General features: G+C 34.2%; 1 pseudogene; it reads left to right on the forward strand.

Moving 5' to 3' along the window:
* Nucleotides 1-42,997: 42,997 nt before the first annotated feature.
* On the forward strand, nt 42,998-109,834 carry LOC124991281 (elongation factor 1-alpha 1-like; annotated as a pseudogene).
* The last annotated feature ends 34,345 nt before the right edge of the window (nt 109,835-144,179 follow it).

Genomic DNA, 144,179 nt, shown 5'->3' on the forward strand with positions numbered 1-144,179 from the left:
AATCTGTAGTTGAACAGTTTCTTTAAAATTGTCCTACAGCTTTGTCTGGGTAGTTTCATGGGATAGATAGCAATATATAAAATTAATAACTTCTACTGAACCACAAGAGAATCTGAGTCAGAAAATATGGCTCACAATCATGGGGGTTGGATTACCCAGTACCATTCTACATGGATAAAAAATAAAAAGATACTGGGGAGCTGGGATATTTTTCCCCTTTTTCTTTTGCCTGCTACCCAATAGCTCAACAATATTTTATGACAAGTAGCTCTATTTCCTAAACTTTTTCCAGAGATAATCATTAGGGAAGTACAAATCAGAACTACACTGTGCAGTGGTGGCACACAACTGTAATCCCAGTGACTTGTGAGGTTGAGGAAGGAAGATCATGAATTCAAAGCCAGCCTCAGCAACTTAGTGAGAACCTAAGCAACTTAGCAAGACTCAGAACAAAAAGTGAAAAGGGCTGGAAACTTAGCTCAGTGGTAAAGCACGATTGGGTTCAATTCCTAGTACCAAAAAACAAGCCAAAACAACAACAACAAAAAAGAACTACTCTGTGATACCTACCATCCACACCGAGGATGCTTATTATGATAAAAACAGAAAATGACAAGTGTTGGCTAGAATGCCAAGAAATTGACACACTGGTGTGCTGTGGCACTGTAAAATGGTATGGTGACTATAGAAAATAGTACTGCAGCTCTTAAAAAAAATTAACAGAATTGCCATATGATTCAGAAATTTCATTCACTTCTGGGTATATACCCATACCACTGTGGTAGGATTTCTAAGAGATATTTGTACATTTCTGCTAGTTATCATTTTGTAATTTTGAGAAAAATACTACTTAGAGGAGGAAAATTTATTTTGGTTCATGGTTTCAGAAGTCTCAGCTCATGGTCGACTAATTTCATTGTTCTGGGTCCAAAGCAAGGCAGAGCACCATGGTGGAAGGTGTGGTCGAGGAATGTTGCTCAGTTCATGGCAGTCATGAAACAGAGAAAGCAGTAGGAGCTGGAACAAGCAGGAGCTGGGTGCCCAAGGGCACCCCCCAGAAATGTACTTCCTCTACCCATAACCTATGTGTGCACAGTTACCACCCAGTACACCAGTACTTGCAATTATTACACCGTCAGTTGGATTAGTCCACTGGTTATATCACTGCTGTCATAATCTAATCATTCTACCTCTGGACATTCCTGTGCTGTCTAACATGAACATTTTGGGGAGACATCTCACATGCAAACCATAACAACAATCATGTTCATAACAGCACTACTCACAGTAGCTAAAATGTGGAAGGCACTCATGAATACACTGATAATGAATGGATAAGCAAAATGTGGTACAGACATACAATGGAATGTTATTCAGCCTTCAAAAGGAAGCCAGTTCTGATATATGTGATAACATGGATAAATATTGAATACATTATGCAGAGTAAGTGAAGTCAGTCACAAATACTGTGTGATTTCATTTATATGAGGTACTTAGACTAGACAAAATAGATAAAGAGACAGAATGATGGTTCAAAGAGACTGAGGGTAGGGAACAAGGAAGAATTATTTTTTAATGAGTATAGAATTTCAATTTTATAAAATAAAAATGTTATGCAGATGGATGATGATGATGATTGTGCAACATTATGAATATTTTAAAATATACTGAATTGTATGCTTAAGAATAATAAAGATGGCCGGACATGGTGGCACCTGCAATACTGGGGGCTGAGACAGAAGGATTCTAATTTCAAGGCCAGCCTCAGCAACTTTGTGAGATCTTCAACAACTTAATGAAACCCTATATCAAAATATTTTTTAAAAATTCTAAAAGGATTGAAAATATAGCACAGTGATTAAGTGCCTGGGTTCAATTTCCAATACCAAAACAGAAAAATAAACAAAGAACAATAAAAATGGTAAATTTATAAGTACTTTTTTACAATAAAAATGGAAAAAATAGTAAAAAGAATGGTTTAGTAAGAGAAAGATTTTAGAATTTTATTATTATTTTCTGTACTAAAGGAAGACATATCTACTTCTGCTGTTAACTGGTTGTAATATATTATTTCAGGTAGAATATGTAAAGATTTTCTGACTGAAGATAGATATACTGTTCTGGAAAAGGAAGGATAATTCTGTTGGCCTTTTGAGTTAATTGTGTGTAGTTTTCATTGATAGTACATAAAAAATTGATAAGACATTTTATGAAGATGAATTATAGCTGGAAAACTTAAACTATATTAGTGAACTTTTTACATAAAAATTTATTGGCCTGTCTTGAAATTTGTATGAATATTTTACCTATGGCTGCTTTTGTACCAATGTGATTTGTTTTTCAAAAAATATTAATTAGATTATGTAGATTTTATACATTTTCACACATTCATTACATAATATTAAAATGAGTAGTCACTCATATCAAAAAACAATCTTACCAGGACAGTCTTTAAATATTTGAAAAGTGTCAAACATGCTAGTGGATACAAGTTTTACAAAATTGGAGTTTTCTTGTAGATGCTCTAATTTTATCATTGGCAATATCACTGGTAGTTTCCCTTGAAGTGTTAGCCTTCTCTGTTTCTTTCTTTCTGGTAATAATAATGTTCCTTTAAAAGGAAAAACAGGAAAGAAATAAAGCAGCTAGTTCAACTTTCAAGCAATTAGTTACATAACTGTTTTTTCCTTGAGATAGCCTTCATACTTCTGAAATACTACATGAATTTTTCCATTCATCACACAAGGTATTAAAGTGTACTTTAAATGTCAATCTTTAATGAAGCAGAATAATACTTCACAGCTGAATTAAAGACATTCCTAAATGCTTTTCTGTTTGTTTTTAACTGGGAGCTCATGCTGATGAAGAGTATAATGACCACCCACATAGATTGGTAACACTGCCTTGATTCTTGCCAATGCACAAACAGCTTTACCCACTACTACTTTTGCAAAATGATTGTAAAAGCCAAGACATTATCAGAGTTAAAGATGACATCTCAGTTTATTGTTTTTTCACATCTGATTTGATCTAACCAAAAGTCAAATTATATTTGTTTCTTATTTTCTTATTTTCATATGGTTCAGAATGTATTTGAATTCCATTGTTACTTCTTCTTTGAATCATGGTTTATCAAAATGTGTACCAATTAATTACTAATTTCTGAATGTTTTGTCTGCTCTTCTGGCTATTGAGTTTTAATTCTAATTATCCATTCATTTTTTTGTAACTATTTCTTAAACATTTTTATTCATAAATACTTTTGAGACTTACTATGTGACTCAATGTGTGGTCACCTTTTTCAAAGATTACAGACATTCTGGAAAAACATACAATGTCTACTGTTGTTCTATCTATGCTTTTTGATTTTATGTGTCAACTTGTTGGATCATAAGATTCCCATGCAATAATTTGGTTAAATATTATTTACAGGTGCATCTGTGAATATATTTCTACTTGAGGTTAGTATTTGAAAATGTAAACTTAGTAAAGCAGATTCTCTTCCCCAATGTGGGTGGCCATCCAATCCACTGAGACCTGAGTAGAACAAAAGGTGGGAAAAGGGTGAATTTGCTCTCACTATGTTAGTTGGATCTTTGGTCTTCTCCTGCTCTCTGACTGGCATTCACTCCATCTCTTCTCTGTGCCTGATTCTCAGGGTTTCAGAACTGGACTAGAACTGTACCATCAGTCTCCCTGGGTATCTGGCTTGCAGGTGGCAGGTTGTGGGATATGCTTCCATAGCCAATGTCTCATTAAAAAAAAAAGATCTCTCTGTCTCTGTCTCTGTTTCTGTGTCTCTATCTGTCTCTGTGTCTCTCTCTCTGTTTATATATATGTATATATATAAAATACATGATTATGAAATATGTATGTTTATACATATATCATATTAGTTATAGCATTAGTACATATATATATCAATGATAGTGACCATTTAGGCAAAATTGGATCAGAGTAATTGTATTGTTCATCACATTTTTAGTTGATTAACAGTATTCTGTCTGCTTGTTCAGTATGTCTTGTGAAAGACTACAGGTGTTAAAGTCTGCTGTTATGATCACTTTTACCTTTTGTTTTGTTAATTATTTTTCCTTTTGTGAGAGAAGGGAATTATCTCTGTTTGCTTTTATTTTGGCAGGGGATATACCTGGAATTGAACTCAGGGGCACTGAGCCATATCCCCAGCCCTATTTTGTATTTTATTTAGAGACAGTATCTCACTGAGATGCTTGGTGCCTTGATTTTGCTGAGCAATTATCTCTTGATTAGAGAGATAGCTAAAAAGAAATGGACTCAAATCATAGATATATAGCACAGTGAATTTTCCTAAACTGAAAACACCTGTGTATCAAGCACCTACTCAGTAAATACCATTTATTGTACTGCATAAACTCTTCTCACATATGATTTCTACCTCTTAAGATACCTACTTCTCCACTTCTGTCATTAAAGACAGGCTTTGTATATGTTTACACTATCCCCAAGTGAAATTATGAAGTTTGCATTTATTTATGTCTGGATTTTTGTTCATTATTCTATATGTGAGATTTTGCTATGTGTTCTATGAAGCTGTAGTTTGCTCATATTCTTAGGCGAATAGTATCCCATTGCTTGACTCCATAGTGTTTTATGTATACTTATCTATTATGAATGAATGCTCGTGTAGTTCTAATGAATATATGCACATGTTTATGTCACCTAAATTCCTACAATTGGAATGACTGTCAAAAGGCAATCATATGTTCAAGTTCAATCAATATCAAAAGTCCCAGATCATATTCAGAACAGATCTGAGCAACCTTTGTTAAGAGTTATTTTCCCTGCAGTGCACACAAGTCACTCCAACTGAGGAAGAATAGAATGCATCGTCATAGAAACGTTGACCTTTACGCCAGAGAATACACACAGACCTTATTTCAGTGTTTTTATCTCACACATACCAATTCAATAGTAGAAGAGAACAAGTTGGAGGAGCAAAGTTGGAAGAGTAAAGAAGTACTTTTACAAGGCCAAATCTAAGTGTGATCATAGTCAAATTACCCATGAGTAACACAACAGAAGTAAAAACTTCAAGTATGTTCAATAAGAAAATAGATATGCATTTCTCTAATTACTAGAGATGTTGAAAATGAACACTTTTTCATATATTTTATTAATCACCTGTGTATCTTCTTCTGTAAAGTGTCTGTCCAGTTCCTTGGCTCATTTATTGATTGGGTTCTTTGTATTTTTGGTGTAAAGTTTTGTAAGTTCTTCATAAATTTTGGAACTTAGTGCTCTATCTGAAGTGCTTGTGGAAAAGATTTTCTCTTTTCACATTATTGATTGTATCCTTTGCTGAGAAAAAACTTTTCAGTTTGAATCCATCCAATTTATTGATTCTTGCTTTGATTTCTTGTGCTTTGGGAGTCTTGTTAAGGAAGTCTGATCATAAGCCAACATGATGAAGATTCAGGCCTACTTTGTCTACTATTTGGTGCAAGGTCTTTGGTCTAATTCCTAAGTCCTTGATCCATTTTGAGTTGAGTTTTGTGCAGGGTGAGAGATAGAGGTTTAATTTCATTTTACTGCATATGGATTTCCAGTTTTCCCAGCAACATTTGTTGAACAGGTTATCTTTTCTCCAGTGTTTGTTTATGGCTGCTTTGTCTAGTATGAGGTGACTGTATTTATGTGGTTTTGTCTCTGTGTCTTCTATTCTGTATCATTGGTCTGCCTGTCTATTTTAGTGCCAATACCATGCTGTTTTTGTTACTATTGCTCTGTAGTATGGTTGAAGGTCTGGTATTATATATAATACCTCCTGCTTCACTTTTTCTGCTCAGGATTTTTTTGACTACTTGAGCTCTCTTATTCTTCCAGGTGAAGTTCATGATTGCTTTCTCTATTTCTGTGAGGAATGTCATTGGGATTTTAATTGGAATTGCATTGAATTTGTACAGCACCTTTGGTAGAATGACCCTTTTGACAACATTAATTCTCCCTATCCAAGAACATGGTATTTCATCTTGCTCCAATTAGAATGACTATTATCAAGAACATAATAATAGATGTTGGCATGAATTTGGGGAAAATGGCACAGTTTTATGTTGCTGGTGGAGTTGAAATTGGTGCAGCCACTCTGGAAAGCAGTGTGGAGATTCCTCATAAAACATGGAATGGACCCACCTTTTGACCTAGTATCTGACTCCTCAGTTTATACCCAAAAGATTTAAAATTAGCACACTACAGTAATGCAGCCACATCAATGTTTACAGCAGCTCAATTCACAATAGCTAGATTGTGAAACCAACCTAGATGTCCTTGGACAGATGAATGGATAAAGAAACTGTGGTATATATACACAATGGAATATTATTCAGGCATAAAGAAGAATAATATTAAGGTATTTGCAGCTAAATGAATGGAATTGGAGAATATTATGCTATGTGAAACAAGCCAATCCCAAAAAACCAAAAGCTGAATATTTTCCCTGATAAGTGAATGATAATACATAATGGGGGTGGGGGGATGAGGCGTGAGAGAAGAACAGAGGAACTTTAGATTGTGTAGGGAAATGAGGGGGAGGTATGAAAGATGGTGGAATGAGACAGACACCATTACCCTATGTACATGTATGATTACACCAATGGTACAAATCTACATTGTGCACAACCATTTAACAAAAAATGTACCCCATTTGTGTACAGTGAATCAAAATGCAGTCTGTAAAAATAAGAAAAAATTTAAAAAAAGAAAATAGGTATGAATAAGAAAATACCTAATAAAATATCATAGAAACCCATGACTGAGACAGGAGTCTTCCCTCCACCATCTTGGATCCCCAATTTCATAGGTACTTTCTGTTTTTCCATGGAGAATAATTTGATGTATTTTTGTAAACACAAATCAATATAAGAATTAACCAAAACACTTTCTTATAAAAGTGCTGACCAGATCAAAGAAGAACTCAGAGAATCAGCTACAATGTATCTGTATTTTAAAAAAGAATCTGGAGTTGAATTCATGTAATGTGGGAGATAGCAATTTGAGGTATTTATATAATGCAAAGCAAAAGTTAATAACACACAATGATGTGGTCATTTAAAACCATAGAACATGATTCTAATTACTATTTCAGGAATACCAAAATCGAATGAAATCAGTTAAAAATATTTTAGAATCTGAAATGGTGTTCTGAGCAAAAATGTCATGTTACAGTAACAGCAGCACCCTGAGATATGCTTGAGGACTAATCTTCTTCATCTATGATCAGGTTTCTGAATCTTTATATGTATACCATAAATATATACACTTTCACAATCAAGGCAAGGCAAGAGACAAAGTTAATTTGAAAATCTATTCAACATTTTGACATGCTTCATAGGACTGGAATTAACATTTATAGCATTATCAGGCAACTGTAATTTTTTTTGAAAATAATGCTTAATCCATAATGTCACTTTTGACTAATCTTATATTACATTTAAGAAAGAAAAAGCAAAACATTAATTGTGTAAAGGAACCAAAATATTAAAATTCTGTATGAGATACTTCAACCATGATGATGCTACAAAATAATTCTAACTTTTTCTTCTTAACAAAATAAAAGTCACCACTGAGAACTCACAACATCAGCATAGAGATACTGGAAAGCCAGTGTACTCTTCAACTGAAGGACTTGGAACATCTGGAGAGCTTTCATTTATTTCCTTTTCCTAGGAGAATTATAGATAGCATAAGGAGGGCTACTTCAGAGGATGTATTTGAGGGATGTGGGGATAAGCAGGATTTTTTTGTGACGAACAGACACTATAGAGGTTAACTTTTCTTTTGTAGGATATTACAGTCCCAAGTAAGCAAGTCCAAGGAGAAAGTCAACATTCTTATATCTGGCATTCATTTTCAGTAACTTTCTGACTTTTGTAATCACTGAGAGTTTAATGAGTTTCCTATTCCAAAAAGTGTTTAAGGGGAATCACAGTGGCGATGCAGACAGTTTCATAGGATGGAGATAAGAATCAGGCTTGCTTATGAGTTGGGCACAATGGTATAACTGGGTGAGTGTGCAGGGATAGCCTTTAAAAGTTGAACGTTACGTGAATATGGTGCAGATTGGTTGCCCAAGCTTCTTAAACAGTAGAGTTTTAATGATTGTGCTAGAGACACTCTTCCCAAAGATGCACTGGGCGTATGCCATAGAAGAAGAGTACCAGTAAAATACAAGGAGATCTGGTCATCTCCAGGCATTTGAGCTCAAATATAGATGTATGTATATACATATGTATGTGTGTGTGTGTGTGTGTGTGTGTGTCTTTAGTCCACATAGGGGAAATGTAAACTATGTGCAATTTTGAAACATTATATTTGCCGCTGTAACACCCAATTGATAATTTAGTTTAAATCTACCTCATTGCAAATGAACCACATTATTCTTAAACCAAATCTTTTATATGCCTTACATCAAATATATTAGCAAGCTCTGTCCATTTTACCGTCATCCTCAGAGCCACATCACTAGTCAAAACCACCATCATTTTTTCCTTAGATCCCTGAAATACTTTCCTAACTGACCTCAGTATATTAGTGTTCCTCCATTGATAGCGATTATCTAAAGACATATATTTTGCAAAAAGACTACCGTGAACATACTTAAAATCCTTTACCAGCTTGCCATTGCCAGGATATAAACTAGAATCATTTATGCAAACTCATAAAATCATCCTGAGTAGCCCTGCTGTCCTCTCTTCACTCTTTTCCTTACTCTCCATTTCCCCACGTCGCTGAAGCCACAGAGGACTTGACTGCATCTTCCCAATTTCAAAGCCACTCCCACAGCAGGGCAGCATCTGCTGTAGTTTATATTCCACACCAAATACATTGCTCCTTTATCAATAAATTGATGAATCAATAGAGAACACAGCAACACTTGTATGAATAGCATACTTAGTACTAATATATGGAAAATGTATCAAATAATTATTTTGGACAGTGTTAGAAAACATTGTTGTCACAGACTTTGGTGAATGATATTGATAGTCTGATTTAATTTTCATCATAATAATGGTTTTCTGAGAAAAATGCCTGTTTTTAACGAGAGTTTTAATTTCATGGTGCAGTATGATTTTTGATAAAAGCAAAGCTTTTATATTTCATTCTAGAGATAATACTTGAAATCCTGGAGATAATCTTTTCATATCATTGCCAAAAATACATCGAACTCAAATTATATATGCGACACTTAGCTACAGCATTTTAAAAGACAGAAGAAAATGAATCCTAAATATTTTGGACTTTTCATCTAATAGATGTAAAAACAATTATGATGAAACAATGTGATGATTGATTAAAAAATAGAAGTATGAACAGAAATCTAAAGGTCTCCAGACAGACACCTGAGTATTAAGCATACTATTATGAAGCACCCTGGAGGGTAACAATGGAGCTGGATATTGAAAACTTAGCAGAAGCTTTGGGGGCAGAAAAAGACTGAAAATAATAATTAAGCCTAAGAGTTGGCAGGTGGATATAAAAGTCTGTCAACATTTTGTAATAATCATTTATAAGAGATAGAATCTCAAATTTACTGAGAATACTAATATGAATTTGAAGGAATGAGATGGATAGAACCAAATTGCAAAGTGACTTCTGTATGTCACAATTAAATGCTAGGGCTATATCTTGTAAGTAATGGGAGACAATTTTTAATGGAGGAATGGAACTGTCAGATAAATATTTTCAAAATGAATAGATACCTAAGACATACAATGAGAGACAAGAGTGAGATTCTGAGTCCGAATCACCTACCTGCCTATCTCCCTTCTTTTTTCTCTCTCTCTCTCTCTCTGTATTTATTCAAGAAATACATATTTTACCTTTTATATATTGCTGTTCAGTATTATAAACATTGAGTATCTGGTGAAGGGGAACAAAAAAGATAAACAAAGACACCATTGATCTACCTTGTTGTTCAAGACCTAAAACAAGTATAATCCCTGTGTGATATTTAATAGTTAAATTGTATAGTCTCATTTCTACCACTGTTAGTTGACCAGATACAAATTATTAAACCTGTCTGAAATTCAGTGTCCCAGCTACATGCATTTTCAACATTTATTTGACCATTAAGTGATTTTTAGCATTTGTTGTTCACATTATAAGCACTCATGCTCATTAATTTGGGGTATTTATTATGCATTTATTGAATGAATAATTCAAACAGAATAGTAAGAAAACCAGAAAAGAATGCTTTAATGAAAATTAAGAAAATAAGAAACTTGAAGAAAAAGAGATTTCCATGGAGAAAGAATACTTTCTTTTCTTGATTTTTACATTTCCATGTCTTGGCTCTTATAACTCTAAACTTCTGATATCAATCTTCTTACTTTTCTTCAATTTAGTAAATTTAATAATAACTCTATGCATTACAATTCCTCCCCAAACTCTGTGACTTACCAATTTATGCTTTTACTTCCTAATAAATACTGAGTCATCTCATTTTTCTAAGACAAATGATGTGATTCATTTTAAGTGTAAAAACCAAAGCCCAAAAAATTAATTAGAAGCAAATTTCCTTCAATAAACTTTTGGTTACTTTGATGTGACTTTTTAAAGATTAGTTCTGTTGTGTACCATAAACTACTGAGAGGCATACCCAGAATAATATTATTTCAGCAATGAAATACTGAACAATGAAATTCTATGAAACAAAAAAATTCTAGTTCGAAAACTCATCTTCAATAAGTACTGCTTCAAATAGTAAGTTACCAAAATAGTAAGTTACCAAAATGATTTGATATGACCCAGATCAATATAATCATTGACTACCTCTCTAGAGGACAGAGAATGAATCAGATCATTACACAGGAGAACATTTAGCCCTTTGTTTACCTAGAAGATTAAATATAGACAAATACACACAAACACACACATATACATATATATAAATAGACATATATATCCATATTTCACTATTTATTTTATATTTACTGACTATATAGGCCATTTAGCATCATTAAGCTTTTACATTTTTGCTTTCTTTTTTAAAATTTTATATTAAATACCTAGAAAAATGCTTTCTCTGAAGTAAATAATCAGTATTTTTAAATTAGTTTCATTAATTTATGTATTTAACATATACATAAATCCATTTATCTATACTGTAATTATGTGCATTAAGACATTGATCTATTATTAATGGATAGGTTACCAACTCATCCGTATTACAGCTTACTAGGGAGAAATAAGCAATTATAAAAATATATTTTTAATACACACCTATAATAAAATAAACACAGGCTCCTTTACAAAATCTGAGGGGGTAAGGAACACATTAGTTAGGAAGAGGCAAGGTTTTCATAATATGTGAGAAGATAAAGCAATAGATAATATTTGAAACACACTTAATACCCATAGATTCTAATTTATTGATATTAAGTTATAATACATGTTTTCCAATGTGCTGTTCCTCATTAGTTGTGCACAATTCAATGTGATTTCCAAAACTGAAATTAATGTGATACATTAACTCATTTTTATCAATCCTAGAAATTGAATCTGAGAAATGCTAACTTGGACAATATGTCTTTGATTTTCACTGGAAAAGTGTTTATTCTTAGCATACCATAAAAGGCATAATGTAGGTGTATGATCTATAAAGAAATATAATATTATTGCTTGTTTTTTTAGATTGCATGACCACTATGCATAGGCAAAGTCAGATTCTATTAGTCTATGATTATATGCAATTGCCTTGAGATGGGTATTGCCTTAGCACATATAATATTTACTTATTTTCATTGTTCTTTCAGCATATTAACAAACACATATTAGCATGATCAAAAGTAAATTTTTTATTCCTGTGTTTAGCCTTTAGAATTAGTTACAGCAAATTTGGTACAGTAAATTTTTATAATCACAGGTAAGTTCTTAATTTTACTGAACTTCAGTTTTGAATTATATGTATATATGTATATATATACATATATATGTATATATGTATATATGTATATGTATATTCTGCACTATTCCATATATAATGCATATTGTTATTGATACAATGAATGAGATACTTTGTATAGGTGTATGCCTCATACATTAATTATTCATTTTATATTAATCCATCCTCTATTTCAAAGATGAAATGCTTAGTCACATTGTTTTTTTTTTTTTTTCTTTACCAAAGATTATTTTGTTCTTTTTAAAATAACATCCTTTCTGGAGACCTTTCCCAGATAAGCATAGTGTACCTAGATTTTTTTAAAAAATTATTACAATTTTCTAACTGATTAACATGCACATTTTATTTTTTTCTCATGCTTCTTATAAATTCTAAATATATTAAATGATGAAACATGTTAAATTAGAAATTAAATTAATTAAAATATTCTGAAATCTTCAAAACAGTTTCTTCACTTCATTTTTTTCAATTTTCATTGTTTTATTATTTAAAATTTGTTCTAATTAGTTATTCATGCTAGTAGAATGCATTTTGACACATTTACACAAGTGGAACACAACTTCTCATTCCTCTGGTTGTACAAGGTGCTGAGTCACACTGGTAATGTAATAATATATATATGTAGGATAATAATGTTCATCTCATTGCACCATCCTTCTCCCTACCACACTCTATCCCCTCCCCTCACTCCTCTCTGCCCAATCCAAAGTTTCTCCGTGCACCACCCGCCCCATTGTGGATCAGCATCCACTTATTAGAGAAAACATTTGACCTTTGGATTTTTGGGTTTTGGCTTATTTTGCTTAGCATGATATTCTCCAGCTCTATCCATTTACCTGCAATGCCATAATTTCATTCTTCTTTAAGGCTGAGTAACATTCTGTCAAATATATATATATATATTTTTTTTTTCTTTATCCATTCATCTGTTGAAGGGTATCTAGATTGTTTCCATAGTTTAGCTATTATGACTTGAACTGCTATAAACATTGAATTAAAATTCCAAAGACATTCTTCATAGAAATAGAAAAGGCAATCGTGACCCAGAATAACCACAGCAATCCTTAGCAAGAAGAGTGAAGCTGGAGACATCACAATACCAGACCTTAAACGATACCACAGAGCAATAGTAACAAAAACAACATGGTATTGACACCAAAATAGACATGTAGGCCAATGGTACAGAATAGAAGACACAGAGACAAACCCACATAAATAAGATTATCTCATACTAGATAAAAATTCCAAAAATATACAATGGAGAAAAGATAACATCTTCAACAAATGGTGCTGGGAAAACTGGAAATCTGTATGTGGCGAAATGAAATTAAACCTTTATCTCTCACCCTGCACAAAATTCAAAGTACATCAAAGACTTAGGCACTAGAACAGAAACCCTACACCTAATTGAAGAAAAAGTAGGACCAAACCTTTGCTTCCTTCTTTCAATAAAAAGCAGTGTCTTTTATACTCAAAGCATTGTACTTGGTATCGGAAGAGACACACTGATTAGGTTAGGTTCCCCTCATATTTAGATGCTAGATCCCATATTTCTCTGTAGTCCCAAATTCTGTTTATTTTTCAAACTACTGCTGCTAAATTGATGTCTCCTCCTCTAAAACATATACTCCATTTGCACAAAGTCTATTTTCTTTTATCCTCTAAATTTTTTAATAACACTTTACTCACACTGAGAAAGTACTAAATAATCATCTTTAACATTTTAATAGGTTTAAAGTAAAGGAATTGTCCCTTCCCCTAAAAAGTGAATGCACATATCTGCCTATGATTATGTGAAAAGGTTAGAAAAAGAAATTGAATTTTATCAGGAAAATTTTGAATATGCATCTCACATTTGAATGTGGTTTATCCTTCCTGGACTCTGGGTCACAATGACAGCATTAACCAATACAAACTTAACCCAAGCCATAAATATCAGCCATGTATGTAATTTTAAACTTTCTGTTACCACATTGTAGAAGTAAAAAGAATCAGTGACCTTAATTTATTTTATTTTCACATACTTCTTTTTATTTGTCAAAAAAAAAAAAATAAACAACTATTATTCAGAAGGATATAGTTGCCTCAGGCAGTACCATTAACAAGCTCAATGAAGATGAACATATATAGACTATGGCATATAACATTTGTAGAATAAGAATTCTTTTCAAACACATATGGAATATGTATCTATTTAAACTAATATATTAAAATATACTCCCACTATGCAATAAATATAAGATGTTGGATATTTTTCCTTTTGAGTGGAGTACATATTTTTCACTTACAGTGCCTATGAATTCAAATGAGCTATAAAGTTCTCCAAATCCACCTATGACTTGTGGTAGCCATGTTGGATAGCAGAGTTGTAAAATGCAGGAGAAACCAGTGAAGTAATCTTTATTTTACCAAAAAGATCACTAAAATATTTATTAAAGTAGAAAAAAAATCTGTCAATTGTTTTCAAAAATTGCTAATAAACTATCAAAAATCTATTCTGCTCATTTTGTTGAGATCAGTTGTTTAAGGGGGTGTTATAACCCTCTACTTGTGGTTTTAATTTTATTTTCAACTTCCACAGAGGAAAACTGCTACCCTGATGCCCTCCTTTCCTCTTTTCTTCTTTTCACATTTTCAAATTATCTTTCATCTTTCCTTCCTTTGAAATAACTAAATGGATTGATGAGGATGTGACTCAGGAATGAAGCACTTACCTAGAATGCATGTGTGTTGGACTCTATACCCAGCACCACAGAAACCAGAAACAAACAAACAAACACTACATGGAAAGGAAGTGAAGGAAACTTGAATTGGGGATGTTATTTCTTCATTTCTGACTTTATGGGAGAAAATATTCTTCATGAAGTAAATACTTCTGCAAAACTTCTAGGCAAAGTTTGTCGATGTTATAAATATGGTTTGACAGGTTGTTTTCGGAAACACACTTTTAGAACTCTCTCATTCAAGAATTTTCAGAGAAGTCCCCTAAATCCATACCTTCCAACAAGAGGACTGAGTTTGTGCTGCTGCCTTCCCTGATGCTTTCTGATCAACTTTAATTTTTATGATTCAACATTTTGGATTGTTCTCAGTAATCATGATTCTTCCTAGGAAATATCAGTGTGTAACAACTTCTGCTCTTATTTATCTGTGTCCTATAACAATATTTCAGTTATTTTTATGTGTTTTCTGTATGGTCATAAATCAACAACTTCTTACCTCAGGGTGCTTGAGCATAGATTTCCCACACTCAATTTATTCCAGGGGCATCACACAGAGTTTTACAGAATTTTGGCTTTTGTGGTCTTTCACTATCTCTAACTCTTTCCCTTGGCTTTCATTAAATTAGGTTTAACAAGCTGTGCCAAGTATAGTAATAGATTATGCATCTCTTTTTGAAGCAGATCAGTTTTCAAAAGTATTATGGAAAGATAAAACCCCAGACATTTTTAAGTATATTCTAGTTCAGAAGGCTGGTAGCCACTATTTTGGTTGGCCTACATAATGCAGACAATAGAAATTATCTGTTGTTGTCTTATGAATGGTAAATAGAATATTATAATGGCACATATTTTGAAATATCAAAGCTTTGGAAATAAAATACAAATGGACATCAGATTTAAATGTGATTTAGAGGTGATGTTACCTGATTTTATTTAATATTTTGTAAAATGTTAATTTTATAACTGACTTTTGGAAAAAAAATTAGTTTTGGTGTAGATAATACATACTTTATTTGTGCAACAGATGGGCAAGTTTTAAAAAGTAAACTTCTAAATTACTAGTAAAAATGTTGACTTTGGTCCATGCATGATGAATTTTAAATTACCTGTAAAAAAAAGCATTCAACTAACAATATTATATGACTAAGAAATATACAAAATAGCCCACTAGAGAAATTCTAAAACAGACTCTAGTTTATATTTCATTCATTTATTAATAACATCTTTGTCTTTTTTTCCTTTTATGCCTCACCTCTAATCTATCAGTGTATTTTTCCTTGTGCACAAAATTAAAATTCTAATGCATTTTATCTGAATGAAATAAGCATTATAATACTTATAACTAAATCATCCTAATTACTGGAAAAGGTACAAGGTAGAATTTTTAACTTGGTATTTAAAAAAATGGCAGCTGACAAATATAAATTCTGAGCAGAAGGCAAGCCCATATTTAATGCTGTTATGAAATTATCTATTCCAGTCTCTTCTAGCAATGTTTTTCTAATTCTTACAATTTACCCAATTATTTTATAGCAACAATTTATAACACTAAGTTATTTTAGATGTCTAAAGGAAAATATTCTTTTGCATAAAAATAGGAGACAATATTCCCAAGAGAGAATTACAGCCACAGAAGGAAGCTACACTTGACCAGCTGTTCTATGTCATAGTGCAAGAAAGGATCCAAAAAAAGCAAATGTGTGTTTTGGGGCAAGATTCTTGTGCTGCATCACTGACTTGGTAGTGGAGCAGAGACATATGGAACTGAGAGTAAAAGGGAATGGAATTTTACTTTAATGAATACAATGAATATGTTTATATAAGCCAAAGTATTTTCAATGTCACTGTATGACTAATGCTGAAGGAAGAGTTGCTTATGTCTACAAATGACATTGGTGGAATTCTTCAAGGCCATCTGGTTATGTAAAATATTATTCCTCAGGAAAAATCAGACTTTTCCTAGTAGGAAAATAGAGTGCACTAAGAATTATTGTCTCAGGAATGAAATAAATACATATTTTTGTCTATAAATGTATGATGTAAGCTTATCATTTATTAGAAAATTGGAAGCATTTTTGTTTCTGGGATGCAGTCTGCACAAAATGTAAGCAATTTCAACTTTTCTGTTTCCAAAAGTTTGTCATTCCTTCTGACAATTAAAATATACTTGTTTTAATAACAACCTCATATTTATTACCCTCTCCCCCATACACATAAATAAGACAAATACAAAGGTGGTTATTTAAATAATGTATGTAAAATCAGTTAAGTGTCCCAAACTGAAAATCATCTTAACTTGGTATTCAGAAGACAACGAAGGTGGCTTTTGTTTAAAAACAAATAATTTTTATGGTTTTATATGAATTAAAAAAACATTGAATTCATTATTATTGAAAGTTAGAGCACACATATTATTCAAAGTCCCCCTAATCTTAGAACTAGTTATTTTTACTTGTAATTTTATTGAAAATAATAGGAAATAGACGGAAATATACTATGCACCTCAAATAAGGCTTTATTGATACTAAAGATATTTTTGTAAAGTAAACCTCTGAAAAACAGAAATGCTTTGTTAGATATGTCTTGGTCACAAACTAGTGTAGTCTTTTACACCCAAACTTTAATTTCCAATTGATTGCTCAGGATAATTTATATAGTAGTTACAAAGAGTATGACATATTTTGCCTTGCAGTAAAGTTTATTTGGTTTGAATTCCAAAGAACAGAGATAAAAATATACCTGATATTGCAACAAAATTTACGTGATATTGCATCAAAATTTGTTTTTGGATAAACAGAAACCCCTTGAACATTTCTAAAGAGACTGAAAACCTTGAGTGATCCCAGTGAATAAGAACTTTGGTCAAACTTGGACAAATTAATAAGCAGACTATTGTAACTGCCGGTGTCATCACTGTGAAAAGTTGATGTGGATTCGTTTATAGCATTGCTAGTGAGGACTGTGGACCAGTAGCATAGGTTCCAATCAAGGTCTTGTTGGAATCTTGGGTTCACTTAGATCCACTGAATTTTTATAAATAGTTGAGGAAACATTGGAGAAATGAAAAAAGTTGGCATAGTAACAACAAAAGTATCAGTTTTCCCTAGATTGCATTGTGCTTTCAGAGAGAACCTCAAGAATCACAGGTCAAGACAGAAAAAAATAAAATTGCAAAGATGATGAGAACACAGAGGCAAATTCCAAAACAAGAGATATAAGCAAGAAACCAAACCAGAGAATAAGTCAGAATGCACATTTGGAGAGGTGATGATGGGTAGTAGAATGTTTTATACCTTTTTCAGCTTTTCTGAGTTCTAGGACTAAACCCAGCAGAGACAAGATATTCACTGTTGAAGTAGAAAAAGACCTGTTTAATTTCATGTGTGACAAAGAACCCAAGCTAAGCTTCAGATTAAAATGGTGCTTGGACTGTCATAAATAAGTCTGAAAAATAAATTAGTAAAGCATGTTCAAGTATGTAAATTAATACTTCTCATAAAAATTGAGATTCTACAAAATTACTTGAAGAGCGAGAAAGAAAACCATGGGCTTTAACATAGAATATGGGAAATACTATTTCAATGAGTAGTTTAAGTGTGCCAAGGTCATTGTCTGTTTTGTAAGAATGATAGACACACTTAAAACTTCAGGCACTTTAAGACCGATGTATAGTTTATAATTTAAAGATGATAATTACAAAAATAAAAGAAAAACTACCTATCAAAAGAAAAAAAATATTGTCATGTGAATGGAAGGTCAGAAATGAGAAATATAATTTATGACCAATAAAAAACATGAAAATCATGGTGCAACTCAGTTTAAATATAAACTAAATTAATCTAAAAATGTACAAAAACATATAAGATAAAAAGTTTGAGTGATAGAATAAAATTGAATGCTGCAGAAAGCCAAGAATAAACAACTAAATATGGAATGAACACTAACTGAGGAAAATTTGTAAAAGAAATATTGCCATCAGAAAAACTATAAATTCAAGTAAAATACTAAAGGAGAAAATACTATTATATACTATAGAACAGTTTTTTAAAAAGTTTCAAAATTGAAGGTAAAAGTTAAGACATTTTATTAACCTAACAACAAAAATTTGAAAAGTATAAGAAAAAATTCAAGAACAAAATTATAATAAAAAACTCAACCTGAATCTAAACATATTGCTGTGCAACACTCTGATAGGCAGATATTTTAAAAAGTTATTAAAGCAAGTATATTTTAATTGCCAGAGGAATGACAAATTTGAAAATTTTCAAAAAATATAGGTAATTTCAACAAACCAGTTAACTCACTTTATCTAATTCATACTTAGAAAGATGCATACATGTGACTGCTAGTAACCAATAAACCTTCTCAATAACAAATAAATCTTCTTAAAAATGTTCGTAACGTCTTTACAAATTCCACATGGTAAAATGATACTGATGCAGTTTTCTGTTAATAACCACATTAAATCAGATATAATAAATAGTTGTTTTAATATACTTAATCACAGAGGGAAGGTTACATTTCTAGGAAAATGGAGATGAAATTCTTCCTTATTTTATATTTAATATACTGTTCACAACTAAAAACTCTGCGATGATGAACAAAGAAAAAACAAAATATGAAAGGTAGAGGCAGCACAGAGCAACTAAGAACATTGGAACACAGGAAATGACAGTGGGGAATTCACTGGGTTTTCTCTTGGCCTCATACATCTCAGAATTAGAGCAAACACACAGCATAGGAATATGAATTCAGTGCAAGACAAGAGGGACAAAATCCCTGCTCTCAGTAGACAAAGGACCAGGAAAGAAGCCGACCAAGGCAGAAAACCTTGTGATGATAGCTGCTGTACTCCAACCGAAAAGCACAGAATAGACCGTGTGGGGATCTTAGACTTTCAACCTCCACAGGCTATAAGAATGTGCCTGACACTGCTGCTGTGAGGTCCAGGGAGACTGAGTAGGGAGCAAGGCCTTTCATCTGCGTGATGAAATATGTCAGCAACTGGCTCCTCACTCCAAGATGTGAGGAGAGAACACATAGGAAACCTAGACTTCCATCTCCACTGGACGATACCAAGTCTCCGTTGTGGACTGGGTTGTCTTCCCCAAATTCCTAAGTTGAAACCCCAACCCAAAAGGTAGCTATATTTGGAGATAAAGTCTGTAAAGAGTTAAGTAAGGTTAAATGAGGTCACCAAGATAGAGCCCTAATATGACTGATTTCTTTATAAGAAGAAGAAAAGACACCAAGGACACACTTATAAAGAAAAGGCCATGTAAGGACACAGCAGGAATGTAGTCATCTGCAAGTCAAGGAGAAAGGCCTCAGGAGAAACCAGCGCTGCTGGCACTGATCTCAGACTTTCAATCACCAGAAGGTTAAGAAAATAAATTTCTTCTGATTAAACAATCAAGTCTGTCGGTCCTAGCAAAATAATACAGTTCCTCTTCTACTACTGGGGTGTGAAATCAGAAGATGTCTAGAAAGGAATCAGGACCTGTACCACCCTCACCAGTAATGAGGTCACCACCACCAAGGTGTCAGTGGTAGTCATTTTGGGGACATTCCTCCTCTGTGATGTTAGAATTTGGGGACGTTTTAAAGTAACCATCCTAAAAGTGCTCTAATGAGCAATTACAAATAAGCTTGAAATAAATAAAAAGAAAGTCCTGGGAAAGAAGCAGAAGTATGAAAGCGCAGACTGCATAAGGAATCTAAAGAACATTTTATAAATGAATACTATAATAACTGGAATGAAAAAGTCAATGCATGGGTCCAACAGAATATGAGGAGAGAGGGGAAAAAACATATGAAATTCAAGATAGACTAAGAGAAAGTATGTGATATCAACAACGAGGAGAAGGTAGACTGAACAAATCTGAGCAGATACTCAGAGACGCATGGAATAATAAAGATCTAACATTCTTGTCATTAGAACACTGGGGGAGAAAAAGAGAGCACTGGTTAAGAAATGATAATGAAGGAACAGCTTGAAAACCTTCTGACGTTAGTACCTACTAATTCAAACTGAGTGAAGTGTTTATAGTATAAATCTAACAGTAGAACAACTCGGTAAACTACAGACAATAGCCACTTGGGACCCGTGAGAGGATAAAGCAGATTTCACAGCAAAGAACATTAGCAGAGTTTGAGAGGGAATTTACATAAAGGTGAAACACACAGCAGTTTCACATGGGTATGCACAAAGCTGACAAACATGTAAGCACGAACTCATAGATCTGACTGGAAAAATCTGAAAAATACACAATCTATTCAATAACATCATATCCCTCACCCAATGATTGATAGAACTTAAAAAAGTTCTTCACAAAGAATAACTCATCAAAGTCATCAAGTAACAGAATCTCATCCACATTTAGAGACCACTTCTCCCACCAAGAGCAGAATACATCATTTCGAGTGACCAAGATAGATCACATTTCTTAACTAACAATATAAACCTTAAAAAATTTAAGATAATTGAAATCATACAGTTTTACCTTAGTAAAATCAGACTAGAAATCAATAACAGAAACATAGTAGGACAATCTCCAAACACCTGGAAACTGAACAACAAGAATGGGTTAAAAAGGAAGTTTAAGGAAGTAAAAATGTACATTGAACTGATTGAAAATGAAAATTCAACACATCAAAATTGGATGGACAAATGTTACTCTACTAATGGCTTACATAATAAAAGAGAAAGTTCTCAAATGCATAATCTAAGCTCCCATCTCAAGAACCTGTTTTTTATAAAGGAACCAAATAAAAACCAACAGAAGCATAAGGAAGGTGATAATAAAGAGCAGAAATCGATAAACTTAAAAACAGAAAGACAACAGAGAAAAATCAATGGATAAAAACAGTGATCCCCTTAAAAAATCAATAAAATTGAAAAACTTCTAGCAAGATTGACAAGAGAAAAAGATACACCATATCAGAAATGCACCTACCTAGAGGTACCATGACAGATGTTGCTGACATCAAAACGATAATAAGGGAGTATTTTGATCAAATCCACACCCACAAGTTAAACTCTTAAGATGAAAGAAAACCAGTTATTTGTAAAGTATGACCATCCATTATTAGATAGATAACATGAATAGCTATATAACTAATAAGAAAATTAAACTTATAATTTAAAAACTCCCTGAAATCTCTAAGCCCAGATACTTTGATGTGAAAGTTCTGCCAAAAGATTTAAAGAATAATACTAAGTATTCAGAATCGAAGAGGGGGGAAATCCCTCCCCCTGTATTCCATGAAGTCAGTGTTAAACTGATATCAAAGCCAAAGAAGATAAAGAAGAAAGATGACTATAGATCAATATTCCTGATGAATATAGACACAAACTATTAGATACAACTATTAACACAATATTACCAAATAAAATTGGAAAATACATAAAAGCACTATACATTATAACCCAAATAGGGTTAATTCTACTTATTACAGATGATTCTATATTTGAAAATCAATCAATGCAATATGCAACATTAATTAGTTAAGAAAGAAAAAGCACATGATAATATCATTAGATACAGAAAAAATTTGACCAAGTTCAGTACCCATTCATGATCTAAAAAACAGATAATGAATACATAGAGGGACATTGTCAGTCTGAAAAAGCAATGTACATACAAAACCTTTGGATATCATTATTGATAGTAAAACAAAAAACAAACAAAAAATGCCCCCAAACTAGAGAACAGTGCTTCTTCCTAGAAAGCAAACAAAGGTTTACTATCACCACTCACTCACTTCAACCTGGTGCTCTCAGTCATATCTAGTTCAATGAGGAAGAAAAGTAAATAGAAGACATACAGATTAATAAAATGGATGAATAAAACTTTTCCTATTTGAAGAGAACATAATTGTCAACAGAGCAAATTTTAAAATTCTTAGGAAAAGACACTCCTAAGTGTAATATATGAGTTCATCAAGGTCATAGGACCACAAAGAACAAGTTACAAATTAACTTGCTGTGTGTACTAACAATGATTATGTGAATAACAAAATTAAAATTGCAATACTTATTATTTATAATCTCTAAAAAAGTGGAATATTTATATGTCCATCTAACAAAGTATAGACCCTCTTCTATGCCAAAACTAAAAACATTGAGTAAAAAAAAATAAAACAAAGATCTAAGTAAATACAGAGGCATACAATGTTTATAGATTCAAATAACTCAACATAGCAAAGATATATGTTCTCTTAAAATTGATTCACATATTGAAAATGATTTTCACCAAAATTCTGGAAAGAATTTTTCACACATATAGGTAAGTTTATTCATAAAATTTATATGAAAAAACACATGAAGTTGATCATATAAGATACATTTGGAAAGAGTAATTTTGTGGATATCATCATTTGATTTTAAGATGTATGATATAATTATAGTAATCAGTAACGTGTGCTATTGTTAGAGACTGAACACAGATCCATGAATTAAGATTCTCCAAACAGATTCATAAAAATATCCAAACTGATTTTTGACAAAGTCATAAAATCCATTCAATGGTTTTAAAAAGCAAACCAAGTCAAACAAACTACCTACCTTTCAACATAAACCTTTCATTTGGAGTTAAATGTAAAATATGTAGTTATAAGATGTTTAGGTAAAAGAGCCTAGAAGACACTATTTTGAACTAAGTTCTAGGTAAAGAGTTTACTTAGAGTTAACATAAATAGGTGGTATCTAAAAAAAATGTTTCAAACTGAATTTCATTAAAATTGATTTTTTTTCTGTTTAATACCATGATAAAAGCAGAAAAAAATAAGGAATCAGATGGGAGAAGATATTTACAAAAAATATATCTTACAAATGTCTGACATATATAAAATGTAAAGGATTCTGAAAATTCAATATTTAAAAAATCAAATTAGAAAATTTACAAAAACATGAGTAGACATTTCACCAAAGATTTTATTCAATGGTGAACAAGTACATCATTACTCAATAGCAAAATGCAAATTAAAATCATACCAGTATATTATGACACATTTATCAGAATGGATTATAAAAAGCAGTGTCAACATCAATGAGGACTATGATGTGGAGAAAATGAATAATTCATACTTTGTTAGTGGAAATATAAAATAGCACAGTGTCTATAGGAGCCAAGCAGTTTCTTAAGCAATTTAGCATGCAATTACTAAACAACACTGTAATTTTCATCCCAGATTTTTATACCAGAGAAAGGAATATTTGTATTCACAAAAGCTTACAATTTTATTTGTAATAGCTTTAAAGCAAAAATCACCCAGATGCCTTATAAAATGGGCAAATAGTTTAAAAACATAGAAATATATGAAAATGTATTATATATTAAATATATATTATATATAAATAAATATACATATATATTACTTTCCTAACAGAGCAGATCTGGTCTTCCTTCAAGTACTGGGAAGTTGCTGAGACATTCCATTTTTTCATGAACTTTCAACCAGAAGGCATCTAAGTCTCCTCTTGACCTTGAGATTCACTATTTATGCCTGGTAAGATTATTGTACGTGTTTCTGCTCAGAGTTTTTGCTGTACATTTTGTGTCAATAGTTGTACTCTTGATGTTCCAGGAACAATACCACTAACATGACATACTAGCTTCTGGACTATGTCCCTGAATTTGTTGCTATTTAGATGACTCATTTTTATAATCATTGTAAACTTGGAATGGATTTCAATAGATAAAAATATAAGCAAATATTATTATTGAGTGACTATATATTCTTAGTCAATCCTCTATATGAGTCTTCAAGAAAAGACTTGATAAAGATTCCTTAATTTTAGTTTACTAATGGCACCAAATTTTAATCACAGAGTTTGAAGTTGTGCTATGGTATTCCCATCAAGGTATCCCATCTTAAGAATCAACTCCCAGGGCTGAAGGACCACCAAAATGTCTTCTCCCATATTGAAAATGTTTAATTAAAAACTTTAATTGTTTCTCTAGAGGAAAAAAATCTAGTACTTCCATATCATGGAGTATTGCCCAGCAATGACAGGGAATATAATATTAAAATAGACAGTCCCTTAGATAAATCACCCAAGAATTTTACTACATAAACAAAGCAAATTTCAGTGCACACTGTTCATTTCACTAATGTATTATTTTTCTTAATACCATCTTTATTGATACTTATTTCACACACTGATAGCATTCATTTGAGTATAGGATGCCTGGTTGTTGCTGTATTTGTAACTTTGTGCAACCATAACTACTAGGTAATCCTAGAACGTTTCATTACCTTCCAGAAAAACCCCACACCTATTATTTTTCTCCCAGTTTATTTTTCTCAATCAAGATTACTTTGGCAATTCTGTGCTCCTTGCATAAAATATCAACATATTGCTAGGAATTGCACAAAAATATTTGAGACTTTAATAGATAAGATGTTGAATCTGACAAACTGTAGAGAATTGCCATCTGCAAAATATTAAGTCTTCAATTCCATGAAAGTAGAATACCTTTTCATTAAGTTTCTTTTTTTTTTTCCATTTTAAACATTTTTTTCACTTTGGGAATGTGTCTCATATTACTTTTTGTCTACTAATCTCTTAGGATTATCTATATAAAATATGCCATCTATAAAAAAGAATGGTTTTGCTTATTCCTTTCCAATCTATCTGTCTTGCCTAATTGCCTAAGCCATTTTTATTGCTTAATTGCCTTGGCTAGATTCTCCAGCACAATGCTGAATAGGAGTAACAAGAGTGCACACCTCTTCTCTCTTAGAGTGATCCCAGTCCTTTGGGTTTGTATGGAAGCTGCACTGAGTAAACATGACTGATTAAATCATTGGTTTTGGTGATTTATTTGATCTCGAGGTGGGGTGTGTGGTGGGGCTGAAAGTTCCAGTCCTTTACAAATCCTTTTAAAATAGAAAACCCAAAAAGAATAGTTTTGATGAAAACCATGAGTACATACAGCACCATAAAAACCAAAGGAAAAGAAAAAAATCATAAAAATAATAAATTACATAAACACAAGAATAATGATCATTTACTTTTTATTGGATATCACATAGGTAACACAATAGCTTTATGTTCTTAAAAAAAGAAAAAAAATGTCAATTTATAATTCACTGAAAATATAATTCAAGATTGAAGTTGAAGTAAACTTACTTTCAGATAATGGAATAATAACAGTAACCTGAAAAGATTAAAGGGAAAAAATTCCCCGTTCACCAATTACCAAGAATATTGTTTTTTCCCAACAGTTAAAGTGGAAAACCTCAGATCTCAGGAGACATTAAGTGTAGCACTCTGATGACCCTTGTCTCAGATATGAGGGCAAATGAGTCACAGACAAAATAATGTGCTGGTCCAACCTAACAGCTTAAAAGCAAGACATGAAAACATTAATCTATTTCCAAGTAAATTAACAATGTCCCCAAACTCAAGAATATTTAGAGCATGTTGGTATATCCAATTCCCATAAGGAAAATCCATACTATTTGATGTCTAGTTTAAAACTTTAAGGTATGTAAAGAAACAAGTGATATGTGCCATGATTTTGATAAAATAAATATCAAAACTGATAGACACAAAACATTGTATAATTAGTAGAAAAGGACATTTAAAAACTACTAAATCTATATTCTAATTTAAAAAAAGAGCAGCAAATGCTTTCTAAACTAGTATAGAACAGTTGAAAAATAAACATTTTAAAATTTATAATACTACATGGGAAAATATTTGGAATTCTAAGATATTAAGCATACACTTGTCATAAATTCTACTCATTTCTTTTTTACATATTTACTGGACCTAAATGGAAATATTTGTTGATATAGATATTGGTATATGTACATAAGTGTGGTCCTGTTCCAGTTTTATCACCACAAGTTGGTCATGCCAGGAAACCCCTCTGTCCTGGGGAAACTGGAATCATTAGTCACCTATAATACAAAGTTGAGCAAATAAATTAATTAGTTGAAAATTAAGTAATGATAGCTATGTGTTTTCAAAGTGTCTCTAAAACACAGTTATAGAGGAGGAATAATATCTTCACAGTTTAGAATCCTACTAGTCACTGCCTTATTCAAATGATTCAGGAAACATTGTCAATAACAGAAAAGATGGAAATGGTGTGGTGCTTGAGAGTATGCATGGAGCAGCATGCCTTATCAAGAGGCATACTCTGAATCTAATCGCAAGGAGACATCAGAAAAATTCATATTTAGAAACATTCTTCAGATAACTAGGTTATAATTTTCGAAATTATTAAGCTCCAGAAAGACAAGGAAAGACTACACAAAATGTTCCCAAATGGAGATTAAGGAGATACGAAACTGTGAAATGAATGCATTCCCTAGAAAAGACATTAGTGGGACAATTTGCAAGATAGCAGGGGTCTAAAGTTAGAATATAGTTTTGTGTATCAGTGAGAATGTCCTTATTAAACTGTTTTTCTGTGATTATATAAGAGAACATCCTCTTTTTATAGGAAATATACAGAGTCGTGGACATCAAAGTACCAATTACTGTCAAAGAGTTCAGGAATATTATAAACTTTATCTTCATGATTTTCTGGGTTTGTACTTATTTAAAAGATAGGACTCATTTTATATGAAAAAAAAACACATTTAAAATGTTTTAAAAATTATAACTTGTGAGTGGATATTGAATATTCTCAGCACAAAGAAATGACATGTATTTGAGGTGATGAATATATGTATTAGCCTGATTGGATTGTTCCATAAGGCACACATACATCAAAGCATCATATCACACTCCATAAATACATGTATTTTATTAATTATGATTTTAAAATAAATCACAAATACTAAAATAATAATTCAATGAAAAAAACTAGAGAAGATGAATGAGTAGCAACCATCCTTAACCTGCTGTGGGATTCCTCTCACACACAAGATTTGCTAAAGAAAAGGTTAGGGCCGCTAGCATAAAAGTAAAATATACAAAAAACAAAAAATAACATCTCTAGTTCAGGACAATATGAAATGTTAAGTCCATTAAAGGAGTTGAAATTACATTGAACTTTCAGATTTCTGTGAAGTTCTTTCATTTTCATATTCAAGCGAGTAGTTAACAAATGCTCTCAACATATGGAAATTAATTCAAACATTTCTATGTTAGTATATATTTTGCCATGTTTATGCAAGTTAATGTATCAGCAAATAACATATTTATTATAATTTCTATTATAAGTCTATTTTGCCTAACCCTAGATAATATTTTATAAAAATATTTTCAAAAACTCAGATTATTTACTCTTTCTGAAGTAAACACAGTAAGTTAAAAATTATAATTATGTCCCAATAACATTCCAAGAATGATTAAACAGCACAGATTACGTTCTCTAAGTCTTACACTGATATATTGCACAAAAGCTGGAAACTTTAAATGAATTCCATGATAAGTATTATTTTTTCACTTTTTATTAATGCATTTTAGAAAAAGAGTGATTTGGTTGGGGAGCACACTTTGGTTCATAGAACCAAATTAGAGGATCGATGATGTTGGAGTATCACAGTGATGAGAGTCCTTGATATTGAAGGTGATTGCATGGTATAACTCTAAGAAACTTGGGGGTGGGGATAAAAAGCAAAAGGAAAGTAAGTGAAAGCAAAGAGAACAGCTGTTAATCTAGACTTCTAGAAGATAAATTATATGACAGGCCCAAGGGCAATTTAAAATCTGCCAGAATAGCTTCCTGGGGAGTCTGCCAATAGGCAAATGCTATGGCTAGAAAAACTGCTTTAACACCTTGACCTCAGAACTCCAGGATGATTGTCAGGGTTTTCATGGTGACCTGAGGTTATGACCTTCTCAACAAAGTAAGAAGGAAAATTCAGAGAGAAAAATAAGTTGAAATATGGACTGATAAGTTTATGATCTGCACTTGGCCATATAAAGTCATTTTACACGGATATATCAAATGGCATTTACTCTTGACATAGACAAAGAAGTTTGGAAGAAAGACGATTTCTTTTTCCAGCACTGGGAATTGAACCAAGGGGCGTTCCACCACTAAGCCACATCCTCAGCTCTTCTAATTTTTATTATGAGACGGGGTCTTGCTAAGGTGCCCATGCTGGCCTGGAATTGCTGTCCTCTCAGCCTCCCTTAGTATCTGATACTACAGTCCTATGCCACACTACCTGGAGAGGAAAAAACATATTTTAACAGATTTAAGTGTTTAGAATTTATACTTTAAAATGCACCTCTAATATTACTGTCATATTTTATAAAGATTTAATACTTTCATATTATTTTATTTCTTCAACACAAACTTTTAGTTCATTCGTTGAACTAGTACTCTCCAAAGTCTATGTCAATTATCATTTGTTAATATTACTGCCTCTAAATAATTACATTTCATAGGTTAAAATATTTTCCTATTTCATTTTTAGAAGGTGTTAAAGTTTCCTTTATAAGTTCCTGCAATATCCAATATAAATTAATAGACAAGCAAAAGGAAGTCTAGTTGAGCAGAGGAAGAAATATTGGAGAGGGGAGGGAGGACGGGAAGGAAAAGGGGGAGGGAAAGAGTGGGGAATCGTGAACTGAAATCAGTTTCCATGCACATATGACTTCGTCAGGATGAACCCAGCTACTATGTATAATTATAAAACTCTAATTAAAAACAAACCAAAATATGGTTTCTGGCACAAAAGAGTTTCTTGATTCTGCATATTGATGATGTTACAAATATATAAAGAGCTTATGTATACTGGAAATGTAAAAAATGATTTAAAATTTTCTTTGTGATTATAGTAAATCTACTAGAGATTGATGTAATACTCATGTGTCATAAAACAGGGATTTAGCAGTATTTCTTATTTAAAACACATGGACTACTATGTTCCATTTCTTTTTGTCTTTTGTCAACACTATGATGTAGATTTCTGCTGGTATGAAATCCCTGAAAAGAAGTGGAGGAAGGATAAGAATTCTTTTTTTTTTTTTTTCAACTGTAAACAAATGGGGTACAACTTGTTTCTCTGGTTATTCATGAAGTCCAGGTGTAACGTTTCTGTAATCACACATTTACATAGGGTAATGATGTTTGATTCATTCTGTTATTTTTCCTTTCCTCCACCCCTCCCACCCCTCTTTTCCCTCTATACAGTCCCTCCTTCCTCCATTCTTGCCTCTCTCCCACTCCTCCATTATATATCATCATCTGCTTATCAGTGAGATCATCCGTCCTTTAGTTTTTTGGGATGGGCTTATCACACTTAGTATGATATTCTCCAACTTCATCCATTTGCCTGCAAATGCCATAATTTTATTCTTCTTTATGGCTGAGTAATATTCCATTGTATATATATACACCTCAGTTTCTTTATCCATTCATACATTGAGGGGCATCTAGGTTGGTTCCACAATCTGGCTATTGTGAATTGAGCAGCTATGAACATTGATGTGGCTGCATTACTGTAGTTTGCTGATTTTAAGTCCTTTGAGTATAGGCCAAGGAGAGGAATAGCTGGGTCAAATGGTGGTTCCATTCCAAGTTTTCTAAGGAATCTCCACACTGCTTTCCAGAGTGACTACACTAATTTCCAACCCCACCAGCAAGGTATGAGTGTACTTTTTTCCCCCACATCCTCGCCAACACCTATTGTTGCTTGTATTCTTGATAATAACCATTCTAATTGGGGTGAGATGGAATTTGAGGGTAGTTTTGATTTGTATTTCTCTTATTACAAGAGATATTGAACATTTTTTCACATCTGTTGATTGCTTGTAGATTTTCTGTGAAGTGTCTGTTCATTTCCTTAACCCATTTGTTTTCTGGGTTATTTGTATTCTTAGTGTAAAGTTTTCTCAGTTCTATATATTCTGGAGATTAGTGCTCTATCTAAAGTATGAGTGGCAAAGATTTTCTTCCACTCTGTAGGTTCTCTCTTCACATTGTTGATAGTTTCCTTTGCTGAGAGAAAACTTTTTAGTTTGAATCTATCCCAGGTATTGATTCTTGCTTTTATTTCTTGTGCTTTAGGAGTCATATTAAGGAAGTCTGATCCTAAGCTGACATGATGAAGATTTAGAATTTTAAAGCCTCCAAGAGAAAAAAATATCAAATCATATTCAGGGGGAAACCAATATGGATATCAGCAGATTTTTCAACACAGACCCTAAAAGGTAGAAGGGCCTGGAACAACAGTTTTCAAACTCTGAAAGAAAATGGATGCCAACCAAGAATCTTATACCCAGCAAAACTTACCTTCAGATTTGTTGACGAAATAAAATCCTTCCATGATAAGCAAAAACTAAAAGAATTTACAAATAGAAAGCTGGCACTACAGAACATTCTCAACAAAATATTCCATGAGGAAGAGGTGAAAAACAACAATGTAAAATCAGCAAAGGGAGGAACTACCCTAAAGGAATAGCCAAATAAAGGAGAAACCAAGTCATGTTAAAAAACGAAAATGAGTCAAATGACCGGGAATACAAATCATATCTCAATAATAACCCTGAATGTTAATGGGCTGAACTCATCAATCAAAAGACAGACTGGAAGATTGCATTAAAAAGAAAGATCCAACAATATGCTGCCTGCAAGAGACTCATCTCATAGAAAGAGATACCCACAGACTAAAGGTGAAAGGATGGGAAAAAACATACCATGCACATGGACTCAGCAAAAAAGCCGGAGTATCCATTCTCATATCAGACAATGTGGACTTCAAGAATTCTTTATCCTACAATCTTTCTGAAGCAGAAGTGCTTGCAATTGATTTGTGTTGGAAAGATATTCAGAGCACAAAGGGAACAAATTGAAACAAAGGGAAAGAGCATGATGAGGTAAGAGGATCATATGGAGGATGGAGAGTGATTTGTAATATGTATAATGAACGAATAGAGAAAGCCTGGACTCCTCTGTGTTAATACTAATGCTGGTGAAATAGCAATCATAAGGTCAAAACTGGGTGGGAATTTTCAACACAGTAAACACAGTACTAAGTTGTCATCACCAAATTTTCTGGAAACTTTATGTCAAGTTATCACTTAATTCCTGTCAAATCAATGTTGGTGTTCAAAAGCTTTCAATGGGTGGAGAAGTTTACTTGGAAGGTTATTGATATTTCAAATTTATATGATATGCGTTTGCTTTTGCCCTGAAAAATTAGATTCCTTTACCTCTGAGGAAAATTGGGTGCCATTAAATATCTTGATTCTTTGCTTTTAGTGGTGGGACTTCACCTTCTCAGAAACAACAGACAACTGCAACAGGAGAATGCTCATGCACCTAGTACTCTGCTGCATAGATTTGATATTCAGAAATAGGGTTAATGATAAATAACTGTTTCCAATACCTATACTATATTCTACATCCCCAAATTATTAAGCACTGAGACAGTGCTTTTTACTTATTTAACCAATAAATGCATTTATATTACCATTCTGATCATATTATCTAACACTATTATTGGTACTGGGGAGGGAACCCAGGGTTTGGCACATGCTGAGCATATTCTTTACCACTGAGCTTCACCTCTAATCCTGCTAATAATTATTGTGCGTTTTGACTGCACGTAAGTAAATTTCAATGATTTTTGGTTATTTCTCACCTGACCTTGAACAAAAAGGTAATAGAGACAGTATTTAGTATGTGTGTCCTAAGTGCAATTTTTATTGCTATTGGTAATATGACAGTATGGTTATGTACAGAACTACATATAGCTAACAGTTAAGTTAAAGAAGCTATAGATGGCTGTGTTTAATACATTATGTAAGAGATATATTTTCTTTTTTTTTTGGCTATTCTTTTTTTTTATTGTAAACAAATGGGATACATGTTGTTTCTCTGTTTGTACATGGCGTAAAGGCATACCATTTGTGTAATCATAAATTTACATAGGGTAATGTTGTTTGATTCATTCTGTCATTTTTTCCCTCCCTCCACCCATCCAACCCCTCTTTTCCCTCTATACAGTCCTTCCTTCCTCCATTCTTGCCCCCCTCGCTAACCCTAACTCTAACCCTAACACTCACCCCTCACACCCCCATTATGTGTCATCATCCACTTATTAGCGATATCATTCTTCCTTTGGTTTTTTGAGATTGGCTTATCTCACTTAGCATGATATTCTCCAATTTCATCCATTTGCCTGCAAATGCCATAATTTTATCATTCTTTATGGCTGAGTAATATTCCATTGTATATATATATATATACCACAGTTTCTTTATCCATTCATCAATTGAAGGACATCTAGGTTGGTTCCACAATCTGGCTATTGTGAACTGAGCAGCTATGAACATTGATGTGGCTGTATTTCTGTGGTATGCTGATTTTAAGTCCTTTGGGTATAGGCCAAGGAGTGGGATAGCTGGGTCAAATGGTGGTTCCATTCCAAGTTTTCTAAGGAGTCTCCACACTGCTTTCCAGAGTGGCTGCACTAATTTGCAGCCCCACCAGCAATGTATGAGTGTACCTTTTTCCCCACATCCTCGCCAACACCTGTTGTTGCTTGTATTCTTGATAATCGCCATTCTAATTGGGTGAGATGGAATCTTAGGGTGGTTTTGATTTGCACTTCTCTTATTACTAGAGATGTTGAACATTTTTCCATATGTTTGTTGATTGCTTGTAGATCTTCTTCTGTGAAGTGTCTATTCATTTCCTTAGCCCATTTGTCGATTGGATTATTTGGATTCTTGGTGTAGAGTTTTTTGAGTTCTTTATAGATTCTGGAGATTAGTGCTCTATCTGAAGTATGATTAGCAAAGATTTTCTCCCACTCTGTAGGCTCTTTCTTCATATTGATGATAGTTTCCTTTGCTGAGAGAAAGCTTTTTAGTTTGACACTATCCCAGTTATTGATTCTTGTTTTTATTTCTTATGCTATGGGAGTCCTGTTGAGGAAGTCTGGTCCTAAGCTGACATGTTGAAGCTCTGGACCTACTTTTTCTTCTATAAGATGCAAGGTCTCTGGTCTGATTCTGAGGTCCTTAATCCATTTTGAGTTTAGTTTCGTGCATGGTGAGAGATATGGGTTTAGTTTCATTCTGTTGCATGTGGATTTCCAATTCTCCCAGTACCATTTGTTGAAGAGGCTATCTTTTCTCCATTGCATATTTTTGGCACCTTTGTCTAGTATGAGAAAATTGTATTTATTTGGGTTTGTGTCCGTGTCCTCTATTCTGTACCATTGATCCACCTTTCTATTTTGGTACCAATACCATGCCGTTTTTGTTACTATTGCTTTGTAGTAGAGTTGAAGATCTGGTATTGCGATATCCCCTGCTTCACTCTTTCTGCCAAGGATTGCTTTAGCTATTCTGGGTTTTTTATTCTTCCAGATGAATTTCACAATTGCTTGCTCTATTTCTGTAAGGTACATCATTGGGATTTTAATTGGAATTGCATTGAATCTGTATAGCACTTTTGGTAGTATAGCCATTTTGACAATATTAATTCTTCCTATCCAAGAACATGGGAAATCTTTCCATCTTCTAAGGTTTTCTTTAATTTCTTTCTTTAGTGTTCTGTAGTTCTCATTAGAGATATATTTTCTATTGAAAAATCACTATGGCCAGCACTTGTGAATATTAAATGGCAAATCAAGTACTATTGCAGGCCTCAAAAATAAGCAACTGTTCCAGTACTGATTTTTGGTAATTTGTTATGATATACTCTTGGGTGAGGATAAACAATCTACCAATCGATAAAAAATATACATTTTATTAAATGTCACTGGGCATGAATTAAACTTGCATAATAAACCCATAATGAGCCAATTCAATTAGAGGGAGTTTCACAAGTTTGCAATTTGCTTAAGGTACAACTAGATGGAGCTTTAAAGAACAAAGTAGTCACAATTTGATCATCTTCTGGTGAATATAATTTAAAATACTTCACCCACTTCAATCAAATTATATTGTTCATCGATAAAATACAGTTGTGTTTATTAACTGTTCAGATATTATAAATTTAAGATCAATGTAAACATGCATAATATAGAATTCTGTATGTTCAAATCTGCATTACTGATTTTTTCATTTTCTTTCTAAAGGTATTAGAAGTTTTTAAATTCTTAAAAGTACTCACTTTTTCCTTAAAAACTTCTTAACTATGCATTTTAAGATAATCATAGTTTGATATACAGTTGTAAAATAAATACTACAGGTAAAAATAAATTTTGCATATCCACAGTTGGCTATCAAAACCAGGAAATTGATATTGATTCATTCCACTAAGAATGTTTCTATTTTTCTAGTATATGAGAAACTTTCAGAAACTTAACAATAAAAAAAATTCCATTTGAAAAATGGTAAAAGTTGTACAAATATCTACCTGAAAATATACACATATTGTACATAAACAGCTTGCCCCAAACCTTAAGTAGAGGCATTTAGGCTAATAACAATCAGAAATGAAGTTGCTGCAAGTTTTTTAGAAATTCTTCATCAAATTGAGAAAGGTCTCCTTTATTCCTATTTTCCTAGAGCTTTCAATCATGACTATTAATTTGAGACTGTTTCCCTTTTATATTGCAAGCAAATAGTTCTATAATTATTATTCCCACTATTATTTAGTTATATCTCAAATATCTTAACATATTTTCAATTTATTTCAGCATTATAATTCTCACTATTTTCAAAGCACACATGTACATCAACAAAAAAATCAGGTGAAACAGGTATTGTTAAAAAAATTCTCCCCTCTTCTTAAAAATATTCAGCATTAGCACAGTCTTGAAGTCTTTTCTCCAAACATTTAAATACCAGGAATTGCTATGTGAACCTTAGTAAAATACTACTGTTGTGGAAGGGGCAGTAAAAACATTTCACTTTAAATTGTACGAACAGTCTTTATTCCAGGTCATGAGACTGATGTGGTTTTCTTCCTCCCTCCCTCCCTTCCTTTCTTTCTTCCTCCTCTTTCTCTCTTTCTTTTTTTTTTTCTTTCTTTTTCTTTCTTTCTCTCTCTCTTTCTTTCTTTTTGTTCTTTTTAGTTATCCATGACAGTAGAATATATTTTGACTATTTACACAGCATGGAGTACCTCTTATTCTAATTATCGTTCCAATCTTTTGGTTGTAAATGATGTGGATATTCACTGTGGTGTAATTATATATTTACATAGGAAAGTTGTCAGATTCATTCCACTGTCTTATCTGTCCCTACTCCAATCCCTTCATTCCCCTTTGTCTAATCTACTGAATTGCCATTCTTCCCCTACAACCTCCCTCTTTGTTGTGTGTTAGCATCCACATATTAGAGGGAACAACTGACCTTTGTGTTTTAGGGATTAGCTTAGAACGATACACTCTAGATCCATCAATTTACTGGCAAATGTCATAATGCCATTTTTATGGCTAAGTAATATTCCATTGTGTATATATAGAATATTTTCTGTATCCATTCATCTGTGGAAGGGCACCTAGGTTGGTCCCATAGCTTAGCTACTGTGAATCGAGCTCCTATAAACATTGATGTGACTGCATTGCTGTAGTATGCTGATTTTAAGTTTCTTGGATATATACTGAGGAGTGGGATAATTGGGACAAATGGTGATTCCATTCCAAGTTTTCTAAGGAAACTCCATACTGCTTTCCAGAGTGGTTGCACCAGTCTGCAGTCTCACCAGCAATGTATGAGTATACTCTTTTCCCCACATTCTCTCCAAAAAAGCATGTTATTAGGAAACAAAACAAAACAAAACATGTTATTGGTATCAAAACAGACATGAAGACCAATGAAACAGAATAGAAGGCACAGAGACAAACCCACATAAATACACTTATCTCAAACTAGACAAGGCACCATGAATATAATTTGGAGAAAAAGCCTCTTCAACAAATGGTGCTGTGAAAACTGGAAATCCATATGTAGCAGAATGAAAATTTACCCCTAATTTTCACCTGCACAAAACTCAACTCAAAGTTGATTAAAGAACTAGGCATTAGACCAGAAACCCTACACCTACCAGAAGAAAATGTAGGTCCAACACTCTATCATGTAGGCTTAGCAAGCAACTTCCTCAACGAGACTTCCAAAGCTCAGAAAGTAAAATCAAGGATCAATAAATGAGATGGCATCAAACTAAAAGCTCCTCCATGGCAAAGAAAACAATAGAGAACATGAAGAGAGAGCCTACAGAACGGGAGAAAATTTTTGTCACCTGCGTGTCAGGCATTAATTTCCATGATACATTAAGAACTCAAAAACCTAACACCAAATAAACAAATAACCCAATCAACAAATTAGCAAAGCAAAGGAACAGACACTTCACAGAAGAAATAATCAACAAGCATATGAAAAAATGTTCAGCATCTCTAGCCATTAGAGAAATGCAAATTAAAACCACACTGAAGTGGTTTTCTGTCAGGTTGCTTGGTTTCCTCTTTCCAACTCTGTGATCAGAACCAAGGGAAGTAAACATGGAGCGGATCACAGATCCATGAGGTCAGGTTGTGAGTAAATCTTGTCAAATTTCTATGTATCAACAGAACTTTATGAACTCCTGTTCTGAATGGGGAACTTCTGTTGTGTGCTGGGTTAGTGAAGGTTCACAGGGAGAGCTCAGACATCCATCAAGTCTAGGTATCCTCATCTTAGCACAAGGGGACCCCCGTAAATAGAGGTAGGATTCATTTGAAAGGGTAAGGAGAGGATTACCCCTCTGAAGAGAGAAGATGGTCTCGTTCAATCTTGCTAATTTATTCCATCATGCAGATTTGTTTTAAAAGTAGGCTTGTGAAGAGCACATGTCTAAGAAATCGCGGAAAGTCTGGAGAGATTTCTGCATACAATCTTCCTCCCTGAAAAAACGTAGAATGTTTCCACTTTGAAATCTGTGTTAATATTTGGAGGCATAATATATGCTGGGAGGCTTTGCACCTCTTTGTTTTTAAATCACAAAGTATTCACAAAATAAAAATGTTATATATCCCTGCATTATTTACCAACCTTGTGTAGTCTGCTTTCAGATTTTATGTTGAGTGAAATAAATATTCTTATCCTTAAAACAATTTTAATTGCACATTACATTGTTTGATACAGCATATAAACTGACATACATCAACAGTCATTTTATTCCTTTTCAATTTTAATTCTGTTAAAAGAGAAAAAGATGCAACAAAACCTATTTCTTAATTTAAACCACAGAAAAAAATTTCTGCTACGGTTTAAGATACTCAGTTGTACAAGTATTAAGTGTTAGATGCAGTCCAGACAATAGATGAAATATATCTATTTTATAACACATGGAATTTTCTGAGCAACCAAAAATAGGTTCAAGTACAGGAGGAAAAGAGTTTTAAAAATCACAGAAAACAAGAATACATGCCTTTCTTATCACTGAATGCATTTCGGTGAAAACACATTCATTCAATTAAGTTGAGAAAACTGCAATACACCAATCAGTAAGAAGAAACTGAAGAGCTAGGGAAATTGTTAACCAGAGTTATCCTGATAAAAATGGGATTTGTATTCACTTCTCCACTCAAAGCATCCCATCATGTCCATATCCCTTCGTACATACTAAAGATCAGATCCATACCATTGTCTTTAGGATCCAATATTATCCTATTGTTGCTATTCCTTCTGTTGCAGCCACACTGACCATCTTGCCATCACTGAAACACACCAAGAACAGTCCTACCTCAAGGAATTTGCACTTGTTATTTGTTTTTATTGAAATGCTCTTCTCCATTATAACCCTTTACCCATTTTCAAATTTTTACAAGTGTTTATTAAAAGTTCACTTTCTTGGTGAAACCTTCCATTGTTATCCATCTTTAAATGTATCTTAAACCTCAATTATTTCCTTTCCCCTTTACTGTTTCTTTGCTTTAGGTTTCCCAATATGTAATATGTAGAATTTCTATTTATCCTGTTTACTGACTGAATTTCCCCACTAATTGTGATTAGCATGAAGACAAAAATTTTGCCTGTTGTATTCAGTGTGGTATACTTTAGGGTCTAAAACAGTGCTGGATACATAGAAGTTTTGATATCTATTTGTTAAATTAACTAGCTATAACTACATGTTCTAATAGTTAAGAATGAGAAATTTAATGTCAGATGCTTATTTTCGAATCCTTGTTCTATCTAGTCACGTGATACAGGGGAACTTGTTTACCTTTCTTTTTAATTCATTCATCTGTCCAATTGAAATAATAATAGCATTTATGACACAGGAGTGGTTAGTATAATCACAAGAAATATTTTATGTAAAATATTGTGTAAAATACCTGGTATCCAGAAAATGCTAAAATGTTAGTTATTTTAATCATTTGTTGTTATAGTTTAGAACTATATTTAGAAATAGTAATTCATGAAATTAGCAACATTAATTAACTCTGGGTAACAGGTTGCTGAAGCACACCTTTTATACAACGTGCTTCTATATTTTTCAGGAAAGAAAAGCTAGGGAAACCGTCTCTGTATGCCCTAATTCGTGTCCCTACCAGTCTCTTCTTTGTCTCTTTTCTATTAGAAACAATTTCCTTTTAATTCTACTCATTACTTTCTACCAGCAAGTGGTTATAGATATATTCTTTTTTACATCCTGTATGTATTTTTTACCTCTGTTTAGGTGGATTTATGAATACTGTACCGCCCAGAGCTCCAGCTGCATCATCTAAGGTGTTGTTCCTCAGGCTTTCCTTATGTGCTTCCCAGGTGGTCTGCTCCTCATTTACTCCACAGCTGTGTGACTGCACTTGCATGAAGAATATAGAAGACCTACAGTTATCAAAACCAGCAATACACGCAAGGAAATTTTAAAGGTCTGATAGATGGCCTTAGTGTTTTCCCCTCAAGAAATTTTATGGTATTTCACTTTTACCATCAGGGAAATTCTTTGACTAAATCCCCATCATGATTGAAACTCACCTGTATAATTCAGTCATTTCAAAAGGAATGAGAGAATAATAATGTAAAAGTTCATGAGAGGTTTTGTTTCTTATAATATATATATATATATATATTTGTTTTGTTTTGTTTCTTATAATATATATATTATATATTATATATTATATATATATATATATATATATATATCCTTATTGAAAATTCTGAGGCAGGATGCAGTGATAGAAATTAAAGAAAATCAGAATACCATTTTGAAAAAAATGTTATGAATCACACTGCTATAAGTATTCATTTATCTTAAGGTTTTTGTATAAATATGTGGATTGTCCTGTACTATACACACCCACACAGTGACATATCTATGCCTCACCCATCTTATCAACATTTCTGTTTTTAAATTTGAATATGTGTATTTACACATATGAACAACATATATATGTGAGGCTACACACAAACCTGCCAATATTATCAATTTATAAATTTATACTCTTTAATAATGTAACCATTTATGTGCTTAACGACTACTCAAAAGGCCTTATTCATTTCATTGTCATTAATTGAGTTCTGCATTCTTTCTCATTGTTTTTCTCCTCCTCCTGTTCTTCCTCTCATTCCTCCTCTTCATCTGGATCACTCATTGTGTCTTTTTCAGTTTAACATTTTTGTTTTATAAATTATTGGAGTATACATATATATATGATTGCATTAGTCAGCTACTTTGCTGCTGTGACTAAATGATTTGACCAGCACAATTATAGAGGAGGAAAGTTTTATTCCAGGGCTCGTGGTTTCAGATGTCTTAGTCCAGAGAAGGCTGGCTCCATTCCTCTGGGCTCAAGGTGAGGTAGAACATCATGGCAGAAGAGTATGGCAGAGGGAAGCAGCTCACATCATCAGGAAGCAGAGAGAAAGAGACTCTACTCTCTAGACAGATAATATATACACAAAGTCAAGTCCCAATTCCAATATCCTCCAGCCCCCTACCACTTCAATTAATCCCATCAGGGATTATCTCACTGATTAGGTTAAAGACTCCCACAACCCAATCATTTCTCCTCTGAACCTTCCTGCATTGTCTCACATGTGGGCTTTTGGGGGACACCTCACATCCAAACCATAACAATAATATTTAATAATCAAATCAAGATAAGTAGCATTTTCATATTTCTATTTCATTATAACTTCTTTGTTTTCAGAGTCTAGAGCTTCACAAAATAGTAACTTGTAAACTACAGTCACCCTACTGTGCTGCAGAGGACTGTGACTTATTTGAAACTTCTTGGGTCCCCATTATCCAACCTCTTGCTATGTCCCCTCCCCTTCCCTCATATGCTCTAGTAATCACTGTTCTGTTCTTTGAGATCAACATTTTTAGATTGCACATGTGTGAGAACACACAGAATATGTCTTTGTGTGTCTGCTTTGGTTCACTTTGTAAATTCTACTTCAATAAGTTTTCAAATATTGCTTTTGATTCATTATTTCTAAAGTTTTCAGAATATCTATTACATTTAAGTTAAAATTTTTTCAACTGTCAACTCTTGTTCTCTTGTCTACATTTTTCATTTGTTTAGGTCTCTAGGTCTTGCAGTAGGTATTTTCTACTGACTCATCTTCAAATTCACTATGGTCTTCAACTCTGGTCTCTCTAGTATTAAGCCCATCTACTGGGCTCTTGATTTCAAATATTATATTGGTCAGCTTTAGAATTGCTATTGTATTTTTTATAGATTCCATTTCTCTAGAAATCTAGTTCTCTGAAATCACCTCAATAATTATGGTTATAATAATTACAGTTTTTAAAATAAGTTTTCATTTAAATAAGTCTTTATTTTTTATTATTTCTGCTTCTTTTATACATAATGATTTTTCATTTTTGGCAAATGTTTCATGTGAAAATTTTTAAGGTTTTGAGATAATTTTAATCCAGATCTGTAAATAATTAATTTCAGATTATGACTGTCAATAAATTTTGGTTCAGATTAACTGACATTCATACAGAACTTACACTAATTCAAAGCTGTGTTTTTAGAATTTTTTTAATTTGCTTTCAATCATGGTCTCTGTCTTTTGGCCAAAAAAAGGACCGGAATCTTGACAAGAGGTCTATATCCTTAGATGGTCCAGAATATATATTTTTTAATCTTTAGGAAATGATACTCCCCAAAGTCTTCCCATCTGAAGCTTTCTGTATATATTTTTGTCTTTGTATCTAGCAGTTTTTATACTGTGTAAATGACTCAACAAGAGAAGCAGTGTGGTATATGCATATTATATTCCTGTGTATTATTTATTTTAGGATCCTGACTCCTCCACTCATGTTATTTCGTCATCTCAGAATTCTAAATTGCTTCAACCCCGGTCCCATGAGACTACCAAAAGTGTTCCTAACTTCTGTTCTTTGAAATTTTCTCCTTAGATTTTTAGCCCTGTGCCATGTATTCCTTGTGAATTGGCAAATAAAATAATAGCTGTAAATATTGAGTTCATAGCAGAGATTACCCTCTCTTAATAGGATCATGATCTATAATGCCCTGTTTGCCTCTGGATCTGGTATGACTTAAAATGTGTTTTAAATTTGAAATATAAGTACTACTAACCAAAGATAACATAAAATAATGTTTCTGGATTATATCAATTAAACAATCTTAACAGTATTATGTTAAAAGAGGGAATAGTCCAAACATTTAAGTCAATTTTAGATTATCTTTATAATCTATGAATTTTCAAAGGCTTATCAACTTTTAGACCTTATTTAGAATTTTAAAATATGATTTATATTTTTCTTGGAACTTATAATAACCATTTTAAAGTGTTTTATAATCTTACCACAAAAATTTTCTAAGTCCTTAACCAACTATTTGTTGACTGGAATTCTCTTTTGTATGTACATCTGTATGCTTTGAAGCTCACTGATGGCTATTCTAATTTTGAGAGAAGGTGGTCAAATACTCATCTTTGCTAAATGTTTCTTACTATTATATTCTTTGTTTAGTTCTCTTTATTGGAATCCATGTCTTTCTCTTTCTTGTTTGTTATTTGTTTCTTTTGCAGAAGTAATTTCTTAAGTAGAGAGTAGTTATATGAGAATGCTGATTATGAGATAAAATTCCCCATTCCTAAAATTATTTTTAGCTGTCCTAATCCATGACTGACAATTTTACTAGGACATAGAATGCAAGTTTCAATAAAATTTTTATTCCCAAACTTAAAATGTTATAGTGTTTTAGTATCTGTTCTCATGAAAGTGAATTACTTATTCTTTTCTCCTCTAGATTGTATAATCATTTTTTGCTTTGGCTCATTAGTTTTATCATAATGTGTGTGATTATAGAGCTGCAGTTTAAAATCTGAAGATTTTGTTTTTCATCTGCTTTTGTTCCATGTTCCTTTTTCATTAAATATAGTTATCTCATTAAAAATATGGCCTCCTGATGAACAGTGAATGTATTCTTTCTTATGATTCATGAATGTGTCTTTTTTTGATGATTATTTGTCTAGAATTGTAATGAAGATATGAGGTAAGTTCCTCCCCAAAAAGATATCTTAAAATGTGCACAAATGAAATAAAAATATACAAAGCCTAAGTAACTTAGAGAAATTAACACATCAGATATTTCTACTAGATACGTTATTTCAATTCCTAAGATACCCTCTCTCAGTTACCTTTGTTTACTGGGTAAATTTCCACATTAAAAAATATTTGAAATTGTTTCCTTCACATAACCACTGTGTGCTTACTTATGCAAGTTCAAGATTATATTTAATAGTTTTATCAAACTTTCAGAATATGGAATGTTTTCTGCTACTCTGTGCTGATGTCTATAACCAGTTTAACATTTATAGGAATTAAAATGTTAAAACATTTTCCTTTTATGCAAATATATTTCTGATTTTAATTTCAATTCTCACTAAAAATTCCATTGATTTGATTTATAACTATTTATACTTACATCAGGTGTGTTCACCCTAACAAAATAGCAAGAACTAAATGGTTTAAGACCACAGAAATATATTGACTTAGAGTACTGGAAACTTCCAGCCTTTCAGAATTAAGGTGATTACAGGGCCAAGTTCTCTCTGGAATCTATGGAAATGAGTCTTCCCTTTCCTCTCCTAGCTCTGGTTTTGTCTGGTAGTCCTTGACATCCCTTGATTTTTAGATGCATCATCCTAATATCTGCCCCCATTGCCACACAGGCACAGTTTTTCTATTTGTCCTTGTGTCTGTGTCTCCACTTTTAATAACCTAGGATTAGGAACTCACCCACCATGACAGGGAATTATGTCTACACCAACCCTATTTCCAAGTTAGGATCACATTCTTTTCTAAATGTGAAATTCCTACATGTCTGTACTCCAGTATAGATTTTTAGGGGCACACAATTCAAACCATAAAGCAAGGAAAAGAGAAATTCGTTACAGTAGATAACGTCAAATGGCATAGAACAACTCTATTCTGTAAACCCACATTACTGAATCGTGCTATTGTCACAGTCTTTCAGAGCCAAACTAAATTCCAACTCGTTTGGTTGGTAACTAAACTATTTTTATTCTGTTGCAGAGGAGGAGATCCCGTGGGGCCCAAGCAACCAGAGAACCGGCAGTCACTGGTTCTTGTGATCTTGCAGGAAGAATTTCTAATGAGTCAGTCAGAGTATCAGTCAGGAAGTTATTAGAACGGGTGAGAGTATAGACGTGAGCAGAGGCAATGAAGGGGTTCTTTCTGAGGAGAACCATGTGAACCTTACAGAGCTGGGGGTTTGTAAGGAGTTTGAGCTCCTTCTTCTTGTTCTATTTTCTTGTATCTCCTTAAGTGGTTAATTTGCCCTTAGCAAATTTCCTGTGTGAGGGTCCCGATGACCTGGTCATAAGGGGTGCTTGTGACATGGTTTCAGAGATAAGGGAGGGTCCTGGCAACCTGGTCACAAAAGACAATGATGGCAAGGTCCGGAAATAGTAGTTCCCTCAGGGTACTAGAATTAACTATGGCTGGGGAGGTTTTGACATACCAGGCCCCATTTTCCTGATGCTTGTCTCCTTTGACAAAGTTCTCTATAATCCTCAGAACAACTTGTGGACTGTCCTTGATGTGTACGTCTGATGTTCTCCCTATGAACTATTGCCCTTTTCTGTCCTTTTCCTGCTCACATGCATCTGGCTGATGTTATGGTGTGGATGTGAGGTGTTCCCCAAAAGCTCACATGTGATACAATGCAAGAAGATTCAGAGGAGAAATGATTGGGTTGTAAGAATCTTAACCCAATCAGTGAATTAATCCCTTAATAGGGATTAATTGAGTGGTAACTGAAGTAGTAGTGTGTCACTGGAGGAGGTGGGAATTTGGGCATGGCTTTGGGTATATATTTGTATCTGGCTAGTAGTCTTTCTGCTTCTTAATCATCATATGAGCCACTTCCCTCTGCCATACTCTTCTGCCATGATTTTCTGCCTCACCTTGAGCCCCAAGGAATGGAGCCAGCCTTCTATGGACTAAGACCTATGAAACTGTGAGCCCTCTAATAAACGCTTCCTCCCCTAAAATTGTTCTGGTTGGGTCCTTTAGTTATAGTATCAAAAAAGGTGACTAAAAGAGCTGACTAGCTACCTAACAACTCCATAGAGTCGAGTATAAAAAAATTACTGCTGTTTTAATAATGAGATAAGACAAAAATCTCAATTTGAAAGCTTGCTGAACCAAAGGAGCCATCTCAGATATCCTTATTGCTTTTCTGTTCCATTTTAGTATGAATATTATTACAGTTCAACTTTCCATGGAGTTCATAAATCAAAGAAAAAATAGAGAAAAGAAGTAAGAATCTGGTTAAAGATAATTTAGCAAAACAGTATTTGTCTTTTTTATTCACCTCAACTTGATTTTTTCCATGCTACATTATTTCTTTACCCTGTTGCTCAATGATTTTCACATTTATTCATTTTTTTCAGATCAGCCACATGTCAAGATCATATGACTTCTGTGCTCACCACATAGATATTCCAGTCCAAAGGGTCTGCGGCATTACACAGGTACCTATATTTTTAACACAGACTTTCATGCTGCTACTTGCTGCTGATCATCCGGGGGTAAACCACATGTTACCTTTTTTTTTTTTTTTTTCATTTTTTAAATTTGTTCTAATTAGTTATACATGACATTAGAGTGCATTTTGACACATCATACATAAATGAAGTATAACTTCTCATTCTTCTGGTTGTACACAATGTAGGATCATACCAGTCATGTAATCATATACACACATAGGGTCATAATGTCTGATTCATTCTATTATCCTTCTACCCCTCTACCCCTCTCCTCTCTTCACTTCCCTCTCTCTAATCCTGAGTACCTCTATTCATTCCTAGTCACATTCACACTTTAAGAAACAATTTTACCTGCACTTTTATGAATGAACAGCAAGGTTTTTAAATCCTTTTTCTCTGCTTTCTGCTCTGGATTCTCACAGTACACTTGGCTTAATGCTGCCAGCTATATCCAGGCCATTTTATGAATGCTGTGCTGCCTTGAAATTTCCTTGGTAATATTAATTAGTTCATCACCTTTAAATTTAAAGTCCACAGAAAGTCTCAGGACATGGGCAAAAGGTAGACAACATTTTTGCCAGAATGTGCCATGAGTGGTCTGTAGTTCCAGTAGATCCCTTGTTCTCTGAAATCTCTGTAGTGTCTGCATTCCTATTGGTGTTCTGGTCTTCTGAACATCCACCAGAATCACCCATTAAGCTCCACTTACAACATTCTAAGCCTTCTCCAGCTTGCATCCACAAACTTTTCCAAATTCTTTCCACAATGCAGTTCTGAAGGTACGTGTCAGATTGGTCAGAACAACAACCCTGTCCTCTGTACCAATTTCTGTGTTAGCATTTTGTTGCTAAGTCCAAAGTACCTGAAAAATCAAATTAGAGAGAGAGAAAAAAAGTTTATTTTAGAGGTTTAGGCTATGATTGGCTGATTTCATGAGGCTGAGGTGAGGCATAACAAATGGTAAAAGGGCTGCAGCAGAGGATAGTTGCTTTATCTATGGTGACTGGAAACCAGAGAGTGCAGCTAAGGGGCTGCAGGCAAGATGGACCCTCTCAGGGTATTTCACTAGTAACCCACCTGTGCCAGCCATGCCTCCACCTGCCTACAGTTACCACCCTGTTAGTCCATTCAAACTAAGATGGACTTCTTAGATTACAGCTCTCATGGTCTCATCATTTCACTTCCTGTACTAACCCAGGAAATTTTGGGGGACACATTATATTTAAACCATAAGAGGGCTCTAGGGTCACTGTCTTTATTCTTGTCTTTGGCTCAGTATTGGGTACTTCTCCTGCGTTTATGGATTTTTCCTGCTATCACAAACAGCTTTAGTCACTCTCTTATTTTCTTGTGTATGTGTATGTGTGAGTGTGTGTGTGCGTATGTGTCTTTTTCCACACAAGATTCATAAAATGGGGTCTCAGTTCTTCAAAATCCAAGAAAATTAGCACAGTTTCTCTTGATAACTTTTTTACCCTTTTAATTCTTGGAGCACTACATCCTTTTAGGGGTTGAGATAATATTTTGCACTTTTGGTAGATACTCTCATAATTCAAAGGGGGCGTTATTCTCCCTTGAAGCAGGTAAACTGCCTTTCATACAAAGCTATAGGAGATACCAGTATCAGTCTGATAATTCTACTCAAAATAATTCTCACTCTCTCTGATTAACCTCCTGTATTTTCATAAGCATAGACTTAATATTGCTAATTGGGGAAGTGTCATCGGATTGTTTTTGAGACCTCTTCAAATGCAAATAATGTAGAATCTCCATTTGGAACTTCTGGAAATTTTGTGTCTACTGTTCTCTCTTCAGACAGGAGTCTGAGTCACACTGAAATGTTCCATTTAACATCCAGACATGGAGAATTCATCTAAACTTGATTGTTCGGCAAAGAAAATCTCAATATTGCATACTATATAGACTTCCCAGAATTCCTGGGATCTGATAGTTTGAGCTTTTTTCCCTTTCTTGCTAGAAGCAGGTTATATCTTATGGTGCACTATTTTGTTTTGCTTTTATTTTCAGAATCTTTTTTAAAGTACATAAAATCTAGTTGTAAGTGAATCTAGAGAAATGGTCCAACTGATATGAAAGAGAAGAGGAACCAAATTATGAAGCTGAAAGGGTGGCTGAAAACCAGGAACATACAAACCAAGGAGAAACAGAGTAGACAAAATTCAGAAGAATACATGGAAAGATCCCACAAAGCATGGTTGCTTTTATTTAATTCCAGCATGTGTCTGATCTGCTTAAAATGTAAAAATAAAAAATGAATATAAAACATACTTATGATTAAATATAAATACACACAAACATATATATATACATATATCTATATATGTATATATATATATACACACACACACACACTCACACATACATGGAAATAACTTTTCTGAATCAAAGGAAGTCACAATCATAATTTTACCCAAAAGGCATCTCTTCATGCTGACAAATTTGAAGAAAATATGGATATATTGTTAATGTTGCCACCTTAAATTTTAAGTTAAAAATATGTAGTTTTCTAGATAAAAAGGGCAATTTATAGAAAAATATTAAATGATATTTGCATTAGATTTTTCATTACCACACTTATTCTGTGGACTGTCAAAATGCTATTCAGATGTGCACAAACAGTATTTCAATATGCATAGATTCAAATAATATTGCATCCATCTAGAACAACTTATAGATGTCCAGTGGAATATAAAAACACATAGTCATGTATTAACAAATACATGAATTTAGAAAAAGCTTTGCATATGCTCAGAAAAATGTAGACATTCAGTGCGTGAGTCTGTAGGACTGTAAATGAGAAAGACCCTGATCTAAAATTAAAGAGGGAAGTGTGAGACATGGCCCTGCAGTTAAGAGACACAGGTGATACACAGTCTGTTAGACCATGCTATAAATCAAAGATTTTGTAATCATTAAGCATTGTTACTACTTTTTTGGTTCAGTTGCCAATAAAATGAAGTTTGACTTTCATCTCTCCTAGGTTCCATGATACACCCATTGGTCAGATATTTTGCAAGTAAGTTGTTAGTACTAAGATTGAACATGATAAATAATATCAAAATTTCAACTAAAGTTAGGTGATGGAGTCTATCAAACAGTAACTACTCTAGACTTAATTGGGAAGATTTCAGGATTGGATGTGAATTTGGCCTCCTTTTATTACCAATATGGTGGAAAACTATCCTCAAAAGGGAATGGCATTTAGATACAAAGAAAAAAACATGGCAAATATTTATTTTGGCACATATTTAAGAAGAAATGAAAAGAAACATGGTATAAATGAAAATTTCATATATAGTCATGTGCTACAAACCATATTTCAGCCAATATTGAACCACATATATGAAGCTTATACTATATAGAGTCAGTGTATAACTGGCTATGACACCTGGGTTTCGATAAGTAGATGCTATGATTTTTGTGCATTGCCTGGTGATTCATTTCTCAGGTTTCACTGTCATTAAGTAATGCATGTCTGTATACCACAGTGTTAGTCAAAAGGGTTACTACCCAGGACAAACAGAAGCAAAAACATGTATGAAAAACATTTGGGATTAGAAAAATACATATGATGGGTAACAAAGACAAATTGGCAGAATATGTCCTGAACTAAAAAGATGGGACATGTGGAGTTGTTATTTTCAATATCTATATGAATCACGGTAAATCACTCTTAGAGCTATCGTGTGAACATTTGAATAATAGATGTACTGTTTTAAAAGTTTTCTCTGATTCCACATTTCCAAGTTCAAGAATAAGGAGATTGGTGGCAATACACAACAAAAGATGTTAAGAAGAAAATGGGAATCAGTTACATGATGAAATTGGTTTTTAACGCATGCTGTTTGAACTGATAGCAAGGTATATCAAAAAGAGTGCCTGGGGACACCTGGGTTGAAGGTTCCGCTCAGTTGAAGTACAGCATAGGATCTGCTTTCATTTCTAATCAAGAAAACTTGAAAACTCCTTGGTTAGGTCACTAAGGGCTAATTTTAATTGTATTTTATACATTATTAGTATTACACAAAGAGTAATAAATGGGTCTTCAACTTGGGACTGTATTAGCTAGATCTGTTAATATTAATAAAAATGTTAGTCACTGATATCTATAACACATGCTTTTATTATGTACTTATTAATAAAGGAAAACACTGTGAGTAAAAAGATTTTGATTGATTTTAGAATCTGGGTTTCAATACAGAATTTAGCATGTTCTGTAGCAGTGCCATTCAGATTAATGCACAAGACATGTAAAGAAAAACCATCAGGAGGAGCAGAGATTGCCAACGAATTTTAGAACATTAATTTAGACTTTTATGTTTGATGTGGATACATATGTAGTTATGTGAATGCAAAATTAACCAAGGAAACTGAGGGGTAAATCCAGAATTTAAATATTTGTGCTACAGTCACCAGACACATTTAAAAACTTGCTTAGCATGTGTGAGGCACTGGATTCAGTCCTTAGCACCACATAAAAATGAAACAAAATAAAGGCTTGCTGTCCATGTACAACTAAGAAAAAATTTTTAAAAAGAAAAGAAAAATAAAGGAAAGAATGGAAGATCTGGATTCACTATCAGTTATTCACACCAGAGAAATATTATCTTACAAATTATCACAGAGATCATCTAGTATTTCTTGGAAAATATAAAGGAGACTAAGGGAATAAGGGAAAAGAAATTTTGAGTAGTTCGAGAAGGCATGACTCATCATGTACATTATCATTAAGGACACAATATCAAAAACATGAAATGGAGTCTCTTAGGTGGATAGTGTTAGCCATGAGCAGTGGGTAGGGGGAATGAATGATGACAACTTGGAGGAAATCAGATGCATGCATCAAGAGAGTCCTAGGGCACAGGACTGGCAGATAATGCAAACCTTTATTGAAGCAGACAAGCATCTCCAAAATGGAGCTAGTATGTGAAACTTTTCGAGCCATAGTTAATTATAATCCCTTAAGGGAACTATTGTTTCAAGACCATGTGACACCCATCCCTTCTGACCATGTCGTCACCACCCTCCCCTTGGCCTATGTCATCAGGTACCCTCACAAAGAAAAGTTCCTGAGGCCCAAATACAGTGATAATAAACCGCCTTGTTGAATGAGAAACCAAGGCAAGGGAAAAGGAACCCGAAATCCTTAGAAAAATCTCTATAAGGGCCACCTCACTTTCCTCATAGGCAACCGGTTCAGTGCCTGGTCTGAAATTTTGTACTCTCTTTTTAATAAACTTCTGCTTGTACTCTGATCCACTAGATTGAAATTCTTCCCAGGAGATTCCAAGAACCAGTTGTTATGGACTCAGCTGCCACTTTCGTTCTGCAGATGAGTCTCTTTGCCACAGATACCAATTGACTATGGTGCTGAAAATTTTTACTACATATGGATGTATCGGGACTTAATGTAAAAAATCAAATATAAGAAAATTATGTTTTGAGATACAGAAAAAAATTTACATTCATCTTGGCAAAATGTTTTACTATTAGTTCACCTTTTTAAAATTTGTTTTTGTTGGCCTTTATTTATTTAAATGCATGTGTCATAAAAATCAATGGTTTTACTTACCTTTTTCCTAAGTATATCATCAGAACAAAGAATATTACTTGACAGATAGTAGATGCTCCATAAATAATTGTTGAATGACTGACTGGCTGACTGATAGATAAACGAGTTTCTTTTGCTTTACTAGCTTTAAGGGAATAAAATAGTATCTACTTGATGTTTGTTAAGAACATTTGAGATGCCATTTTTTAGAACGTGTTTAGTTTAGCACTTTAGGGCCTGGCATACAGTGTAAGTGAGGATTCTCTCTTCTTCCTTTTTCTGTTTTTTAAAATAGAAGATACAGAGACAAACCCACAAAAATATAGTTACCAAATACTAGACAAAGGTGCCAATAACATACATTGGGGAAAAAAATAGCCTCTTCAACATGGCTATTTGACTGGGAAAACTGGAAGTCCATATGTAATAGAATAAAATTTACCCACTACCTGTCATCATGCACAACACTCAGCTCAAAGTGGATCAAGGACCTAGGAATTGGACCAGAGACCCTGTGTCTACTTTAAGACAAGGTGGGCCCAACACTCCACCATTATTGGCACAGGAACTAACTTCCTTAATAAGATCCCTGAAGCACAAGAATTATGTAAAATCAATAATCAATAAATGGGATGGCATAAAACTAAAAGACTTTTTTTCTTTTTCTGAACACATGAATATGAAGAAAATCTAGCTCAGGTACATATTTGAATTTATCATCATACTAGTGTCCATGATCAATTATGTAAGAAATATTTTAACTTGATTACTTAAAATTAGACTTAAAAATTTCATTCTTTATGAAAGATACACTTAGGAAAACAATTTTCATTATTTTAGTCAAACAGATTTTAAATACAAACATATTTTGTTTTCCATGTGATAAAATAAATGATAACATGGGATTCACTGTTTAGGCATGTTAAAACAAGTTGAAGATAAAAACATTACATCAAATACAGGTTTTAAATGAAAGCTTTTAGGTATACTCAATATTTTACCTATATACCTCAATATAAAATATTTTTTTCTGATCTACTAAATCATTGTGATAGTTGCAGAATTCTTGGTTGATCTTTCAAGCAATTATGCATTTAAGACATATACCATCACCTGGTTTCTGTAGAGAATTGCTTATTTCCACAAGTGAGAAACAACAGATAAGTCTGTTCTGTATGTTATCTAAAACAAAATCTTATGTTATTATTTTTGCTATCAAAATCTGTATGTAATATTATACTACATTTGCATGCTGTTGTGGTATAACATGTTACATTGTATACTTCTACAAAATCCCCACTTTCCTTGTTTGTTACCTAAGTAGGTAAATATTATGTTTCTTAATCAAAATAGCTAATGTATTATCTACTATGATTGATCACAGTTAAAGTGAATTAATAGAAGTTATATTAGTCCATATTTGGATTATATTTCTTTATACTCAGAGCTGTTGTTTTCTGTACCTTGACAGTGATGCGGTTCCATTTTAGTATTGGTCTATTTCATAGCACTGAGTAAAATGGGATTTGTTTTTATATTTCAAAATCTCACTTAATGTATTCCTACAACACAACTGGGAACAGTAGTGGTCATAAACTCAAATGATTATATAGTTTCTAAAATGAAGGAAATCTAATAGAAGTGACAGAGTACAGTTTTTAAATCAAAAGTTAAAATGTGAGGAAAGCTTTGGTTCACTTGTAGCTTTAGGCCAGTCTAATCATCCCCATCTGCCTCAATAAAATTAGTTCAGAGGAGTGTAATTCAATTACTATGCTTAAAGACAGGTAGCCTCTCAGGAGGGCATGAAAACCATTTGTTGCAAATGTATTTTATGGTGTGTGAAATAGTCTGTGTTCTTTACAACATATGTAGGAAGTAAATAATTTTCCATTTGGTAGATGAACCAAAAAGCTCAGTCTAAAGAGGGTGGAAGACAAAGAATAGGAAGTGAAGTAAGATTTAGATTTTAATGTTATAAAAATAGTTCTGTTTGTGATGTTTGTGTGAATGTATAATTTATTATATTCTCAGGATTAAAAGGCTATCATGTTAGACTCTTTAATCAAATATAAACATGAACTTAAGTATAGAAAACAACATTAAAAACAACTCTAAATCTTGGAGGTGACGGATGAACTTATGGCATAGGTTGTGGTCATGATTTCATGAGTGTATTTCTATCTCCAAATCCATCAAGTGGTATATATTAAATAAGTGCAGCTTTTCATATATCAATCATAACTCAAAAAAGTGGTTTAAAAAAGAAAAGTAATAAATCTTCAAAATAACATATTAATATTATTGCATATCAAATTAAGAACCCAACAACTGTAATAGTTTGTGATATAATATATAGGAAGTGAATGTACCAGAAAACAACAATAGCAAGCCTGTAATCACAACCATTTTGCCAATGTTAACATCTACTCATGAACCAAGGTCTTCCAGGTAAGCATATCAGGGAATGACTCAAATATTTGGCAGTTGTACCCCCAGACTCCCCTCAATTTGCATATGCATTCAGGTTAGAAACATATGCTTAAGTATTTGGAGTATGTTTTCATTATCTACCTGGTATGGCTTCAGTAGCAAATTTAATTTTTAAAAGTCTTATCATTTCATTGTAGTCTTTAGAATCAGAAGTGAATTTCTGCACTAGCATTTGAATATAGAATAAATTCATATTAGGATGGAGAAGACATTCCATATGCACTTATTAAGTTATCAGTCTTATTCAAACATGATGACATGAATTAAACTATAAAACCATAAAACTGTTATTGCATGATGATAGGAATTTCCTTCCGAGTAAAGAGCCCATAGTTTGCAGCTCAAACACAAAAAGGTAAAAACAAAATTGTGGTCACCTAAGGTTAGAACAAATTTCAGCATGTGCTGTTTTTTAATATTAAGGTATGTAAAAAATCCAATGTTTTTTGAAACTACAAATAACACAAGCAGGGAGAATGACAGTATCTAGTGCACATGAAAATATTTCTTTAAGCAGGAGGCATCATTTAATTGTGCTCTGTTCTTACTAGAACAAACCCCTCAAGAAAGAAAATTTCACTTGAATTTTTTTCATTCATCATGAAATGACATTTTGCTTTCAGTTTCTACAACCCAACCTAGTTCTTTAATATCTACACATTTTATTATCTAACTGGTGCGAGGACCTCAAAAAATAAATCTAAAAAGCCAATACATTTCTGCCAGCTGTGATCTGTACTAATGTGAAAAGAATATATTGAAGTATCAGTTGACATCTCCCCCTAAGCTGTACATATGCAAGACTGCTCTCACAAATATGTATGATCACAAATTATGTTATTAAAGATGTGGCTCCTGGGCATTAGCAAGGAAGCCTGACTTTGTTCTGTGATGCATTCTTTTATGAATGTTTAAAGTAAAAGTCTTTTATAAACAAGGGGAACAGCACTAAACCATAATCAGTGAACATATTTATGAAAATTATTAACATCAGACAAGTCAAATATTTTAGATCACTATGGTTTAAAAACATGACATATTATTTTGTCAGCTCAGATCACTTTGTCCTAACCTTTCTTTTCATGTAGAGAATAAAAAGGGCAGGACTGGAGAAAAAGATGTAACAGGTAGAATATTGGAAGATAGTGAACTCATGTCCCTGAAATAGGCTTTGCAACATATCTGCAAAGTTAAAAGAATGACTGAAGTACACAGGGTATATGCTGTAATACAAAGCCTATCTCCCGCCCCTTCCCTCGCACCACAACCTAACTTGCCAGTCTGAAGGTTGCTCTGCCCACACCTTACGTTGCAGGAATTTCTGGCCTGCGCTAAAGCCATTTCCTGCTTCCTAGTTACCTCCTAGCTTGTCAGTCTGAACATGCTAGCTAGCTATTGGTTCATCAGTTAGCTTGCAAGTATTCTCCTCCGCTATTGGTTCCTTCCAGCCAGGGAGATTCCAATATTTGGGAGAAGCATCCAGCCATCTTTCTCTTTCCCTTCTTTTCCAACCCCGGAGCCCATGCACTAGTCGTCTGCATTATATAAAGTCTCTTGCATGAGGTCCTGTGTCCCTCAGTGGATTTCTGGGAGCTATTGTTGAGCCCAAGACCGGGCATACGGAGCGCCAATTCAGTCGGAGGGGCTGGAGCTACCACAGGTTCTGAGCTGCATTTTTCCTTATATATGCCATGATGTCCACCAAGACCTCCAAGGCGAGTGCAAGTGACAGGATTCGCCCATCAGCATTAAACAAAAGAGCTGGGGAGTAGGATCTGAGAAGGTCACATAATGTACATGGAAGCCTCAGGAAGACAAACAAGGTTCTTTCTCCATCTCCGCTGCTGGGCACTGACTTCCCAACTGGTTTTATCTCAGGCACTTATTAGTTTGCCATTTCTGAACAGATCCCATGTACCTCCCTGATACAGATGGTGAATTAATATAAATTAAAGTATAATTAAAGAAAAACTAAAGTGAATCAACTGATGATCAGCAATTTGAGGGAGGACGATTCGACTAAAAATATCTCAATTGAATTAGAGCCCAATTGAATTACAATCTGTGGAACACAGCCAGAAAAAGTTTTGGGGAAAAAATATAAATTATAGAACTCACAGTGACTGACATAAAACTACAATGCAAAAATCTTCCCTGAGTTTAAAAACAAAAGCAATATGTTTAAATAAATAGATTAAATAAGCAAGCTAAAAGTATAATGGCACTGATAAAATATGAATTCATGTTCTCAAATACCAAATGGAAGTATTATCTGGCAATAGCAAGAATATAAGTTCTAAGTTGCAGGTACACTTTTGCATACCTTTCTCTACTTTTTGCACCTGTAAGAGTACACAGACTTTAGGTGTTTTTCCCCTTAGAAAGCTATAAAGTCCCAACAATCATTTTTTATCTCTTCCCTAGATTTTCCCTCTGTAAAATGGGAATGAAAGCAGAAATTCCAGCTTCATAGGATTATAAGGACTTCATGAGTTAACATATAAAAATATTTAGAAGAATAGAGAGAACATACATGCTAACAGATGTGACCTGGTAGAGTCCAGATAAAACTTGAATAAAACAAGTAAACTTCAGGCCATTTTATCTATATCTAAAGTCCCAAAAGACCCCAGCAAATTTCAAAGTCATAGAGATAGGTTAACTCAGTTTACAAAATAGCTCTTAAAATATCCTCAGTCACTCTAGAGAAGGAAGGAATTCCTCCTGATGGTCCAGTCTGCTGGCATCTTTTGACACTGGCTCATTGTTCAGAGGTCCTCAAGCAGCCCACAGGTTTCCCTGGATTCATTTCCCACCAGGACCTCTGCAAGGGTGAAGATGGGGAAGGAGCCCCTACTCCAATATGTTTTGGTAGAGAAGATTTCCAAATACCTCTCCCCAGTCTCTCTAAATCTGAAAAATTTTGCTGTAGATAATTCCAAAGTAAAGTACAAATATTTTTGGATTAGGTTGAAATTTGGATTTTACTGGCTTTAGAGCTTCTCTTAAGAGCAGATTTGCAAACTTAAAAAATATAAGTGAGAATAAAGATTTGCAATCAGAAAGGTGTGGTTAGCTACTTTCTATCTTGGCATAGATCAGTACAGCTCTCATATATAAAAAAGTCATGCAGTGAATGTGCATCATTATCTTTCCTCATCCATTGATCAGATCACTTAATGATTATATTACAGGCATTATCACACTTTAGAATGTTCTTTTTAGAGGTTAGGCAACTTGATATGGTTTTGATTAAAGGAAGTCTAAAAACAATGATTTTCTGAACCTTTGTGTCTGCTGTTAAAATCATAACTGCTAATATAAATCTTGTATTACCCCAAATTTTAATATTGTTATTTACTCAAATTTATTTATCACCTATCATAGGCCCTTTTTTTCTCTTTTTGTTTAACATGAAATGTGTTTTACTTACAGACAAATTAGTATTTGTGCTTGTGTGCGTGTCTGTGCATGTGTTTGTAAACAGTGTGATTTAGGGTTAGGAGAATGCCCTTCTATATTTTCCTATAAATCTATCTACCTATCTACCAATATATCTCATTTAGTTACTGTCTGCTATCTTCTTACAGATGTGCATTATGATTTATTTAAGTAACTACCTATTAGAGGTCACTCACAAAATAAAAATCATGTAATCTACATCTTGTTGCATACATTTTTTGAATTTATATAATGTTTTCCTAAGACTAAATTTTAAAAATGTAATTCTGGAATAAGGAATTTAAAAACAATTTTGACACCTAATACCAAAATTTTGAGCATATTGCTGACAACCACAAAAATATTTGCTGCTAATCATTTCAAATTTTATCAAGTGGGAAGATTGGAAACTTACATTGATTTTCTTTCTTTTTAAATTACTAATATGTCAATATATTTTCCATAGGATGCTTGACAAGATCTTTTTCATTATGTGTATGAATTTACATTGAGACTTAATTTTATATAATATTTGTGTTCTCTGATTTGCAGTTTTTATACATCACAGGTATTAATCCTTTATCACTTTGTGTCTCCTACAAATTTGTGATTTGCCTTGATTTTAATGGACTTCCTTTTAATGGACTTCCTTTTAATAGTCCCCCATTTTTTTTTTGTATGTAATATGCATTTTAGTGCCTCAGGAAGAAACTCTCCACTCAAATAATGCATAAGTATTAGATATTCTAACTTCAAAGACTCTCTTCATGACAAGCATAAAAAATTATTTCATCTGATAATCCACAATAACTGTACTTAGACTCAAAATTTGAAAAATTAAATTGGTGACAAAGTAGAAAAAAAATTGTCTTGATGATTCTGACAACTTTTCAAAGTTGTACACAGAACCAACTTCTGCTGTGCCTTTTACTTGTATTTCTCTAGACAGTGTTAAACCTTCATGATCATTATCTAATTAGTCATTACAAACTTTTCTTTCTTCCAGAGGTTGAATGACACCTGTCGTTGCATGGACCAGTAGAAGAGGAAGAATCTTCCTCTGCTCTCCAGATCTTTCTCACTTGAGTGCTTATATTTTTTTTGCCTTTGCAATCGGCAGCTGGGTTTTAAGTTATCACTCGACTACTTAAATTCCAAGGGATAATATCATGATATACACTAGATTTGCAGTATTCAGGGCCCTGATCATACTGGGAGAACACAACAAAAATGACCCCAGGAAACAGGAGGCAAAGTAAAATAATTACAAAATGCTGGAATGTAAGCCATCCCTCAGTATGAACATAAATAAAATTCTTAGCATTGTCAAGAACCCAAGTGTGAAGATTGTAAGATAGCTATCAGGATAAACTCCAAGTGCAGTTCCAGAGTGAGAGAACATTGGGATGCATCAAATACAACCTTTCCTTGAAGCTATTGCCATTAATGAAATTTTACCGGCGGGGTACTTAATTGTACAGAAGACCATGCTAGAAGGAATTTTGGTTGCAGCATCATAAATTTAACAAAAATCCAACTTATGAAACAATAAATATGAACAAGATAAAGAAAGAATGCTTCCTTAAGTCCTTTTTGAATCTCAGTAAGCACACTGCCAGCTGGCTCCTTAGCCAGTATGAAGTACCAGCTGTAGAGTCTTTACAAGTAAATCCTCTAAAATTTTGTTTTCCCAGAAGTATCAGACAATGAGTTAATGTAAAGCATGGGGTGTTTAGCTAGATAATCTTCCTTGCCTTTTAGTTATATAATTTAAATGATTATAACTCAACATTACCTATTATGATAATAGTCATTTACTTTAAAATTATTGGATTTGTTTAGAAATTTCTCTTCATTTTCTAGATGTATAGGTTGGAAATGCTTCACAGGTTCAGCCTAGGCTATCCCTGGAGATGCCTGCTCACTTACAGATTCTCAGGGGATAATATTTGTTGTAATTTTTAAATATTCTTAAAATTTATGTACAGCAACATTAAAAATTAAATGGAATTCTCATTAACCTCATGGACTAAATTATAATGAAGAGATCAGATGTGCTAGGTTTACCAGAGAATTAGTGACTTTTAAAAGGAAGTAAGTCTAATAATGCTACTAGGAGCATTCAGATTGGTAACTCAGGTTGATGGATTTTGGGATAACTCTTTATGTACCTTTGGATTTTTTTTGATAATAAAATGACTATTGTGTGCTAAATGGAAGAAGGTTGTTTTTTTGCCTGAATCACTGATCTTCCCCCAACTATCATCATTATTTTGATATTTCAATATTCATATTAATTATTTGCTCTCCCACAATTTATTGCTGCATGACTACCACTAGTCAATACTCCACCTCTCTTTCAGTGAGGTAACCTTCCCTGCTTACAATGCACCTAGGAGTGGCAAGTAGACATTTTTATAATCTGGAATTGACAACTTATTAATTGAACAATCTTAAGAAAATCGATTAACTATTTTTTCTTTTCTTTAGTTTTTTTCAGTTGTAAAACTACATAGCATCATTTAACTCATGATAGTATTACCCTTAGCAGAGAAATAAACAATTATCATATGCCCTAGTATTGCATAATTATTTAGTGGTGGAAATCTGACTCAAATATAAGCAGCGTATCTACATAACCCAAAGTTTTAACTACTGTCTCGTGTTGGTATCAGGATAGTTCTTAATAACTTCTAGTTTCCTTCCAAATTTTGTTCATCCTAAATGTGAATGAAAAAGAAAAACTTAAGGAGGACGTGTGAGTGATCAAGCGATGTTTCATCCAAGCAGATCGTTTATTCTATTGATTTTTATCTGCAGGTGATCTTTCTGGTGTCTTTGATGACTGTTCTTAATCAGGAATGAAAGGCAGCAGAACATGGTCACAGGTACTAGCCACTCCAACCTCCCCTTGGCACTTGATCATCCTTCTGTTCTGGGCTCTATTCCCTACTGTCTAGCCCCAGTGAGGAACTATTTTTTGGGCAAACCCTGGTATGAAGAGAGCACTTAAAATAACGCCCCACTCACTTCTCTAGTTACGTGACACTTTCTGTTAGAATGGTTCCATCACCACCTGTTTGGAAACCTTGTAACCAGGGTGCTTAATCACCATCCTGCTGATCCCTCAAACTTCACCAAGAACTAGTGAAAATGAAAGAGGATGTGGAGGCTTCTATTATATCACAAATCAAAAGAGGAAGTTTATTACAAATAGAGGAATTCATTCATAGATCTTTGAAAATAAGAAGTTTGTTTAATATTAAAGTAATATCATTTTATGAGTCAGGTTTTTATGTTACCCTTGTGTTGTTACTGGGCTATGGCAGGAGGAAAAGAGCAATGATGGACTTACATAAGACCTCTTGAAGCTTTTCTTCAAAGTCTGATGTGTTGTGTCAGCTCCGATCTCTTGGTCAGGGAAAAATCTCACAGCCCAGAATTATATCTGTGGGGTAAGAAGTCTAACCTTGCCCACATAGAAGGATATGGAATACAAATACTTGGGGGAATAACAGGCAGCCCTGGGGAGATGAAGGGGATAATGTTAGGGAGCATACCCGTCAGTGTAAAGAACACCAATCACAGAAGAATAAGAGAACTCAAATAGCCAAAACAATCCTGAGCAGAAAAAGTGAACAGGAGATATCACAATATCAGACCTTAAATTATACCACAGAGCAATAGTAATAAAAACCACATGGTATTGGCACCAAAATAGACAGGCAGGCATACAGTACAGAACAGAAGACACAGGGACAAACCCACAAATTACATTTACCTTGTTTTAGCCAAAGAAGCCAAAAACATACAATGGAGAAAAGATAGTATGTTCAACAAATGGTGCTGGAAAACTGGAAATCCATACACAATAAAATGAAATTAAACCTCTATCTCTCATCCTGCACAAAACTCAACTCAAAATGGATCAAGGACTTAGGAATTAGACCAGAGACACTGCACCAAATAGAAGACAAAGTAGGCCTGAATCTTCATCATGTTGGCTTAGGATCAGACTTCCTTAACAAGACTCCCAAAGCACAAGAAATCAAAGCAAGAATCAATAAATGGGATGGATTCAAACTGAAAAGCTTTGCTTCAGCAAAAGGTACAATCAATAATGTGAAAAAAGAACCTACAGTGTGGGAGAAAATCTTTTCCACAAGCACTTCAGATAGAGCACTAATTTCCAAAATTTATGAAGAACTTACAAAACCTTACACCAAAAATACAAAGAACCCAATCAATAAATGGGCCAAGGAACTAGACAGACATTTTACAGAAGAAGATATACAGGTGATTAATAAACATATGAAAAAGTGTTCAACATCTATAGTAATTAGAGAAATGCAAATTAAAACAACTCTAAGATTTCATCTTACTCCAATTAGAATGGTTATTATCAAGAACACAAATAATAATAGATGTTGGCGTGGATGTGGTGAAAAAGACACACTTTTACATTGCTGGTGGAGTTGCAAATTGGTACAGCCCCTCTGGAAAACAGTTTGGAGATTCCTTAGAAAATTTGGACTGGACCTGCCTTTTGATCCAGTTATCCCACTCCTCAGTTTATACCCAAAAGACTTAAATTAGCATAATACAATAATGCAACCACAACAATGTTTATAGCAGCTCAATTCACAATAGCTAGGTTGTGGAACCAACCTAGATGCCCTTCAACAGATGAATAAGTAAAGAAACTGTGGTATATATACACAATGGGATATTATTCAGACATAAAGAAGAATAATATTATGGTATTTGCAGATAAATGAATGGAATTGGAGAATATCATGCTAAGTGAAATAAGCCAATCCCTAAAAACTTAAAGGCCAAAATGTTTTCCCTGATAAGTGAATGATGATTTATAATGGGGGTGGGAGGATAGACGATGAGAGAAAAATGGAGGAACTTTAGATTACATAGAGGGAAATGAGAGGGAGAAGGGGGCGGGGGTATGAAAGATGGTAGAATGAGACAGACATCATTACCGTATGTACATGTATGATTACATGAATTGTATGAATCTACATTATACACAACCATAGAAATGAACATATGTACCCCATTTGTGTACAATGAATCAAAATGCAGTCTGTAAAAATAATAAGAAGAAAAAGAACGCCAATCACACTCATGTGGTTGTTAAGTATCTTTATTTCCAATGGAAATATATAATTTCAGAAAGTAATTAGCCTGTGCATCATTGATCCTCTTTAGGGCTCATCTATTGAATTTGAAGTATATTCTATAATATCAAAAATACATAATCATCTTCCTTAATTGCGATATGAAACTTTTATTATTTTTGTCCATGTAGTTTATTCTCTTTAACTTCAGAAATGTGGCCAAAATCACGGCTTTACTCTTTGTCCTCAAGGAGAATTTTCTTATGGAGCCCAAGATCAAAGGAACTATGATTCAAGTTTCTGAATGTTTCCTATCTCAAGCTTCAACCATTAATGTTATTTTGGTAAATGTAGTAAAAGAGAAGAGTGTCTTTGAGGAGGGAGAGATACAGAGGGGTAAGAGCAAGAAGTGGTGGGGAGAGACCAAGGGATGGAGGGAGGGCAGGGAGACAGAGAGGAAATTACTTCTGGTGAGACTGAAAGGGAAAAATGATGACCAAGGTGAGAACATGGTGGCTGACACTGTGGGAGTGGGGTGGAGACCTCTTAAGGACGGCTGTGCTTGGTAGGGGTGGACCTTAGTGTCGTTCTCAGCTTTAGGACAAGTTTCAGGCTGTATTACATTGTGATTTGGAAGCAAGATTTCAGGGAACTATTGGAATCCTGACAGACAGTGGAGGGTAACTATGCATCCTCTAAAAGTTAAACATTGTTACCCGTGTCTTGCACACGAAGCAAGTCTTTTCCATTAACCAATCAGGAGGGTAGTTTTGTAATCCAAATTAAGCCAATCTAATGAAAATTAAGGAACATCATACTTCTTAGACACTTGAATTTATGATCTGAAATATTTATCTTCTGTACTTATAGGGAATTTGATATTGGTCAGTGCCAAAATATTCTATTAATACAGATGTGGAATTAAGGTTTTCTCTTCTCAAGTTCTCAAACCTACTTTAGTTTACTCTTTCATATAGATAGAAAAGGAATGCAAAATTATCCACAAATTATTATGTAGAAACTTGTGAAAGATTCACTTTGCATGTGATAAACAGTTGCTTGAAAAGAAACTGGACATCAAGTTACTTCAGATTTGATAATGTTTGTTTTTATAACCTCCTGATTTATTTTTCTGATTCAAGTCTCCTCCCAGACTCATTTCATCAATCTCATTAAAACATTCTTTTGTACATATCTTGATCCAAGAACATATAGTGGCTATTTCTCACCAGTGGAATTCAAGTGCTCATACTCATACTCAAGGTCCTCTATCATCAGACCATATCCAACACATCAATCTAAAAGCCCTAGTTCCACTAACTATTCCTTCTTCTGTGTCTTCTCTTAGGCTTCATCTTTTACAGAAAATATCTTCCCATTTCCTTCCTGCCTTTGTATAGTAAAATTTGAAGATCAATTTGTTGAACTATAGCATAATTATTTTCAAATAAAGAAAAACTGGACTAAGTGTTTGGGGATCTTATAAGAATTTCATGATAATTTTACTGAACTGCATAGTATAAGATCTATCATGTTCTTGTTTTTAATAAATATACATGCTATTCCCTTTTTTTCTGTTCATTAATTTTTTTACAAAAAATTATTATATCTACCTTTAGGTGAAACAAGAAGAAAAAAATAAGTACATAGCCCAGGTCCTACATATTTCAAAATTTAAAGGTAGAAAAGAAGTAGTGAGTGCAAGATTATTTTACTCCAATCCTGTAATGGTTATTTTGAATTGTCAATTTGACTGGATTAAGAGACACTGATGATTAATAGGCCTCTTGGTGTGCCCATGAGGGTGTCTAGGAATGACTGGCATGTGGGATAGTGAACTGAAGTGGAGCCCTCCTTAAGTGTGGGCAGCACCACCCCACAGGATGGTGGCTTGGATGAAATAAAAGTTGGAAGAAAGGAAGCAGATGCTGATGCAGATGCAAGCTCGACTCTTCTTGAACAGGTTCTTGACTGCTTTGATCTGAGGATATCAGACTCTCCCTTATTCAATCTTCCAAAGCAAACTCTGCCAGTGATTTTCCAGGTAGTTTCCAGAAGCCTTGGTCTTGGACTAGGTAACACTATTGATCTTTCTTGTTCTGGGGTTTCTGTGCCTTGAACTGCCCAGCTGCTGCTTCTCCCATCTCTCCAGCTGCAGTCGGTCATTGTGGACTATCTGGCTTCTGGTCGTGTAAGTCAATCTAATAATCCCCTTTTATAATCATACTTCCTATTGATTCTTTTCCTCTAGAGAACCCTGACTAATATAAATCCTTACTTCAATTGTTGTTCTCTTCCTATGCGGAAACATGTTGTTCACCAGAAACCTGTTAGGTATTCAAATAAAACTTAACCCTTCTATCTTAATTTCTGGTTACCTCCACCTCCAATGTCTTAATTTAGATATTTTAACTATGTTCTCATGGCTATTGTTTTTGTATTGGTTTCTGTGTCTCTCACTAACACCTCTAAAATGTCATACACATTCTAATTTTAATCAAAGGATTTACAAAATCATATACTTTATACAAAAAATGTTTTGTTATTTATGTTGGATTTAAGTATTCCTACTAGAGTGAGTACAAATGCCTGAAGGAAGGAAAATCAATTTCTTTCTTTTTTTATATTGCCAATATTTATCCATTACAGTGCTTGGCACACTAGCTGAATGTAAGAATGCTGCTTTGAAATACTTCTGAAACTGTTTCATGGAGAAATTATAAGATATAATAAAATATGAGTGTGTAGCTATGTCAGAAGATCTGCCTTCCAATCCATGTTCATATCCTTGGCACATGACCTTGGTAAATGGATAGGACTGTTAGACCCTCATTTATCATCTTTTAAATGCAATTAAAAGTATCTGTTAAATGTCTGCTTGACAAATTTAATTTTAGAATGAAACAAATCAATGAATGTGACAGAGTTATTATTCTAGTTTGTGTTGCGGAGTAACGGAGTAACCAGCTATACAAAACTTACTAGCATAAACAACTATTTTATTAGGCTATAGATTCAGTGGGTTAGGAATTAATTATGGAAGGATGCAGCTGGAACTTCTCTCTTGGTGGTCTCAAATGCTGAAGTCAGCTAGCAGCTGGGACTTTAATTGTTTGAATGGTTTACCTTGACTGCTGGAACGCTCCTTTGGAGTAAAGCATCAGGTAAAAAGTTTAACTATGGAGAGGGCACATGCTACAAGGAAACTTATGCCGCAAGGAGAGGCCATGTGCAGGATAACCAAGCTTCAGGTCGAGGCTGATTCCCAGGCAGATACTTTGGTTCATTCACAGGACTGGCAGTTGATTCTGGATCTCAGCTGGAATTTCAGTTGGGATTGCTCATAGGAGCACCCACATGTGACTATTTGAGGTGGCCAGGGCTTCCTCATAATATAGGAGATGGTGCCTCAGAGTGCCAAATGCAAACGATCTAAGCAGAAAGCTGAGCTGTGTTGCATTTTGTATTCTACCTTTTGAATTCATGAAACAGAAATTCTCCTGAATTGTTTTGGTTAAAAATGAACCACTAAAGTTGTTCCAGATACAAAGGGAGGAGATGTAGGTACACCATTTAATAAGAGATATACTAAAAATATGGTTTTTTTAAACACTACTTAATTATAGATTGTACGGGGTTAAACAAACATAAGAATTTGTTCCTTATTATCATGCAAGAAAAGTCATTTCATCTATTTTTATTATTTTACCCTTACTGCCAAAAACACAACTAATCATATCTGTCTTGTCTTTCATGACAATATAAACTCCAATACAGTCTAGTACTCAGTAAATGCTTCTTTCCTATCTTTAAATTTTGAACTATTTAGCTTGGCTATTGGACTTTTTTTCTTCTAACAGTGATCCTATTCATCTTTACAGTCTGAAATTTATATAAATGCTAATTAATCACAAATATATAACTCTACACAGAAGCGTCCCCTTAAATCTATATACTCATATCTGACTTTTTGAAATCTCAATTTGTATAATAAGCATTTCAAACCAAACAAACCCTGCCAGGAAAATGTTATTCCACTTCCCAAGTAAGTACCTTATCAGTATAATTCACCCCTACCCACCCTGTTAAACTATGACTTTTTCCTCTTTTGTTGCTACACACATATGTAACCATTATAGTTGTGCTTGGATATTGGTGATAATTATTTTTAAAGATTTTTTTCCTTAGAGATGAATGAATAGATATTGTAGGTCCAAAGTTTGTATGATATATTGGCTGTTTACATAGCTCTGTCTATATAGCATGCATCCCATGTAGCATTATAAAAGTACAGAAATACTAGAAAATTATCATGGTCAGTAACTTTCATTCTATTAACGTCATAAATAATATGCTTCTCTCTTTCCTGCACATCTACCTCCAAAAATACCCTCATGTGTACACATATACAGTTAGGCTTCACTCAATCTTTTTTCAACTGAAAAATGAAGATATTCATAATTGATTTATGGAAATGAATAAATCAAAAGAAGAATACAGAAGTATGATGTTTGCCTAAAGAAAAATCAGTGTTACCTATTTTAATATAAATTTTAAAGCACTGACATTTTGAAGAATTAAAATTAATTAAAAAAACTGACACCATGAGATTTGGGTCTTAGTTCAGTTACTATCCTTTCTTGGGAGCATTATGATTTTCCCCTTTTATTATTATTTCCAAACACTTGGTCATCTGTTCATTAACCAAGTACTTGGATATAGACTAGTTCATCATCCTGGAAACCCTGTTGTCCATATCTGTTATTAATCTCTCTCTCTCTCTCTCTCTCTCTCTCTTTCTCTCTCTCTCTCTTTATATTACTGTCTGTTAAGGTGTGGATGTGAGGTGTCCCCCAAAAGTTCAGATGTGAGATAATGCAAGAAAGTTCAGAGAAAGAAATGATTGGGTTGCGAGAACCATAATCCCATCAGTGAATTTATCCCCTGATAAGGATTAACTGAGTGGTAACTGAAGTGGTAGGGTGTGACTGGAGGAGATAGGAATTGGGGCGTGGCTTTAGGGTATGTATTTGTATCTGGCCAGGGGAGAATTCTCTCTCAGCTTCCTGATCACCCTATGAGCTGCTTTCTTCTGCCACACTCTTTCACTATGTTGTTCCTGCCTCGCCTGGAACCCTGAGGAATGGAGCCGGCCTTCTATGGACCAAGATCTCTGAAACCGTGAGCCCTCAAATAAACCTTTCCTGCTCTATAACTGTTCTGGTTGGGTCCTTTAGTCACAGTGGCGAAAAAGCTGACTAAAGCAGACAAAAAAGTGATGTCATAGTTTAGATAGGGGATGTCCCTTAAAAGGTCATGCGTGAGACAATACAGGAATATTCAGAGATGAAATTATTAGGTTATGAGAGTCATAAGGTACTTGGTGGATTAATCCATTTGATGCATTAATAATTTGAATGGATTTATGGGTGGTAACTATAGGCAGGTGGTACATAAATGGAGAAAGTAGATGATTGCAGGGGTGCCCTTGGGGACCGTATTATCCCTGACTCCTTGAACTCAAGTTCTCTCTCTCTCTTTGCTTCTTGGCTGTCATGAACTGAGCAGTTTTCGTCTGCCATGCCCTTCTGCCGAGAGTTTTTTTCACCCAGACTCAGAGTTATGGAGTTGGCCAATCACATACTGAACCTCTGAATCCATGAGCCTAGGTAAACTTTTTCTCCTCTAAATTGTTCTTGTCAGGTCTTTTGGTCACAGCAAGGAAAAGCTAACTAAAAGACATATGAAGAGGACTTCTCTTTAACTCTAAAGGGGACCATGTGAGGAGGTGAAGCCTGGAATGGTGGTTCTGTATACTGTGTCAGATGAAATCATCACAAAGAAAAAAATCCAACACTCAGAAACATGGAAGAACTTGGGTTCAATAATATCACTGAGTCATCAAATAAACTAGCCATGGAATCATTCTTCTAGTTAGGAGAACAATAGGAGAAAAGATAAACTACTAATTGATTTAAATTACTTTATACTATGTTAGTTGTATTTGAAAGCATCCTAACTGATTCAGGGACTCTACACGTTAATTACCCCGACTACTTAAAGAAAACCAAAAATCTTTAAAAATATTGAATAGTATTAAGTCACTTGTTTCAAACAATGCAAACTTCTTCCCCTTTCTCTGCCCTCTTTCATTTTTCTCTGCCTCTCCCCACTCTTCTTCTGCCTCCTTTATGTCACTGTGTCTCTGACACATGTCAAACATTAACCATGTGCTCGCGTGCACACACACACACACACACACACACACACACACACACACACAGTCTCACTCAATGCTACCACCACATTGACTGCAGGACAACAGTGACTGAGTACTCCTGATTCTCAATTATGCACAGCTGACTCAGATATTTGACCATTAAGCTATTCGGCATATTAGATAAATAATGATTTTTTTTCTATATTGCAAGTTCCAGAAATTTTAGTTAATAAGCCTAGAAAAAATTTGGATTTTTATACAAAAAAATGAATATATTAACTTCAGTTTGGGATTAATATATGCAATAAAATTGAATCTATATGTAGAATTCACTCTGAAAAATAGGAACCATTGAATAGGTACTCTTTTAATAGCTATTTATTACTACTAATAATTGCATTCTGTGTGCTTAATAAACACAGAAATATTGTTGAATCATAAAGTGGCTAATTAGTTTTGTGAATTTAAAGTGCTGTGTTTGCATGTGAAAACAAATTACTGATTATACAGTCCCTTGAATAGATATTTTGTTTTTACATGTTATTCTAATGGTGATAAACCTAAATTTGCCAGAAGTTGGAGACATTTCCCTGGCATCCAGATTTGAAGCTTTCAGTTAGTAACTGATCTCCATTATTTACCATATAAATATTATTTTCCCCTCAAGTATAATCACAAACAAATATAATCTGAAATCCTTAAGAAACACCTTATGTTTACCCCTTGCCAGAACTTTATACCATGTGGTCTAATCTAATTTTGATGTATGATACATTAGCTGTAGTGTTTTAATTAACACTAGGCAGATTCTGGCAATTACATTTTAAAACATTCAGCTAGCTGAGTTAGATTTTACACACATTTCCTGAATGTATTAAAATTCAAGCGCAGTTGAGTCAAAAATAAAAAAGAAATTATGTGTTATTTCTAATGATAACGGACTGAGAAATGAAGGAAATAAATAAACATGGTCAATTGAGCAAAAATCAATCGACATAAAACACAATTTTCAAGATGGGCACTTATTTTATGCAATAAGTACCCACCTTTGGAAGCTGGAGTATTCTTCCTTGTGTTCTAATTCCTACCAAGGCCCCAACTGATAAAAATATGTCACTATGACTTCAGTGGTTTGTGCATTATTTTTCAGTCGTAAAAAGGAAAAAAATGAATGTAAATGAGTTTTACTGGCCCTCTCAACCTTTCTTTAATTTTCCTTTCAATATCGTAAGATGGATATGCTAGGATTTTACCCAATTTTCAGTTGAATAATATATTTCTGGTCAATACAGAGGAAGAGAGAGGGGCGAGAATGTTTTTCAATATAAATATTACTACCATGGAATGTATTTTGAACTTATAAAAACATGTTAAGACAAGTATCATATGATTTTACTCGCATGTGGAATATTAAAAAGTTGATCAAGTGGTATTGTCATAGATAAGAACAAGAAGTTCTGGTGTGCTCTAGCACAGTAGAGTAACCAGAGATAATGACAATGTGAATTTAAAAATCTAGAAGAACTTTGAATGTTTTCACCATAAAGAAATGATAAACAAGGAGATAGATATGTTTAACTTGATTTAAACAGTATACATATATATATATATATATATATATATATATATATAAGAACATCACCATACCCTATAAATAAGTGTATATAAACACACACATATATAATTTTTATGTTTTTGTGTCAGTTAAAAATTATGTTAAATAAAAATTGCTATGTACATCCTCTAATTTAATTTTTTTAAGTGATGTTGTGGATCAAACCCAGAACATTTTGCATGCTGGTCAAGCACTCTACTACTAAGCTAAATTACAGTCCGTTTATTTTTTTTTTTCGCCTTGTGTAGAAATCTGCCCCTCATGTGCACGCTTTTCCTCTAACATACCTGTCCCACTTATTTATTCACTATTCCCAAATGTAATTACTTTATGAAGATTTGTATGTTCACAGAATTTATTATACATTTTCATGGAAAGGGGGCTGGATTGTGAAATTTTAAGGGATAGTCACCTAAAGATATGGTGATATATTTTTGATTATTACAGGTGGAACAAATATAAGGGAGGTTTCCCCTGTGTGTTTATTCCAATCTTGTCTTCAGCTTTGTTCTGATAATGTTCCCCAATGTCCCCTTCTATTTTTAACTTATCCTGAATTTCAGTTAAACATAGAGAGTTGTTTCATTTTTGCCATAGTTGATTCTTTTTTTTTCCCACTCATACTAATCCCTTGTAATAAGTGATGTACCAAGGTGATATCTACAAATGGCATTTGATAATACCCAGTCCTTAGAACATGAAATTCTGTGCTTGAATAGGTGTTCACCAACTACATTTTTATTCTTACTCCTCTTTCCTGTTTCAATGCCCTACACGGATCTTTTAATATTTTAAACCACTTCTGCTACCAGTTGTTATTATTTTATCTCCTCAAAACAGAAACATTTGTTTCTGCAAGGAGATCATATTGTCCTGGGCACCTTGCTATGCCTCAGAGAAGTTCTGAGTGATAATGGCTGATCATGTCTTCCCTGCTACTAGGAACCTGTAGCCCCACAGTAGCATTGATGGAGGTGTTGCTGACAAGAAAAAATAATAGAGGCTATGACAAGTAAATGTTCTAATGCTTGAAAAAGGTGCAAATCTTTGTTATTATTTTTAGAAAATGCATTCTAATTTTGAAAACTGCCTCTGTCTTCAAATGAACATTACATAAAAATTCTATACCATCTTGCCCCCAACACACATCACTTCTAAAAAATTACACAATTAAAAGACTAAAAAGTAACCCAGCACCTGGGCAGAAATGTAAAACTTTGAAAATGGATTATAGATTATTACAAACACAGTTAAGATATTTGAGGAAAGGCTTATAGATGATTACCAACATAGTTAAGATAACAACAAACACTAAAAGGAACATAACTGAATGGTAAATGAAGCCAAAATCTTAGGAAAAATAAATGAAATTGTAACTTTATTCTGTTTGTCTCTCCACTGTAACCCAACTTTCACTTTGGAATAATACATTAAAAAATACCCATAGGATAATTAAAGAGTTGGTAGGAAGATCTTGAATTGAATATAAGGATAAATGGAAAGCCTGAATGGAAAGCTTGACAGGATAATCTCCAAGGTAAGATATTCTTTCCTAATATTCATTTTCATATAAATTATAATCATAATGTATTAGAGAAGAAAGTTGCATTAGTAATATGGTAGAATAGAAGGTCCCAGGTTTCACTATTCCCACAGAAAGTTCAACTCTTCACCATTAAAGACGCCTGGTGAGGTCCTCTGCCAAGTTGGAAATAAACCTGAGTCAATTTATGATCCACAGAATGGAATAAAAGTCACATGGAAAGGGTAAGAGAACATGACCATGTCACCCTGCCTTCTCATTCAAGTTGGCACAGTTTTGGACAGCAAAGATTACCCAGGGACCAGGACTTCTACAGAAAGAAGAGCAACTGGAGGTGGACATCCAGCATCTCTGACATTCAAGATCCTTCCAAAATATCCCACTCCTGCATTAACTCAAAGGAAATACAAGAGGACATGGCACGGCTAGAACACCAGGGTGGAGTAGAAACAATGCCAAAGAGGCTAGCACCAATACCAGAGTCGTGATTCTGAGTTTACAATTGAAGCTTTAGAAAAAGATAACCATGCAAATTGAACCCAAAAGAGAGAAGAGGTGTATATATACACACTATGTGTTTGTATATATATAGATAGAGAGAGAGAGAGAAAGTGAGAGATTTCCTTAATTTAATATAATAAAGATATACAGAAAACTGGCTAAATAAAAAACTTAACTTCATTATATAAATTATATATATATATATGTGTGTGTGTGTGTGTGTGTGTGTGTGTGTGTCAGATAAAAAGCTTTAAGTAAAAAGCTATAGTTAGGAGTATGTCTTAACTTATATTTTTTGGTCTAAATTCCCAAATGTTTATATGTTTTTCCATCACATTTACTCCTTACTATGAACCTGTCATCTTACTATTAGACACATGAAATAATTATTCCTAGGAGCAAGAATTTTACATTTTAAAGAATAAAAGGACTCCTAACTATTTGTAAGCAATACAAAAAACTCTATTCGATTATTTTAAACTCATTTATTTTGTTTTCCCGTTTTAGTGAAAAGGTGCAATATATTTATTACATCAATGTAATACACTAAAAATATATCTAATATATGATTTGTGTGTGTGTTAGAGGTGTATAGTGGAATTACATACTAGGTCTTAATTCATCAGTAATGGGGGGTGGCATTATCCATTGCTTACTAATCCTGTGGCTATGATTTCATTTTGGAGTGTTCTCCAAAATCTCATTTGTGGAAGGCTTGGTCCCTAAGGCCACAATGTTCAGAAGTAGGGATCTTGGGAAGTGATTGGGTCATGATCATGTCAATGGATCAATGGATTAATAATTTGAATGAACTATTGGAATTTGGTGTAATCTATCGAAGTGGGGCCTAGTTGGAGATAATGGGCCAATGAGGGTAAGCCCATGAGGACTCTACCTTGTCCCTGGCTCCTTCCCCCTGCCCTCTCTGTGTCCTGGCGGCCATAGCTGAGCAGTTTTCTTTTGCCATACTCTACTTCTTCCATCCCAAATCAAAAGAGCCAGCCAAACATGGATGGAAATCTTTGAAACCATGAGCCAAAATAAATCTTTCTTCCTACAAGTTATTTTTCTCAGGCATTTGTCACAGTGATGAAAAGCTGACTAACATACGTATTTTCCAGTATTATTGATGACGGGAAAATATAAGACTATGAAACAGATATTTTTTTTAGGATTATAAAGCATCTTGTTTTTGAGTTAAGTAATTAAAACATGCTCTTTCTAAATTATCAGTAATGTGAAGAGAGCCTACAGAGTGGGAGGATATCTTTGCCACTCATACTTCAGATAGAGCGCTAATTTCCAGAATCTATAAAGAACTCAAAAAACTCTACACCAAGAATACAAATAGTCCAATCAACAAATGGGCTAAGGAAATGAACAGACACTTCACAGAAGAAGATGTACAAGCAATCAACAGATATAGGAAAAAATGTTCAACATCTCTAGTAATAAGAGAAAAGCAAATCAAAACTACCCTAAGATTCCATCTCACCCCAATTAGAATGGCGATTATCAAGAACACAAGCAACAATAGGTGTTGGCAAGGATGTGGGGAAAAAGGTACACTCAATATTGCTGGTGGGGTTGCAAATTAGTGCAGTCACTCTGGAAAGCAGTGTGGAGATTCCTCAGAAAGCTTGGAATGGAACCACCATTTGACCCAGCTATCCCACTCCTTGGCCTATACCCAAAGGACTTAAAATCAGCATACTACAGAGATATAGCCACATCAGTGTTCATTGCTGCTCAATTCACCATAGCCACATTGTGGAACCAACGTAGATGTCCTTCAATTGATGAATGGATAGAGAAACTGTGGCATATATATGCAATGGAATATTACTCTGCCATAAAGAATGATAAAATTATGGCATTTGCAGGCAAATGGATGAAATTGGAGAATATAATGCTAAGTGAGATAAGCCAATCTCAAAAAACTAAAAGACGAATGATCTCGCTGATAAGCAGATGAGGACATATAATGGGGGATGTGAGGGGTTAGCGTTAGGGTTAGGGTTAGGTTTAGGGTTAGGATTAAGGAGGGTGGCAAGAATGGAGGAAGGAAGGACTGTATAGAGGGAAAAGAGGAGTGAGAGGGGTGGGGGGAAAGGAAAAACAATAAGAGAATGAATCAAACAACATTACCCTATGTAAATTTATGATTACACAAATGGTATGCCTTGACTCCATGTACAGAGAAACAACATGTATCCCATTTGTTTATAATAAAAAAAAATCAATAAAAAAATATCAAATTTTCCTCAGAAAGATAAGCCACAAAAAAAAACCAAAAAAAAAAAAAAAAAAAAAAACACTTAAAACCGTAGTTCTATGTGGGGGTCTCTCAGCCACGTCCCACATGGATGAGAAAAGGATTAACTACCAGAGGACGATGTTGGCTATAAATCAATCAATTACACAAACTTTTCTAATCAATAAAAACACAAGAGCTATGATGGGTTGACAGATTTGGCTCCTTGAAAATGTTACAGGCCAGAGTATATGGGCAATGGTCAAACAGACTCCATTTTGCTCTGAGACTCTATGTTATGTAGAAAATGCTTCTCCCATGGGAACGCCCTGCCTCTGTACCCATCATCAGTTACTTAACATGACATGTTTACCTATACAAAATGACAATTCTTATGTGATGAAAAATTCCTCTCTTTTGATTCCTATTGCTCCTAAACAATGTACCATGTGAATGGTGATTGTGTGGATGTTAGTAACCATTCCTTAGTTTGTACCTAGGAAGAGTTGTTTTGACCCACTTCCCCCTCTGTTGATGATCTCACGATGTTAGTTTGTAATTTCAAATCATAGCCACAGACACTTATGATTAATGTGATTTTTGGTATAAGAACCCCTACCACAGGGTTGTAGGGATTCTCCCAATAGCCATTTTTGGGGGCATTGTGTGAGGCAGTCAGCCGGCCAGCTTAATAAAGACTCAAATTTGAACTTCTCAGTGGTGACCAGTCTGTTCTTAAATTGAGCCCCATAACAGAGCCAATACTCTTTTTAAATGAGAGGGGGTGTGATGGGTCTGGCCATACCAGTTCTGACTCTAACAACATAGAGTAGCCCAACTCTCTTTTATTTATAATGCACGGGTAAAGAGGTCCAAGACCAGGAGGAGCTTCTTCTATGATGAAAAAAACTTCCGGGAAGTCAGATCTCTGCCTTGTGAGGCTCTACCTAGTCTGATTCTGCCAGATAAGGATGACTTCCCACAGTTCTATGTTCTTAAAGTAATATAGTTCCTTAATCTAATATAATAAAGATATACAGAAAACTAGCTAAACAAGAAACTTAACTTCATGATAAATTTCAGCCAGCATCATGGTAGCTTGTAGTACAAAGAACTAAATCCAGTTTAAGAAGTAATTTTTTTATTAATTATTCAGCCAAATTAAGCTGCTTTCTATATGGAAGATTTTTCCTACCAAATTCTTATTTATTCACTTCTCAGTTACATCTTGATATGAGCACCATTGTGTGTTCTTTATAATGACAGTTTAAAAAGAAAGATTTTGATGTTTCTGTTTTTCTATCATCTGTTGCTTTTGTATTCTTCTGATGAATAATTAGCATTCATACATTATTCATGAAATTTATAGATGGATTCAAGTACTCTCCATGTTTTGGCACAAGTGATATTACTTTTATTCATAGGTATCCTTCTCAACACCTGGCATCCAAACATCATACATAAGTGGATTACCAAAACTGCATAAATCATTTTTGAGTGAAAAAAAATAGAAGTTTGCACTGAATTATTTCAGTGGATTTCTGATTGATGAAAATGCATAATTGGGAATAAATGTTTTCTCCTCACCATAAGTGGAAGGGCTTCTATGGTCCTAACTTTCCAGAGTTCCTTATGTAGAGGCAGTTGACACACCAAAAATGGAATCCACCTTTGCTAATCAATATGACTACTCAACTTTCCCTCTACTTTGCAAAATCACTTTTATGAAACCACACACAGGAAGAAAAGCAGAGAACTGCAGCATGACCCATGGTGTATGATCTAGACACTGAGCCAAATAGACATTTCAGTGAGATACTGAGGCATGGTGACAATATACTTCTTGCAACTGCAGAACATCTTAGTAGTTCCAGCCTATACTCTTGCATATTGCTTGCTAAATCAACTGTAGCTTACAATATCCCCAAAGTATGCTCTGCTATTTTTTTAGGCAAATTGTGAAGAAAATTGGGTAAAGGGAAATCTTTTTGGTATTAACTTCCTAATTATACTCTCATACCAATAAAAGACCTAGAAAAATCATTCACAAACAAAAGCCCTATTGAATATTTCAAGATGAAATTAAAGAAATATATGGAACTTAAGTATGTGCAGGAAACAAAGGTAAATATAAGAAAATTAAGTCAATTTTAAATTCTCACAAGACCTCTTCTCTCTCTCTCTCTCTCTTTTTCTGTACCAGGAATAGAACCCTGGGATGCTTAACCACTGAACCACACATCCCAGTCCCTTTTTCTTTTTATTTTGAGACAACACCTCTCTAAATTACTTGGAGCCTGCTGAAGTGGGTGAGGCTGACTTTGAACTTGCAATTCTCCTGTCTCAGTCTCTGGAGCCACTGGGATTATAGGTGTGTGCCACCATGCTCCACGAAAACTCTTTTCATTTTAAACTGAGTATTTAAATTGGCTCTTACCAATAGTATTTAGGAACTCTGTTTAAATTCTTCCCTGAAGGAATGTGCATGGATTTTGGAATCTGAAATCTTAGATTTTTGTCCCAACTCTATGACTTATTAGTAATCTGATCTTTATGAAATGGCTCAAAGTTTCTGAGTCACTGAATTCCCATCATCAATATAGATAATAATCATAACCCAACATGACTATTTTAAGTGTTAAATGAGATAATGCACGTTTTGGTCAGCTTTTCTGGTGCTGTGACTAAAACCTGACAAGAACAATTTTAGAGGAGGAAAAGTTTATTTTCGGGTTGACAGTTTCAGAGGACTCAGTCTATAGACAACTGCTCAATTCCTTGGGCCGCTCACATGATGACCAGGAAGCAGAGAGAGACTCCACTGGCCAGATACAAAGTATATATCCTAAAACCATGCCCCCCACCAGCGATTCATCTCCTCCAGCCATACCCTACCTGCCTTCAGTTACCACTCAGTTAAGTCCATTAGGGGGATTAATGTACTGATTAGAATAAGACTCTCACAACCCAAGTATTTGTCCTCTGAACCTTTCTGCATTGTCTCACACATGAACCTTTGGGGGATACTTCACATCCAAACCATAACAGTACATACAGTATTTCTGTAGAGATCTACTTCATAAGCATTGATAATCTTTCTTCTGCACAATGGGATTAATTAGTGTTGGTTAAACTTTTGCTATTTCATCTTCTATGGTACCTAAAAATGCAAATCAAATAGGATATTTGCGTCTCATGTATTTTTTCCATAACCATGTGATTTACCATCTCTGCCAAGGGCCCTTTATTTGTGACAGTCTGAATTACTGTCCACCCAGAAAAAAGACTCTCAGCAGTACTGGGGGCCAAATTCTGCCATCTGATATGCATTGAAGCTGAGCTCTGAAACGCAAAATAAGTTAAAGTTTCCATGGACCAGCAGCAGCATTTGTACATGATTTATGATCTGCCAATATCCTATCATCCATAAAAGTGTTTCTTTACAGCTATATATCCCAGGAATTTTTTACAGTAATCTGAATGGAACCTCCTCTTAGATTTTGTTATAAAATGTATTTTATAACTATGTGTTTATGCTTTTAAGAATGAAGTCATTGAAAATCGGATAATATTTTTAAATCATCTGCATTTGAATTTGGAGCACAATTTACATTTATATTTAAATATTTGCCTTAATTTCTCACATCTCATTAATCTCTTCGACTGAAATAAATGTCATTACCTGACTATTGAACCATGGTTTCATTTAATTCCAACTCTTACACTGCTGTTCATTGTATATATTTGGTCTCATAGACCAAAACACCTCTGAAAATTTTCTCTATCAATTAGCCTCTTGGAGTTAATTTTCTTCCTTCTTCAGCCTAAATTCTATGACTCATCATTTTGTAAATACTGGACATAAACTTGACCCTGGATTGAATTCCATAGTCACTTTTCACCAAGCCTTAATTTAGTCAGGTTGGAGATATTCTGTAGTTATAGAACCCAACCTCTCTTACCTCACTGGGACTTGCCAAGGCCTATTTCAATTTCATACTCATATTCTTCTAAAACCTGTGTTAAACTCATATGATGAAGAGTTTCACACATATTCAAGCAAATCACAAATAATGGATTGCAATCTACCTGTCATTCCATTTTAGCAAATATTAACCATCTGTCTTTTTTGTTTCATTTAAAGTCTGCACATTCATTAACTCCATGATTCTCATTACTTCCAGTGAATTTTTCACACTTTGAAAGATAAGTAAAAGAAATATGTTCTTGTGTTCTACACAATAATGGGAACTCTATAGTTCACAATAACCCATGATATATTTTGTGAATAACTACAAGAGAAGAGCTTGAATACTTCAAACACAAAGTAATGATCAGGATATAAGGATGTTAATTTCCTTGATTTGATTATTACATATTCTATGTATGTATTTACATACCACATTGAATCCCATAAATACATACAATTATTATATGTTAGTCAAAATTTGAAAACATATATAAGGAGATGGTTAATGAGAAGTTAACATTCATTGACATGCTTGATTCAGTCATTGTACACTGTATTCATGTATCAAATAACCATATTATACTCCATAAATTTGGACCAGTAAAATAATTCATGAAAATATAAAAGAAAGAAAGATGTACATCTTAATAGTCCAATTTTGACAAGCCAATATTCATTTGATCAATACCCACATCAAGATACAAAATACAATATTTATTTCTTAAGAGAAATTTCTCTTATTTTCATTCCCAATTTCTTCTATGCAGAGTTAACACAGTATTTTGATTTTTTTTTAAAAAAAATTGATTAGTTTTTTGGGTTTGTTTCACTATTTTTTTAATGTATTTTTTTATTAATTAGTTTTACATGATTGTAGAATACATTTTGACACCATACATAAATGGAGTGTAACTTCTCATTCATTTGGTTGTACATAATGTAGAGTTACACAGAACATGTAATCATATATGCACAGAGTAATAATGTCTGATTCATTCTATTATCATTCCTACCTGCATGCCCCCTTCCCCACTTCCTTTCCCTCTGTCTAATCCAAAGTATCTCTATTCCCCCCAACACTTATTGTGAATTAGCATTCGCATATCAGAGAAAATATTTGGCCTTTGGTTCTTTGGGATTAGCTTATTTCACTTAGCATGATATTCTTCAACTCCATCCATTTACCTGCAAATGCCATAATTTCATTCTTCTTTAAGGCTGAGTATATATACTACAATTTCTTTATCCATTCATCTGTTGAAGGACACCTATGTTGTTGGTTCCATAATTTAGCTATTGTGAGTTGAGTAGCTCTAAACATTGTTGTGGCTGCATCACTATAGTATGCTGATTTTAAGTCCTTTGGGTATAAACCTTGGAGTGGGATAACTGAGTAAAATGGTGGTTCCATTCTACGTTTTCTGAGGAATCTCCATACTGCTTTCCATAGTGGTTGCACCAATTTGCAGTCCCACCAGCAATGAATGAGTGTACCCTTTACTCCATATCCTTGCCAACATTTGTTGTTGCTTGTATTCTTGAATTGCCATTCTGACTGGAGTGAGATAGAATCTCTGTGTAGTTTTGATTTGCACTTCCCTAATTGCTAGAGATGTTGAACATTTTTTTCATATATTGTTGATTATTTGTATTTCTTTATCTGTGAAGTCTCTGTTCAGTTCCTTAGACCAGTTATTGTTTGGGTTATTTGATTTTTTTTTTTTTTTTTTTTTTAGTTCATTATACATCCTGGAGATTAATACTGTATCTGAGGTGTGTGTGGTAAAGATTTTCTCCCACTCTCTAGGCTCTCTCTTCACATTATTGATTGTTTCCTTTGCTGAGAACAAGCTTTTTAGTTTGATTCCAACCCATTTATTGATTATTGATTTTACTTCTTGTACTTTAGGAGTTTTGTTAAGGAACTCAGTTCCTAAACCAACATGGTGGAGATTTGGGCCTATGTTTTCTTTTATTAGACACAGGGTGTCTGTTCTAGTGCATAAGTATTTGACCCACTTTGAATTAATTTTTGTGCAGGGTGGGAGAAAGGGGTTTAATTTTGTTTTGCTACATATGAATTTACAGTTTTCCCAGCACCATTTGTTGAAGAGGCTATCTTTTCTCCAATGTATGTTTTAGTGGCTTTGTCTAGTGTGAGATAACCATATTTATGTGAGTTTGTCTCTGTGTCTTCTACGCTGTAACACTGGTCTATGTTTATGTTTTGGTGCCAATAACATGCCATTTTTGTTTCTGTGCCTCTGTAATATAATTTAAGTTCTGGTATTGTGATGTACCTGCTTCGCTTTTCTTGCTAAGAATTGTTTTGGCTAATCTGGGTCTCTTTTTTTTCCAAATGAATTTCATGATGGTTTTTCTGTTTATATGATGAATATCATTGCAATTTTAATAGAAATTGCATTAAATCTGTAGAGCAATTTTGGTAGTATGGCACTTTTGACAATGTTAATTCTGCTTAGCCAAGAACATGGGAGATCGTTCCATCTTCTAAGGTCTTCTTCAATTTCTTTCTTTAGTGTTCTGTAGTTTCCATTGTACAAGTTTTTCACTTTCACATTAGATTGATTCCCCCCATTTTTGGGGGGTATTATAAACAGGGTAGTTTACCTAATTTCTCTTTCAGTGAATCCATTACACATTGGATTTATGGGTGTAATTTTATACCCTGCTACTTTGCTGAATTCATTTATTAGTTTTAGAAACTTTCTGGTGGAATATTTTGTATCTTCTATGTATAGAATCATGTCATCAACAAATAGTGATTAAGTTCTTCTTTTCCTATCTGTATCCCTTTAATTTCTTTCTTCTGTCTAATTGCTCTGGCTAGAGCATCCAGGATGATGTTGCATAAAAGTGGTGACCCGAGAGCATCTTTGTCTTGTTCCAGTTCTTAGAGGGAATGCTTTCATTTTTCTCAATTTAGAATGATGTTGGTCTTGGCAAAGATATTCTCCCACTCTGTAGGCTCTCTCTTCACATTTCTGATAGTTTCCTTTGCTGAGAGAAAGCTTTTTAGTTTGAATCTATCCCAGTTGTTGATTCTTGCTTTTATTTCTTGTGCTATGGGAGTCCTGTTAAGGAAATCTGATCCTAAGCCAACAAGTTGAAGATTTGGACCTACTTTTTCTTCTATAAGATGCAGGGGTCTCTGGTCTGATTCCGAGGTCCTTGATCCATTTTGAGTTGAGTTTTGTGTAGGGTGAGAGATAGGGGTTTAATTTCATTCTATTGCATATAGTTTTCCAGTTTTCCCAGCACCATTTGTTGAAGAGGCTATCTTTTCTCCATTGCATATTGTTGGAACCTTTGTCTAGTATGAGAAAATTGTATTTATCTGGGTTTGTGTCCATGTCCTCTATTCTGTACCATTGATCTACCTGTCTATTTTGGTACCAATACCATGCCGTTTTTGTTACTATTGCTTTGTAGTAGAGTTGAAGATCTGGTATTGCAATACCCCCTGCTTCGCTCTTGCTACTGAGGTTAGCATAGATAGTTTTTAGAACATTGAGGAATGTTCCTACTATCTCTAGTTTTTCTAGTGTTTTGAACATGAAGAGGTGCTATATTTTGTCAAATGCTTTTTTCTGCACCTATTGAGATGATCATATGATTCTTGCCTTTAAGTTTATTGATGTGATGAATTATATTTATTGTTTTCTGTATGTTGAACCAATCTTGCATCCCTGGGATACACCACACTTGATCATGGTGCACTATCTTTGTAATATGTTTTGTATGTGATTTGCCAGAATTTTATTGAGAATTTTTGCATCTATGTTCATCAGGGATATTGTTCTGAAGTTTTCTTTCCTTGATATGTCTTTTTTTGGTTTTGGTATGAGAGTAATATTAGCTTCATAGGATGAGTTTGGAAGGGTTCCTGCCTTTTCTATCTCATGGTATAATCTGAGAATTATTGGTGTTAATGCTTCTTTAAGGTCTTATAGAACTCAGCTAAGAATCCATCTGGTTCTGGACTTTTCTTAGTTGGTAGGCTTTTGATGGTATTTTCTATTTCATTGCTTGAGATTGATCTGTTCAAATGTGTATGTCCTCCTGATTCAGTCTGGAAAGGTCATATGTCTCTAGAAATTGTGGATGTCTTCAAGACTTTTTATTTGATTGGAGTATAAATTTTCAAAATAGTCTCTAATTATCTTCAATATTCCAGTCATGTCTGTCGTATTTCTTTTTTCATCACAAATTTTAGTAATTTGTGTTTTCTTTCTTTTTCTCTTTGTTAATATAGCTAAAGGTTTATCAATTTTATTTAATTTTTCAAAGAACCAAGTTTTTGTTTTGTCAATGTTTCTTTTTTTGATTTCATTGATTTCAGTTCTGATTTTAATTATTTCCTGTTTTCTACTATTTTTGGTGTTGATTTTTATCTTTTTCTAAGACTTTGAGATGTAATGTTAGGTATTTATTCATTGAGTTTTTATTCTTTTAATAAATGATCTCAATGCAATAAACTTTCCTCTTAACACTGCCTTCATAGTATACCAGAGATTTTGATATATTGTATCACTTTTCTCATTTACTTCTAAGTATTTTTTACTTCATCCCTGATTTCTTCTGTTATCCATTCATTATTCAATTGCATATTATTTAGTCTCCAGATGTTACAGTAGCTTCTATTTTTTATTCTATCATTGATTTTTAGTTTTATTCCATTATGATCTTCAGGGTATTCTCTATTTTTTTTTTTGTATTTACTAAGAATTGCTTTATGGCCTAAGATATGGTATATTTTAGAGAACGATCCATGTGCTACTGAGAAGAAAGTATATTTGCTCATTGATGAATGAAATATACTATAAATGTCTGTTAAATCTAAATTATTGATTGTATTATTTAGTTCTATAGTTTCTTTGTTTAGTTTTTGTTTGGAAGACCTATCCAGTAGTGAGAGGTGTGTTAAAGTCACCCAATGTTATTGTGTTGTGATCTATATGATTCTTGAAGTTGAGAAGGATTTGTTTGATGTAAATAGATACTCCATTGTTTGGGGCATAAATATTTATGATTCTTATGTCTCGTTGATGTATAATTTCTTTACACAGTATAAAATGCCCTTCTTTGTCCCATCTGATTAACTTTGACTTGAATTCTACTTTATCTAATGTGAGGATACAAACCTCTGCTTATTTACACAATTCATGTGAGTGATATGTTTTTTTCCCATCCTTTCACCTTCAGTCTGTGAATGTTTTTGCCTATGAGGTGAGTGTTGTGGAGACAACATATTGTTTAGTCTTCTTTTTCAATCCAATCTGCCAGTCTATGTCTTTTGATTGATGTGTTTTGGTCATTAACATTCAAGGTTATTATTGAGATATGATTTATGTCCCCTAGCATTTGTTTTATTTCTAGTTTCAATTTCAATTAGTTTTTCCTTTAATTGATTTTCCTTTAGTGTAATTCCTCCATACACTGGTTTTCACTTTTTTTTTTTTTCATTTAATCTTCTTGGAATATTTTGTTGGGAATATTCTGAAGTGTAGGGTTTGTGTTTGAGAATTCTTTTAATTTTTGTTTATCATGGAGATTTTTATTTCATCTTCAAATATGAAGCTTAATTATGGTGGATGTAGAATTCTGGGTTGGCATCCATTTTCTTTCAGAGCTTGGTGTATGTTATTCCAGGACCTCCTAGCTTGGAGGGTCTTGGTTGAGAAATCAGAGGAGAGCCATATTGGTTTCCCTGTATATGTAATCTGACATTTTTCTCTTATAGCCTTTAAAATTTTATTCTTATTATATATGCTAAGCATTTTCATTATAATGTAGCTTGGTGTGGGTCTGTTGCAATTTTGTGCATTTGGGATCCTGTAAGCCTCTTGTATTTGATTTTTCATTTCATTCTTTAGATTTGGGGAATTTTCTGATATTATGTCATTGAAAAGATTGTGCATTCCTTTGGTTTGTATCTCCATGTCTTATCTATCCCAATAATTCTTAAATTGGGTCTCTTCATGCTATCCCATATTCTTGAAAGTTCCGTTCATAGTTTCTTAATACCTTTTCTCCATGGTACACTCTGTTTTCAAGATTATATAATTTTTCTTCATTTCCTAAGTTTCTATCTTCCAAGTGGTCTAATCTGTTGGTGATGCTTTCTATTGAATTTTTAATTTGGTTTATTATTGCCTTCATTTGATGGATTTCTCTTTTTTTTCTCTATCTCTTTATTGAAATGATCTTTTGCTATCTGTATTTCCCTCTTACATCATCCTTTACTTTGCAGATCAGTTTAACTGTATACATTCTACACTGACGTTTCTCCCTCTGTCATATTGATTGATTCTGTTATTGGAGTATCTTGGTTTGCTTGGGGTGATTGGTTTTCTTGCTTTTATGAGTCATATGTGTGCATCCCCATCTAACAGTATGGATCTGAGGCAGGAGAGTTTTTAACCTGGACTTCAGTGTTTTCCAATACTTCATTGTTTAGGAGGTGACAAATAATAACATCAACCAATGCAAACAATTTACAGCATTAAACCAAAGAGTTCCTTTTATGATGTCTACAATGTTAATTATCACAATAAATAGAAATGATACAATCAGTTTCACCTATAATAAAAATGCAAGTTTGCAAAAGTGTCTACATTTTCAAATGGTGGACAGAGAGAGAACAAAAGTAACATAGGGTGTCTTGATTATAAGGGAGGAGAGAAGACAGAAGTCAAAGATTAAAGGAAGAGTGAAAGCGACAACAATAGAGATTGCTTATAGAAGAAAAAAGAATCAATGGAAACAGGTAGGAGAAAAAATATATATAAAGCAAAATTTAAAAAAAAATATAAATAAAAATAAAAGAATAAAAACAAAACTAAAATATACTAATCAAATATCCTAGTTCACAAAGAACTAATCCATTTAAACTAACTGGCTTCAACATGCTAGAGTTGGGAAGAATAATAAAAGGAGACTGTATAAATGTCTATGTACCATTAAAGTCACAATTAATCAGTGAAAAAGTATTTTAAAAAAAGGAAAAAATCTTGATGAAATGTTAAAGAATTCTTTCTGTTGGAGTTCAAAGTATTCTCAGCTTCTCTTCTCAGCAGTTTTACGTGGGGGTCTTCTGGAGTGAGATGCTCCACCTTCTGGATTGCTGGAGGCAATTTTGTAAGCAGAGTTCCTGGAGGCAGGGTTTAGACTTAGGTGGGCTCCAGGCTCTTCACTGAATACTAGTTTATCTGGAGATTTTAAATCAGTGCACCATCAGTACCCAGTACTTTTTGTTCCATGCTGGAAGATGTTACCCCAGCAATCTTCCCTGGGTTTTAATTGTGTGGTGGGGGAGCCAATTCTTAGTTCTCTATGTCACCTGCAGACCCCATGTTTCCTGGTCTTGGGTTCAGTCTCCACACCATTTCTCCTGTCCCAGTCCTTCCAAATTTCTGGCCAGATGCATCTCTCCCAAGAGGTCCTGCAAGCATTCAGATTGGTGGGGGAGGGGTGAAGCTGGGTGGGTTTCCACTACCAGTTGCCCCCTGTGTAAACTTCTCTCAGTTGTCCTCTGTGTAAATCTCACTCCACATTTGATTTTCTCATGGTCATTTAAGCACACTCTATGTTGTGCAGCAGTCTGTGTTTGCTGGGCCTGTATTTCAGGCCAAACTTGGGTTTGCCAGGAATCAGCTTCCTCCATTGCTGGTCTCCATACCCAGACTGCAAAACGGATGCTTCCTTTGTCCTCTGTGCACCACCTGGAGAGATGGCAGGGTTTTTATTTTCCCAACATATGGATATCATGCAGGGTGTCCTTCAGGTTTGTTGAGCAATGTCTTTGGTTTCTAAACACTCCATACCCAGACACACCTTAGGCCTCCCCAAAATGCAGATTCCTTTAATCCCTTATCCCTCTATTATGCTCATGAAGGGGGCACTCTGGCTGGAGCTTCTGGTCTGGCTGTGGCAGGAGCTGTGACACTGGGGGCTAGGGATTTTTTCCTTTTTTTTATTATACCCAACCTCCCGTGTCCCTGGTCTGCTTTGAATGTCCAGTTTTAGGTTACAGAAAAGTCCCCATCCCCCATGTTTTTTGTTCACTCACCTTTTGGAGAAGTTGTCTGCCTTCTTGGTTTCACACCATGGAGCAGCCAGGAACACAACCATCTCTATTTCACCATTTTCAGTTTCACCATTTTTCTAACTATTCTAGCTTCTTTCAACCAGCATACATCTATTCCATGCTTCCTTATGGTAGCATATGTATTCATTTTATACAATGTAATTGTTATTTGAGACAGGGGTCCTGCTGAGAGTAAGGAGGACGATGTCTCCCAGTAAACAGACATCAGAGACCAGCTTCAGAACTAATTTTACTTAGGATTGTACAAGATATATATAGGCACATTATCCAATCAGGTGAAGACGCTTGTTAAAATATAACAGAACCAACCTATAGGTAAGCTATATGTTGTACTAATGTAAACAAACCAAGTATCCCTAAATGATTCTGTCCGACAACAAGTCTGAGACAAAGGACTGGGGGAAGGGCAAGATCCAGCACACAGCATGAGGCGAGGCAGCAGGGGCGAACTCACACCATAGCTTGCTGTGATGCCTGTTGAGCGAGGCCTTCCCTCAGCTCATAGCTCAGCCTCAGTAACTGTAAAGGCATACAATCCATGGCAAGCTTTAACACTTCCTCAGTTTCTCCATCCAGACTGTTTGATTTACTTAGACCATGGTGTTAGCAACTGCTGTCAAATAAGCTCAAGGAATGTTCCCTACATGTAAAAATATTAACTGAGTGTTCCTGTAAGGGTGATTTTTGATGAGATTAACTTTTAAGTCAGTAACCTGAATAAATCACAATGCTCTTGTTGTAGGTGGGTCTTATCAAACAGTTGAAGACCTGAATGGAACCAAGGCCTCTCTGACCTTCCACAGAGTTAGGGAGAAATCTGTCTGGCTACCACAATCACAAGCCTGTTCTCTATAACAATTCTCTCATGGTCTCTCTTTGTCTCTCTCTCTTATATGTAGCTTGTCTGTGTATAGAATATACATAAATATGTATGTTTGTGTATGTGTTGTGTGTGTGTTTGTGTGTGTCCTATTTTCTGGGAAATGCTGACTTATACAGTGTTTTATTGTGGGGAAGTGTTTAAATTGGTTCAAGTGCAATTTTTCACTTATTGCACTATTCTGTGCTGTGACAGAAACCTTACTTTGCTCATACTTAAATCTTAAAAACATTATCTTATGTTTAGTTCTTAATTCTGTGGTTTCATTTTAATATTTTGATGAATTATCTATCTAGAAAGAGTATTTCTGTTTGGTGTGATGTAAATGCATGACCACATACACTTCAGAATCAGTTTGTCAATTTCTACCTTAAGTAATCTTTTGTGATTATAGTTTGTATGGGGCTGAAACCATAGAATAATAAAGGAACAATTGTTATAGAAATGTTGGGTCTCCCAATCCATGAACATAAAACTTAATTATTTTCCAAGAAATGTTTTAGAACTTTCTGTATAGAAATATTTCACGAGTTTTTAAAAAATTAATTCCTGTGTTCCTTGTTTTCTTAATGCTATATTGTTTTTATAAAAGTTTGTGTTTATTTAAAATATTAGTTTTGGGCTGAAGTTGTGGCTTAGTAGCAGACCTGAGCATGTGTGAGGCACTGAGTTAGATTCTAAGCACATCTAAATAAAAAAGATAAAGATCCATCAATGTCTAAAATATATAGTTTTTTAAATAAAATATCATTTTTGATTGTTTGATACTACAATTAAAAATATTATAAGTAATTTTTTTTTCTTGATGGTCCTAGAGGAATATCCTTTTCTATTCTTTAACTTTCAATCTGTAAGTATATTTTCCTGTGATGTTTGTTTTGCAGATAACACACAATTGGGTCCTATTTTTTAATCCAATCTGCCAGTCTAAGTCTTTTAATTAAGAAAATAAGACCATATAGAGAATACATGTTACTTCCTGTCATTTTGTTTTATTTCTAATGTTATATTATTCCTAATTCTCATTTGCTTTTAAAAGTTTTCTAATGTGATTTATTATTTCTATGCTCTTTCAGTTATTTTTATCTTCCCCTTCTGTGTGTGTAGGTTTCTCTAGTATCTCCTGAAAAGCTAGTTTAGTGGTCACAGACTTATTTAGTTCATACTTATCTTGGAAGGTAAGATATATTGATGGTTAATATTTATGCTTTTAATGGAGGGGTACTCAATTCCATAAAAGGAACATTACTTGATATGAGGGGACTGATAGACTCCAATACAACAATGTGAGGGACTTTAATACCCCACTCTCACAGGTGATCCAGAAAGAAAATCAACAAAGACACCTCAGATTTAAGCCCTACTATGAGTCAAATTGGATAAAAGACATCTACAGAATATCTTGTCCGATATCAGCTGAATGCACTTTCTTTTCATAAATTTTCTCCCAAATTGATTATATAGTAGGCCATAAACCAACCCTTAACAAATACAAAGTATTGAAATAATTTGCATCTTTTCAAATCACAATGGAATGAAATTAGAAATCAAATATGGAAACTACACCAATAAATGAAAATTTAACAATATGTTTTTAAATTATGAGTTATTAAATAAATTAAGCAATAAATTTCAAACTACTTTGAATAAAACAAAGATGGAAACCAAATATGCCGGAATCTTTGGGATACAGCAAAGACAGTGCTAAGAGGGAAGTTTTTAGTTATGAGTGTCTACATTAAAAAAACAGAAAGATCTCAAATAAACAACCTAATGGTGCATGTTAAGATCATAGAAAGCAAGAACAAAACAATCTTCAAACTAGTAGAAAAAATAAATCATAAAAATAAGAGATGAAATTAACAAAACAGAAACTTACAGAATAGTACAAAGAAATACTGAGTGAGGTGGCACACACCTGTAATCCTAGCACCTTGGGAGGCTGAGGCAGGAGGATCGCCGTTTTAAAGCCATTCTCAGCAACTTAGGCAGGCCCTTAGCAACTCAGGCAGGCCCTTAGCAACTCAGTGAGACCCTGTCTGTAAATGAAATACAAAAAGAAGACTGGGGATGTGGCTTAGTGGTAAAGTGCCCCTGAGTTCAATCCCCCATACCAATAGTAATCATAATCATAATCATAATAATACAAAGAAATAATAAAGACTTGTTTCTTTGAAAACTAAACAAGATTGATAAAACCCTAGGCAAATTAACAAAAAGAAAGGGAAGAACCAAAATTTGGAAAGTGGGGATATCACAACAGACACAGCTGAAATCTAGAGGATCATTAAGGACTATTTGGAAAGCTTAGATTTCAATAAATTATAAAATGTAGAAGAAATGGACACATTTATAAACACATATGACCTACCAAACCTGAATCCAGAGAAACAGAAAGCATAAACAGACCAATTTCATTCAATAAGATGAAAGCAGCAGTAAAAGGCCTCCCGACAAAGAAAAGCCCAGGACCTGAATGTTTCCCAGCAGATTTATAGAATCTGTAAGAACTAATGCCAATACTCCTCATGCTCTTTCAAGAAGATGAAAGGGAGAGGACATTTCCAAAGTCATTCTACAAACCCTCCATCATCCTGATACCAAAAGTAAACAAAGATTCTTCAAGAAAAATAGATCAACTGATATCATTGATGAAAATACATGCAAACATCTTACAGTAAAATATTAGCAAATAGGTTTCAACTACATACTTAAAAGATTATACATGACAATTAATGTGGATTCACATCAGGGTTGCGACATAAGCAAATCAATAAATGGACTATACCACCTAAACAGCACCAAGAACAAAAATCACACAGTCTTCTCAAAAGACAAAGAAGAAGTCTTTGACAAAATTCAACACCCCCACCAAAAAAACCCTAAATAAATCAGAGATAGAAGGAACTTATGTCAACATAAAAAAATACTATATATGACAAACCCAAAGCCAACAACATATGAAATGAAGAAACTGGAAAACATTTCTCCTAAAATTGGGAAAAAGATAAGGATGTCTACTCTCATCACTCCTATTTAATATAGTATCACAAATTTTAACCACAGCAATTAAACAAAATAAAGAAATAAAAGGGATATGGATAGGAAAAGAAGAAATAAAATTATTCCTATTTTGCAGATCCTATAACTAGAAGACCCTAAAGGTGGTACCAGAAGAATTTTATGTCTGATTAAAAAAAATCAGCAAAATATTAGGACACAAAATCAAAACAAAAATAAAATTTTCTGTACATCAATGCTGAACACACTAAGAAAAAAAATCAGTAAAAATTTTGATTTTCAAAGTTTAACATATTTCCTAGGAATAAACCTAACTGAGGAGGGGAAATATGCCTTTGATGAAAATTAGAGAACACTAAAGGAAGAAACAGAAGTAGACATTAGGAGATGGAAAACCCTCCTCCCATGTTCACAGTCAGATTTAATATTGTTACAATGACCATATCAATGACCTCCTCCCATGTTCATAGGTAGACTTAATATGTTACAATGACCATATCACCAAAAACAATCTACATATTCAATGAAATACCCATCAAAATACCAATAATATTCTTCATAGAAATTTAAAAAAAAAAACAGTGCTAAAATTCATATGGAGAAAGAAAAAAGTAAAAAGATGCAGAGTAGACAAAGCAATCCTTAGCAAAAAGGACAAAACTGGAGGCATCACAGTACTTGATTCTGGTTATACTACAGAGCCTTAGTAACAGCATGGTACTGGCATAAAAACAGACACGGATCAAAGGAACAAAGTAGAAGACACAGAGACAAACCCACACAGATAGTTATTCATAAAGTTATTCAATTATGGACAAAAGTGGCAAAAGCTTGCATCGGAGTAAAGATGGACTCTAATAAGGGGTTCCAAGGAAAACTGGATGTCCTTTTGTAGAATGAAACTAGATCTCCTTCTCTCACCCTGAACAAATAGCAACTCAACGTGAATTAAAGACCTAAGTATAAGAAGAGAAACTTTGCAACTGTTAGAAGAAAAAAAAAATGGGAGAAACACATGAACACATAGGTGCAGGCAAAGGCTTCCTGAATAAGACACTTATAGCTCAGGAATTAAAGAGGAGGAATCAAGAAATGGGAGGCATCAAACCTAAAAACATCCATGCAAGCAAAGAAACAGCAGAGTGAAGAGATAACTGACAGAATGAGAGAAAATCTTTGCGAGATACTCTCCGACAAAGGATTAATATACAGAACATATAAAAAGTTCAAACAAGTCAACACTAAAATAACAATAACCTAGTCAGTAAATAGGCAGATGAACTGAAGAAACACTTCTCAAAAGAAGGAGTACAAATAAGAATAAATGTTCAACATCTTTAGCCACCGGGAAAATGAAAATCAAACTACACTGAGATTTCATCTCACTCCAGTTAGAAAAGCAAGCATCAAGAATACAGATAATGTAAATGTGGGTAAAGATGTGGAGGATAATGAACTTTTACACGATCTTGGCATGTTCGTAATTTGTAGAATAATGACGGAAATCATCATGGAGAGCCTCAACAAGCTAAGAATAGAGTTGCCATAAGATCTAGGCATGACATTTCTTGGTATTTATCTAAAATACTGTTAGCATACTTTAAAGATACATGCATATCCATGTTTATTACCCACAATTCACAATAAGTAAGTTACAGATTCAGTTTAGGTGTCTATCAACAGATGGATGGAATTAAAAATTTAGCATATATACAAAATGGAGTACTTTTTCAAATTATTTCTGTTTATTTATTCATTCATTCATTTATTTTTTTATTTATATACAGTGTTAAGGATTGAACCCAGTGCCTCACACATGCTAGGCAAGCACTCTGCCCACTGAGCTATAATCCCAGGTCCACAATGGAGTTTTATTTAGACCTTAAAGAAAATGAAGTTGTCATTTGCAGGAAAATGGATGTAACTGGAGAACATAATTTTAAGAAAGGTATGCAAGATACAGAGAGAAAATCATCTTGTATTTCCTTTCATATGTGAAAACTTAAGCTGCAAAATAATTAAAAAAAAAAATAAGATACCATGAAAATCAAAGGGAGGACAACAGGGTGGAGAACAGGGTTTGGGGGAGATATTGGGAAATGAAATTAATCAAATTATGCTTTTATGTATACACAATATGCCACAGTGAAACTTGTTGTTTTGTATAATTAATATGCATCAGTAAAAATGAAAAAACAAAAACAAAGGAAGGTATTTTGTCTGGTTCACCCTCTTCCCCATAATATGCCACAATGAAATCCAGCATAGTGTGTGTTTAATATTCAAAAATTAAAAATTAAAAATAAAGGGAGATATTGTGTCTCAATATCTTTCCTATTTATTAGATAGAATATTATACTTAATTAATATTAGAATTTAGGTTGAAATAGGAATACAGTAAATCCTCCAATTGGAATTTATGATGTCATCAGGACTTTAAATTTTATCAGAAATTTATTCCAAAAGGATTTAAATTACCAGAGATAAATCATATAATGTTTAAGTTTAATGTTTGGCATATTTCAGAACAGAGCATTCTATCTTTAAAACTTTTGAATGTGGAAAGCTTTTTGTTGCCCTTCAGTAGAATATTTTTAATGCATATGCATGCACTTTAACATCTGTGTAGTTTTATTTTGAATGTTTGACAGAGAAATTATTCAACAGGTACCCCGGCTGTCAAAGTATGCCATTTGTGATGCTTCACCAGTCTGCACAGACTCTTCAAACTATATTGCACCTGAACAGGGGAAAACCTCTAATGGGAACTGTAGCCTTAAATGTTTCAAAGCATACATAGACACTTACACTTTTCAACAACAGGTCTCCTCTTTTCCTGCAAAACTGATCGTTGCTGATCAACTCCTTTTTATTTTTCACCTACAGTGACAGGAATATGATTGATAATGTTTACTGAGTTCCCAACAGGCCTTTAAATACTGTCTTATCTTTGACGTCTCACTTATCTCTGGCGCCTTACTTGTCAGTTATCTATCCCAAGTGTTAATTATTTCTTTATTTAATAGCAACCTTCCTTCTTTTGAAACGTTTCATATGCTTTGTGTATTTTTTTTTAATATTTTGGAAAGACAGTAGTAGAGATTGAAGTGGGGAAAAATCAGAACAGTTTTAAGCTACTTCTGGGAAGCATACCTCACATCTTTGCTATATAAGAACATTTCTTCACGTAAGAGTCCCTTGTATTATTTTATTAAAAATATTATTTAAAGATCATGGTATAATTTAAAATATGAGATAAGGGAACAGCATTCATTTATTAACTATCCAAATGTATCCTTCCTGTATCACTTGGCTTTAGAGCTCACTCCTTATTCCACCCAAATCATACCTCTTCAGATACTCCTCAAGATCACCTTCTCATGTCCACACATTTATTCAATGCTCCTATCTCCACTGCATTTATTCATTCAGACAATGCTTATTAATCCTTTACCACATTTCATGGACTTTGATATATGGTGAGATGGAAGGATAAGCCAAATTTTCCTAATCCCTGGCATCCTGATGGTAATGGGCTGGTTTGAGTCAGACATTAATCAGAGTCTCACAAAGAACTGCAGTAAAGCTTCAGGTATATGAAAGTGAGTTCCAGAGTGCTCCTAGTGCACATGAGAAAAAGGCACTTAAGATGTGGTGCTTTGTGCTTAAATTAGAAGGAAGTGAGTTTAATTGTGTTATTCCAAAATGTATCCTTATATAAAAGCATCACATTATGCCCACAAAATACATGAATTTAGTATTTTTAATTGCTTTTTTTAAAGGAATAAACCTTGAGCAGATAAAGGGAGATTTGGAACACTTCAGACAGAATAATATGTGTAAAGTCTCAGTGGTCAGGGTGAGTGTTAGGTTTGGGATATTGGTAGATAATAGTGCAGTGGTAGTATGTGGAGCCAGACTGGAAACTACTTCAGAATGAGGAATGAGTCTGAATAAGTTGAAAGGGGACTTCTCTTCTACACCTTACAAGACATATTAAAGAATCTGACACACAAGCTATTTGAAGTCAATATTCTACTTTAAGAAGAAGATGGAAAAATGAGAAATGAATGTGATTAGATCCAGTGTTTGAAAGGATATCATTCAGTTCTTCAAAGACACAATTGAAAGGGAGCAATAGTGGGCATGAGGAGATTTCAGATGCTAGTGAGCATAGATGATCTCTCCAACAATCACCCAAAATCAAAGATTAGTTACTGTGGCCCAAATTGTACAGCTGGGGCAAGAATGGGAAAGGACTAAGTTTAATAGGATAAGGAGACTTAAAATTCCCTGACATATTTATTTGAAAATACCATAGAGAAAGTCAATGAATGACGTCAAATAGTTAGATAGTTAAGACTATACTTAGAAATTTTAGGCTGGAGATAAAATTCTGAGTTAAATGCATGTGAAAGATAATTAAACTCAAGAAGCTGATGAAATTAATTGAATATGAAAGGATAAGGGTACCAAAGATTGGGATGTGATTACTTTTAGAACATAAAGTCTAAAGAGAGGATGAAATTAGAAAGTAAAGTAAATAGAAGCAAAATCAAAGGGATGTAATGAAAGACTGAAAAATAAAAGAGAGAGACAGAGAGGGAAATAGCACTGTATTACAAAAAGAAAATGGTGAACCAAGAGAAATGAAAGCATGTGCATAAATACTTGTGTGCTAATATTGATAGCAGTATTATAACCCCCAAATATAAACTATCCAGATGTCCATCAACTAGTGCATGATTAAACACATTATGGTATACACTCAGCAATGAAAAGTGACAAATTATATATGCAACCACATGGATAAAAATAAAAATCATGTTACTAAATGAAATACAGCAAGACAAAACACTGAATGTATTTATGTGACATTTTACAAGATAAAATGATAATAAGGAAAGCATGTTACTGATTTTTCTGGAGCTTGAGACTCGTGGCAGGGGTAGAAAATTGATTACAAAGCATTAGAAGGAAGCATTTTGAAATTATAGAAATATTTTCTATCTTGACTATTAGGCAGACTAAATGGGGAATTTATATTAGAGAAAGTATTCCTCAGTAAAGCTGTGACATTGAAGGAATTGAGGGTCAACTAAACAAATAGTTTTGAGAAATCAGGTATAATACAGACTGAAAAATATTCGACGTATTACACACTATGAACAGGAGACATCATTGAAATGATTGTCTTACAAGTTAAGAAAAGAGTGAATATTTATAATGACTATAGAAACAAAATCAATAACTTTTCTAAAATTCAAGATAATCAATTATTTACTTCAGTACCTATCAATTGTTTAAATCTCCATCCTTAGACAATCCCTTACAAATATATATGTTTTATTATGATTAATATAATATCTATTTAGATAAAATAAACATTTAATTTGATTTACATTAATACAATTATATAGTCTAATATTTGGGTCTCCAAAGAGCAGTCAAATATCACAATTAGAATTCATCATATCAAATCTGATTTTTGATTTGAAAAATATTTATCTTTTTTAAAAATCAATAAAATAGTATCTTACCTATGAGACACAATAGATTGGTTAAGAGAATTTTTAAGTTTGTGGTTGTATGATATGCATAACTATGTTTTAAAAGAGAAAATATTAATGTCATATATGTATATGAGAATTTTACTGAGCACAAGTTTTTACCACCATTTTAGGAGAATACAAAGCACAATTCATATCCAACGATTACATCAAAAAATACATCTATATTGATCAATACAATCTATATTGATCAAATGTAATATTATACCAATCAGATTATAATATGTTTGAGGGTTTTTTTTGTTTTAATTGGCAAATCTTCGGGGATACCACGTCTAATGAAATGGCCTTGGTGGAGAAAAGCTAATGGAATTCTAACCTTGTTAGAATGGGCAGGTGCAGAAGAGGAGGGTCCATAACTGGGAACATTTGTGACTTTGAGAATGTAGTAATTTAACTCTCTATCCTGCAGTATTTTCCCTAACAGTCTGAAACAATGCATACGAAGTGGGTATTGGACAAACTGGGCAAGAGCAAGGTCTTCTTAGGGGGTTGGGGGGGTGTTCACTTTGCTTTGTTTCATTTATTTTTATTATGGAAATTGTCAACCATATCCACACTGAGGGTGATGTGGGAATGGCTGCAACTCACAACGTTAGGCTTAGAGATGGGATAGTAGTGCGTTGACAATTGGCTTCATGTACAATTATGTGTGTATGTGTGTGTTGTGTGTTGTGTGTGTGTGTGTGTTTCTTTCTATTATCTGGCTTGGTTAGAATTTAGCACAGACTATAAATTAACTCATATCTCATTTTTACGAACACCTTTGAGGAATTATCTCACACTTACAGTTTAAAGGATTATCAGTGTAAAAGCCAGAATAATTTTACATTTCCAATTTTGTGTAGATATCTACAGTTATTGTGAATTTTTAAGTTTTACTGATAGTAAAGCTCAAACACCTAAAATAGTTCTATGCAAAGATTTATAAATGATTGTGATTTTTAGCTATGTTTATACATTGAAATATCTATATCAGAATTCTGCATGATTTTTGAAGCATTTGATATCTTCACTTGAAAATCAACTTTAAATGTGTATATAATTTTTATATAAAATATGTTATTTTTAGAAATAATGTGCACTTCCAAAAATCAATTTTTAGAAATTGTTTGCTTCATCTCAACACCAAAGCAATGAGGAATTAGGGTACATGAAGAATACGAAAATTTGCATGATTGATCCTGAATAATCTGTATTGTCCTATTCACTCCACAGCTGATTTAGTAATTTAAAGATTTACTTCAAGGGTGCTTTTAGTTCATAGCCTACCTATAAAGATGAGAAAATCAGCTTGAAGGCAAAGTGCAATATTATGTAGAGGACTAACCCATTGACAACACTAGAGTCTTTGCTCTAAAACCAGACATGGCTACTTGCACAGTCCACAGCCTGGACACTGGCTCTGCATTCTATCTCTATAGGAGATGTTGCCACTAGCTCTAGAAAATGAAAGAACTGCTGTGACCCCTCAGCAAAGTATTTTCTACATGATCCAGCCTCCTGTACAACATTAAATTCAGATTCATCATCAGGAGCAGGTTGATCTGAGTGGTGGAAGGTATATTTAATGCTCAAGCTGCAGCTTCTGGGAAAACTTCAAAAGACAGTGTGTGGTGATCTCATCTTCTGCCATGAGAGGGAGACTTCCCTGTGATGACGTGATACCTATAATATGGGAAAGAGGTTTTAGATCTTGGAGTCCAGCTGAAATAAAAAAGAAAATTATCACAGACTTTAGCAATGACTGTCTAGAAGTAAAGACTATATTATATTCCTTCTATATACTAACAATTACCTCTATTTGTTCAAAGGTTTTCTGAGCAATACATGAGGATTAATTAATGCCCATAGGTTGACACCCTTTAATTATGAAGTGGCACCCCATACCTTATGACTAAGTGATTTAAAAACTGTGAGGTGTCCAAATCTTACCAGTGTGGCAGATAGAGGTTCATTACAATGTAAGAACTTCAATAGGCTCAGCTGAGGGCAAAAATTAAATAGGAATTTTAAGTACAGATTTCCATAAACCTTCAGGTTAATATCTAAGGAGCATTAAGAATATGTGAGAGTTTCCAAGACTTTCTAACAAGGTCTCATCTGCACTGTCAAACACTGGTGAAGGATGGAGGAACTCTTTGAAAGATTACTTTTAAAAATGGACTTGAAGTCAATCCAACATTTGGATTCTGGCCATTCCATCTGAATGAATAACTTGTCTGAGGGGTGTCTTCTATTATGCAAAATGGGGGTAATAATACATTATTTAGAGGTATATGTATTTAGAAAGAGATGATTATTATAATGATAGAGAAAGTTTATTAAAAAATTGCAAAGGAAAAATGTATAAACCCAAAGGGGGGTTGTAAACTTTTCCTTTATTTCCCTTTCCTCTCAACAACCGATTCTATAATTTGATTGACTTTCAGTTTCATCTTGTCTCTTCTCATTCTTCCACATTAAATCTACATTGTTAGCCAGGCATGGTGGCACCATACCTGTAATCCCAATAACTCAGGAGGCTGAAGCAGGAGGATTGCTAGTTCAAAGCCAGCCTAAGCAAACACTAAATAGCATTGAAGTAAATAAAGAAACTAAAGTTAGTTTGCAAAGTTATTGAATGCAAAGAGCCTTGTGTTGGTAATGAGCAGTATCCTCAGTCTCTGTTCTAGTTTTTCTTGAGCCCACACAGAAGTATCTGGGCACTTGAATTTTCCCATCCATGCCATTACACACCTGCATGTGTAACATGCAACCCTCTTCCCACTGACTGAGCTAACAGAGTTGAAAATGAGCTGAAAAATGAGAGAGTCCAGCAAGGAAGAATAAGAGAGGTGGGAAGAGAGAGACGTCTATAACCAGTGGCACTATTTTATAATAGAACACAATAACCATTTATAGTGCAGGTATCCTTAGGAACTTCACACTAAAATCAATATGCCAGCTGTGAAATACAGCTCTGCTGCAGGCATGTTTTTTAAAGGGGAAAAAAAAAAGATCTTTAGAGATTTAACAAAAAATAGAAAGCATATGAGAGAATTTATCCCCAGGGATTGAATGGTTCCTAGTAACAGACATAGTGAGAAATCGCTAGCTGCTCCTAACGCCAAGGTTTAAGCATGCAAGGAACCATGGCCAAGGCATGGTGGGGTGTGTAGTCTGCTCCAGGACAGGCTGAACCCATCAGTGAGTGTCCTGGAGCTCAAGGTCAGCTTTCATTGAATTCTGCCCACTCCATCCTATCCCAAATCACACTCCCTTCAAGGGACTAATAAATGACCTCTGATTTTGAAAATTTTACCTATGTCTAAAATTACCAGGCACTTGTGTTGGTTTCTTGTAAATGAAGAAAATGGTTTGTGTTGCTTTATGTTCTTTGTAAGGGTGGCTGTGTGGTTACATTTGCTCAGTTTAGGTTCCATTAGGGATGGTACTGCCTTTTAGATCCACTTGGATGTAATAGAGAATTGGAGAAGCAACACACACTGCGACAGAAGGATAACTAATGGCCTCTCTCAGAATTTCTGACTCAGGGTATTGATGAATGTAAGATTGCAAAACATGAAAAAGGTAGCAGAGTCCTTGAAGACTGAAAAAAAAAAAAAACAGGCTGTCAGTATATCAAGGTAGGGAAAATAGTCTAGATGCTTTTATGAATAGAATGATAATATAATGATGACAACTAACAATTTTGGACTCAATGTTTCAGGCACTTATCTAAGAATGTTAGGCAGTTATCTTTTATTAAAATTTAATTTATTTCTGAGAGGTAAATGTCATTATTCTTCCATTGGTTTAGTTTAGGGAGTGGAGATAATATGCTTTCTAAAGTGAAAAAGTAAGATGAGTCTCTTTCCATTGAGATGACTTGAGTCTCAACACACTGTGCTAAAAATGTGGTGGGAATGTGGGCACACTGAGAGAAATGAGAAAGTGGAATGGAAATTGAGGATAATATTTTAAAATTCCTCTTAACCATGAACATGAAAAAAAAAATAAAGGGTTTTTTCACAGGGGAATATAGACACAAAGATCCATTATCATTTTACATCTACCTCCTAAGGAAAAACAGAAGTCGGGTGAAACAATATGTTTCTGACTATAAATGTTTTTTCAGACTTATTCTTAAAAACGAGTTTAGGAAAACATAAATAGTATAGTCTGCTACAGAACGGTATTTGTTAATGCTTTGGTGAATGAACTACTTATCCAAAGATTTTACATACATACATACACACACATACATATATATATATATATATATATATATATATATATGTAGATGTATATATAATGTTTATAATGTAAAATATAAATTTATAATATCTATAATATAGAATCTATCTAGATGAGTAATTCATTTGTGAATTTAACAAATACTTTTTTCTTAAATGTAAACAGGCTCCAGGTAACACTTCTTTCTAACTGTAGGTGGCAAAAGATGTTATGGCAGGGAATCCAGATGTTTAAGTAGGAATGGAAAAAGGCCCACCTTTGCCTCAGACACCAGGTGCATCTGGCCTTTAATTAGATTTCTTAATTCCACCTGTGGCCAGGTGTCTTGCCTATGGCTTTTTTTTTTTTTCTTTTTTTTCTCCTCAAATTTCTTCTGCTTCTCTTTTTTTCCACTTAACAGCCCACCTTTCCCATTCATCTCCTTTACCTGCATCTTGGCCTACATTATGGGCTTCCTTTAGCCACCTTTGTACTTAAACATAGGACACTCACTCCCCTACCCCTCTAACCCTTTGTAACAGATCATTTTTCTTTGATCAATGTGTAGTTTCTGTAAGCACCATCATGGAAGCACAGACAACCAGGATGGAAGCAGACCTCAAACGGATCAGCAAGTTTTCCTTCATTCCGCGGTGGAGTCAGTCAATCAGGCACTGGAGGGGCTCACTTTCTGGGTAGAAAATGGCCACCTGTTACAGAGGGGTTCTGAGTTTTATAGGTGCCATGAGAGTGAATTAATCATTGGAGACTGAAGCAGATTGTGTTGGTTTGGGCATTCAGGAAAAAAAGTTGTAAAAAGTCTGAAACTTATTGTTACTGGGAAGGGGTAAAAACTCAGAACTCGGCCATAGTTCACCACATATCTTTTTCCTCTGGGACCCATTGTCACCCTCAGCTGCACTATTTGCTCTTCTCTTTCCAGGACTCACAAGCAATGGGAAAGGGTCAAAGTTCAGGGTCCAATGTTTCAATATCCACCTCCTCCCTTCAGGACCCATTGTTCTTGGGAAGAGGTGAATGTTTGCTTTGGTGGAGATGCTGGGGATCGAACCCAGGAAGGGATGAAAGTCTGCTTTTTTCCCTTTGGGGCCCATTGCAACTGGAAAAGGATTTACTGTGAGAGGATTAATGATTGCCTTCCTTTTCTCTCTTCCTCTGGGTTAGACTGTTTTGGGGGGGTTGTTATTTCCCTGTCCTGGGGGTTGTCATTTTCCATATCCTTCAGTTTCTATCTCACAAATTATATAGTGTTTTTTTCTTGAAAGGACAAGTATTAAATAAATTAGAGTTAGGTTTCTAATTCCTGACCTGTGTGTATTATCCAGTTGTTGGTTAATTTTTTGTCTTTCCTAAAAAATAGCAAAACTATAACCAAAAAAAAAATAAGAACAAAATTGCAAAACTAGAAAAACAACCACAGTATTGGATGGTTTTGTTTGATGCATTCACTCTCTAGTTTGCAACAGAACTAACCACTCACTAGTTTTATACCTGGATGCCTTATTATTTGTTTTACAAATATAGTGCTTGAGAACTCTCATAGATTAAATATGTTTTTATTCTAATATAAATGTAAAGATGCCCTGTTCTGATTGGATGAAGGAGGAACAGGACAGCGTCATCTTGTATTTTGCAAAAGTCACAGCTTGATTTTGGCTAGGAAAGAGGCTTTGCCTTCTGAGGAGGAAGAAATTCAGCTTAGGTGAATTTACAAGATCACTGGAGAATGTCTTGCAACCTGACATTTCATTCTCATACCTAGAGCTTATGGAAATCAATTACCATTTGCCCAGTGAAGTGGGAGTCTTGACTGGCTTTCTGAGAAACAGGATCCAGTCCATACTTGATTGTGTCAAATATCCTAACTAATAATCTCCTGTCCCCCACAAACATTGTTAAGAAAGGGGTGGCACCAAAATAGAATAGAGGACATGGACACCAACCCAAATAAATACAATTTTCTCATACTAGACAAAGGGTCCAAAAATATGCAATGGAGAAAAGATAGCCTCTTCAACAAAATGTGCTGGGAAAACTGGAAAACCATATGCAACAGAATGAAACTAAACCCCTATCTCTCACCCTGCACAAAAATCAACTCACAATGGATCAAGGACCTTGAAATCAGACCAGAGACTGTGCATATTATAGAAGAAAAAGTAGGTCCAAATCGTCACCTTGTTGGCTTAGGATCAGACTTCCTTAACACAGGAAGGAAGGACTCCCATAGCACAAGAAATAAAAGCAAGAATCAACAACTGGGATAGATTCAAACTAAATAGGTTTCTCTCAGCAAAGGAAACTATCAGCAATGCGAAGAGAGAGCCTACAGAGTGGGAGAATATCTTTACCACTCATACTTCAGATAGAGCACTAATTTCCAGAATATATAAAGAACTCAAAAAACTCTACAGGAAGAATACAAATAAACCAATCAACAACTGGGCTAAGGATATGAACAGACACTTCACAGAAGAAGATCTACAAGCAATCAACAAACATGAAAAAATGTTCACCATCTTTAGTAATAAGAGAAATGCAAATCAAAACTACACTAAGATTCCATCTCACCCCAATTAGAATGGCGATTATCAAGAATACAAGCAACAATAGGTATTGGAGAGGATGTGGGGAAAAAGGTACACTCATACATTGCTGGTGGGGCTGCAAATTAGTGCAGCCACTCTGGAAAGCAGTGTGGAGATTCCTTAGAAAACTTAGAACGGACCCACCATTTGACCCAGCTCTCCCACTTCTTGGCCTATACCCAAAGGACTTAAAATCAGCATACTACAGAGATCAATGTACTACAGAGAGCTACATCAATGTTCATAACTGCACAATTCACAATAGCCAGACTGTGGAACCAACCTAGATTTCCTTCAATTGATGAATGGATAAAGAAACTGTGGTATATATATATATACACACACACAATGGAATATTACTCAGCTATAAAGAATGATAAAATTATGGCATTTGTAGGCAAATGGATGAAATTGGAGAATATCATGCTAAGTGAGATAAGCCAATCTCAAAAATCCAAAAGGCAAATGATCTCACTGATAAGCGGATGATGACACATAATGAGGGGTGGGAGGGGGACAAGAATGGAGGAAGGAGGGATTGTATAGAGGGAAAAGAGGGGTGAGAGGGGTGGGGGGAAGGAAAAAATAACAGAATGAATCAAACATCATTACCCTATGTAAATGTATGATTATGCAAATGGTATGCTGTTACTCCATGTACAATCAGAAACAACATGTATCCCATTAGTTTACAATAAAAAAAAAGTTCAAAAAAAAAAAAGAAAAAGAAAGGGGGTCATCAAAAAATAAGCAGAAATTAGTTTTACTACATTTCCCAACATTTATTTCTGAAGTCACCTTAGAACTGCAGTTTTGTTTCTTGATTTCAGAGACAGAGAGAGAAAAAAATCAAGAGCAAGAGAGAAACCTTTTTTAAATAATTTTTTTATTTGTCAATGGACCTTTATCTTATTTATATGCAGTGCTGAGAATCGAACCCAATGTTTCATGCATGTTAGGCAAACGCTCTGCCACTGAGCTACAACCCCAGCCTGAGAGAAATATTTTAACACTACAACATTATTGTACTCAAATCCCAATTGAGACTAACGGGTCACAGACTTTTCTAAGAAATAGGAAGAATGAGAGAGATGCTAATAGTGAATTAATTTAGGGGTAGTGCCAGATTTTCAGAAAAACTTTGCCCAGTGACATCAGTTTGGCTTGATAATGAATGTGTCCTGACCTTGTTGTAGAAGTTGAGGCTTGAGTTGTGTGAATTGCCCATGATATATTTTGTGCCATGAATTTGTAGAGAGCATAATCTCAGATTATAAATGTTTTAATACTATACTTCTGACATTACAAACATCTTTCTAAAGATGAGTTAATGACCATGGAGAATATTTATGCTAAATACATGTCCCTGATACAAGGAGAAATGGGACCATGAGGTCTGGGATGGAGATCTCTGGTAATCATGAGCTCCCAGATGGCTCTAAACCCATGGACTTGCAGGAGATGAGCAGACTTACATTACTTAGAAGCTTGAATATTCATAGGTGAGTTTGTTTAATACACATAATTAAATATAATTCAATATGATATAATAAAAAAAGTAGACAAAGAACTATGTAAACTCAACCACTGCCTTTTCAGCTAATTTTGGAAGTCTAGCATCTAATATTGGCAATAAATTTTCTAACACATTCTCTAAATACGTATGTTGAAGAATGGTTTGTAAATCTTAAATGTTCCATCTAAAGAAAATAAAAGCAAAACAAAATTCATTCCCTAAAAGGGATCTGATTAGATATGACTCCTACACTTTTCTTCCTTTCTCCACATATAAAACATGGAAGACAAAAATCTCAGAGAAATTCCATCTGCCTTATTAGTAAGGTATGATACATATCCTAGGCCAGCAGCACAAGATTTCTGTGACCAAATATTATTACCCAAATATTGTCTGATATCTACTGAGTATATTCCTCATTTTCAGTCTTAGGCAGCTATCTATTTTCATCATATGTCTTTTATTAGATTTTCAGTGATAAGAATATATTTTCTGGACCATTTATTTTCTATTGAGAGCTCATAAACTAGTTGACCAGCAGATTGTACTCAGGGTAAAGGAGTGTCATGACTGGGTTAGACTCATGGTCCATAAAGATTGTTATTTACTGCCAAAATCTGTTTCAACAAACCCTGAGATGAGGAACTATGGCTTCCCCTTCCAGAAATATACCATAAGTCAATTCTTGAGGCAAGGGATGATTCCTACAACAACACGCACTAATAAAAGCAAGGAGGTAATTAAGCTTGTATTTTCAGAACACATGAAGTTCCTGTCTTGTTCTGTGAAAGGAAGTTTTCTATGTAAGACTGATAATGGAGGAAAGTGTTTCCTTTCCAAAGAGATATCAATTTATGTAGAAGTCACCAGTCCATCATGCTTCCTGCTGTAGCTTAATCTCTAACTCAAGTTTCTGCCTTTTTAAGAGGTTCATAAACTATCTTAGTACCTAATTCTTTAAAGTTTGTATGTTTTGTGGTGGGGAGGAGTTCTTTCTTCAAATCTTCCCAGGCTTTTGGCTTTTTTCTTGGTTTTCAGTTCCACTCTCCTCTCTTACTGATTCTGTGGCTTCTAAATAGGAGTCTTGTGACTGTCTATGTCGTTGCTCTGCCTGGTTTTTAGGGATCCCTCTTTGTCCCTCCATTGGATACATCTGTGCTCATATGGTATTAGCCATTCTGTACTATATCTGCTTGCTAAAGAACTCTTCTTTTTCTGTGTTGTGACAGAGTTCCTAATTAAAGTACAGATAATAAGACAGGGTTTGTGTTTAGAGTGACCTTGACTCTGAAGCTGGAAATGAATGATAGGTCTATTTGTGAAATCAATATTCTTACTTATGGCGTGACAGTACATTACTGCATAGTTTTGCAAAGCATGATCTTGGAGATCATCTGGAGATGTACCCTAACACTGTGAATCCTTAGTTTCTTCAATTATGAAGGAGAGATAAATAAAGTTCATTAAGATGTTTTCCAAAGCAAGTATCTGACACAAAAATAACACTTAAGTAGATTAGTAGTTTAAATATGAGGAGTATTTTAATTATAAATTTTAAAGAAGCAATGCCTAAAATTTATGTGTTGATTAAATAAAATATATTAATTTGAGAGATCTATTCAAGTTATTTTGATTATATAAATTCTGGGAAAATCTTTAAGTAGATAATCAAGGGCAATGATATGGAGAATATCAAAGACAAACCTTTATAAAATTAGATCAGGTGAAGCTTTGCAACCATGTGCCCATATTAGAAAAAAAGCGGGGGAGCTGAATAGTTAGAGAATTGTGAAGCATGGCAGCAATATTTTCTGACAATTTCCATCAATAGAGAATATTGATTGGTCCACTTCTTGAATTATGCTGACCTCAGATTGTGACTGAAGTAACCTTGTACAAGTTCCAAAGCATCAGTCTCCAGTAGAGCTAAGGCTTCCAGCTCCCCATTTTGGACCCCTAACCTGAGGCTACCATTTAAGGAAGTCAATCTGAGTCCTATTAGAAATGTCAATCCACATGGAAAAATTGGAATGTCCCAGTGGACATTCGGGACTAATAGGGAACTTTCATCCCAGTCTTCCTTCAAATGAATAGACACCTAAGTGCACAAGAGTGAAAGCAGCAGAAATTTGCTCAGGCAAGCTGTGAAACCATGAAACTTAATGTTGTTGTGGACCATCATGTTTCAGGTGGTTTTATACAGCAATAGATAACGGAATTACTAGTGATGAATGATTTCTTAAAAATTAAGAATCTTTTCTCAGGAAAAATTCTAAATAAAGTTGAATATAAAGCAATTTTATCTAGAACATGTTTTAGCAAACAACTCAGGTGTTTTACATCTTTGATTAGAAGAATCTCAGCCATGGAAATCTCATCTTTGCAGAATTAAAGAATTTTATCAGAAGACTATTAACTTACAGGAAAAATTAATTCATTTGGGAAGACCTGTGTTTTTAGGATTCCTTGTATTACATAGAAGTCACTCCATGTATTACAACATCACCCAAACTGTAATTTTCATTAGCTTCCACAGGTAAATACCAATGTGTCCCTTTTGGATCTATTGTAATCCCACTTAAGAACCACAAGGCACAAGGAGATCTTAATTTAGAAGGATTTTCATTTGTTTTGTGACTTCGTCTGAATTTAACTTGAAGTGATCCCTTATTAATTTTGTCATTATCATGGTCTTTATAAATCAGAGAAAGACAGTTAAAGCAACAGAGATAGAGATAGAAGAAGAGAAAGAGAAAGAGACAGAAACAGAGATAGAGAAGAGATAAGACATAAGTTACTTAAGACTGGTAGTGGAATGTTTATAATCTCCAGAATCATAATTAATAAAAGTAATCTTTATCAGAAGAGAAATTAAATGAGTACTCTCCAGTTGTTAAAAATGGGATAGCTGCATGTTCTCTTTCAACTGCTCCCTCCTGTAACCCTTGAGAGTACTACAGATGTGGTGAGAAGCAGGGACTCAAAATATGTAAAGGGTGAATGCATTCAGTGATGACACTAAATAAAGAAAACATATTGAAAATGTCTTCTACTTCATAACAAGTATCCTGGCTACCTTCTAAGACTGATGAATTCTATCAGGGTGGCCTTAGTTAATGATTTCAATACAGTTTACTTTTTTCAAACTCACAAGGAGACTCAGTCAACATTGAGGTGTCAGAGCTGTTACAGATCATTATGATTTAAATATAAATTGAGTAAAATTCACTTATTTTGATTGGCAGTTGCATAAATTTTGACAAATACATTAAATCTTGTTATCAGTTCCTATAATCAAGATACAAAAACTTTCCCCCATGTTGCTCTTTTGTAGTCAACTCTTCTACCACTCAGTCTGGCAAACATTGTTTTCTGTCTCTATGGTTTTGCCTTTTACAGAAGAGACCATGAATTTTAATTACAGATATTTTTTCATATAGGGATGATCAGTCTTTAATAAGATAAAACAGTATTTTTCACAAGTGTTAAGTTGCCTTTGGAGGAAAACATTTCCTTTGTAGCTCTATCAAGCTGTGATTTTTAGGCTGAGGTTAAAAACCTTGTGTTGAGGATTATTTTTTAAGATAAAAGAGTCTTTTAACACTGGTACTGAAGATCTTTGGGGGTTGAAAGTAACTTTCTAAAGCTAAACAGCTTTCAATACTGAAATAACTTTTAAAAAATGGAATAAATTTAAAATTAAAACAGTGATCTGGACATGCTTAAAAGCATAGGCCATCTATCAACTTGGTAGAAATTTTATATTTTCTCAGAAAAAAAATTTATATTTTCTCAGCATTAAAAAGCAAAAAGGAAAGATTAGAGACGATAGAATGTTATGTGAGAACACAAAAGGCCAGTGAATATTGCTTTTATTAACTCATTCAATAAATATTTTGTTAAGAATGTCTTGTGGTCCTGAGAATGCTCTAATTGCTGGGAAGAAAGCAATGAATTTGTAGAAACAAGGCTCTTCCCTTGTATGGTTTATATTCTGGTGAAACAAGGTAGACAATGAATCTGTAGGCAAATAATTTATATATGATTATAAATTGCTTTATAGACTACCATGCCAGTCTAGAATTTTCTAAAATAATTTGAAAAAATTTGAGGACAGTTAGTCTGTCAGGGAATCTTTCTTGGGAGACAAGTCAGTGTTTGGAGACATGAGTCAGTGAAGAGGAGGCACCCAGAGGTAGCATGTTATCAAGAAATCCAAGCCCTCTGGGCAGCTCAGGAATAATGTGTGGAATAGACCTCAGTTCCTGTAATCTATAGGTGAGATACCTAGTGTTTGTACCCACTTCTGTTTTCTTAGATTGATTTATTCTCTGATCTTCAGATTAAAGAATTTCTACTAATCTACTTCTTGTTCATTTATTATTTTTTCCTGCTATCTCAGTTCTACTTTTGAGCCCATTTCACAGATTTTCATTTCAACTCCAGTATTGTTCTTTTCAATCCTAGATTTCCAGTTTATAAATTTCTACTTACTTGACATTCCTTATTTGTTAAGTTATTGTAAACAAATTTTTTCCTTAACTTTTCAAATTTGGTGTCATTCAAGCCTTCAACATTTTTATAATAAATGCTTTGATATTGTCATCATGTTCAATCCAATATCTGGATCACTCAAGGTTAGTTTCTTTTGCCCTTTTCTTTAGTATTGATTTTTTTTAACATTAACTTATTCTATTTTACATATTAGTTGTCATCTAATGATTAATTTATTTTTTATAAGTAACAACCTTTAATATTACAGGGATTTGGTCCTCTAAATTACAAAGTTATTTCTGTACCCTAACCAAGTATTGTAATCCATACAGCCCTCCCAGATATCTACTAGGTTCTTGAGACAAGAACCCTCCCAGTTTTCCTTCCAAACTAAAATTCCCAACTTAATTATATTCATGAAGTTAACAGATTCTCAACACCAGAAATAGTTTGAGGAACACTCTTACCTAACATTTGTATAGAAGTTCACATTGACCAAAAGAAGACACAGGTTTCTCATTGAACTTTTGCTTTAATGGGTCTCAAAATTCTGTGACAGATTTTTTGGTCAAGTTGTTTCCATTAATAAGTGCTGATTTTAAAAATTAATAACTTAAGTTTGTTGAAATGCACCATGAAGTTCTGAGTGAAGCTCTTCCTGGAGATAATGTGGGCTTCCATGTCAAGAATGTGTCTGTCAAAGATGCTTGTCATGGCAATGTTGCTGGTGACAGCAAAAATGACCCACCAATGGAAGCAGCTGTTGTCACTGCTCAGGTGATTATCCTGAACCATCCAGGCCAAATCAGTGCTGACTACGCCCCTGTATTTGATTGTCACAAGCTCACATTGCTTGTAAGTTTGCTGAGCTGAAAGAAAAGATTGATTGCCGTTCTGGTAAAAAGCTGGAAGATGGTCCTAAATTCTTGAAGTTTGGTGATGCTGCCATCGTTATGTGGTTCCAGGAAAGCCAATGTGTGTTGAGAGCTTCTCTGACTATCCTCCTCTGGGTTGCTTTGCTGTTCATGATATGAGGCAGTTGCTGTGGGTGTCATCAAAGCAGTGGAAAAGAAGGCTGCTGGAGCTGGCAAGGTCACCAAGCCTGCCCAGAAAGCTCAGAAGGCTAAATGAATATTACCCCTAACACCTGCCACTCTAGAATGTCTCAGAGCTGCTTATCTCATTTGGCCATTTAAGTTTAATAGTAAAAGACTGGTTGATGATAACAATGCATTGAAAACCTTCAGAAGGAAAGGAGAATGTTTTGTTGACCATCTAATGATTATATGAGGAGATTTTGTGCTCAAAGATCTCAAGCCCTGTGTGTCTGTTGGAGATTTCACGCAAACCTCAGTTGGTTCTCTAACCTGCTTTAGTTTTAATTATTTACCAGTTTCTCTCAATTCACCTTGCAGCTTTGCGGAATTTTCTAGTCAGACCCCAGGCAGGTTTACAGCACTTATTTGTGGAACCCTCATTTCTAGATTTGGTTCACTTAACTCATATGGATCTGCCCCTTACTCAAAACACAACTGTAACTATTGTTTAGAAGAGCAATGAGTTCCCTCATCTTCCACTTCCTACAAATTAGCAAATTTTTCTGTAAACATCACCATTTAAGTTTCTGTTTATCATCCCAGTTTAACTCCTCCCAGCAGCAAGATTGCTGATTCCCAAGATAGGTCTGCCTTTCAGCTGAGTTTGGAGGGGTTGATAGGAGCAGTACCAGAAGAATGCTACAGAGTTCACTGACTTACCAAAATTGCTAACAGTTTTTTGAATGAAATCCATTTCCGTTTGTTAGGTATTTTTTTTTTTTTGGGAGGGGGGGCGGTTAGGGGTGGGGGGGTCAACTGCAGAAACAGCATAGTTGTTTTTGACTCTTTTGCCAAATATTATCCTTATTTTTTCACAGGAGAGGATTTTCAAATTTTTGAGACCACTAGAGTTTAAAATTTCTCCCAGGCCTTCATACATGCATAGCGTTTATACTAGTACTAAAAAAGGCAGTGGGGTGCGGAGGGGGGTAAGATGATGGAAAGGCTAAGAATTTTTTTTAATCAGGTTTCTCATAAATCAAGTCACATAAATTCTCCTCTTTCCTAAATTCTTGATCTGGCTTACAGATGATATATCCTAAAAAAGTGCCTGGGATAAAGTAGCGAAAACTCAACGATGGGAAGAAAATATTGATATCTTTATGACAGTATGCACTGTCTGGATGATATTTTTCCTCAAGTATACAGACGTGACACTTGTTGCAACGATAACTTTTCTTTATTCCAACTTGTTTAGTGGTAGCACAGACCAAGTGAAAGTACACAAAACACCAAAAGGAACTTAGAGCAAATGTTTTCAAGTTTACTTGTTTTCTGATAAAATCATCCATAACTTCATACTTCATTATGTGTTGTGCAACAATATCATCCTTATTATTGTTATTCCAATTCTTTATGTGTTCCAATTTCAGGTATCTCTTTTTCTCTGAGTGGGAACGCATGCAAAATCTCAAATCCCTCTTTGATCCTTGGTAAGTTAACATACTCTGAAAGCTTAGTCTGTAATTTTTTTAAAATTAAATATTTTTATTATACTAACCCCTTATTTAAGTTATCTTCTCTTTTGAATCACAAAGTTACTCATTGTGCCTTTTTAAATTCATTTGCTTTCAGGCTGCAAATTTATTATTTTCCTATAAATTATTTCCAATGGCAGAGTTTATGCAAATCAAATAATTACTAGCATCTTTCAATAAAATTAAGATAATTTAAAGCAATTAAAAATCATCTGAGACTCACAAAAGTGATACATAATTGTGAATCAAAGCAATCTGGCAAGGTGAATATATCTTGAGGTATCCTGAGGCACCCTAATTAAAAGAGAAGTTGTTCTCTTCTTCAGGATACAACTTGAGATAAGAGTGTGCGTGCGTGCGTGTGTGTGCCCACACATGTGTATTTATGCTAGTAAGGTGAGAAAAAAATCATAAAACCTCAAACTATTGACAAAGACTCCTGTAAGTTAAAGTTTGCAAAATTAAAAATGATATGAGAAAAAATTAAATGGAAAGATTACATTATAAGGTACTTGAGAAAATACGTTGTAAACGCTTAGGCCCAAATGATAAGTAAAAATGTTAGTTACATAAATCACAATGCCCCTGAAATGAAAAGCGATACAAAGTTTTCATAAGAAAAATAGAAACTAGAATGTGAACTTTGTAAGGATGCTGTTGAGGCAATATCTTAAAATTAGGATAAAAGAAGAAAAAAAAAATCTATGGAAACTTCTAAACAGAACATTGCATCAGTTTTCCAGAGTTTGATCAACCACAGTTACCTTTAGAAGCTTTTTTGAGTAAACAGATTTAGTCTTAGAATAAGAGTCAGGATCAAGGCTTATAAGTAAAACCTTTAAACAAAAATGAAGAAAATATTACATCTTATAACTCTTCCCCATTGAATTTTGGAATGGGTATCTACTGTATACCTTTAAAAAATTACAAATGTATAAAGTATAATACATTTTATTCACCTAATTCAGTGAGCACACAATCATTGACATAGTTGATTAGTGTTCAATTATGTAGGGCAAGATAGTCTAGATCAGAGGCTGGCAAACTTTCTGCATCCAAATAAGCAAACTTGAGCAACTGTTTCACTCGAAAATGGATACTGTTTTTAAAGTGTACATCATACTTTTAAAGAAGTGAAAACTATTCTTAGTTCATATATCCTATGAAAGAGATGATAAAGTTCTTTTTGAATTTTAAGATAGATTTATGTGGATATGCCATGATAGAGGGCAGGAAATGTACTGTTTCGTTCAAAGCGTTATATCTATATTGTTGCCCTGGAAAGGAACTGTTTTCAATTCACTTTTCTGGTCAGAGCAGAAAATAATTCATTCCTCAATCTGTGATTGTACGCCATGTTTCAGAAACCACGTTGATCCATTTTATCAAAGATAACACATCTGGCATGAAACCCACAATCAAAGATGCTATTTGAGAAAGTACTTAGTAATTTGCTTTTAGCCCCCAAGATCCAGCTGATGTATGCAGAAACCATGATGACGTATTAGATAGGGATGTAGTTGAATGTATTATGAGGACTACCATCACTTTAGGTCTTTAAGAATGGAGCTAAGTTTTCCCATGCCTGCACTCCTGTACAATATTTTTGATTCATTATCTTGACTGGGAAAAGAAAGTTGTTGCAGAGGTTTCCTCTTGACCTTTGCAACTGTGACAGCTCATCTCCCACAAAGAAAGTTGGGGGGACTTCTCCAGGCACCAAGGGTAATCCCAATTCCACATTTTGGAGTTGGGTAAATGCCAGCATTTGGTTGTGCAGCCCTAGTGAACACTGTAATCTTTCCCTTTGTTGACTTCCTCTATTCCCAGAACCACACACACACCTATTCAAATACAGGTCTATGATGATGCTTTGATTCGCTGAGTATCAATATTAACCTAGACCTTGTGTCTCATGTCCTTGAAGTGATTTTTTTATTTCTCCAGTGTACAGTTTCCCAACTTAATGACCATAGATAGGACCTTCGAAGAAGGGTTAAGGAAATAATTTTCATTTATAATTACTGTGGTGTTGCAGGATCATTTTTCTAGGAAATGGGGATCATTCTTCATTCAGTGGTTGCAAATATGAAAACCATCTCAGGAAAGGAAACTGCAAAATGATATAAGACATTTCATTGAAGTGATTCCCCTTAGCCTTCTGATATTCTATCAGTGATTTCTTCCAGTAGCATGATTTAGTTGTACCTTGTTCACTGGTCATCTCTTGTTCCCTTGGACCGTTGTCTTCTATGAGCCATCTTTATAACTCTCTGTGGGCCAGGTCCTTGGTCTGGCACTCTGATTCTTCTCATTGCATTTCAAATGTTCCATGAGAAGGACTCAGACAGTTTGGCACTGGGTCCTGGTTTCCAGAGGTTCAAAATTCTACAATTTTCATTGCCAACAGCGGCCCTGCCTATGTCATGGTCTACATATGTCATGGCCTTTCTGACCATCAGTCCAGACTTACTGAGTACAGGCAACAGGGAACACTTGAGTGATGCTGAAGTCTCTCTCATCAGTTGTCTTCCCATTTGATTTTTCTGAAGTTTTGACTAACACAACAAACATTTGTCAATTAATCAGCACCGGCCCATACCACTAGCCATCTCTCCTCTACAAACAGGTGTACTGCTCAATCATAGGATTTTCTTCCACCAGCTCTCCTTACAAGACATTTTGCCTGGTTCTAAACTGTACCAGCAATTTTCTTCTTCCATGTAGAATCATTTAAATAATAACATATATATATATATATATATATATATATATATATATGCACATAACTTCCTCTTAAACTGCTATTGCACCTGTGTTAGGTATTTGCATGCTACCTTAAATTGTAATTTAGCATTCCATTTGCAAAATTGGCTACTCGGACCTTTTACATTTAAACGTGTTGTAAGCTGTTATTAATGCATTTACAGAACACTGGCTAGCAGTGGCACCTTGATAAATTATAATCGACATTAGCTAATTTTCTTTTGTAAGAGCTGTAACTTCTAGGAACTTAGGGATATTGATCATTAGCACAATGATCCATGTCACAAGTATCTTCATTTATCACATCCTCATTTTCATTAATGGCATTAGTAAACAGTTTAATTCACTTCCTCTAATCAACAGGTTGGTGTGACAGAGCTATGTAAATAAATTGGTTGTTTTGAAAGAAAGTTAACAAAAAAAATGACATCTACCCTAACAGTTACACAAAAGTGCATAAATTAGATAAAGCATCATTCAAGGAGATTCCAGCATATACTGAATATTTAGGGAAGCAATTTCAACATTTAAATTGATGATTCCTTCATTCTATCACCTACAAATAAAAACACAGCATATTTTTTCCAAATGTAAATTGCTTTGTAAAGCATATGTGTGACATCTTGAAATAACTCTTCCCAGTCCAGAGTGTGAATAAGCCCAGATTGATATGACATTTTTTCAAAGAAAGTGATTTTTCATCATGGGTAATCCAAGAATATTAAATCACTTTAGTACATACATCCAGATATCTGTAGAGATTCGCTTTTGTAGACATCTTTATTTTTCACTCACTTGTAGACATCTTTATTTTTACCTGTCCTCCATCTACAATATTTATGGAAATTCAGTTTATGGTTCACTACACCTTGAAATTGCTTAAATGCCACAACTGACCTGACAGAATCCAAGGTAGGCAAAGCATAAATAGAAAAGAAAAACGTATAACACATAAAACAGTGTGCTGAATGTCTGACCACAAAATTCTTTATAGCCACTCTATTCAGTTAACATTAGTTAAGGGGATGCTGACATGAAGTGATGAATCAAAATGCAGTCTGTAAAAATAAAAAACAATAATTAAAATTTTTTTGACCCACAAGTAATAGTTTTTTAGGTTAAAATAATATTGACAATAACAATAAGTGCATGATAGAATATTCCATTGTAGATTGATACTATACCAGACAAGTTAATAGAAAAGTAGCTAGTTGTGTGGCTCCTAGGGATAGACAGCCTGAGTTCAACTATTAGTAATGATACTTTGAGCAAGTTACTTAACCTCTACTGACTTTATTATTTTCACATGTGAAATGGGGATAGTGTTATATCTACCCCAAGGGTTTGTTAAGGGGGGTTACTTTAACTGACATATATGAAGTCCTTAAAATAGGCCTAGAGCATGATAATGTCTAGGCAAACATTGCTATTTTTTTCACATTCTGCAAATCTCTGGAAAGTTACATGATTTAAAGTTTCCTTTAGTTGGTCAGAAGAAAGTAGTACCTTCTGTGACCTATACAATCATACACATGAAACACTTGATATAGAGTTATATCTGCATTTGAGTCAGCACTTAGGTAAGTTTTGGTGTCATTGGTTTTATTTAATTTATTGTATTTATCAATTGTTTGATATATTATGATGTATGTGCTCTGGAAAGAGTAATATTATTTATACCAAGCTTTTATATAGTGACATTTCAGGGTCTTCTGGTGAATAACTTATTTTGTACTGTGTCTTTCCTGATTCATGAAACCAAACTGTATTTTAAATGAAAAAATCATATACATGGAAAAACTAAGTATTCTGACCTTTTCATAATATTCACAGTCTTAGATATATCCAATAATTATCAAAACACCAGCTTTTTTCTCTTCTTGTAGGGTATGGGCATAGTGATATATTAAAATGTTTATTTTATTCAGGAATATGCTCAACAGCTGATAATTCAGCAGTTTCTTGAATAAACACAAGCAAATAAGTAAACATGTTCCTCAAAAAATGTCAAGACTTGACTAATTTGGAGGTACAATGTTTAACTGTTTCATATTTAGAATTTTCTGAAATGCGTTTGCCAAACATGACTGATAGTGGAATTCAGTTTTTTCTATGGAAAATAAAATAATGTAGTTATTTCATTAACTAGGTCATTTCTTCTGTTTTAATATTATATAAAAAAATAATGACCATGGCATTTGGCTCTCTTCTAACCATCATGTGGCAACTATTGATTTCACCACATGTTCAGAAAATGAGATTTTATTGCCACATTTGAGTTGAACATATTTTTTCACTTGACAATAACTCTTACCAAAACTTCAGTTTTGGCTATCTATGTTTCATGTCACAGTTGTGGCAAGGAGGGACATACTTATCTTCCTTGTGTACCATTCAGCATTCCACCTTGATGTATTGACTTGGGATTATGGAATAGTATGGGGTGTAAGTTATTAACTAATTTATGTTGTTTATTTCAAGGCTGACAAACATTCTATAAAAGAAAAGCAATAGGTATTTATATTACCATATTTTCCAGTATATTTTTATGCAAGACAAAATAAAGTGGTTAATGATTCAGGTAAATATATCATAGTAAATTCTCCCAAATTGCTCATATTCCCTAAACTAAATATTATACTGTGAAATTTGCCTAAACTCTCAGAAATTGTTCATACATTGAGATGTTCTGAGTTTGTCTTACCACTATTTCTTCATGGCAAAAAATTTTAAATATTTATTCGGATCCCTTCCTCCTTCAGATTCTACCTCACTCCTCTTCTTCTTTCCTATCTCCCTCCTTCCCTTCCTCCTTTCCTCCCCTCCTTCCTTCCCTCCTTAAAGGAATCTGGGCTTCATCCCAAATTTAATTTCCAGATTATCTTCAGAATGTTCTTCTATGAGCAAAGAGCTTCTTTCCACTCCTGTATATATTTGTTGTATATCTTGACTTTATAACTCATGTAATTTTTAATTAAGTGTTATTTTTTATTTTTACTGAGTCAGAGTTAGATTACAGCATTTAAATGTTTTGTTGCTAATTTTACATATTTTTCTTGTGGTTTGCAAAATATGGAACACTTTGAGGACAGGATAATAACCTCCTTAAAATTCATGTCCTGAATACCAGAACTTAATATAAATTTTTTCTATGGAAAAAATCAAATTTATCTCATTAACAAGGTAATTTCTTTCATTATAATACTCTATCAGAAAAATTATAGGTATTACATTTGGGAAAAGGGATGGAGGAGAAAGGAAAGGATTGAAATAAATTTAAAAAATTTCTTCCATGAAGAAACAATGTCAGAACAAACTGAAAACATCTGTAAAATATGAACAATTTTTTGGAATTTGGGCAAATTTCAAGAACTCATTTTATAATATTTTATTTAGGACTCTCTCTTGGGAGAGATCTCAATTCATGCATTGCTTAATGATGCAAATATAGTCTGAAGGATGTATTATTGGTGATTTTTATTTTTATACAAACAACATAAAATGTACTACATGAGAACAGGTAGGTTAGTCACTTGACCTCTTTATGCAATCAGTAGATGCAATAAAGAGGAAATATGAGGTTGCTGCAGGTGTAACTGGTTATATATTGTTTTACAGTAAACATTTTTATAAGTAGTACTACACTGTAAAATAATGATAAAAGTATAACATCGTAAATACTTGAACCAGTAACATAGTCATTTACTACCAGGATCAAGTATTATGTATTTACCTAATTGTGTGAGCTATACTTTTAGACACTGGCAGGCAGTAGTTGGCTCACACTAGCGTCACCACAAACGTGGGAGTAATGCATTGCAGGACAGCATTATGCTATCTATGATGTCACTAGGCACTAGGGATTTTTCAGTTCCATTTTAAGGTTCTGTGCCAGAAACTTATGTTGTGGTGAATATATTCTCCACAATTGGCAGAAATGTCCTTATGCAAGGCGTAAGTTTATATGTGTGTGTGTTTACACACATATTGTCTGTTTCTTTAGAGAACCCTGACAAATACTATCACCTCTCCCCTTCCTTTCCCCAACTGTAGTCACACACATATTTTCTGTACATTTAACATCTGCCACTTCTCTGATTCTTCCTGTCATTGACATTTCAAAATCCACATTTTCCAGTGATTATGAAAAATCACAATGTCCCATTTTGACACTCCACTTTGATACACTGAATCAGATCATGGGATGACATGGGGGATCTGAGTCACTAGTGCCTCCAACTCTATGATTTTCTTTGTTTAGTTCTAAGTTGTGGAGAGTCGAGAAACATCAAAAGAATACTTCAGGTTACTTACAAGATAAAGACCAAAACCAAAAATCAATTGTAAATATATGTATAATACAAAAATTTGTGTGTTTATCTATACATAGATTTGACTAAAATTTGTCCAGGCAATTGGAAAATGAAACGTTTCTTTAAAAAACATAATTATGTCATATTTTCTGACTTAGAGGTGCTTCATAGAAACAGCTACTTTCAATTATTGATTAATGCATTGTCAATTTTGAAGACAACAAAATTGCAAATCTAAAAACAGGACATGCTATTTGTTAAGGTATATAGCATTATATAAAATAAGAATTCTAATAATAATATTTTAAAATATTAAGCACAAATTTCATGCCAGTGATTTTCATATATTATCTCATTTCTTTCTGAGTATAATTGAGATATGGACTATTAGAAACCTTTGTAGTAGAAGCAACTGAAGCACAATTTCTGAAAGTTAAATCCACTTACATATTTTTTTTTTTTTTTTTTTTTTGGTACTGGGGATTGAACCCAAGGGTGCTTAATCACTAAGCCCTTTTTAAAACTTTTTTTTTGTTTTGAGACAAGGTCTCACTAAGTTGTCGAGGGCTCACTAAGTTGCTGAGGCTGGCCTTGAACTTGGAATCCTCCTGCCTCAGCTTTCTGAGTCTTTGGAATCATAAGCATGTGCCAGAACACCTAAATGTTCTTGTATATGATTGAAAACATAATTGTCATAAATATGTTTGCAGGCTTGTTTCTGAATGACTATTAATAGATCTAACCCTTAACCAAGTTTAAAAGCTGTTAATTTTAAAATCTTATTTTGTAAATGAATGGGTTTAGAAGTACTTAGCCTTATTTATGTAAGAATTTTAACTATCTCTTTAATTTCTGATGACAAAATTTGTTTTCAATTTCACATAATCTATCTGTTTCTTATTGCCAGTAAATGACATTTAACAGAATGTGGTAAAGATGAACGTGACATAGCCTCAGGGGAAGGGAAGGCAAAACAATTATTCAAATATGCTACTTCCTGGGTAAAAATAAGCACATTAAATTTTTTTTGTGTGTGACAAGTTATCTCCAAATCACAGTAGGTTGTTACTACTTTATCATTGATTGATGACATGATACAACTTATGATCAGTATGAATCATCCTTGAAGAGAAACACGCCAGAGCACAGTAAGTGGGGATTCCACTCCGGTGCCTCGCCTCCTGCAGGCGCCTGTTCCCGCTTTGCCTCTTCCTCGACATCACCTCAGTGACTGCCAAGGAAGTGCATTTCCACTGGGAATTCATCATCTGTTTTTGCTAATGTTTTGCCTGCTGTTTTTTCTGGATTGGCAGCCATGCTCCACACTGACTTCCAGTTATTTATTTTTTAATGACAACTGAAAAAAAAGTTGTAAGCTGTCAGTTCTCATCCATCACCATATTATCATGAACCACTTTAGCCATGGACCTTGTCTAATTCATTCCCCAGCCTTCAGGCAGGATTATATTAAAAAAAAAAAAAAAAGAAAAGAAAAAAAGAAACATAAAGCAGTCCAAGATCTATTGGATATTTGATCTGTTTCAAAAACCCTAGGGAAAGACTACTGAGATATTTGGCATTCCTTTAAATGTCATATGGCAACTTGGTTGTTTTCATTATTTTATGATGTTAGTAAATATTTATTATGTATATTGGCTTTTAGTCACTGGTGATGGAAATAGGCTGAGAAAGATAAATTACACCTAAAGAAGAGCTAATTAGCACAGTTGTGTAAACCATGAAAAGGTTATATGTGGCTTAAAGTCAAACCCTATTATAGCTTAAGAAGGGCATTGTGCTTCCTCACAGAGAGCAGAAAGGAAAGGTGGCTGAATCTGACTCTCCAATGTCAAACATCAGTCAGCTTTAAACATAAGTGAGGAAAGTATACCACAGTACAAGTTATCTGAGGTTTCTAACATGATAGATAAAACTTAGTCAAATTCCATTTCAACCATTAAAATGAAGAATACACCCCACACCCCAATTCTTTGTCCATCAAACCTTAATAATGTACATCGTTCAATACACGTTTGGTTCTACAGATTTTGGAGTCACACCGCCATGCTACGGTAAGTATTAGAGTTTTGTGGTTCCATATTCCTATGGGTTCAGACAGCCTATTGAGGACTACCCAGATGGCAGCCTCCAACCAGCACATCCATCTACATCCTTTCTCATGGTCTTTGCTTATCTACCTAATGGGAATGTTTCCTTACCTCTTCACTTTGGTTTAACCATGTGACTTTCTGTGACCAATGGAGTGTTATTAGATAGCACAGGTGTGTGTGCAATCAAGTCAGGGCATTGTGACCCTGAAATCTTCATTAAGAAGACCCGTCAATTTCTTTCTTTAGTGTTCTATAAGTTCCCCTTATAGAGGTCTTTCACCTCTATTGTTAGTTTGATTCCAAAGTATTTTATATTTTTCGAGGCTATTTTGAATGGGGTAGTATTCCTAATTTCTCTTTAAGAGGATTTATCACTTATGAATAAAAATGCATTAGATTTATGAGCATTGATTTTATATCCTGCTACTTTACTGAATTCATTTATGAGTTCTAGGAGTTTTCTGGTGGAATTTTTGACTCCTTTAAATATAGAACACTAAAGAAATAAATTAAAGAAAACCTTAGAAGGTGGAAAGATCTCCCATGTTCTTGGATAGGCAGAATTAATATTGTCAAAATGGTCATACTACCCAAAGTGCTATACAAATTCAATGCAATACCAATTAAAATCCCAATGATGTGCCTCATAGAAATACAGCAAGCAATCATGAAATTCATTTGGAAGAATAAGAGACCCAGAATAGCTAAAGCAATCCTTAGAAGGAACAGTGAAGCAGGAGGTATCACAATACCAGACCTTCAACTATACTACAGAGCAATAGCAACAAAAATGGCATGGTATTGGCACCAAATTAAATAGACAGGTAGATCAATGGTACAAAATAGAGGACACAGAGACAAACCCACATAAATAAGATTTCCTTATACTAGACAAAGGTGCCAAAAACATACAATGGAGAAAAGATAGCCTCTTCAGCAAAAGGTGCTGGGAAATCTAGAAATCCATATGCAGCAAAATGAAACTAAAACCCTAACTCTCACCCTGCACAAAACTCAACTCAAAATGGATCAAGGACCAAGGAATTAGATCAGAGACCCTGCACCTCACAGAAGAAAAAGTAGGTCCAAATCTTCATCATGTTGGTTTAGGACCAGACTTTCTTAATGTGACTCCCAAAGAATAAGAAATAAAAGCAGGAATCAATAATTGGGATAGATTCAAACTAAAAAGCTTTTTCTCAGCAAAGGAAGCAATCAACAATGTGCAGAGAGAGCCTACAGAATGGAAGAAAATCAGCCACACACACTTCAGACAGAGAGCTAATCTCCAGAATCCATAAAGAACTCAAAAAACTTTACATCAAGAATACAAGGAGTTTTCAAGATGGCGGACTAGAGGGCGGCTGCATTTCATGTTGCTCCAGGACGCAGGATTCAAAAGAGGAGATAGTGAGACACTTGGGACCAACTCAAAGCTGCTGGGTGAGTCTCTCCCGTTGGGGAGGCGTCCTGGATGGGGCGGTAGCCCCGGAACGCAGGGAACTTTGTGAAGTGGAGTTGCTCGGTGAGACGCCCCTCCCCCGCTGGAGCGGTAAACACGGACAACTGGGATCATCGTAGAGAAGGCGGCTCAGCACAGCGCTTGGGCTCGGAGCAACCACTGGGACTTCGGGCGGCTGCCTGAGGAGGAGCTGTGTGGTGAGCTGTTTGGACTCAGAGCGACCGCTTCTGAACTCCGGGGGGCTGCCCGGAGGAAGAGGAGAAGCGCGGCGGGTCACTTGGTCTAGGAGTGACTGCATCAGAGCTACAGGCAGTTGCCAGAGGAGGAGCTGCGTGGCGAGCTGCTTGGACTCACAATGACCACTTTTGAACACCAGGGGGTTGCCCGGAGGAAGAGGAAAAGCGCGGCGGGTCGCTTGGTCTAGGAGTGACTGCATCAGAGCCACAGGCAGTCGCCAGAGGAGGAGGCAAGTGGTAAGTTGTTTGGAATCAAAGCGACCGCTCCTGAACAACTGTGGACTGCCTGGAGGAGGAGCGCCGTGGGTCGCTTGGTCTCGGAGCGACAGCTCCTGAACACCCAGGGGGGTACCCCGAGGAGGAGGAGCAGGGCCGGTCACTTGGAATCGGAGTGACTGCCTAGGGCTACGGGCGGTTGGCGGGAGGAGGAGACGCGAAGTGAGTTGCTTGGACTCCTAGTGACTGCGTCAGAAACCGGACGGCTGTCAGGAGGAGGAGGAGGTGTGTGGCGGGTTGCTGGGTCTTGGAGCTATTGTACGGGGCTCCAGGTGGCGGCTCAGAGGAGAGGCCGCATAACCAAGCGATTAGGTGCAGAGCAGGGTCCCAGGACATAGGCGGCTTCTTGGTGGAAGAGTCGCACAGAGACACGCCTAGGGGCGGAGCGAAGTTTCCAGGACTGCGGGCAGATTCTTTGGGAGAGGCAGCCTAAGGAGACTCGCCTGTGAAGGGTGAGGCTCCCAGGCCCAGGAGGTAGGTCCGGACCCCTGGGAACGTTGCAGAGGAAGACAGCCCAGCCCAGGCAGTAGTTGTAGATTGAGGGGAACCTCTAGGAGGGGAACTGACCAGTGAGACCTCCCCACTGGGTGAGTCTTCCCTGCCGGGTGAGATTTTCCCACAAGAACGGTAAAACCAGAGACATAGGCACAAACAGGCCTTGCCACAGCCCGCAGCCTAAGTCCCCTTTGGATGACCATTGGTCAACAAGTGGAGGCACCTCTGCCCACCAGCAGGGAATATACCCCACCTGAGGGTCACCACCCCTAGAGAGGCAGCTTCCTTGTGGAGCACCGCATTATCAACTTCCTCCAAGACTGCAGGCTACTGTAGGATAAGAGGGGATATACTAGCAATCTTCAGGAACATTATAAGTCAATAGAGGAAATCTGCAATATCTTAATGACCCACTGATTCCTGAACAATATGAGAAAACAAGGGAAGAAAATGCCCCAAACAAATCTAGATGTTACATCAATAAAATCCAATGACAGTATGGCAGAAGAAATGACAGAAAGGGAGTTCAGAATGTACATAATTAAAATGATCAGGGAAGCAAATGATGAGATGAAAGAGCAAATTCAGGCATTGAATGATAAGATGAAAGAGCAAATGCAGTTATTGAATGATAGCATCAATCAACAGTTAAAAGAGCAAATACGTGAAGCAAAAAATCATTTCAATAAAGAGTTAGAGATATTGAAAAAAAACAAACAGAAATCCTTGAAATGAAGGAAACAATAAACCAAATTAAGCACTCCATAGAAAGCATAACCAATAGGATAGAACACCTGGAAGACAGAACCTCAGATATTGAAGACAAAATATTTAACCTTGAAAACAAAGTTGAACAAACAGAGAAGGTGGTAAGAAATCATGAACAGAATCTCTAAGAACTATGGGATATCATGAAAAGGCCAAATTTGAAAATTATTGGGATTGACGAAGGCTTAGAGAAACAAACCAAAGGAATGAACAATCTATTAAATGAAATAATATCAGAAAATTTCCCAAATCTGAAGAATGAAATGGAAAATCAAGTTCAAGAGGCTTATAGGACTCCAAATACACAAAATTACAACAGACCCACACCAAGGCACATTATAATGAAAATACCTAACATACAAAATAAAGACAGAATTTTAAAGACTGTGAGAGAAAAGAACCAAATTATATTCAGGGGGAAACCAATATGGATATCAGCAGATTTTTCAGTCCAGACCCTAAAAGCTAGAAGGTCCTGGAACAACGTTTTTCAAGTTTTGAAAGAAAATGGATGCTAACCAAGAATCTTATACCAAGCAAAACTTACCTTCAAATTTGACGATGAAATAAAATCATTCCATGATAAACAAAAGCTAAAAGAATTTACAAAAAGAAAGCCAGCATTACAGAACATTCTCAGCAAAATATTCCATGAGGAAGAGATAAAAAACAAAAAAGAAAATTAACAAAGGGAGGAATTATCCTAAAGGAACTGTCAAATAAAGGAGGAACCAAGGTGTGTCAAAAAATAAATAAATAAATAAATAAATAAAATTTAAAAAATGAACCAAATGACCGGGAATACAAATCATATCTCAATAATAACCCTGAATGTTAATGGCCTGAATTCATCAATCAGAAGACATAGACTGGCAGATTGGATTAAAAAGAAAGATCCAACAATATGTTGCCTGCAAGAGACTCACTTCATAGAAAGAGATACCCATAGACTAAAGGTGAAAGGATGGGGAAAAACATACCATGCACATGGACTCAGCAAAAAAGCTGGAGTATCCATCCTCATTTCAGATAATGTGGACTTCAAGCCAAAGTTAGTCAGAAGGGATAAAGAAGAACATTTCATACTGCTTAAGGGAAGCATAAATCAGCAAGATATAACAATCATAAACTTCTATGCCCCAAACAGTGGCTCATCCATGTATGTCAAACAACTCCTTCTCAATTTTAGAAACCAAATAGACCATAACACAATAATACTAGGTGATTTTAACACACCTCTCTCACCACTGGATAGATCTTCCAAACAAAAATTGAACAAAGAAACCATAGATCTCAATAACACAATCAATAATTTAGACTTAAGAGACATTTATAGAATATACCATCCAACCAAGAATGAATACACTTTCTTCTCAGCAGCACATGGATCCTTCTCTAAAATAGACCATATATTATGCCACAAAGCTAATGTCAGCAAATACAAGAAGATAGAGACACTACCTTGTATTCTATCAGATCATAATGGACTGAAGTTAGAAAAAAATGAAAGAGTAAAAAACAGAAACTACTCCAACACCTGGAGATTAAACAATATCCTATTATATGATGAATGGATAACAGAAGATATAGGAAGGAAATTTAAAAATTCTTAGAGTTAAATGAGAACAAAGAAACATCATATCAAAGTCTCTGGGACACTATGAAAACAGTACTTAGAGGAAAATTTATTTCATGGAGCGCATTTAATAAAAGAAGTAAAACTCAACAAATAAATGACCTAACCCTACAGCTCAAAGCCCTAGAAAAAGAAGAACAGACCAACACCAAAAGTAGTAGAAGACAGGAAATAGTTCGACTCAGCTGAAATCAATGAAATTGAAACCAAAAAACAATACAAAAAATTGACAAAATAAATAGTTGGTTCTTCGAAAAAATAAACAAAATTGATAAACCTTTAGCCACACTAACAAAGAGAAGACGAGAGAAAACCCAAATCACTAAAATTCAGAATGAACAAGGAAATATCACAGCAGACACGACTGAAATACAAAACATAATAAAAGCTATTTTGAAAATTTATACTCCAACAAAATAGAAAATTTCAAAGACATCAGCAGGTTTCTAGAGACATATGAATTGCCTAAACTGAGCGAGGAGGACATGCACAATTTAAACAGACCAATTTCAAGTAAAGAAATAGAAGAAGTCATCAAAAGCCTTCCAACAAAGAAAAGTCCAGGACCAGATGGGTTCTCAGCCGAGTTCTACAAAACCTTTAAAGAAGAGCTCATTCCAATACTTCTCAAAGTATTCCATAAAATAGAAGAGTAAGGAACCCTCCCAAACTCATTCTATGAAGCCAATATTACCCTGATACCTAAACCAGACAGAGACACATCAAGGAAAGAAAATTTCAGACCAATATCCTTAATGAACATCGACGCAAAAATTCTAAACAAAATTTTAGCAAATCGCATACAAAAACATATTAAAAAGATAGTGCACCATGATCAAGTGGGTTTCATCCCAGGGATGCAAGGTTGGTTCAACATCAGGAAATCAATAAATGTAATTCACCATATCAATAGACTTAAAGTCAAGAATCACATGATTATTTCGATAGATGCAGAAAAAGCATTTGATAAAATACAACACCCCTTCATGCTCAAAACACTAGAAAAAATAGGGATAGTGGGAACATTCCTTAACATTGTAAAGGCCATCTACACTAAGCCCATGGCTAACATCATTCTAAATGGTGAAAAACTGAAAGCATTCCCTCTAAAAACTGGAACAAGGCAGGGATGCCCTCTTTCACCACTTCTATTCAATATCATCCTTGAAACTCTAGCCAGAGCAATTAGACAGACCAAAGAAATTAAAGGGATACGAATAGGAAAAGAAGAACTCAAACTATCCCTATTTGCTGATGATATGATTGTATACTTAGAGGAACCAGGAAATTCCACCAGAAAACTTTTAGATCTCATAAGTGAATTCAGTAAAGTAGCGGGATATAAGATAAATGCACATAAATCTAAGGCCTTTTTATACATAAGTGATGAATCTTCAGAAAGAGAAATTAGGGAAACTACCCCATTCACAATAGCATCGAAAAAAATAAAATACTTGGGAGTCAATCTCACGAAAGAGGTGAAAGACCTCTAAAAGAAGAACTACAGAACACTAAAGAAAGAAATTAAAGAAAACCTTAGAAGATGGAAAGATCTCCCATGTTCTTGGATAGGAAGAATTATTATTGTTAAAATGTATACTACCAAAAGTGCTATACAGATTCAATGCAATTCCAATTAAAATCCCAATGATGTACCTTACAGAAATAGAGCAAGTAATGATGAAATTCATCTGGAAGAATAAAAAACCCAGAAAAGCTAAAGCAATCCTTGGCAGAAAGATTGAAGCAGGGGGCATTGCAATACCAGATCTTCAACACTAGTACAAAACAATAGTAACAAAAACGCCATGGTATTGGTACCAAAATGAAAGGTGGATCAATGGTACAGAATAGAGTACATGGACACAAGCCCAAATAAATACAATTTTCTCATACTACACAAAGGGGCCAAAAATATGCAATGGAGAAAAGATAGCCTCTTCAACAAATGGTGCTGGGAGAATTGGAAATCCATATGCAACAGAATGAAACTAAACCCATATCTCTCACCATGCATGAAACTAAACTCAAAATGGATTAAGGACCTCAGAATCAGACCAGAGACCTTGCATCTTATGGAAGAAAAAGTAGGTCCAGAACTTCAACATGTCGGCTTAGGACCAGACTTCCTCAAAGGACTCCCATAGCACAAGAAATAAAAGCAAGAATCAATAACTCGATAGATTCAAACTAAAAAGCTTTCTCTCAGCAAAGGAAACTATCAGCAATGCGAAGAAAGAGCCTACAGAGTGGGAGAATATCTTTGCCAATCATACTTCAGATAGAGCACTAATCTCCAGAATCTATAAAGAACTCAAAAACCTCTACACCAAGAATGCAAATAATCCAATCAACAAATGGGCTAAGGACACTTCACAGAAGAAGATCTACAAGCAATCAACAAACATATGGAAAAATGTTCAACATCTCTAGTAATAAGAGAAATGCAAATCAAAACCACCCTAAGATTCCATCTCACCCCAATTAGAATGGCAATTATCAAGAATACAAGCAACAACAGGTGTTGGCGAGGATGTGGGGAGAAAGGTACACTCATACATTGCTGGTGGGGCTGCAAATTAGTGCAGCCACTCTGGAAAGCAGTGTGGAGACTCCTTAGAAAACTTGGAATGGAGCCACCATTTGACCCAGCTATCCCACTCCTTGGCCTATACCCAAAGGACTTAAAATCAGCATATTACAGAGATACAGCCACATCAATGTTCATAGCTGCTCAGTTCACAATAGCCAGATTGTGGAACCAACCTAGATGTCCTTCAATTGATGAATGGATAAAGAAACTGTGGTATATATATATATATATAATGGAATATTACCCAACCATAAAGAATGATAAAATGATGGCATTTGCAGGCAAATGGATGAAATTGGAGAATATCATGCTAAGTGAGATAAGCCAATCTGAAAAAAACCAAGGACGAATGATATCGCTAATAAGTGGATGATGACACATAATGGGGGGGTCGGTGGGGGGTTAGTGTTAGGGTTAGAGTTAGGATTAGGGAGGAGGAAAAAAAAAAAAAGAATACAAATAACCCAATCAATAAATGGACTAAGGAAATGAGCAGACACTTCACAGAAGGTCTATAAGCAATCAACAGATTACTTGAAAAAAATGGTCAACTTCCTTAGTAATAAAAGAAATGCAAATCAAAACTACCCTAAAATTCCATCTCACCCCAATTAGAATGACTATTATCAAGAATACAAGCAACAATAAATGTTGTTGAGGATCTGAGGAAAAAGGTACACTCATACATTGCTGGTGGGGTTGGAAATTAGTGTAGTTACTCTGGAAAGCAGTGTGGAGATTCCTTAGAAAACTTGGAATGGAACCACCATTTGACCCAGCTATTCCACTCTCTGGCTTATACCCAAAGGACTTAAAATCAACATACTACAGTGACACAGCCACATCAATGTTTATAGCAGCTCAAGTCACAATAACTGATTGTGGAACCAACCTAGATGCACTTTAATTTATGAATGGATAAAGGAACTGTGGTATATATACACAATGGAATATTACTCAGTCATAAGGAAGAATAAAATTATGGCATTTGCAGGTAAATGGCTGCAGTCTGAAAATATCATGCTAAGTGAGATAAACCAATCCCAAAAAACCAAAGTCCAAATGATCTCTCTGATAAGCAGGTGATGATACATAACAGGGGGTGGGAGGAAGGCAAGAATGGAGGAAGGATGGATTGTATAGAGGAAAAAGAAGGGTGGGGAGGGGGAGAAGGAAAAATAACAGAATGAGACAAACATCATTACCCTATGTACATGTATGATCACACAAGTGGTGTGACTCTACTTCGTGTACAACCAGAGAAACAACAGTTGTACCCCACTTTTGTACAATGGATCAAAATAAATAAATTTTTTTAAAAAGAAGACCCTTCTACTAGTTGCTGCTTCTCAATAAGGGACACAGAATAAGTTCACATGGAGCCTACATAGAGAAGATCTGCACACCAACTTCAGAGAAAATCCTAACCAGACACATGCCTTTAAGTAGAGCCATGCAGCTATGACTCTCTGAAGGCTGATAATCCTGAAACTCATGAGCCAAGTGTGTCAGTGTGAGGAGGGCTTGTAGTTTATATTAGACATTATTGTGGCAATGGCTAATTGATATATTAACTTGCTATGATTTCTGTTTATTATTTGGGAATCTTTTATAATCTTAGTATCTAGGTTGCACTTAACAAATATTTGTCTAATAACTGCTGATTTATTTAATACAATTATTACATGAAAAAAATTGCTCTTCTTGAAAAAAAATTCTAATTATGATTTAGCTATAATATCAGAACGGTATTTGAACTGTTTATTTTCATGTGTTCTGATAAAATTTTGACAATCATATTTGTACCTGTTTTTCATAATTATACTTGTTTTAAAAGTCCTGTAAGTTGGAGCACTGTGTTCAAAGTCTTCTTGAAAAAAAAATTTGTGTTTTTGTTGTTCAGTTATGTTATCAATTTGATTTAGTTAGTTTTCCTTTTTTTTTTTAATACCTGCTTGATAGTCACTACACTTTGCATTAACAAGTGGGGAGGCAGGAATTAGAAATATATGTTGGAAGAAATACATTTAGATTTTTAAAGAAAAAAAATGGATCTTTAATGTCAACTAGAAACAGTTGCATAGCTTTGTAGTTGTTGCAAATAGAAATATGTGTGAGGTAACACAAGAATATGGAGAGGATAAAACTGAAAAGTAGAGGAAATATATCTATAGTAGTGTTTTATTCACGAGATTCAGAGCATAGCCAGCATGATAACAGATAACATACAACGGAGAGAAAAGCCCAGAGCCATTGGAAAAATAACACCAAGTAATCAGATCTTTTGAGGGCCCATCGATCACAAAAAGACCTAAAGTTTCATAGTGGAGAACCAGAGAAAGAAATCTGACTTGAGGTAAGATTTTTTGATGAATTAAAATATATTTTTTTCTCAAAATTTATGCATAAGAATAGAGTTGTCTCTGGAGCTGCTATGGAATACCTGACACTGGGTGGTTTATAGAGAAAAGAAATGTATTGACTCACAGTTCTGGAGGGTGGGAATTCTGGAATATGGCAGTGATATCTGGGAAAGGCCTTCTTACCATACAGGGGAAGAAGAGCAAGAGAGGGTAAACATGAGGGGCCTGAACTCTTTTCTAACGAGTCTGCCCCTATGATTACCCCATGAATCTATTCACAGGGGCACAGATCTCGGGGTGTAATCACCTGTCGAAGGTGTGGCCTATCAGTACTGGGATTAATTTTCTAATATATGAACTTTCAGGGCACACAGGTTGTTGCAGTTACTAGAGGGAATATAACTTTTGAAAAGTGTATCAATTTCCATATTGGTATTTATTTATTTTTGTAAATCTGCCTTACAATGTACACATTTTGAAAGCCTTTTTCATCATTTGGTTTGAACTATCAAGGTCAACTTCCTTCCTCTGTCTTTGCTCCCTTAATTACAAAAACAAAAACAAAAACAAAACCATTTTTTCCTTTACTGATATTCAAAGACACATAGAAGTAGAGCAAAAGATATTAAAATTATTGTATATTTACAAAGAGTATTAGCAGTTATCAACATCCTGCCATTCTTTCTAATTTATACCCCTTTGCCATGCTATTTTTATTTCGTAATTTTTCAGATATCATAATATGTTGTGCACCATTAATAGGGCAACAGCTTTTCATTTTTCACCACAATTTCATAGTGTACACTTACTTCAAAACTCAATTTGGAGACTTTAAATATATGAAACTTACTTTGTCAATTAGTTTGCTTTGTAAAGCAGATTTTGCATCTGTTTTGCTATATTTGCATCTTACTACTAATATGAATGATATGTCTTCAGTTCCTTTGAAATTATTTCTGCTAGTATATAAAGCACAGACTTTGTTTTTGTATTTACTACTTATCCAGCAACTATGCCATGTTCCCTGATGATTTTCAATATTTTATGTGTTTGTTCTGAAATGTCTGCATGTAATAGTTGTTATTCATTTCTCTAGGATTTATATGGGCTATTTTAAAATTTTTTTCTTAACCCTCTGGTCAGGATTTCTATTGCAACACTGAATAGGAATAATAGTAGTGCTTTTCCCTTGAGTTCAGTGGGATAGCCTCAAAATTTTATCATTGTAATAGTAGATGTAGGATTTCCTAGATGTACTTGTGAAACTGAAAGAAAAATTCTATTTCCAGTTTGTAGAGTTTTAAAAATTGTTTTTGGGGCTGGGGATATAGCTCAGTTGGTATAGTGCTTGCTTTGTAAGCACAAGACCCTGGGTTCAATCTCCAGTATCACACACACAAAAAAAATTGTTTTGGTTTATTTACTTATTTTTTTTGCATACATGTTGAATCATGTCAAAAAAGTTTTCCTCATATATTGATAAGATTATATGTTTTTTGTTTCTTTGTTCCCTTGAACCTGTCAGGCATTTCTGGAACAACTTGCTTTGTCATGCCATATAATTTTTTCTATATACCAATGAATTAAGCTTGTATTTGTCTTCATATCTTTAAAGACACTGACTTGCTTTTGGAGTTATTTTGTATTATTTGTTTTTCTTGAAATGCTTTTGCTGGTTTTGATATTAAAATTATGATGGATCCATAAAATGAAATTAGAAATGTTTCTTTTTTTCTATATCATACATTAATTTGATATGGTTTGTAATTATTTCTTTAATGTTTTTAAATTACAAATTTAAAGGTATTACTAGATCAGATGGTAATTCTATTTTTAGGACCCTCCAAACTGCTTTCCATATGACTGTACCATCTACAATTCCATCAATAGTCTTCAGGTGTTCCTTTCTTACATCCCTGTGCCAACATTGCTCTCTCTTAAATTTTTGATAACAGTTATCCTACTAGGTATGAGATGAGATCAAATTGTGATTTTGATTTGCATGTACCTGATAGTTTGTGATGTTGAGTATTTTTTCACATATCTGTTGGTGACTTCGTATCTTCTTCGGGGAAATGTTTTTTCAGGACCTTTGCCCATTTTTTAATGAAGTTACTTGGTTTTGAAATGTTTATTTGTGTGAGATTTGTTCATATTTTAGATATTAACCCCTTATCAGATACACTCTTCAGAAATGTTTTCCAGTCCATAGACTGTAGATTGTTTCCTGCTGTGCAGAAACATTTCAGTTTGATGAAGCCCTACTTGTTAATTTTTTCTTTTGTTGCCTTTGCCTGTGGTATAATATCCAAAAATCCTTACCAGGGCTTATATCAAGTAGAATTTTCCCTGAATTTTCTTTTTGAAATTGTACAGCTTCAGGTTTTCCATTTGCATCTTTGATCCATGAGTTGATGTTTGTGTACAGTGTAAGACCAAGGTTCAGTCTGTTTTGTATGTGTTCATCCAGTTTTCACAATACCAGGTTTTGGAGAGACTATCATTTCTCCATTGTATATTGATTCCATTGTCAGTTGTTTCCAGAATTCTCTTCTGTTTCATTTGTCTGAATGTTTCTTTGTATACCAGAACCATATTATTTTGATCACTCTTGGAATTTGGGTAGTGTGATACCTCCAACTTTGTTTTCCTTTCCCAAGATTTTTTTGACTGTCTTTCACCTTTTATGGATCCATATGAATTTATAATTGCTTTTTTAGCAATCAGACTATATATATAGAGATAAAAATATGTGTGTATGTGTGTACATACATGTATATGTACATATATATAGATATATATGTACATATATATAGATATATATGAAGCATTTTAATTAAAAAGGAAGAAGTAAAATTATTCTTACTTTCAGACTACATGATCCTCTCTTCAAAAAAATCTTAGAGATTCCATTAAAAATCTTGTTATAACTATTAAATTAAATTAGTTAAATTATAGGATACAAACCAACATATAAAAGTCAGTTGCATTTCTTTACATTAATAACAGTCTATCTGAAGAAATTGAAAAATTATTTAGGAAAACATCAGATGAATAAAATATTTATGAATAAATTTAACCAAGGAAATTAAAAATCTGTATTCTAAAAACTATAAAACACTGATGGAAGAAATTTAAGAAGACACAAATAGATGGAAAGTTACCGTGTGTGTATTAGAAGAATAAATAGCATTGAAATGTCCATATTCCCAAAACAATATTTAGATTCAGTGAAATCCCTATCAAAATTCCAATGCCACTTTTAAATGAGATCTTAAACATCAAATCAAAGGTAATATTAGTCTTCATAAAAACTATAGATACAGCAAGGTGAGTAAATAAAAAGTACAGCCTTTGGTTATGTGTTCAAGTTACAATTTTGTTTCTTTAATAATCTCATTTTACTTTTAACATATTAAGATCTGAATTTCTTTCATTAAAATAAAACAGATGCTTCTTTACATGACCAGAAAATCATCATCTCTCATGAAGATTTTTCATTATGTAAAGCTTTGCCTTAGATATGTTAGTCTATTTTTCTCAATTTTCCTTTTATTTGGCTCCATGATCCTCAGTAGAAGTAATTAACTTGCTGGACAGGGGAAGGTATTTAAATCATACAAACACCAATAGAAAGGCGAAATTCATGTAATTGAGAACAATATAAAATATTCTTACTCTGTAATTTTACTCTTTACGATCTAAATAGAAGTGTGTAAATAGCACAGATTTCCAAAGATTAAGGCTCTCAATTAGAGTTTCTGGACAGCTAATCTGTAGGTACATGTTTTCTGCTGTTCTTATTATAACCTGCCACAGGATAAAGGTTAAAATGCAGGTGTACGTCTTTGAAAAGTAAAAGTTACTAACTGAGAAAATTATTTCACTTTGTCACATTATGGAAGTGCCTGTGATTTTCTGACCATAGAGGTAATTACAATAACTGTGGTTTCCTGAATTTTTTGTGTTATGTACAGTTTTACACATTAGGAACGATTCTTATGTGATTTCTGTACCAGTACTCCTAGTTGTCATTGTTCACATTTTGTATGTGAAATAGCAGATTTCATGATGCTAAAAAGGTGTTCCCAAAGCTCAGAACCTGAAGAAGGAGGCAAGCCCAGGTCCTGAGGTCTCCCACTTTCCTCCTTCTCTTTCAGCTGACCCTCTTTCTGTTCATCCTCCCCTCAAATGTGTCCATATTTGTTCCCTGCAGGTAGTGAGTCCTAAACTTCCTCTTACCTTTTGACTGGTGAATGTTCAGAAGTGAATATACACCACAGAGTAAAACCTGCTTGTGCATTTTAAGTATACTTATTGCTTTCAAGAAAGCTAGTGGTTCTTCAGTTAGGATACAATTTTATTAAGTAAACATCCAGTCATGCTGTGAAAAGCTGATTCTTGGGGTGAAAAGCAGTAACTGTGCTAGATTTATTATTTTTTTAAGCAGCTGTTTGTGTCCCTGTGATGATCTAATGCATTGTAGTATTCTCTAACAGTACTTAATTACTCTTTCCATTTAAAGAAAGTCAAAATAGAACACAAAGCCTTAACTAGGAAGAAACCAGAGGCAAAGCAAATGTATTTTGAAAGTAAGGATTCTGAGATTTGTACCTCCTTTCTTTGGGAGTTATCACAAAATCATTAAATGCGATTTTATTCAAGAAGCTCAATAAACTCTGTGGAGAAAACACAATAAATAAATAAATGTACACCTCAAGGTACATTATAATCATATTGCTGTTAACCATAAGAAAGAGAAAAACCTTAAAAGCTGACAAGTATGAAAGTTTCATAACATACAAGGGAACAAAGGTAAGAATTAATTAAGCCATCTCATCTGAAACAAGGCAAGCAGAAGATAATGAATTGATGGCCTCACAAGCTAAAAAGTTGCCATCCTCTGCTACCTAGAAAGTTCTTTTAAAAAGAGAACTTCATGCCAGTGCAGTGGCACACTCCTGTAATGCCAGGCTGAGGCAGGAGGATCATAGCCAGCCTCAGCAACTTAGTAAGGCCCTCAGCAACTGAGAGAGACCCTGTCTTGAAATAAATAGAAAGGGCTGGGGATGTGGCTCAATGGTTAAGCACCCCTGGGTTCAATCCCTGGTACAGAGAGAGAGAGAGAAAGAGAGACACTTGAAGTAGTTTACCTTGTTATTGCTTAGCACAGACACCAGATGATAACCTTGGTAAATGAGACTTTAAGTGAATAAATAAATAATTTTTGTATGGATTGATCTCATGGCCTTTATCTTCAACACTCTATTCTAACCAAGTAAGCTAACTAACCTCCGGGCACTATTACTAAAATGTCTTTATTTTTTCTAAAGTTATTTAAATGTGTTTTTAGAATTAAAAATTAAAGAGTCAAGTCCGATGGCACAAATTATTTAGAAAAGGGCTTGGAAAATACAGCTGCCTCAATGGATCTGAAAGTGAAAAATAGTTTCCATCATTTGTATTTTATTTATTTATTATGAAACTAAAAATGTCAATGTCAAACTAAAACTGAATAAGGTAACAAAAATTGCCAGTACGATAAGCAGAACACATGATAGGCGTTATATGGTCACTACAAAACACCTGGAAAATGTAGAATAAGCTAACAAAACAATATTGAAAGTACTCAAATTAATCACCACTATTAATTTTTTATCTGTTTTCCTTCAGGCTTCTTTAAAATATAGTTTAATTGAATTTATTTGTCTGTGAGATAACACAATTCATAATTTATAATACTAATTGGAATTCATTCCATTCAAGGACGATGTTTCTAACCTAATGAATATCTATTAATTTTCTAAATCAAATCTTTATGCATCTAAACCAAGAACAAGTATTCAATATTCAGTGCAATTTTACATTAATTTAATAAGTAGTTTTAAATAAAGAATTATATAATTTTTAAAAGGAAAAGAGAACTCAAACCCAAATTTTTGTTATTCCAGATTCTGTGATCATTGTAATTTGCTGCAGTTGCTCCTTGAAGGTGTCATGATCTTTGGAAGAGCAGAAAAAGGTCTCAGATCACCAATAATGCTAATGTTGGTGGTGACCAACATTCCAACATTCCAGAAAACTGGAAGTAGGTTCAGATTTGCATATTGAAGTCATTTTTCTCTGTCTTGGTTAGTACTTCCAAGTACAATTAGCACTTTTATTTCTGGTGAATTTGAAAAAAAATGTTTTCCAAACTAGTAATATTGAAATTGTATGAGGCTGAAAGAATGGCTTACTTAATAACGGAAAAAAGGTAAAAAAATTTATACTTCTTTATTTTCTCTGTAATTATTTTAAACCATTTTTTCTCAGCAAATTAGCACAACAGATATAGTTAAATGATTGTGATAGGTTATAACCCTCTCAAACAAAAAGAAGCTAAACTTTGACATTTGACCTCTTTCTTTAACCAGAGAAAAATAATTCTCTCCCAAGTTTTTAAAATGCAGAAATGGATTTCCTAGGATGATATTTGTTCTAATTTTAAAACACATGGTACATTTTAAAAGTGATTTTCTTTTATACTTTTGAGCTAGATAACTTGTTCTAAATTTGTTGGCATATATTCAAATTCATATGCAGAATTTTTTTGAACTCATTCGGAGGATATAGGCTGGAACAATGTGATCAACTGAACAATATTATCTCTGCTTCACAGATGACAGAATGGAGAAAAGAAAAGCAAAATGACACTTTTGATGCCATAAAATGCGTCACTGGCAAAATCGGGATTAGAACTCACTGTCCGTGATTTCCAGGCCTGTGTGTTGGCAGAACTTCTCCCATATTTGACTAGAGGTATTTACTGGCTTTGCAAATTCTAAAACAAACAGAAATGTTTTTAAATGAAATGAAAACATTTAAAAATAATGCTGGTGTGAAAATAAGATGAAAATTCTCACTTTAGAAATGAACTGATACAGTTTTTTTTTATTATAGTAGAAACAGATTCAGAAGCAACACATGATCCATGGTATCATCTTTTGTGGGAAAATGAAGTATACCCTAAGTAAGTGTACCAGTAGTATATGTTCACCATTACATGCAATTAAACAGAGTATTGCCCATACCTTATTCATTTTGAATCACATTTCCAGTGCTCAAAATTTTTCACCTAAAGGTAATTGTGCCATGGGACTCCATCTGTCATATGAATAGGCAGAAATATAATCATGTAATAGTTCATTTTCTCCTTAAAACAAAATCTTAAATTAATTGCTTCAATGTTAATGCCAAACTTGGGATCTCAAACCATAAGTTTCCTTTAAACAATACTTCCTAGCCTGAGTTTCTGATAGGGTAAGAAGAGTTAAAATTCACCTTAACCCTTATTACCCAGACTCAGTGTTTTAAAGAATGAATCTCGGACCTCTGGTAATACTAGGGACCTTTGTGTGGTGTTGATGTGATCAAAGCTGTTTTCTTACTAGTACTCAGAGGTATATGCCCTTTGCACTTTCATTCTTTGAAGTAAGTACAGTGGAGTTTTTGGGAGGCTATGTCACTTTGGTGACTAAGGCAGTGTGTACTGGAGAATGCTCATTCCTAAATTTATTTGTTTTAATTACTGTAATGTGAAATACTATAGATAGCTATGTAACAAAACTATGTAAACAAAACTTCTTCAAAATATTTGATAATTATTGTAAAAGAAACTTCAATTCCAAAGTGTAAAGACCATTTCCCTAAAATGAAACATCTGTTCATTCTTGTTTGGATGTTTGATTTTAACTTTTTCAATTTACTAAAGTTACCATACTCATTGCCAACCTTATTGACATTTCCAAATTCCTTTAGCCTACTCTGCATTTTCTAGTGCATGACATTTACTGTCTTGTAACATGCTATTTAATTTATATTTGTATTATACATGTTGCTTGTTGTTCATGTTTTGCTTTCAGAAGAGGAAAACAAAATTCTAACAAAATATGTGCAAGATTACTACTTTGAAAAGTTTGAAATGTTACTAATATCATTAGAGAATATATGACTTGTACACTTTCATGATTCATTAATGATGGCTCATATCTTACTAAATTAAATCTCTGGGAAATCAGAAGAAAAATGGATTAAGCATGATAAATCCAGGTCGAATTTGTATTTACTTCTTTCAGGCACCAGGGGGCAATACCAAGCTTAAATCACATTGAATTTTTGGCCTGAGTATTTTTTTGTTTTAAGAGGATAAATCACAAAATTGGTAAGAACAATTCTATCTTTACAAATTCACAAAGGATTTTAATGTTTTTCATGAGCAGATGAAGAAACATTTATTCAATGGGACCCAAGACCTTTACAGGAAGGCACATATTCCTACATATACCCTGTCAATAAGAATGTGGACCCTTGGGTGTCCCACATACAGGAAAACATTTCTCTATAGCCCAAACCTGCATAAGTGGAAAGCCTAACATTCCAATCCAGAGGGTTTCATTCTCTTCAAAGGGCCATCTATATCTGTGCTGAATGAGTGCTTATTGCACTACTTTATACTTCAGTTGAGCTTGAGATACCTCTCTGCATTTGCTGACGGAGTTATGATCAAAGTTCTCCTTACATCTACATTAAAAAATAAGGTTTATTGAATTCTGATTATATACATATCATACTAAGTAAATTGGAATGAAATAGAATATACAAGATGAAGACACTGCCTATCTATAGTTTATCATCTATTTAATGTACGAAGTCCTCATGTTCAATTAATTATTAAGATTATATGTCAAATGTATATATTACATGTTGAAAGAAAATTTTTAATGGGATATAAAAGTACAAAAGGAAATAAGTGAATTAATAAAGTGGAATTAGTTATGGACAAATATCTAGTGAAACCAGAGATTAAAATTGTTTTGAAAGAAAACAAATTTTTTTTAAAAATGTAAATATATTCCAAGACCCTTACCTGTGATATGGATGCTAATATTGTTTACCCAAAACTTTGACCTGGTGTGAAGATGTGGGCTGGTTTACAGGAAAAGATTCTGCCTCATTCTCTCGCTTTCATGATATATTTTACTATATTTGTTTTACATTTTATCTCATTTGTTGGGCTCAGTGATTATTTACTTCTGAAATTACTTCAAGCGTATGAACACAAAAAATGATTGATTTAAAACATGGAATTTGGCAAGTGATTACACATAATGTGGTCTAATTGCTTGCAGTGCGGCTTTTATCCTATGAATTTTTCATAAGGATAAAAAGTGCATAGTAAGTAATTAATTGATGAAGGTTTTTTCATTTAAACTGTGAATATATTTATAACTTATAGATTAAGACAATTGTTCTGGTTGACTGAGATTATTATAAATATTCAAATGTTATGTAAACATATCATTAAAGCTATTAGGTTTCCTAAGAAAATTATGTTAATCGACTTAAAACAACTATAATTATTTTTTACCATGGCTGTTAAAGCCCTAATGAGACTGGAAATTTTCTCTTCCATATTCACATATGATAAATTTTCTTAAAAATATATGCAATTTTGAAAACAACCCGGGATTATAAGCACTCATCAACTTAAATCAAGTCCCACCTTAGTCCAGAACAGTCATTCTTTTTGTTGTTGTTTGTTTCATTTTATACACATTAAAGGGACAATAAATGCACTTCAATTACTTTCAATGAACTTTTTATAACTTAATGATATATTAGAAGTATTAAACTGGGAGGGATTGAAGGATAAGAAAAGGGAGAAGAAGAAAGAGGAAGAAGAAAGATGAAGGAAAGAGGGAAATAGGAGACAAAAGAAATAAGGGACTGGCAAGACATTCTCAATTCATGTATTTACCATAGCAGGTGCTACTCCTTTTAACAATGTGATTGAAATTATGATTCTTTATTTGAAAGTAAAAATTAAATTTATTACCTTTTCATTGGAACAGGTGATGACTTTTAGGTATGACTCATTTTGTTTAGGACCTGGTATCTTAAACAAGTCAGTGTTTCAGGTTCACTAATACTTTGACTTACAAGAAGTATCTCCTTAGCATTATAGGAAGCTTAATGTGATTAAATAAATATTTAATTAACTGTCCTTGAATATCTAATTAAACTGAATTACATTCCTAGCTGTGCTGTAGCAAATTACCACTAGCTGGGTGGCTTAAAACAACAGCTCTAAAGTCCAGATAACTGAAAATGAAGTATTTGCATGGCCATCCTCTTTGTGAAAATTCAAGGGAAGGAAAAAAGGTCACCAATATGAAGCAAGTTCAGAATTCAGCAAGGCCAGTTGTAGTCCTAAGAACAATACTCTGGGGCTTGATATGCCCTCTGGGCCTATGGGAGCCTTGCAGACCCTTACTCTGGACACAGTCAGCCTCTTCCTCGGACCTCATACGCTCACTGTCCCTGAATCCACAGCTAAGTAATTCTATTGTCCCTTTTCTGCCAATACAAAACCTACAAAAGTGATCACCCTTCTTTATTTTGTCTTATCTCCATATCTTTCACTTCAAGCTGGAAGTGTTTCCCTTAATATGACATTCTAAAAAATGTCTTTGGCCACCTGTGGAAGTCAAGGAGATTGCAAGCAGCATTATCCACGGACCTTACCTAGATAATGCCGCACACCCCCTTCCCTACTTATGCTAATGCAGTTGATTGAATTCATGAAATATGCAACCAATCTCTTTAGCATAGACAACCCCATGTCCTTACTCCCAGAGAAAATGTCTGAATAAGCTGAGAATTTCCCAATATACTGGTTCCTTTTTACTTAACAACTTCATCCTCTATTTATCTCATTCCCCTCATGTTTTATAAGCATAAAGGCGATCTCAGGATATACCCTTCTTCTTATTTTCTTCAGTGTTCATATCTTTACCAGCAATCATGACCATACGTACATTATCTAAGACCATAAAACCTTTCTTTTTATTTTGACTTCTAAGTAGAATGTCTTTTAACATCCACACGTATTTTAATTTTCAGCCACAATTTTAAATAAATTGTAATTCCAAAATTATTCCCCAAAAATGCTTTGAATTTCAAACTAATAAAGAATAATATTCTTGAGAAATAGTCAATTGAGAGAATCTGTTACTTTGCTTTAATAGGGTGTGTTTTGCTATTTTTTAGTTTCATTCATTAAATACAAAACTACCATTTTATGCCATATTCTTTTCCTGTATCAATAGTGGTAAGAACTATTGGTAAGATGAGAGTCACAAAGTTAATACTGAATTTGATTAAATCCCTGAACGTGAATTTAAAAGACACTGGCAAAGAAAGGGTAAGTATATAAAATGTCATGAAATTAAGTAGGGTAGAAAATAAAGAAAAAGAAAGGATAGATAAAGTGTATTATATCAATAGAGTTAAATACAGAAAAAGAGAAACGAGAGAGATGTCAAAGTGCGTGGTTCCACTGAGACCTTAGGGCAAGTGACTATAAGGCAGAGATGAGATTATTTAAAAGCGATATCAGCACTGAGAGAAAAGTAGAATAAATACAAGACAGTAAAGAAGCAGCCCTCTAAAAGAATAAAATAATTAATTCCATCTAACTATAGAAGGTGATTGTAAACAGCAGAATCTAAAATTTTAAGAAAGTGAGTTGGCTAGGGAGGACCAATATCAAGTTACTGAAAAGTTTTAGAAGAGAAATAGAAAATAAGTGGGATGAAAAAAATCAAATGAGAAGAGACTCACACAGACACTACATTATTTACCTAAGAATCAATACACTTAGAGCTGCAACACCAAGGAGGTTCCTATAACAAAATAGTCCATCGTTTGTGATGTATTATATCAATACTGGCTAATTCTAAATTTAGAATATTAACAAAACAGTGTTAGGCCTACTTTCAGAAGTTTGTCTGACAGGGATCTGTTATTGGATCAAAACCCACAATGACACATTAATTGTGAAGCATAATTTTATATTAGAAAATGAAGTGTATCTGCTATTACTCAGCCAATTACTGAGTTGCCAATTATTGAGTGAAATGCCCTATGGGCAATAATAAGAGACTTAGTACCAATATGCTATCATCATTCACTCAGTTTATTACAATAGTTTGAGCCTAGGCCAACTCACAATATGTCCTCATTTTTGTCATTTCAAGAATAATAGAGCACAGGATTACTTTATTTGAATTTTCTTATCCTTCTGTGCAATTCAGTTTTTAAAAGAAGTTGAAAAGAATTGAAACATCACATTTATATTATTAATATGTACAAATTTTAAAAATTTAAAAATTTAAAAATCAAAAAGTAAATTTTTCTAAAAGTGATCATTAGTCTGCCTAGGTTGGTATGAATACCACACATAGAACATCTTGTGTTATGGGGCACAACTTAAGAACAGACCGATCACCACTGAAAGTCCAAATTTGAGAGTCTTTATTAAGCCGGTGGACTGACTCACACAATGCCCCAAAAAGTGGCTACTGGGAGAACAGCCCTGACCACAGGGTTGTAGGGGTTTTTATACCAAAAATCACATCAATCATAAGTGTCTGTTGCTATGATTCAAAATTACAAACTATGGGGCTGGGGAGATAGCTCAGTCGGTAGAGTGCTTTCCTTGCAAGCACAAGGCCCTAGGTTCGATCCCCAGCACCACCCCCCCCCAAAAAAATTACAAACTAATATCATGAGATCATCGACAGAGGGGGAAGTGGGTCAAAATGACCCTTACCTAGGTACGAACTAAAGAATGGTTACTAACATTCACACAATTACCATTTACATGGTACAAAGAATTGTCATTTTTTATTGATAAACATGTCACACCAAGTAACTGATGACGGGTACAGAGGCAGGGTGTTCTCATGGGAGAAGATTATTTCCTACATAACATGGAGTCTCAGAGCAAAATGGAGTCTGTTTAGTCATTTCCTTTATAGTTTGGCCCATAACATTCTCAAGGAGCCAGATCTGTCAGCCCATCACACTTGAAGGACAGGTAGGTATTTTCTCACATTTCGGGAAGCTACATGACATGGAGGGCTTGGTTTCTGGTGAGGCTCCTCTCCCTGACCAGCACATGACTGCATTTTCTGCATATGGCCTTTCCTATGTGAGCCCATGCTCCTGGTGTCTCTTTATTTTCTTCTGTGATCTTCAGTCCTGCTGGATTAAGATCACATCCTTATGACCGCTCTTAACCTTAATTACCTCTTTACAGGCCCTATCTCCTACTACATTCTTAATAGTGGCTAGGAATTCCATATATGAATGTGGGGAGACATAATTCAATTCCTAACAATATGAGTAGCATAAAAGATAGCAATTTTTGGTGTGCTAATGGCACTTGTGTTTTTAGTTGAGACAACAAACTTCCTTATATTAGAAATAAAATTAGTCTCTTGCTGACTGTCTGAATTAACAACAGATTTTTTCCCCCAGCAAGTACATTCATTTCTTTAAAGCTTTCCTGTTAGTCTATGGACTATTAAACACACCTCCCTCAGTTATAGATATTATGAAAAGAATTCCATGCTAAATGAAATTGCATTCTATCTGCAAGAAGTGCCATCACCAAAAATGATCTGAGAAATGTATTTTCAGCATACAAAACAATTCTAAAACAATGACTTTTTTTTCCCTTTTACTTAGGTGATAATTCTGTTAGTTTAACTTTTTGCAAAGATGTCTGTTCAATTATAACAAAGAATTATGTGAAGATGTTGATAAAATAGTTCACAGGGACAAAAATAACTGAGTGAACTTTTATAACCTCTGGAATCCTTTCTCTAGCATAATACCTCCTTTTTATTTCTGGAATTAGGAAAATCTTTGTGCAGATAAAACTATGCAAATGTTATTGCATAGCTTCAGAAGGGCTTTCTTATATTTGCCAAGGTGGAATTTAGGCCTGAGGCATTCATCACCTCTGAGGTATAATCAGATTTCAATGTGGATT

The sequence above is a fragment of the Sciurus carolinensis genome, chromosome 8 (genome assembly GCF_902686445.1).
Source record: "Sciurus carolinensis chromosome 8, mSciCar1.2, whole genome shotgun sequence".
NCBI lineage: Eukaryota > Metazoa > Chordata > Mammalia > Rodentia > Sciuridae > Sciurus > Sciurus carolinensis.